Raw genomic sequence first — 144,179 nt, forward strand, 5'->3', positions numbered from 1 at the left:
CCCTCTTACTCCTACGGATTTATGGACAGCCCTGCAGGATTCATGGTGTCAATTACCTCCAGCACTACTGCAGACATTAATCGAGTCCATGCCACGTCGTGTTGCGGCACTTCTGCGGGCTCGTGGGGGCCCTACACGATATTAGGCAGGTGCACTATTCTTATTGGCTCTTCGGTGTGTAAAATACAAGAGAAATGAAGATAAAAAAGAGGTAGCGCTAAGATATCTTTTGAATGACAAAAGCGCTAGTGCTGCTCACTTGTTCTTTCAAAAATATATAAGTAGGGGAGAATTAGCGGTTCTGGAACAGTAGGCAATCCCTGGAGGGACAGAGCCTGGGCCGTGACTGGTTTGTCGGAACAATAGGCATCTCCACTTAATCCCCACCTGCTGCCCTTTGCTGCTACGCGATAAGGGAGGTTGCGATGAGGGACACTAGATGGCGCTGTGATCTTTACATTTTTTATTGGGGGTCGTTCTTAAATTAAATTTTTTATGTCACGTCAGGGATCTTTGCCAAATTAAATTTTTTATTGGAGGTCATTATTAAATTAAAAATTTTTATGTCACGCCAGGGATCTTTACTGTTTTCTTTCCTAAATTAAATTTTTTATGTCTAAGAGTTCTTAAATTAAATTTTTTTTATGTCACACAACACTCCATAGAGGGATCTTTCTTAAATTAAACTTTTTTTTATGTCAATTTTCCCAAGTCTGACTAAAAAGTTTTCAGAGTCCCTATAGTCTGTTTCAGGTTAACTTTGCAGTGAAGAGAAAGGTAGAGAGTGTATTCCTTCGCCGCAAAATATAGTTCTCATATATCGGACGTTTAAGATGAACCTTTATACAGAATATTTCAATTTTTTCTATGATTTTGAAAAAAATACTGAAAAAAAATCGTTTTGAACCGATGTTTACTTGTTTAAAATCTTTAAATTGTAAAAAATATTGGTTACCATTATTAAAAATCCATAGCAACGGCAACGACACTCTGGCGCGATATCCTAGAAATTTTCCCCGCCAATATCACTGTCGTGTTTTTTTTCGTTACACAATTATATACTGTATATATACATTTTTTTTTTTCGTTATTTGGTTGAATTTTCCATAACGATTCAATTTTTCATTCAGTTTTACATGCAGTTATAGGCTTACATAAAAACGAATATTCAATCAGTTTATTTTCTCCCAAAAATAGGCTTCAGTGAGTTCAGATATTCACTCATAGATTACAAGAAGTGTTTCTCTTCCACGAGAGTGTCGATACTATTGTGACTTGTGAGAGGCCCTCTATGGGTGCAGAAGTTTTGGTTATAGGTCCTCCTTTTTTTAATTATTTATTTTTTGCCATGTTTATGGGATAGTTTTAGTTTCCGATCACGGAGAGTGTTGACAGAGTCGCGACTTCCACTCACACGAACGGGCGCCATCTTCCACACACCCGTTTCTCCTCATGCCCCTTGCCTTTAGCGTCTCTTGAGATACAATAAATGAGTGGGGGGGTCCACAGTGGTTTGGGCTTTCATCTGTTATGTGACAGTTGTGTCTTAATTTTCACCAGAGATAGCCACGCTAAAGTTCTCTGCTCTTCCATTCCTGAATACTATATTTTTGGTTTTTGAATATTCGTTGTAAACAAAACTCCATAAGAATAATCCGTAACAAAAGACTAAAGCTGTCGGGAAAACAAGAGGCATCGACGTATACCGTTCGGGGAAAGGGGGAGGTCGAGTGACGGAAATTTCGGCAAGAAAAGTGAGTAAAAAAATTCTAAACTTTTCCGTATCATTATTATTATTTGGTGCTATTCCTGCATTTACACGTGAAAACAGAGTTAGCCTGCTTCTTCTTAATTTTATTTAACATTAATTTTTTCCATATAAATTGAAGAAAAAATTAAAAATCCCCAAGTTTTTGAGAGCCATCGTCAATATACAGTATTTTAAAATTACACGTTGCTTTCATAATATTGTTTGGATTTTTTTTTTGTAAATAAATTTCAGCTGAGGGAAGGGAAATATTGCAGAAAAATATATGACTTTTTTGAAATTTTTAATGTTACTTACGGCCCATCAATGAAGAGTAAGTGGCACGCTGATAGAAGATAATTATTTTTTTCTAAATTTTAAAACATTTTCTAATCAAAAAACAAAACAAATGATTTCAAAAACCTCACTTTAATTTCTGAAAGTATCGGCAGTGGTTTTCTTTTAATTCTATAATTATTACTAATCTAACTGTGGAATTACGTTACACGTAAAAAATATTTTTCTCAGTGAGATTGGCGAGAATCGGCCATACCTTACCGAGGCCGCGCATCGATACATTGGTTAAGAGGCTTTCGTTCCCATAGCAACGAGTGATGCGGTTCCCTCGTAGCTTCCCCTTCACTGCAAAGTTAACCTGAAACGGACTATAGAAGTTTCCAACGCTAAGAGGGAATTATGGTTTTTTAACTTTCCCGTCGGGCTTTTTGAAATAAAATATTTTTAGCCACAAGCCGTTCTTACTTTTTTTTATGTCTAACCTTCCCTAAATTAAACTTTTTTTTTTGTCAGTTTTCCAGTCTCAACAATGACGTCACCCTCTGTATACCGAGGCTAACGCGAAAGAGAGGGCTATGGGGCACTCAAAGTCCCGTGATCAACCACGACCACCTAGATAACAGGCCTCTGCACACGTGATCAGGAATGCTGTGACGTCAGCAAGAGTAGTGCTATCGTTCCTCCATGACCCTACTCGAAGCACGATTGAACGTGTTTGTTTGTTCTAGGTTATATAGGAGGTCGTGGATCAACTGGATCCTACTTTTTTTTTCCCCAATCATCCTAGAAAATTAAAGCTAATGACGAAAATCAAAGTTTCCATCATTAAATTATCGCATGATGTCACATTTTCTAAGAGGGATCGTTCTTAAATTATCGTTTTCTCGAACTTACTTTTTTCCAAACGGGTTTGATGAGGGCTTAAATTATTTTTTTTAAATAAAAAAAATTAATTATCGTGTTTAGCAAATACGATACCAAGGAGCCTTTCCCAAATTAAATTTATTTTATGTCACATTTTCTGAGGTAGTTATTCTAAAGGGATCGTCATTAGATTATCGTTTGGAATTTTCTTTTCTATCCCAAGTGATGAGATTCTTTTCAAAGAGGGGTCATTCCTAAATCATAGTTTGGACTTTTTTTTTATCCCCATATTCAAATCTGACGTGATGCGATTTTCCACAAGCTCGTTTATAAATCAGCTAGTAAACATGCATGTAACAAGTTCTTAAGGAACAATTTATTTGAATATAGCACCACTTTATTTTCGTATACGTCCTTCCAAAATTATCGTTTACATTAATACACTCCGTGATGGGATTTTTTTCAAAGCGGGGTTGTATCGCTCGGAAAACTTTTTTTTTTGTGAAATTTGTCACAACTCTGACGTCACATCGAATCAATTTCATACCCATGACGTCAGGTTTTCACATAGGTCGTTCTTGAATTATCGTTTACACGTCATTAAATTATCGTTTCGGTTAAACTTTTCATGCTCTGACATGTTTTTACCATCGTGTTACTTCTCTTGAAATATGAGTTCTTTTACCTAACAGAGAATTTTCCGAGCTTTAAAATAAAAGAGCTACCGCAAATGAATTACAGTCTTTTCTACAAATCAAGTTTTCATTTATTCAATATTTTAAATAAATTTCTTCAATCATGCATTTAAATTTTTTGTAATTAATCAAGCAATTTTCCGCGACGTTATGATTTTCCACTGGAATTTTAGCGATGTCATGAAAGTCAAGACATGATCGTAATAGATGCAATATGTTATGTTATCATGCAACTGTAGGCATTCGTGCCCAGCTGATAACCCATGGCGCATCCATGACGACTAAATATTTTTCCCTGCGAAATCATAACTTTTTTTTTTAACTTCCGACTATAGCATCGATAATGTAGAACTCGTGTTCATCACTTCAGATTGTTTTTTTTCCCGCTAACTTCTATTATTTTTTCCAGTGACATCCTTTCTAATGTTCTGATTACAGTAACAAAGTTTTTGTTGGAAAAGCTCAAATGCAGTTCTTCCATCTACTCTAAATCGAGATATCACACTTAGTACGAGAAGAGGTTAAATAGATGTCGAACTAGCATAAAAACTCTTGATCAGTATAGTTCATTCTTTCTTAATAGTCAACCAGCAGGCAGACTTTCTAGCTTTCATTACAAAATAGTAATTTTTTCAGCATGCATTTGTTATTCTTAAAGAAACCCCCACGAGAGACGTTTTAGTGATCTCACAGTCAAATAGTGTGATAAGACAAAATATTTTATCCGAATATATATGATTTCATGAAGTAACAAAAGAATTAAAGGTAATCTTTCAATGAAGAGTCGAGAATCACTTACCAAGGTGGATGCTCATTCATCGTTTATTGAGACTGCAAAAAAAGTTAGCTTACATCGTTTAATACTAACTTCAACCTTTTACCTGCAAACTTGCGCATTTGTGAACATCGGGGAAAAAATAACAACGATGAAGAAGATGCTATAGAAACAATAAAATCAAAAATATAGTAATACCACAAGAGGCTATGAAATACTTTTAACATATATTTATTTTTATTGATTATTCTAGATAATTTCTTTGAATCGTATCATCTTCCACACAACTCAATATCATCATCACCGTGATTCATTAATGGATCTTCATTTGGATTTGCCCGCAAGTTTCCATCCGCAAGAAGTTCTGGGTACAGCTGTGAATCTGATAATATCGGGGATGTCGCCTCTGATGGTGAACTTGAGATGTCGATTAAAAGGACTTCATTGGCTGATTCACGATTATTCGCCCAATTTCGAACACGTCTAAAAAATGAAACATTTGGGGAAAAAACCATTTAATTTTAAAAAAATAAATAAATTTAAAGAATAATTTTGCTATTTTTGAGTTATCATACAAAAGATTTCAATTTTAGTGATGAGGATTATATAGACAACCGAAGAAAAGAACTTTTATTTATTTTTTGTTCCCCTATGAGATCACAAAACAGCTTATGAAACTGACGGTGAAAAAATCATGCAGATCAAAAGACGTGTTGCACTTCGATAGTATGTTTAAAATGTTGATACTAATAGGGAAAACAAAAAATATTTTTTAGTATCAATTTTTATGTTTCTATTCAGCATAAAAATAGTTTAAACCAAATCAAGTGTCAGGAATATTATGTTTATTACAACTGACTACGTTCGTGGCACTTTTAAAAACAGAGCAGTCTATACAAAACGTATGGTTTTAATCATAATTCAGAGATATTTTTGAGCTGTTTCGCATTATTTCCTCGAAATTAGCTTATTTTTATACTTACGCTGAACATTGTACACTGAAAAACTAATGTATATAGTCATTTTATACACTACGTGGCTATAGTAGTTGTTAATGCATTGTAGATGCAATGCAATGTATCTTAGAACTAGAAGTTCTAAGATATGCTAAATATTTTCTGAAATATGTTAGTTTTTATGAAACAATACATGAACTTTGAAAGAAAAGAAGTTCAATATTTTATATTTAAACAGTTGTAAAATGCGACTGAACATACAACCAGTTCATTGCACAGAGTTAGTATCATCTGTAACCACGACTAAAAATTTCATTAAAATATCGAACATACTTTCGAGGAAATGAGTTTTGCACGCAGTGAAGTTACGAAAAACACGAATCTTCATGAAACACGCTTCAAAATTAGTTGAGATCTATACTCGGATTGAATTGACTCAACTAGAATTTTTTTCAACACTTCACATATATAAGAATAAATTAGTTACATATTTCTGTGAAAAAGAAAAGAATCGACAACTTCCATGAAATTCGTCATTTGAAGATAGTCTGCAACCTTAAGTTCAGATCGAGAAACGCTCATAACGTTATATATCGATCGCTAACAAATGAGAGATGCACATCGCACACTTATTTTTACCTTTAAAACCAAAAACGATCCAAACTCTGTTGGAAAATTTTAACCGCTTGATGGGTGTACATCATTCTTAAAATGCAGGCTGAACACTCCAATAAAACCAAAACCACTGATAGTTTTTTTTTATACTCTTCTAAATTTTCAAGGCAAGAAAGGACTGAATTTTTTATAATCAGAGACTAATTCAACCTCAAGAGTCACAACAGGCAAAATGACCAAGACAGTCAAAATTAACAGGAAAACAATATAAAATAATTGTTTGATTTCACAATAAGAATCGATAAAACGGAATAAATTGAAAACTACTTACATCAATTTTCCTTTTTTTCGTTGATGAATTTCCCTTCTCAGGAGACCTTTTCATAGATGACTGGGCATTCCCTTCCAAGGCATCACACATTTCATGTAAGGATTCTATGCTCATTTCAAACTGAGCGAAGTCATTGAGTAAATCACACTCTTGCTGCATATTGTAAGAAAGCCTAGAAAAATTCAGCTGAAATGTGAAGAAAATCGCTGTCACAGTGAGGTGAGTATCCCGACGTGCTCTTGGTATTTAAACTCTCTTATCAGTCAATGACGCATCATGACAAGCAACGCGGATAAAAGAATGAATACGGAAAGCCGTGACGTGGATTACAACATAATTTCAATTAGCAGCAACTTATCAAAAATATACTTCGAATCAATTTCGCTGTCTTTTGAAAATGTCACTATCTTCATAAATCCGTAAGTGAAATAATTCAACCTCTCATAAGGAAGTCGCAACCTGACATGAAAAAAAGTTCTTTCGACTCCATTCTTGAATTGCCATATGAAGTAGTTGCAAATCACCTGCGAGAACACTATGTATCGATCACATATTCAGAGACCCTCGCAAAGAATGGTAATGAAAATTTTCTCAATTTTGAAGCTCAACGTGAAGAAAATCCCTCTTACTTGCATCACTCAGTCACTGTATAGACTTTTTTTCTTCACATCTTTGTCTCTACACTCCACAAGCCAATATAGCAAAAAAATTTTAATTAATTTTTTTTTTCTGTTTAAACATTTTTCTTAATTTTTTAATATTTTAAATTAATTCTTTAATAATAAATTCTCTCGAACTTAACCTATAACCCTCGTCATCTAACACGCATGCCACAGCAAACAGGAAGAAATTTACTTACTCATAGAGTGTAGCGACAGAGATGGAAAATCTAAATACACTAGCTGGAATCAAACGAAAGAAATGAGGTGATTACAGTTTATCAGACACCAGTTCTAATATGCGTAGATTAGACCAGGTTGAGGATTTCCGCTCGTATAGAATTATGCTAAAATATCAAAGTTCGACTAATTTGGGGGGGGGGGGGAGGGTGTGATGTTTTACGCCGCGATTGCAGCCGTAGTTAACATTCCAACCACCTAAATGGCTCAGAATAGAGGCACTAGTTAGTCAGCCACATGAGTGTTTGCCCATCTTTACGCTTCTTCTTTGATTCATATACCAATGTGTGTGATAATCAAGTGAAACCAACAGTTCCATAATATGCAACCCCTGATACGGGTTCATGAAGTGAGGAGTGCTAAACCGAGATAGTTGTAAATAGTCAAAAGTGGGTGATAAGAGGATCGAATAATAAGAGTGAGTTGTTGTCTCGAACGTACTCATGCAATCCCTTCAAACTGAGCATTTAACAAAAACATTTAACAAAAATTTGTTAAATGTCCAGTTTGTCAAATTTTTGTTCATCTATACATCGCCGTAGTGTCATTAGTGCTTTTCAACGCGGAGAGCATGTGATGAGAACAGTGATTTCAACAAAATTCAGTTCACTAAAACTGAGTTATGGATGTATAATTGATTGTTTTTTCCCACAGCAGTGTTCCATAGGAGAAACTATGTTTTTTTTACTTTCCTTTGTTAGAAACAACGTCGAGAGGTGTGCGTAGACCAATCATTTGATTGATTGATGGACACGTAATGCATTGTGGACGATAACTCACTCGAAAGAAGTGGACTGTAAACACTTTTATTAATTTTACGATAATTTTAATTCACAAATATAACAAATGAACTCGCACGAAATCCCGATCGAGGGAATCGTTGTACAATTGACCAGCTCGAGGTCCCAACTCACACACAAACTGACACACACTCAGTGATGGTAACCCCGTCAAGCAAAATTTCCCACAAAAATTTCCCTTTTGACTAAATTTTTCCCACACATTCCGAAATTTTTGCTGCCATCTATCGGTAGCAATATGTAGTCAATTATTTTACACTAGAAAAGCATTGTTTGGCATTTATATATTTTTTTTCAACAGAAATTCTTTTGTTTGACCAAATTTCAAAATTTCCCACAAACGCCAAGAAATTTCCCATATGGACCAATTTTGGCCAATTTTTCCCACGAATATGGGAAATTTCCCACGAGTTACCATCACTGCACACACTCATAAAAAACGCTTTTTCTCTCTCTCTCTCTTTCCCTGGGAACGGGAGGGGAGCTCTCATCAACTTTTTTTCTTCTTCTTTTTTACTAATAATAATAATATTATTATTACGCAGCAACATACCGCCGGGCGTTGCAATGTTCTTTAAACATTCAACCAATTGCAATTATAATGTAATAATATATAAAACTGATCATATCAAAACCTGAACAAATACAAATTTTAACTAAATACACAGAATAAAGAAAATTGACACGCTCAATTACATTATAAATTAACACTTTCCGATACATAATAAAGCATAATATACGATATTTACATTAATTTTCCATAGGTAAAATACACAATTTTGAAATAGGTCGCTTATATGTGCCTGAAGCCGTTTTCACAGCAACCACTCTAATCTTGTTATCCTGTTTGCCAGGATATGTTCCCGTAATTCGACCTATAGACCATTTACAAGGAGGCAAATTATCCTCTTTAACAATGACCATGTCACCTATTTTTACGTTTTCCTTTTCGGAGAACCACTTATTCCGTTGCTGTAATGTACTCAAATATTCTCGATGCCACCTTTTCCAAATGACTTGTACGAATTTCGTTGTTTGTTGCCATCGGTTAAGCCAATTTTCTGGCACCGAAGTCAACTCTGGTTCTGGAAGTGAAGTGATCGGTCTTCCAATAAGAAAATGACCAGGTGTTAGGGCCTCCAAGTCATTTGGGTCTTCTGACATGGCAGATATTGGTCTAGAATTTAGGACTCCTTCTATTTGAGTCAAAACAGTAAGAAATTCTTCGTAAGTGAGCCTTGTCTGGCCGATGGTTCGTTTTAAGTGGTATTTGCAAGATTTCACTCCTGCTTCCCAGAGACCACCGAAGTTTGGTGTTCGGGGAGGAATGAATTTCCAATCTACGCTATCCGAGGATAAATAGCCAGCAAGCAGGGGCGTAGCCAGAAATTTCGTTCGGGGGGGGGGACCAAAGTGACAGAACAATAGATTTGGCCATCTTTTTCCCTTTTTTCGGTCATTTTCTCACATTTCGGGGGGGGGACCAGACCCCCAAGTCCCCCCCCCCCCCGGCTACGCCCTTGCCAGCAAGGTCCTCATCTGGTTGAGCTACAAGGTTGTATAAGTTTTTGAGCTCAACATTTGCTCCCACAAAATTTTTTGCATTATCTGAATACAACTTAACACACTTTCCTCTTCGAAAAGTGAACCTTTTAAGAGTTGCAATAAATGCAGCAGTGGTAAGATCAGTAACAATATCCAGATGGATTGCTTTCGTCACTAAACATACAAAAATACACACATATATTTTATTCAAGGTACCCTTTCTTTGATTTTTGTACTTTATAGAAAAGGGTCCACAAAAATCGACACCAGAAATGTTGAATGCAAAATCTCTCGTTACACGATCCTTAGGTAAAACACCCATAATTTGTTGAGCCGTTATAGGTTTAGCTTTAAAGCACACAATGCAATCATGAACAATTTTTCTACATACACTTTTACCATTTATAACCCAAAACTTTTGTCTGAGTTGATTCAATAATGCTTGTGGCCCTAAATGCAGATACGTATTATGATAATGTACAACAATCAACTTGGTTAATCGGTGTTTTGTGGGCAATAGAATAGGAAACTTCTGATTATAGCCTTATATTATTTAATCGGCCACCAACTCTCAAGATTCCTTTTTCGTCCACAAAAGGATTCAAACTTTTTAGCGGACTGTCGAAAGGGACAGTAAGGTTCCGGGACGAATCGTCAGGGAAGCTGCTAAACGAAGAAGCAAAAGAGGGAAAAACTACCCTGAAAAATATAGCGCGGGAGCCACAGAGAGAAGAAAAGAGAAACGCTCCCCACCTGGGGTTTTTTTATTATTATATTATTATGATGAGTGTGGTGTTGTAAGGTGTGATGTGCTCGTTGTGTAGCACTTTTCTCTATCCTCCTTAATCGAAATAAATATGATTATTGTTTTGAAAGACGACTCATCAATGAGTACGTGTTCAGTTACTCGACCACGAAGAGGGAGGATCGTTACTGGCGCAGTCGACAGGATTTAGAACTAAAAAAAAATCGGGGGAACATTTTGAAGAATAACACTTATGAAGAAGGACAAAATGGTCACAGCGTTCCTCCATTGTCAAGCTGAAAGAGAAAGCATGGACTGCTGATGACGGGTGGTTCCTGAGAGCACCATTGCTCTGCAGTTGAAAGGTAAAGAGCATCATTTGCTCCAGAGGCGTATGTGGCGAGCATCAGCTCTAATGGCATATTCAGCGAGCATCAGTTCCAGTGGTGTATTCAGCGACCATAGGCGTAGGTGGCGAGCATCAGCTCCAGTGGCGTATTGAGCGAGCATCAGCTCCAGTGGCGTATTGAGCGAGCATCAGCTCCAGCGGCATAGTTGACGAGCATCATTGCTCCAGTGGCGTATTCAGCGAGCATCATTGCTCCAGTGGCGTATTCAGCGAGCATCAGCTCGAGCGGCATAGTTGACGAGCATCATTGCTCCAGAGGCGTAGGTGGCGAGCATCAGCTACAGTGGCGTATTCAGCGAGTATCAGCTCCAGTGGCGTATTCAGCGAGCATCAGCTCCAGTGGCGTATTCAGCGAGCATCAGCTCCAGTGGCGTATTCAGCGAGCATCATTGCTCCGGCGGTTCGTGTGGCGAGCATCAGCTCTAGTGATATACGTGAGAGCATTATTGCCCTGTTGTGTGTCAAGTGAGAGCATCATTGCTCTGTTGTTTATCAAGTGAGAGCATTATTGCCCTGTTGTGTGTCAAGTGAGAGCATCATTGCTCTGTTGTTTATCAAGTGAGAGCATCATTGCCCTGATGTGTGTCAAGTGAGAGCATCATTGCTCTGTTGTTTATCAAGTGAGAGCATCATTGCTCTGTTGTTTATCAAGTGTGATAGCATCATTGCCCTTTTGTTTATCAAGTGAGAGCATCATTGCTCTGTTGTTTATCAAGTGAGAGCATCATTGCTCTGTTGTTTATCAAGTGAGAGCATCATTGCTCTGTTGTTTATCAAGTGAGAGCATCATTGCTCTGTTGTGTGTTGAAACGGCGGTAATTATGCGAGTACTGATTTTTTTTTTTGGAAAGATACGTCAGTATTATTCGCTCAGAAAATGATATTTTTTTTTTGAAACGTCAGTTTATTATTGAGAATGTGATTTTTTTTTTTTTTTTGAACAGCAGTATTATCGCACATACTAATTTTTTTTTTACAATTATCTTCGAATGTACGATTTTATATATATATATTTTTTTTTTTTTTTTGGGGTTTGTTTGAAATACGTCAGTATTATTGTGCATATATCTATCTATATATATTTTTTTTTCTCGAATGATTAGTCATTAGTATATGACGTAGACTAGGTGCGAACATTTATATAAGTGAAAAAAAAAAACGCTATACCAAGCAACATGGCATACCTCGGGCGTGCAAGGAGGGATGATTTGGTGGTTTTGGCAGAGGAGTTGGGTCTGGTGGTCAAGGACGGATCGAACATATTGGACTTGAGGAATAGCATCCTCAAATGTGACGGCTATGACGAGGAGTTCATCCGAGAGCAGTTAGCTGTCATCAAGGGAGACAGGGAAGCACGAGAGGAGCGTGACCTAGCTGAAGGGAGGATGCGTGAAGAACGAGAACACCTCTTTCGAATGGAAAAACTCCGCCTGGAGATGGAAAGGACGAACGCGTCCACAAATGGACGACAGAATTTAACCTCATTCAGTACGGAACTGACGAGGCTTGTTCCAAAATTTGACGCCAAGGAGGATGACATCGCCTTATTTCTCATAATATTTGAACGCCAGGCGAACAGAATCGGGGTGGACAAAAGAAACTGGGTTTCAGCTTTGCTGACCTTATTGCCGTCAGATATAACCCAGTTAATCGCCCGAGAATCGGAAGAGAAGTTTGATGATTATGAGTACATTAAGGAGATCCTCCTTAGGAAATTCAAATTAAGTGCGGAACATTTCCGGCAAAAATTCACCAAACATCAACGCAACCCGGCGAAATCATGGCGAGAATTTGTCTTCGAAATATCGAATTTCTTCGAAGAGTGGATCCGGGGTCTGGACGTTGGTGACTTCGAGACACTGAAGAGCCTTGTCATTACTGACCAACTAAAACGACGAGTTCCCGGCGATATACGTGACCATTTCGTGGACGAATGGGCCTCTTTCATATCCCCGTCTATCCTAGCTGACAAGCTGGATGAATACGAAAGTGTGCGGTCAAACTTCAAGAAGGTGGTCTCGGGCAATGATAACGTGAAAGATGAAGCAGGCAAATATGGTAACAGTAGAAGTTTTCCTCCTAAAGCACCGAATTCCAGGCCAGGACTCAAAACCGAAATACGTAGAACCTTTGTGAAGCCAACTTGCTATTCTTGTGGCTCGGTTGGGCACATATCGAGGGCTTGCAACAATAACGCGAAAGGGCATGCCGTTGTGAATGCACAGAGTCAATTAACGACGGTGGAACCAAGTGAAGCCTCGAATATTTTGACGGTGAAGGTTTCGGTTCCTGTGTCTTCTGCGAAGGTCACGGGGAAAATCGATGAACTTAAAATTGCACCCATCAAATGCGGAACGAAAAAATTTAAAGCGATTATTGATAATGGAGCTCAGATATCAGTTCTGAGAGAGGATTTGGTGCCTTCGAACTGCGACGGAGAAGGTACTATACGAATAATATCTGCGTTCGGGGAAACTGAGGTAGCGGCACTGAAAGTTATCCCGATGAGAATCGATGATGGTATGCACAGCGACATTCCTGTAACTTGTGCCGTGTCGAAGAAACTTGTTAACGACATGTTAATATGCTCAACTGCGTACGAGGCGCTGTCGGAAAGTGTGCAGCTCACTGGGTCCATTCGGCATACCGGAGACTCAACGATGTCGGTCGTACAACTCCTGGATTCGAACGTGGAAGGAGGGAACTGCATCCCTGATGCATCACAAGTCCCCGATAAAGGAGACAAAGACTTTATCGGTTTGCTAATTGGAGATGGCGATCTCGAGAAGGGCTGGGACTTCGTACGTCTGGGCCAAAGACCTTATGGCGTAAGGAATGGTGTTCTCACTCACTCCGAGAACGTAAACGGCGAAAATATCGTACAGGTTGTCGTTCCCACCTGCAAACGAATGGAAACGCTTCGGATGGCCCATGAAATACCTTTGGCATCACATCTAGGGGAGCGCAAAACGAAACAACGCATGAAGTATTCGTCGTACTGGCCTACCATCAAAAAGGATGTTCAGAAGTTTCGTAGGAGTCGTCGAGAATGCCAAGTCAGACGCACCGTCACGTATAGAGATCGCCTACCCATCCAACCAATCGTGAGACCCGAAAACCCATTCGAGGTCTGCAGCGTTGACTACATTGGACCCTTAGAACCCAAGTCAAGCAGAGGCCATACATTGCCAGAGTACAACACGTGGGACTGATATTTGATCAGGACGTAGAATTTGGAGATGTGGACTACGCTCCTGTTCACATAAAAATGAAATCAGTCCAGGACATTCAGAACCACGTAATGGGGTTATCTAATAAGCTGGAAGTTCACAGCAACGGCAATTATTCGAAACCGAAAGAATTTTTAGACGTGTTCAGCAGTCGGGGAATGTATATATTAGGAAAATACACGGAAAATGTTTGTAAATGTGAATGCATTTCAGTGCATATGTATTACTAATGTGTATTCAGTATGGTATTTTCATTGATCCCACGATGGTAATTGTTGATTTTGTGATTTTTTTTTTGTATGTGTGCTTGAACATGTTTTTCTTTGTTCATTTCTTTTCCTAAATGTGGTAAGCTCAGTTGTCTTGAAAAAAAAGATAGACAATGAGCTCCCAAGGGGGGACGAGTAAGGTTCCGGGACGAATCGTCAGGGAAGCTGCTAAACGAAGAAGCAAAAGAGGGAAAAACTACCCTGAAAAATATAGCGCGGGAGCCACAGAGAGAAGAAAAGAGAAACGCTCCCCACCTGGGGTTTTTTTATTATTATATTATTATGATGAGTGTGGTGTTGTAAGGTGTGATGTGCTCGTTGTGTAGCACTTTTCTCTATCCTCCTTAATCAAAATAAATATGATTATTGTTTTGAAAGACGACTCATCAATGAGTACGTGTTCAGTTACTCGACCACGAAGAGGGAGGATCGTTACTGGGACCTTACCTTTTTCTTTCAGACCTTTGAGTTCTGGTTTGAACTCCTCACCTTGAATCGATTTCACGAGATGCAGCTCAGCATTATTGATTTCTTCAGCATCTAAAGGACTATATTTTTTCTTGTTTTTACAATTATTAAGAAACCTAAAAATGAAACTCAAAATACGAACAATCTTAATATACACATTACTAAGATTCAAAAAATCACTGATAAATGATCGAACTGAAACACTAAAAGTTTGTATATCACACATATTGTCACTCATACTGCAAATTTTGAATTCACGCTGAAAGTCATCTTGTATGACCGCTGACGGGATCGTTCTGTTTGGGTATTCACTGTCCATAAGAAACTTTGGACCGTTCCACCATAAAAAACTTTGTTCCAGTCTCTCTGGGGCTAGACCTCTGGAAATGAGATCTGCAGGATTTTCTTCGGATGAAACATGTCTCCATTGTTGCACAGTTGTTAGTTCCTGTATTGTAGCTACACGATTTGCCAAGAACGTTTTCAGAAGATATGGTTCTTTCTGGATCCAAGACAGCACAATCATAAAAGCTTCACTGAAGCTTTTATACTCTTCATCAACTTAGCTAGTAACACTGCCGCGCACAGTTCCAACCGCGGAATAGTTGTACGTTTGATTGGAGCTACTCTTGATTTGCTCGAAACCATTTTTACTCTCACGCGTCCGGTAGATGAAGTAGACTTGCAATAGATAACAGCCCCGTATGCAGATTCAGAGGCATCTGCAAACCCATGAATCTCGATCGTAGTTGGCTCAGATATCAAAATACATCTATCTATTTTTAGGTTATTTATAGACAGAAGAGATTCGATGAACTCGTGCCACTCTTGTGCCTCTTTTGCTGGAAGTGGATCATTCCAGTCAATTTTCAGAAGCCACAGTTTCTGCATGAAAATTTTTGCTTTTGATACCACAGGTCCTATCAATCCCAGTGGATCAAAAAGTCTTGCGATGGTAGATAGAACATTCCGTTTGGTGAATACTGCATTGCTGTCAGCTTTCACACTGAAAGAAAAGCAATCTTCACTTGGCTTCCAGGAAATTCCCAGAGCCTTTATTTCACTTGGGTCGGAAAAGCTATAATCACAATCTGAAAATAATTTTGGAATGAGCGCTGGATTATTTCCGCACAACTTATGCAGCTTCATGCCTGCAGTATTGAGGATGCCTATCAGTGGCTGTTGAAGCTCTTTCGCTTCCAGCAAGGTTGGTGCCCCGGATAGGACGTCATCCATATAAAAATCACTGGTTAGGACAGGAGCCGCTAGAGGAAAATTGTTTCCTTCATCCTGTGCGAGTTGTTTCAAGGTTCTCATGGCGAGAAAGGGTGCGCTCACTGTCCCGTAAGTTACAGTTGACAACTCATAAATTTTTATGGGCTCGTTCTTGCCTTCCTTCCACAAAATTCTTTGAAGGCTTTTTTGACTCGGATGAATTTTTATCATTCGGTACATCTTTTCGATGTCCGCTATGAAAGCAAACTCGTGTTTCCTAAATCGAATCATTATTGAAAAAAGATCCTCTTGGATCACTCCTCCGTTATACTGAAGAGAATTCAAAGAATTGTCCCTTGTGGTAATCGTGGAAGCATTAAAAACAGTTCGTAGTTTTGTAGTCGTTTTATCAGGACGGTATACACCGTGATGGGGCATGTAATATGTGACCATTGGCTATGTGGTGTGATTCACCTCACTCATATGCCCAAGTTCTAGATATTCTTTGAGAAAATCTTTGTATAATGCCTGATAAGTTTTGTCTCTCTCTAATCGATTCCACAGTGAGTTTAGTTGTTTTAACGCCATACTCTTGGACTCTCCAAGGCACCCGGGATCTTCCTTGAGAGGCATGGTGACTATATACTGCCCTTTATTGTCTCTCATATGAGTCTCCTCGTAATGGGTTTCACAAATTTCGTTTTCTTTTGATATTACTGGCTTTTCTCCAACACTTTCAATTTCCCAAAATTTTTGCATTGTTTTATTCAAGTTCTCTTGCTGAACTAGTCCACAATGTATTGTTTGTTTTTCTTTAGTGGATAATGCGCCACTTACAACGTACCCGAACACCGTATTTTGCAGAATTAAATCGGTGCCACTGGGAGTAATTTGTCCTGTCAATAATAGTTCATAAAATATTTCAGCTCCCAACAATATATCTATCTGTCCTGGTTTGTTAAATTCTGGATCAGCTAAATTTACGTCCCTCACCCCCTCAATAGACACTTCTAACTTTTGGGAGGGAGTGCTATTTGTTATTTTCTCCACTATCAAGAAGTCCAATTCCCTCTCATAGTCCTTTCTTTTATTAGCGAGAGAGGCTCTCACGCATCCCTTGATTGGCATTGACGCCCCGTTTAAGCAAGATACAAGATTTATTTTTTCTTTCTTCAACTCAAGTTTCTCTGCAAACTTTCTGGTTACAAAGTTCGACATAGAGCCCCCATCTAGCAGCGCTCTACCATTGTGGTATTGGCCATCCTTATCTTTCACAAGGCATCTCGCTGTACTAAGTAAAACTGTCTTTTTTTGTTTGTTTCCCATGCAGCTGGTGGCTGTTATGGGGTTGGCATTGTGCTGTTTCAGCGTCGTTATATTGCTCGGGGGAGAATCTGTCATCCCCGTTCTTCCTGCAGTAGCAGCAACAACAGTTTCTTCTTCGCGGGGGAAGTGCAGGGTCACATGGTGTCTTTTATTGCACTTGGGGCAAGAGAACCTTGACCTGCATTTTTTCACCCCATGGGAAGATGACAGACAATTGAAGCACAAATTATTACTTTTTACAATTTTAATTCTCTCGTCTACTGATTTGCTTCTGTAATCAGAACACTTGTACAATGCGTGAGTTTCAATTCCGCATTGTACGCATAATGAGTCTTTTGAATCCGAGAGAAACACCTTTGACACATTTTTATTATTTTTTAAGTGGAAATTTCCTCGCTGTTTTTGAAACCCACTATTGCTCTCAGTGAGAGATCTACCTCGTGAAGCAAAATATATGTCGCTCTCTTTAGCTAATTCAAGCGGTCGAAACCATTTTTCTCCTTGTCTCACACTAATATGAGAAGCAGTTTCTCTATCTAATGTCTCAAACAACTTATCTGCAACAATGAGGTCTTTTAATGTGTCAAAATCTGACACTCCTCTGAGCTTCAGATAGTAATCGAAACTCGTTTTTAACCTCGACGCAAATTGCACATGTGTTTCATTATTACGATGAGCCCTTCGAAAATTCTCTACACAAACCTGCGGTGTAGGCTCGTACTCTCGTAAAATAATTTCTTTTACCTTATCATAATTTGACAGTTCATCATCGCTTATGTGAGACAAAACGTTGGTTGCCTTTTCACCCAACAAATTCAATAAAATTTCTGACTTAAATTTCTCTGGCACTTTTTTTGTGTTAAATGCTCTTTCAAGTGATGTGAAGAAATACCCCCAACCTTCCGGCTGATTGGGTACTCTAACAGTTAGAGTTCTCACACTTTTTATGAGAGATTCAATTGTGTCTTCCTTTACTTCTGTTTTATTATGTTCAGTGCCGTCACAATTTAATTCTACACGTACTCTAACTAGCTCTAATTCTGTTTTGACGCGCTCTAATTTCATGCGTTCTAATTCAACCTCTCTTAGGTCCTCTGACTTTCTATCTGCTATTATTGTGGCTAGATAGTCTTTTACAAAGTCCGGATCTTTTACACATGTTTGATTTTGCAAAATAAGTTCTTTTAACTCACTCACCTTCGCATTCTCGATAACTTTTTCTCCAAGATCCTGAGCAACTTGGATCAAGTCCTGTTTTTTGGCTCCAGCGAACGTTTTGACGATGAAAGTTACGTATTCCGAATTATATTAGCACTACTCACAGTTCTTTCGTGGTCACACAAGAACTCAACGAATACAAACTCGCTCCACAGACGTCTTCTCCAATTTGAACGACATTTTTCACAGTTCTTTATCTAAGTATGAGACGGACCAGATGGACGATAACTCACTCGAAAGAAGTGGACTGTAAACACTTTTATTAATTTTACGATAATTTTAATTCACAAATATAACAAAAGAACTCGCACGAAATCCCGATCGAGGGAATCGTTGTACAATTGACCAGCTCGAGGTCCCAACTCATACTCACTCACACACACACTGACACACACTCATAAAAAACGCTTTTTCTCTCTCTCTCTATCTCTTTCCCTGGCAACGGGAGGGGAGCTCTCATCACCTTTTTTTCTTCTTCTTTTTTACTATTACTATTATTACGCAGCAACACATTGCATGAATTTTAATGAATTCCTTTTTGCTAGCTTGTATATGAGACGAAGACAATAAAGTGTATAAAGAATTGGTGTGAAGGGAGACACTTTTTTTTTTTTTGCTTCCTTTGGTTTCACTTACATAACTTTTTTTTTTATAGCATAGTCTATTGTGTCGCAATTGTAATAATTTGGAAACTGCTTCCCATTTACTTTTTTTTTTTTTTGCATTCATTATGATTCTATTCGTAATGCTACTTTCCGCAGTCTTCATTTTCCGGTCGCTTGTTGGCGATACATATTGGGTAATATTATTATTACCCTCTTTGAACGCTTCGTCACTCATAGTTCTCGTTTTGTTTAGCTGTCGGTCTTCAGGTTCATCCTGTCGATACTCATCTTGGGACTACACCTCATATTTCATCAAGGTGGTCTAGATTGTCCCCTAGACATGAAGAGTCTTGTTGTTTGTGGAAACCCTTCATACGTAGAGTGACCATACGTCCCGTATTTACCGGGATAGTCCCGCTATTTATATAGATATAATTATATAAATATATTTAGATAGTCATTCTGGTTTTTTTTTTTTTTTGGCCGTCCCGATTTTTCCCGTATTTTACACGAAGCCTACTTAAATATTTATTCTTTATTGAAATCAAAGATTGAAATTATTTTTCAATTCATAAGTTATATTATAATAATTGCAACTATGAGAATATAAATCTCCCATATTTGTCTTGGTTAGAGTGACTATACGTCCCGTATTTCCCAGGACAGTCCCGGTTTTTTCTGTATTTTTGGCCATCCCGACTTTTTGGTAAAAGTGTCCCGGTTTTCCCCGTATTTCACACGAACTCTACTTGAATTTTTATTGTTTAATAAAGTCAAAGATTGAAATTATTTTTCAACTCAAAAATTATATTGTGATAATTACAACTATAAATGAAAATATTAATCTCCCACATTTGTCTTGGAGAACAAATTATTTTTCGTGGAATTCATTTTAATCATTTATTCTTCGCAGTAATGCTTCATTTCCCGCCATTGTGACTTTTCCGTAACTTCAGCGATATTTGACAAGTTTGTTCGCTTTCAGCATCATTTTTGGTGGTAATAGGCGATGTCCCGTATTTGGAATCCCAATTTACCGTATTTCTCTCGAGGAAATATGGTCAGTCAACTCTTATGTCATTTGCGTTTTCTTTCTTATTATAGATTTTTTCTGGGCAGTATTTTGCTTACAGAAGTTTTGTGTTTGTGCTTTGTTGTTTTTTGCTTCAATTATTGTAATTGCCTTTGACTGTATTTAACTTTTTTTTTTCTGTATTACAGTGTTTGGTTTTGATTCATTCAATATTTTTGTTATTGTCATTATCTGTGTCTATGATTCTTTTTATGCTTTTGTTGTTGTCATCACCTGTGACAATGTGTTTGATTTTTGTTGTCATTCATCTTTGACAGTAATTTTTTTTGCTATGTTTATTGTTATTGACTGTTAATGCATAATTGATAGGCTTCTATTTTTATTCCAATTTCCTAGATGTTTTTGCTTTTGTCATAACCTTGGCATTCCTAAGCTGACCATATTTTCTCGAGAGAAATACGGGACATTGGGATTTCAAATACGGGGAAATACGGGACATCGCCAATTATTGCCAAAAATGACGCCAAAACCAAACAAAGTTGCCAAATATTGTTGAAATAACGGAGAAATCGCAATGGCGGGAAATGCAGCATTACTGCTCATTGCAGTGGATTAAAATGAATTCCACGAAAAAAAATTTTCACTAAGACAAATGTGGGAGATTCATATACTCATTTATAGTTGCAGTTATCATAATATAATTTATAAGTTGAAAATAATTTCAATCTTTGACTTCAATAAAGAATAAAAATTTAAGTAGGCTTCGTGCAAAATACGGGAAAAACCGGGACACTTTTGCTAAAAAGTCGGGACAACCAAAAAAACAGAAAATATCAGGACTGTCCCGGGAAATACGGGACGTATGGTCACCCTAGGCATTCCCCTTTTTTTTTTATGATCATTGATCAGGAGATGGTCATAGTAGCCAAAAGCCCTGTGTAATTATTATTGTATTGTATTTAGCCCGGAAAAATCATTGCATTGGGCCATAAATGCATAACGCCCTGAGTAGAATAATAAAGTCGAGTTGTATGGCTTATAAAATTTTGGTCTTGAAGTGAATGATGACACTGCCTAGCTCTGCATCTAGTGCTCGCAGTTTATTTACAGAATCAAGTGTGCGTTTAGCGGAAAGAATTCAAGTGAATGTTAACAGTGCTGGGTCCCTTGCACGTCAGATTGGTCAGGGTTCAAAGAGTAATGAGGTAGGTAAATTTTCAGGTATTTGATACATTTCATCCCCAATCGACAATTCCTTGTTACGAGAAAAAAAGTCGGCAAGTCCCTTATACCAGGGACAGGTTTGCGATTTTCGGCGCCAAACATGTCCGACGACCCCATCAAAAGTCGCCAAGGCCGTTAGACACATTACGGGCGCCGAAAAATAAAACCGCAAGCATAGAAAACAATATGAAAAATATCATGAAACACAGGAGAAATAGAAACGTAAATACTATAAAGAGCTGGATTGAGCGAGCATAAAAATAATTATAAATTAAAAACGTGGACTCCTGGAATCCAGGTTATAAACAACGGTCCTGCATGTTGTATAAATAGGGGGGAAAAAAGTCGCCGAAAATCGCAAACCTGTCCCTTATACCAAAGCTGTTCTTGCTAGGAACAGGAAAAAAACAACCAGCGTCACCTGGCTGTAGATTTTTATTAGAAATAACATTCTCTGGAACAAAGACAACCCAGCAGAACAACAAGAGAAAGAACAGCAGAATAACTCTGTTGATGGGCGTTTAACCGTTTTTTTCTCTTGCCTCACGAAAGTTCCGAAATTGCAATTTATGTCCGTGATAGGATGAAAATACTTGTAGTGAACCCATTTTGGTTCCCCCATTTTTTCTTTGCTAACATATACAGTGATACTTCAGTTTTCGTTGATAATCCGTTCGAAAATAATCAGTGAAATCTGAAACCGATGTAATTATTTCCATATGAATCAATGTAAATCCAATTCGTTCATTCTAGAAACTCCAAAATGATACCAAAAAACACAACTTATGGAAAATGAATATAGTGTTTAATACTAAAGACAATAAGAATTTAATATAAAATAAATATATAAGCATAATGTGAAGGAAAAAAGAACACTTAGTATGGCATTTACATTTTTACACTGTTCTGCAGACTCTTCTTGGCGTATGGAAGACGGTGAGGAGGAGTGAGAGAGAAGTGCAGATGGTATTGTTTGCGAGGGAAATCTGCCCTATGGACTTTAGGTATCAAGACACTCTTTGGGGTCACTTCCCTTGGTCTTTTGGCACTAGGACCAGCTTCAGAATCTGTGAACCCATGTCACACAAGAAAGCTGTTAGCTCTAAAGGGGTCTATTTCTGCCGCATCTTTAAGATTTGTATAAAAGAAGACATTATCATTAAACATGTTGCAGTCTTGTTCTTCAAATGGCTGCTGGCTCTGGAAACTTTCTTTAGTCCCATTTAATTGTTTAGCTAGACACGCCGGATTATGCTCAGACAACGAGAAACAATGCCACACTGAACAGGAGAACAGAAATTAGCAACGAGGTCACGTGAGCATGCTGACAAAAACTGAGATACAGTAAAACCTTGATAAGTCGTCACCTCAAGTTATCGAAAAATTATGACGACTTAAGCGGAGTTCCGTCAGTTTTAATGTGCGATGTTATGAAAATCGTATAAATTTAAAGTAATATGACATTTATTAAAGTATGAATAAAAATAACAATATTAATAAAATTTATAGATTTCGTAAGAAAAAATAATAGCAATTTTTTACTTCTTATTAAGTTATTGTGGTGAAATGGACTGTACACTTTGATTTATACTAGTAATTTTTAATTTAGACTAACAGAGCAACTGTTAGAAAAAGTAGCTTTTCTTCATAACTATTGCACGTTAATTTTACAAATACATCAAATTTAATTTCAGTGTTTGAATTCTTCATCAGTAGTTCATGATACAACTACAAAGTAATCTCAAACACTTTTGACTTGGTGGAGGAACTCTGGGCAGGGGAAAGTAAACAGAAGACCTCAACTTGGGAAAGAAAGTCTAATTTTTTTTCAACAAAGATATTTTGTTTAAATTTTAAGTCCTAAATTGGTAGAGTCCATGCTTTCTATGATTATTTATTATCTGTGCCCATTGCACTTTGACTTTAACTTGATTAATTTGATTCTTCGATTTACATAATTTTTGATTTCCTTGCACTGTATGTAATCTTTGACATATCAATAAATTTTAGTTTTGCCGGAATTTCAGTTTTGCCTGGGAGGGGGGGGGGGCGCGAAGTGCTTACGTTACTTCTTGCGACAGAGCTTGGGTGTCTCGCGGTTTGTCCAGTTTCTCCAGTGGAGCCCAGGGAAATGTGATCTAGCCTGAACAGTCTCCAACGTTCCAAAAACCTTAGTCGGCAAATGAACTTCCCCAGCGTAACTTTCATTTACTTAAGCTGTTCCGTTTGGGTATATAGGATTTTATGGTGACTTTTATGCATATAAAAATGCTGTTAACAAGCTCTTTTTTAATGGGAGCCATAAAAATAGTTGTTCCTATTTCTCATACTTTTTCATAGTGACGACTTAACCGAAATTAGTGACAAGTAAATGAGGGTTTAATAACATTGGGATGTATGAGAGCTGGAAAGGTCTGAAGAAAAATGACGACTTAACCGGAGTGACAACTTATCGGGGTGAGGACTTACGAGGTTTTACTGTATTAATTTTTTTTGTGTATGTACTGTCCTTGTATTGTATGTGTTACTGCCGAAGCCTGGCGAAAGCCTGACCATAAGGTGGTGTGACTTCTATTCCAGTTACTGCAGGGCTTTGGGTGAATATTAAAATTCTCCTTCATTTGTAGAAAACTCATTTATCACTTCTCTTTGAAGTTCCTAATGTGAGATGTGCACACGCCCGACTTGCTTCTCGTAATTCTATCACCAAACATGGCATAACTAGCATGAAGTATTGATGAACCACCTCTAGCATTTATTGACAGGGTATGAAAAAATCATGAATTTTTTAAAAAAAAGATTTTTTTCATTTAACTGTTTTTTATTTAAATTGGATTTTTTTTATATTTAAACTGACAGCTTACTAATTAAAACAAATCTTGTTAATCATTAACAATGCATATTTTCATATCACCTATTTTTTCACCTAATCTCTCAAATTTAATTTGGTATTAATTAATAAACTACAAACAAAAAATATGAACGTTAAAAATCTGTTTTTGTGACATGAAAAGTTGTTGATCCCAAATTAACTTCATGGATTAACCTTTTTCTCTGTTCAGAAAAGTGTTTTTATTCGTGAGAACTCTCCCCTCTTGAAAAGTGAATGCCTGGATGCAACTTGGCATAAAGAAACAAACAAAAACGTATACCAATTACCTCAGTGAAAACCGTGAACGGTTTACCTTCCAGTAAATATCGGAAGTGAATGATCGATGTAAGACTTGCTAAGAGTTCGCGATCATAAGCACTATCGCTTTTCTGTAAAATATCTGAGCGGCTGGCAACTATCATTGATTCGTTGTTGTACCACTGAGCCGATAGCTATGTTGCTGGCATCTGTCACGTGTGCGATTTGGGAATGGCCTTGGATGTGTCAATAAAACTGCCTCTCTAACAGCAAGTTTTGTGTCACCGAAAGCTGTAATGAGTTCTGGTGTCTATGTTATAGGTGTTTTGTCATGACGTAAACAATTTTGCAGTACTAGATGCAGTGGCAATTGTGTCGCCGCCACTTTTGGTAAAAATTGACAATGCTGGCAAATCAGTGAAGTTCTGCCTTGTTTTTGGGTCTCTGGTAAGAGTCAATGACATTGACCTTGGCTGGTAATGGTTTAATGCCTTGTGCATTGACTGAATGTCCGAGAAACTTGGTTGATCTGCAGGTGAACACACATTTGTCGATATTGATTTTTAGTCCATGTGGGCACAGACGTTTCAAAACCTCATGCACATGAGAAATGTACTCTTCAAAATTATAAGATGCAATTAAGTCCTCGCAATATTTTGTCTATATAGTGCTGGAATGTTTGCGCTGCGTTCCGCAAGCCGAAACTGAGGAAGTGAAATTTAGAGAGTCCAAAAGGAGTGCCTATAGCAGTGTTTGGTATATCAGAAGTGGACAATTGTATTTGATGATAAGCGTGTTTCAAGTCTGTAGTAGAGAAGATGCACTTACCGTGTAGATCCATAGAGAAATCCATAATTTTCCGAATGCTTTATTCTGTTAGGAACCATCTTCGTATTGAGAGCTCTATAGTTGTCACAGCATCTCCACGAACCATCAGATTTTTTTTTTTACCATGTGGAGGAATACTCACTATTTGTAGGGTGACATATACCCGTGCTAATCATTTTATCGAACTCTGCTTTGGCAGCTTACATCATCTCTGGCCCTAATCGACATGCTCTTGCATAAACCATTACTCCTGTACAGGGTTCAAGCTAGCAGGGTTCGTACGGTGCTTAAAAACTAGAGATGTAAGGTGAGAATATTCTCGGAGAATGAGAATATTCTCCTGGATGTAAAAATTAGAGAATAATCGAGAATATTCCTTTTTCTTTTAAATATTTTAAATTTTTTTACTAATTTTGTTTATATTGTGAAATATAAATCAGTTTTCATTGCCTAAAACATTTACAACAAAACAATTTTTGGTATAATCACCCCCCAACGACAACTTTTAGTTCGAGAATATTCTCCAGGTCAGGAGAGATTTTAAAAGTTTGGTTATAAAGATTTTAGAAACCATTAGATTAAAACCTTACAAAATTATTTTAAAATTAGATAAATTTTCAGAAATATGTTTAACACAAAAGAAATCAAACTAAAGGTGATTGATAAAGGAAGCTATTCTTATACAATCACCTTCATTCTAAGATACACAGAACTGTTGTTTTCTTCAGTGTGTATATACAGTTAAATTCTGTATCACTCACATTTCTTTAAAAGTTGTGTAATTCAGCCATGTTGGTTTAATTTTCTTGCTTTCAAACTTTAATACTGGGGTCTACAAACTTCAATATTCCCATTTTCTTGACAGGAATAGAGACAGGGACAGCGAAAATATTCTCTGTCCTCGTCTCTCTTAGAATATTCTCTCAAAGGACTATCATAAATAACTAGAGAATATTCTTATCAAAAATAATAATTCTCAAGTTATTTATCAAGATTATTTATTATAATACATGTTATTACATATATTCTTGATAATACTCTTTGGAAAGATTTCGGTAACTCAAGAATATTCTCATCAAGTAGAATATTCAAGAATAGCCTATTCTCTGGAAGGACTATTATTATATATAATAACTTCAAAATAATTCTTGTTATTTACTATGAGAATATTCTCCAGTAATTTATGAAAGTAGTCCCAGAGAATGTTCTCAAGGATATTGTATGCAACTATATATTATAAGTAATGGGTGAATATTCTCATCAAGAACTTATAAGAATATTCTCAAGTAATTTATAATATTAGTCCTACCAGAGAATATTCTCGAATATTCTCCTCAATGAGAATATTCTCCAAAAGATTATTCTCGAAAATTTTACATCTCTATTAAAAACTCCTTAAAAAATCATTAATTTTTTAATTTCCTTTTTAAGGGCCCTTAAAAACTTCTCAAAATCCTTCCAGCTGTTTCTAAAAAAATTTGACTTTTCCCCCCACCCTGGGGCTGAACTTTCCCCTTGTCCTTAGCGAGGTTTTTCTCCTTAAGCCTGTCGTTTGTCCTTAGTTACGGAAAGAGGGAAAAATTCTGTACTTTCCGCTCACCTTTCCTTAACTAAGGAACACGTTGCTTCCTTAGTTAAGGACAAAGGTGGCGCTAGTTAAAGAGTTGGAAGACCCTCTTGTCAAGCTTGAGGACAACCACATTTTTCGTAATGGCGGCAACGATGGAAGATATCGTCGATTCAAAAAATTCTTTTCGTGTTTTTCGATTCTATTAATGCTTGATATATGCATTTAAGATGCTGAAAGGAATTTAGGTTAACGAAAAAGTACAGTAAGGCGGCCATGCGAGGAGTTGAAGCCGAGATGAAGACAAGACTTGCTGTTGAGCGGAAGGTAAGTTAACGTGATGAAACCAAATCTTTTTTTCCTTAACATGAAATTTCACGCACTTTGCATGTTAATGTGCATAAAATTAGTCTAGGTTTTCGGGAGGGAAAAAAATCCTGCTGATCGCAAGATGATCTATGTATATAAGCTATATATATTTGTAAATAATAAATTCCCTCATAATAGGAATAACATGTATTATAGTAAAAATATATTATGTTTAGCATATCGATAATGTCATATCTTATATTTGTCTTATTAATGCTTATCTTTGAGCCGTCTTAATGACGTAAATAAGCTCAAGGCTCTCTAAGACTCATGAAAATGCCAAGGGTATATTTTGGGGGTAAAAGTTGACATGCAAACGGGATACACACGTGCAATGTGCAGAAACGCTTAAAAATAAAATGCATCCTAAAAAAACTACATGCCACCCATTCAGACCCCACTTCATATTTTTATTTAAAATATATTTTTTAATTGAATGTAAAAGGGGTGCTAAATTCTGTATATAATTTGCATACTTTCGTTAATTGCTGCTGCAGCTTCTACGTGTATCATGATTTAGAATTTTTTTAATGATTGCATGTATTACATAGCTTATAAGCAATTTATTAATGTATTGCATGAGTGATTAATTTTATGAGTACAAATTCAGTGGTATTAATGTTAATATTTTTGTACTACAGAGTATTGAGAGTTTGATGTATTCTCGAAGAGATGGCAACCAGAAATCTTGTAGGATTTTTGAAATTTTCTTTAAAGGTAAGTCTGGTTTTTAAACATTTTAATTGAAATTTTCCTATATCTCCGACCATTTATAATTTTGTAACATTGAAATCACATAGGAAATAACATTGTTATGTTAAGTGTAATTTAGTTGGTGGAATAATGTTTTGTCATTTTGGGTGAAATGCATGTGTTTTCAGTTTGAATGTGGAATAAAATTGAGAAAATAAATGTTTCTTCATGAATATTTTGACATGAAAAATTTATATTGTCAATTATATGTCTAAACATAATTTCAGTGTTTTCGCAAAACAATGTACATGAAATACTACTGCTTATATCAACTTGTTTTTCACACAGACTGTTGCTATAATATTGTTCTGTGCAATGAACTAGAAGTTTTGAAATACTATGTAAATTTTTGTGAGATATGACAGTTTACGTGAAAAAACTACATTTTTCGTTTAAAAAACCTTAATATTTTGAATTCAAAATCATGTAAATCATCAAAAAGTTTCAAAGCTATTGCTCAGATCCTAGTTAATTGAATATGCATATAGAACCCACTGAAAAAAAATTGATATCTTGTAAAGCTTTGTAAAGATCAGGTTTGGCGTAGACAAAAATAACGTAAATTGTAGTTTCTTAGAAAATGCATCTAAAGATTTCATTAAAAAATTGTTTCACATACACACTTTTAACATTGAGAATTCTTCACATTTATACATCAGGCCTTCCTTCATTTCAAATTTCTCTGACTTTCTTGCTGTTTTTTTTGGTTTTTTTTCTGGCTATTTTTGCCATCAGTGTTGCATGGTATCACAAACATCTCACACGCTCATCCTCCAACCCAGAGTAATACACTCCAATTCTTCATCAACTGGGATTCCTAGGTTTTTAAATACAGGCAATATATGCCTACATAGCCAGAATTAAAAATCAGAACTATAATACTTGTCCCCAACAGAATTGTTTGCATTCGATAAAAGTGCCCTTAGGCTATAAATTATCGAAATCACACTGTTGAAGATTTTGTTGGAGCTCTGCATCATACCTTGCAAGCACTTTGAAACACGAATTGTGCACAAAGACTCATGTATGTTGGTTTTATTATATTTATGTTGTCGCTAGAGAGGCCAGAAGTAATTTTGTGTCATTCATGTGCAGCTTTCTGATGCTTGCACCAACTGTCGGGTCCTCTTTGACATTGTACATGCATGTTCTTATCACTGCAGCAACAAAGAAAAAATGCAGCTGTAACTGCAGACTGCATATTATTTGAATTTCCCACATTGCTACGAATAGCAATACCATAGTAATTTTGTAGTTTATCAATAAATTAATCGGTTAATTTTCCTTTAACACTCAGTGGTTTCCATGGTTTTCTTGAGTCAACTCCAACCTTTTTCTGAACATGGCCAATGCATTCCAGTTTAGGAATTTTAGCTTTAGTTGCTAGGGCATAAACATATTATTCGTACGTGCTTGTACATAACACTTTCCAAGACATACCTATCGTGATAAATTCCCTAGAGAAATATGTATAACGTATATATGTGGTTCAGTAGTATAGTGAAACCTCAGTAATTTCACACTCTTATAGGGTCGAGAAAAATGTCCACTTAAGCAGGTGTCGAATTAGCAAGGTTTGATTTTACCTTACCTTCAATGATTTTTAAAAACTGTGTATGCATATGTACCTGAGTATAATTAAATATCCCACACATTCCATTATCTACAAATTCATAAAATCATTTGATCTGCAATTTTGTATGAAAATTTTCTTTATTGTAAATTTCTTGAATTAGGCAGAAAAAGCATATTTTGACTGCCGGGAGATCTTTTATTTCTGAATGAGCAGTGCAATTGTCCAAAATAAGCAAAACTTTCCTCTTCTCACTTGGAACATTTTCGTCTAGCTTTCCCAAAAATCTCCTGCTCAAAAGCTTCAGAAATCATTCACCCTACCCAAAGATATGAGAGAGAATCTTTGACACATAATCAATTGTTGAATAAACGTTGAAAAAAAAACAATTATTGAAACACAAGTGAGCAATTTTGTAAAATTTTTCGAACTAATCAACAAATGAACAATTTCTGGAAATTATGTATTAGGAAAATGTGTGAAGAATGTATATACGGATAAGTGGTAGTACTGGTAGTGTTCCATCACTGGATACATTGAAATATTATTGGTAACTATTTATAAAATGTTTTTTATGTTCTTTGCTGAAATGTGGGAGTTATAAACAAGAAGGCATTACATTCTTGTTGACGACATAGAACTTAGTGCTCATGAAGTGTGCAGATGAATTTAATCCATTAATTTCTCAAGCAAGTTGAACCTTTTTCATTTTTAACTATGGTATTTTTATGACACACACACACACAAAGCTCACAATATTCATTAATTTTTTCAATTTACACCCTCTCCCCTCCATTTCAGGTTAAATTGCTGAATAAAATGATAAGTGATGACCTATCAGTGCTGACTTGAAGTTGTTCATTTTCAACGAGTTTATTGATCAGCACATAGGCCTATATTCATACACAGCACGATCATGTATATGCTATTGTGTATGTGAAATTCTTTTGATAATACTGTACACACGTGTATCTAATAAATTTATTCATGAGCAGTGAATGGGTATTCTTTGTTTGTGATTGCAATTTGTAATTAGAAACAATGTGTGTGGATGTTACATTGTTGCAGTTTTTTTGTTGTAGTGAATTTGGAGTGAGAATCAGTTGGATAGAAAACGCATTCTAATAACTTGTGCACAAATATTACATTTTAATATATGTAATTAAATAGTTAACTTGTTTACTATGTTGCAGTACAGTGGGAGCCTTCCTAAGAAATCGCTGCGAAATACATTCCCCTAGTGAAAGATCTCACCGAAGAATATGTAGTTTTTTCCTAACTGAATATTGCAACGGCTATAATTGATAAACCTATCAAGTGGGATCCAATGTACTTGACATTTGTTTAGGAATATGAGAAGTAAATCTGAATATCTCTAACATTGGCATTGAATTCATAGACTTGAAAAATGTTCAACATATCTCTCCTTCCCCCCCCCCCCATATATATTTTACAAAACTTCAAAAATACAACCAATGGGACTATTGGTTGCATTTTTCAAGTTTTATAAAACTCATTTTATGTAAAACAAAAAACTCAACCAATAAGCATATTGGTTGAATCAGCTCGAATGTAACCTATACGCTTTATTTCTTGGACTTTTTAGTTTTTTATGAGAGGAATTTTATCAAACATTTATAGTGTAATACCGGCCTTAGAGGAGATATATTATACCTCATACCTCCCTTATTACGCCCTTTTATTAATTACCTCATGCCTCTAAGGTTTTTGCATCATAAAAGAAACTCAGCATTCTAATATTAAAAAAAATCAAAGTAATTGAGCTATTTCCCCTTTCACAATCTCTATAGTAAAAATTTTTTTATAAAAATATCGAATAATCTAAAAATTTAAATATTTTTGTGGTTATTTAGTTTTTCTTACAAAAACTAGTTAAAATGTAAAGAAAATAAAAAAATATATAATTTTCAGAAAAAAAGCAAGATATAATTCAAGATATTTAATGAAAAACCGTCTCTGAAAAAAAACCCATATATTCATATAAAACGTAAAAATTAATACATATGAAAGTAAGAGCAAATGTGCATGCTAATGCAAAAAAAAAAAAAAATGGAGGGAAAAAATACATGGAGGAAAGAATAACAGTAGGTGACGCGACAAGCGAGTCCGTTGGGAAAGCATGGGAAATCTGAGTTGCCAGATGAAGCCAGTGATCTCTCTATTAAAGGGACCAAGTAAGCCCAAACAAACCATGCTTTCCTATGAGAAACATCCCCATTTTTAAAAATCATTTAAAAATTTTCTTTTCACTTTAGGAACTATTTTTTTTCTGAAATTCTGTGGATATATTTATACAATTGAACGAGAGCTTTTACAATTTTAGTAGTTATTTGTTTTCAAATATTAATCTCAACAACATGGAACCTTTTGCAAAAATAACCAAATTTACCCATATCTTGTGCCACAAAATTTCTTCTCAGCATTTTAATTTTTAAAAAACTTTGTAAAAGCATGTAACACCTCATTGCTGAGAGAGAGAGACAATGTTAAAAGACACTTGAACAAGTGGTGTTTGAAAAAATGACTTTTTTTTTTTTTTGTGAAAAACATTATATTTGCAAAACATTAGCATATTATATATTACCTATCTAATGCTTTGGCATGCAATTTTGTTTCACTAACATCACTGACCCATATCAAAACTAATGAAATGAGAAGGAATTGTCTACACTTCTGTGGTACAACTCGTATTAATTCATGTTGCTGGGTTTCATTAGGAAAAAGAGATGTGCTTTATATATTTATACAAGGAACTTGTTTGGCAAAAATGGTTTTATTCATATTTATCTCTAACCCTTTTGTCTAATTGAAAGGAAAACAGCTTCAGAGGAAAAAAAGTTTTAAATATTTCACCTTTGTGAAGTAAGTATTCTCAGAACTTGGTTCATCGAAGTTAGATTTCAAATTTTGAATTATTTTAATTTTTTGCCTCTGGCACCAAGTATGGTAAAAACTATTTTTGCCCAGGGTGTAAAATCTTGCCAACCATGTTTCTTGTTTATTTCGATCAGTTGTTGATCGCAGTTAAAAATTTTAGTTGAGTTAATCAACACAATCCATTTGATTAAAATTTTTAATAAAAGTTTATAATTTAACTTGATTTATTTGACTAAACCAATTAAATATTTTAAATTTTGTTCCTTTACATAACATTTTGGATAAGTGATCGTATTTAAAAATATTTGAATCAATATTTTTCGACATGAGGAACCAAGTCGATTCAACGAAACTAGTAATGATTTCTAAAATTACTGATTAAAAAAAACCAAGTTAAGAAATTCCAGCATATGACAAGCATATTGTCCCCTCTAAATGCCAGAGACATGAATGTGCGAATTTTCACTTTCGGGTTTATAAGCTGGTTGGATCACATTGTTTTGCTAATTTCTGCCATAAACGTAAATTGTATCCCATATTGAAACACCTTTTTGTAAAACGTTTTAGTAGAACAACTTTCATAGAGTAACATTCAAAGGTCATTTTCGAAGTTCTAGAAATTTGCACATTCATGTTTCCAGTGAGGAAGGACAACATTAAAATAGCTTCGAGTGGGCAGCCTTTATTTCATAGTCTATTTCTATATTTGTTTAGATCCATTCAGTGGATAGCTACATGAAATGAATGAAATATATTTTTATAACATAAATTAATATTATATAATTACAAATACTACATTTGCTATGAATGAATAACATTTGAAAATATTCAATTAAAATTTGATTAAAGTTTTTTGATTAACTAGTTAAAAAATTTTAATTGATTCCCAGCTCTATTTATTTGCTTTATTATTTGGAATAATTATTTCTTTAGTCGAAACATAGCTTGCTTTATTTTAAACCAAGCACTACTCCTTTCTACCGCCATGGACAATTTAATACCCAGTGAGTTGTGCAAGAACTGTTAGTGTGTGTACCTAAGTCTCAGTGCATATATAGTGTAGGGTCTAGTTTTTCAGTGCTGTCATCTCTATATTTCAGAAATGAAGTGAGTGAAGTGTAATGATTAAATATTTGTACTGTGTAGGATGATGCAGATAACTTTCATTTACACCATGTCTGTGGTGAGACTGTTCAATGGGGAGATCGGCTCGCATTTGCTCCTCAAAGGTGGGAACCACAGAAAATCAACTTCAGCCAAAGACCTGGGGGACCTTTTAATCCCCTGTGGTGACAGGGGATTGAAACATAGCTACCTTGTTCTATTGTTGTAACTTTTTAATACTACCCAGGACTCCCACTTGTCCTACTTTTTCATCAAATCCTATCAACAAAATTTGTGTAATTGACTTTAATTGAGAAGGGAATCACTGATACACTGTCAAGTAATACAAATGTAGTAGATTGCAATTAAGGATTCTGCCAAAGCAGGAATTGTATAGTTTTTAAGTTAATTTGAGGAGGGGAGTGTATGTGGACCATTTGGTTCATTAATTTCTTCATTTGCTTGGTTTGAGGGTTCAACAAGTAGTCATCAAAAACTTCTGTCTGGATGGAAAAGATAATTTTGTATTTGCTACTTCATGGTCTTGGACAGTAACTAGCATTCATCATTCAACCTCTCATCACAATTCATCCTAGATCCTCAAAAAACAGTAGAAAAAAATTGCTTCTTTGGCCAAGGGTAGAGGATGCTATTTTTTACAATTAATTTTAGACATTTTTTTATTTTTGATATTTAATTTATTCCAGAATACATTTTTTACAATTAATTTTTTTATAGTTAATTATTAATCCTTTGATAACTTTTACCATATTTGTGGCTTGGTGATTAAATTGTTCTCCACATAATCTCTAATAATATAAGCTTGAATCATTTACTATTCTTTCAAGCTAGACTGGCTGTGTTTTCAAGATGCTAGTAACTTTTAGAAATGAATTAATGTGTATTTGTCACTCTGTTCAACTTATCACTTGCCTTTCTGTCATATAGTTTATATTTTGAGAAATATTGATTGTCTTTACTATCTCATTATTTTTTGGCACAGGTACTGATGCATTCAGCGAGAAATTTTGCTTTGCAAGAGTACACCATTGAAAATTCTGAAGCAGTGAGTATTAGAATCTTTAAGAGCTGACAATACTTTCTGATGATGGAAATGCCTTAATAGCTATATATATATGTGAGTAAAGAAGAGTGGTAAAACCTAGGTTTTACCAAATGCAGTTAGTAAAAGCTGACATTTCGTAACTTTAATGAAAATTACTAAAAAATTGCAAATTTCCTAATTTTCTTAAATTTGGAAGCTTTTGATTTATCAATCACAACGATCCTGATGCTAAGTAAGATCATAATTAATTAACTAATTAGTCATTCATATTAGTGAAAATTACTAAAATTGCGAATTTACTAATTTTCATAAATTTGAAAGCTTGTCATTTATTAATCTTTGCGATCCCGATGCTGATTTTTTTTTTCATTTCAATTTTTATTTCCGTACATGAATATTACAGTGCATTGATACGAGCATTGAACAATATAACAAAAAAACTGCACATGTACAGTAAATGATTACTGTACATGTGCATCATTCAAATTCGTAAAAATTAGTAAAATTGCAAAGTTTAATAAATTTGAAAAGATTTTATAGCCAGGCTCAGTGGGGGAGGGGAGGGGGTTGACAGTAGCAATCTGTAAAACAGTGGTGGCCATGGTTCGACATGCTCGCGTGATATAAATTAGAACTTGTCTTTGAATCACGTCCATCTCTGACATTTGCCAGGAACCGAGCAGAGGGGAGAAGAAAACCAGATGGGAGCCACAAGAGAAATCTTTCTATACAGTACAGTTCTGTAGAGTATTCTTCAGATTACGTTGGTATCCTCACTGCGCGTGCTAAAAACATTAGCTTGTTGGCGAAGCATATTCCTAAAATTTTGAGACCTTTTTTGGCAAACTTAATTCGTTCCTGGTTAATTTTTATAGTGGGACTCTTTTGCCTCTTGTTTTGCCAGAGAAATGATGATTTGGATTGTTCCACTTGCAAATCATTTTGTTGTAACCATTCGGAGATCTGTGTCAACACAGCGTTGGTAGAGGCTGTAATTTCAGTGGGTTCCTTAGCAGACACAAAGAGAAGGTAATCATCGGCAAAGGCTTAGGCTGTGACCCCCGGGGTGCACTGGAGTCAAAGTAATTACTCGAATGCAGTATTCCAAAAAACTGGTCCACTACATGAGCCCTGGGGGTAACCTTAAACCTACGTCTTGGATGCTGGTGCTGTACTTGTGTTAAGAGTTAAGGTGTGCACCAAGAAAATGTCCTACAAAATTTTTCTTAGCTGAAGGGGAATAGACATTCTTTGGAGGTTATCAGCTATTACCTCATGACGCACACAATTGAAAGTTCTCTTAATGCCGAGGGAGATAACGGTTGTGAGTAAATATTCCTTCCTCCTATTCTCAATCTGTTCCATTAGATGATGATGAAGAGCATAACCGGTGAGCGACCCATACGAAACCTAAATTGAAGAGGATGAAGGAGGCTGTCCTGCTCCACATAGTTAGGAGAATCTTTATATAAGAAGTTTTTCGAGCACCTTTCCCAAATTGGAGGTCAACGTAATGGGACGAATTATTTAAATTATCGGCTGTCGAATTGTGACTGAAATCTTTTAAGTGCGTTCCATAAGAACTGGAAGTAAAATACTTTTTAATTTTTTTTGCCTATAACTCTTAGTGAATCTCTTAAAGCTTTTCCCATCTTTTCTGAATCACCCTGTATTATTCAAAAGATCTCATGTTCCTCAAATAGTGGCTATGCAAGAGGGCTGTCCAGATGGTCGTTTTGGATCGGTATTGATGTACACACTTCTGGAAAAGGGCTTGCTAGATGTTGCTCTGCTATATCTTTTGGTGTGAGCTGAACTGCACTGGAAGTTGCATCTGCGTTCACCTGGGCCGAAATACTGCCTTATAGGGCATGCATACGCCGTAGTAGTTTGCGTGCAGAGCCTATTCCAGGAGCTGGATTTGGTTTGTGTTACTTCTCGTTTGAAAAGTGCTCAAGCCCTTCGAAAGGGGGCCGTAGTGTCACGGATATCCTGTCCAGTCTTCTTCATACTGTTTAGTTTTCTCTCGATGGCCCGTACTTGCCTTTTTTTGACGTTTGAGATCCTCCGTCCACCATTTGATACCCTTTGGCTATGAGTGGGTTGTTTTTACAATCTAAGATAGTCTTGCAGTTGATGTTTATTAATTCCAACAGTCTTGTAGCATGCTGCTGTAGCTGATTTTGATAGGTAATCTGTATCAGCTGCTCCTGAAATCTTTAAGTCGTTTTCAAGGGAGTATGCATGCGGTACTTTAATCTCCTTCGTGTGATGTGAAAACTTCTATGGTGTGGTTGGTAGAGAGTAAAGCGAATCCTTTCTAATATTGAGACAGATATATTTTTGAACTGAGCGCAACTCAGGTCTATCGCCATGAGTACTTTTTATTTACTACCTAGTAAGTTGTGCCGGAAGCCGATCGTCGCCAAATTTTGCACATATACCAAACAGGACCGGGATTGAACCGTAGGCTACTTTAAAAGTTTGTTAAGGTGCGAGTTAAGGTGCTCGGTGCACACCTTAACTCTTAACGTCGAGCGACAATGGTTCCTAGGCCCCAACAGTCACTTTTGGAATGTTTACGCTCACTTATGCTGTCCACTTGTTAATTTTTTCTTTCATGTGTTCTTCGGAGGCTTTAGCTAAGGTGTTTTCAACACATGGCCCACTGGCCACATGTGGCCTTCAAAGCTTTTTGCTGTGGTCCGCCAAAAAAATATTAGTTTCAAAATTTATGGAAATGCTTGGAAAACAACTTTTGAAAGAGAAAGGGTATTCGAGTGTATTCATCAAGGGAACTCCACCTGTGATAAGTTTTTATTTTTTATATTGTTCGTTATGGAAAAATTAGATTCGCATGTGAATGTGAAGTTGCAAACGAAAGAGGTATTGTGCTTGTTTTTGATATTATTTCAAATCCGTAGACAAGCTATCATTATGGAAGCAGTTATCGATGAAATCAAAAAGATTTGTTTCTATCTTTTTGAGTTGTTTGCTGAATAAAAACTGTGACATCTTTGCAAACTCTTTTACTGAATGCTAAAAAGTTATGATAAAATGCTGACAAATATGTGAGATGAATTTTCTTATTTCTAGTCGTTATCATCATCAAACCGGAACATTTTTACGAAAAAGTCGGCATAGCAAAAGTTACGTGAAAATACGGGAATGTTCCGGGAAATACAGGACGGTCCCAAGTAGGTCGCACTACTCATACCTCCCAGTTCCACTGCAAAAATGTCCCAAACAGAATTCAAGTCCATCCATTTAAGACTGGCACATTCTAAGAGGGAAAGAGAAGATTAATAAAACAGCATCTAGCTGAGCGTGTGTAGGGCCTTAATAGGGCCGGATTAAGATGTTTGGAGGCCCTGAAGCACTTGAATGGTTTTAGTTTTCCCCCCTCTCGCTAACGCTTTCATTTTCCTACTTGCAAAGGCTTTGATTATATAGCCGATGATGTTTACCGATGATTTGATGATGTTTCTCGCCACTATTACTACAAGGGTTTTGACAGCTGGAAGATAAATCCAGGAAAGAAAATTCAAGTTCCCTTGCGGGGACCCACGTCCTCTCACTTGCCGGGTTAGCGTACTAGGCCACAAAGCCAACGAATCCTTCTTTGCTTAGAGCTTGTGTGTGCGCTGAATGGGGCCGTACATGAACAGCCAGACCTAAGTCAGGCCAAAGCTCACAATTTCTAACACTGCCACCAGATGGAAATTTATCCGAAAATGATGTCACTCTCTGCTACGAAAGTTTTGACAGCAGTCCATGTTATGTCACGACCACCTAGATAACCTGCCTCTGCACACGTGATCAGGAATGCTGTGACGTCAGTAAGAGTAGTGCTATCGTTCCTCCATGACCCTATTCAGCGAAGCACGATTGAACGTGTTTGTTTAATTGTTCTTCATCTCTGCTTCGCACGTGTTTTTATAATTTTATTTTAACTCTCAGTTTTTTCGAATTTGTATTTTTATATATTTCTGATGCCATTCACGATAGTCGTGCCGAATTATAAATTAAATTGAAGGAATGATCCGAAAAGTCGCTGTGCTCAGATGCCGAGAAATAGCATGCCATCGAAAGGTTTTCAAAATTACCAGCAATAGTAAGGTAAGAACGTTCTTGTATTATTTAATAAAATTTTCTTGATTTTTTTCTGGTTATAAGAGCATTAGTCCACTAGTTTTATGATAATGTTGAAGGCTATTCCATGTCGAAAGTGCAAAATCACTGATTTTTTTATGATATAATATATATCAATGTGGTATATATTTTTTTTCCGTAACAACAAACTTTGATACAAATGAAAGTTTATTTAAATTTTTTTCTGTTGTTGTTTTATTAATCTAACTCCAATAATTAAAAACTGATCATTGTTCAAAATTGAACAGATGAGGTACAGCATTTGTGTTTAGATTACATGTTTCACATATTACTCAATTTTTTGTCCATTTGAAAATATTTTCTTATTTTATCTTTACATAATTTTAAAGAGTTATCATTAGTTCAATTTCTTACTGGCAATGAACTCAATGAAAATTAGGCATGCATTAAAGGAGAATTGTTCACCTTGGGAATTTTTTTTCCTTTCTTAATTTTCAATTTTTTTAAAAGAACTTAATCATTATGAAAATTTGTCGTATACTTTCAACATTGTGAATATTATGAAACAGTTTTAATTTTTTATGCTTAGATATTTTCAAAAATATTTTTTAGAAAACTTATTGTTTCAAGATGTACCTACAAGTGGGAAATCTTGTGATAGTAGAGGGAGAAAAAAATTTGTAATCATAATAAAATTATATTATTTTCAAAATAAACTGATTTAACGCCATAAATTTTTATAAGGGCTCTTTTCTCTCATCTTACATGTATGTAAACCACATTTCAAGCCAGATTCTCAACAAGCTATTTATGAACCCTGAGGAAGCGTTCCTGATTTCATATCTGCTCAGCACTAATCACGGTCGTGATCCAACGACATCTATTCTCCATCAACGAATTCAACAAGCTTCCTGATCAGTAAATCTACATATACAGTAAGGTCTCAAGAAACTATCTCAATGATGTACCACTGTTGAATCACTTTGACCATCGGTGATGCCTTTCAAAGATCAAGTGTTATACTCTGACAGTTTGCTCGACTTCTGCCAATCTGCCAGAGATAGTTGTGTAGTCACACTATGAAGACTTCCAAAAGCCTTTAGAAGCAGACTTAAGAATTAGGTTCCTTTGTAACTTTGCACGTATAATTACAACAATTATTACAGGGCAGGAGTATGTTCGTGATTGCTAGGTTGCCAGGGAGTGTTGCTCTTTCATATCCATCGAGACAGGTCACAAATTTTTTTACTTATGGTAAATTCAGATGGTTCTTCCATGTGTTTTTGTACACTGGGACTCTTGTGTTTCACCGTTCCACACTTCAAAACAAGCCAAAGAGAAAAAGAAAATGAAACCGGTAGGAGTATTTGAAATGTGTAAACAACAAGCTTATATAGTATTTAATATAATGAACTTCCTTGATATTTGAGATTATTGGACACTAGTAAATAACAAAGATTGTAGTATGTTTCTTCAGGGTTCCGTTCACAATCCCGACAGACGAAATCCCGACAAGTCACAATCCCGACAGACGAAATCCCGACAGGTCAAAATCCCGACAGGGTCGAAATCCCGACAGGGTCAAAATCCCGACACGGTCGAAATCCCGACACTGTCCAATTTAAAAATTCAATTTCGCCGTATAAGCCGCACTTCGTGATTTCTGTCGGGATTTGAATTTCTCGCGGTGAGGGGCGTGCGGGCGCCGATGAGAATGATAAATTGCGATCAAATAAATTTTTCAAATTTTAATTTCGCCGTATAAGCCGCACTTCGCGATTTCTGTCGGGATTTGAATTTCTTACGGCAAGGGGCGTTGGGGTGACGATGAGAATGATAAATTGCGATGAAATAAATTTTTCAAATTTTAATTTCGCCGTATAAGCCGCACTTCGCGATTTCTGTCGGGATTTGAATTTCTCGCGATGAAGGCCGTTGGGGTGACGATGAGAATGATAAATTGCGATGAAATAAATTTTTCAAATTTTAATTTCGCCGTATAAGCCGCACTTCGCGATTTCTGTCGGGATTTGAATTTCTCGCGACGAGGGACGTTGGGGCGCCGATGAGAATGATAAATTGCGATGAAATAAATTTTTCAAATTTTAATTTTGCCGTATAAGCCGTGGTTCGGGATTTGAATTTCTTGCGGTGAGGGGCGTGGGGGCGCCGATGAGAATGATAAATTGTGATCAAATAAATTTTCAAATTTTAATTTCGCCGTATAAGCCGCACTTCGTGATTCCAGAGGCCTGAGTTAGGTCCGACCGTTCATCGCATACAAGTTCCAAGGAAAAATTGATATTCTTTGCCTTTGTAGTCTAGTGGGCTCACCCAGAAAGCTCGAGAACGTGGGTTTGATTCCTAGCAAGAGCACAGGTGAATTTTTCCTTCCTAACTTCATCTCGCATCAGCCAACCGTTGAAACCTTCGTATAGATAGCGGAAAGTGATATCATCCTCGGAAAATACAGTGTGTGTGGCTCAAAACAAAAAAATCTAAATTTTTCTTTGATTTCCCGTCCTTTAACTTCCAATTTGAAAGTTGTTGCATTGTCTCTCCTGATGCCAACAGAAAAATTGCATGTTTCTCAGTGCAATATTCGCTAAGATATTTGAATTCGAAAACTGGAGAAAAGTTATGAAAAGACAGCAAAAACTAATCGACAACGCTCCTTCCCCAAATTTATGCTGTCCTTTCCACCTTTCCTTCGAATTTTGAATTCAAATATCTCGGCGAACATTGTACTTATCAACTTAGATTTTTTTTGTTGGTCTCAGGAGATACGGTGCAGTCACTTTATAATTAGAAGTTTTAAAAATTTATATTTTTTTATTTTGTTACACACTGTGTTTTCACTCTCAAAACTGGTACAGGGTAATTTTTGAACGCCTTTTGAGCATTTTTTCAAACTGAAATCATCTCTACCACGGATGGTTGAGAAGACAATGGCCGTACTAACTCTTAAAGGACACCCTGTATGCAACTACACTACCACACAATTTGCATACTCTCTTCAAAGCCTTAAGACCAACTTAGAGATAGAATTTTAAGAAATTTTTTTGGGAGTCTCAACAGTATAAAATAAAACTATTGACAGAATTTTATGTTTATAGCTTCGTAGTGAGAAGGGGGGAATTGGGGATCCGGTCCCTTCGAAATGAGAGAAAATGATTGAAATAAGGTAAAACATGGCCAAATATATTATTTGACCACCTTGTCCCCCCCCCCCCCCCCCCGCATGGAATTTCTAGATACGGGCCTGACCTTCAGTGGTTGCGGCTCGGCGATGAATCAGTGAATTAAGCTGTCAAGACATGTAATTTTATACATATGAATAAAAATATTTCTCTACTATTACATTGCTTTCGAAAACCTTGAAAATTTTAAATTAAGATCTTCATGAAACGGTCTAACTTTGTGCAATATCATTTGACATTTTAAGTCTATTTGAAACTTGAGCGAGAAAGAATTTCGAAAAATTCTCAAAGAAAATAATAAGGAACAGCAGTGTTTGTGGAGGATAGAAAAATCGATAAATGCCAGAAAAAGGCAACCCTGAATCCTTTGCTTTTCGCCAAGTTGGAAAAGTAAATGAATTTCCAAATTATTGATCTCCATTGATCATGGTATGCGCCACAAACCACTTGCAGCGACAAACGGAAATCCCGACAGAAATCGCGAAGTGCGGCTTATACGGCGAAATTAAAGTTAGAAAATTTATTTGATAGCAATTCATCATTCTCATCGTCGCCCCAACGCCCTTAATCGCGAGAAAGTCAAATCCCGACAGAAATCACGAAGTGCGGCTTATACGGCGAAATTAAAATTTGAAAATTTATTTGATCGCAATTCACTATTCTCATCGTCGCCCCAACGCCCCTCGCCGAGAGAAATTCAAATCCCGACAGAAATCACGACGTGCGGCTTATGCGACAAAATTAAAATTTGAAAATTTTATTTGATCGCAATTCATCATTCTCATCGTCGCCCCAACGCCCTTAATCGCGAGAAAGTCAAATCCCGACAGAAATCGCGAAGTGCGGCTTATACGGCGAAATTAAAATTTGAAAATTTATTTGATAGCAATTTATCATTCTCATCGTCACCCCAACGCCCTTCATCGCGAGAAATTCAAATCCCGACAAAAATCGCGAAGTGCGGCTTATACGGCGAAATTGAAATTTTAAAATTTATTTGATAGCAATTTATCATTCTCATCGTCACCCCAACGCCCCTTGCCGCAAGAAATTCAAATCCCGACAGAAATCGCGAAGTGCGGCTTATACGGCGAAATTAAAATTTGAAAAATTTATTTCATCGCAATTTATCATTCTCATCGTCACCCCAACGCCCCTTGCCGTAAGAAATTCAAATCCCGACAGAAATCGCGAAGTGCGGCTTATACGGCGAAATTAAAATTTGAAAAATTTATTTCATCGCAATTTATCATTCTCATCGTCACCCCAAGGCCCCTTGCCGCAAGAAATTCAAATCCCGACAGAAATCGCGAAGTGCGGCTTATACGGCGAAATTAAAATTTGAAAAATTTATTTCATCGCAATTTATCATTCTCATCGTCACCCCAACGCCCCTTGCCGCAAGAAATTCAAATCCCGACAGAAATCGCGAAGTGCGGCTTATACGGCGAAATTAAAATTTGAAAAATTTATTTCATCGCAATTTATCATTCTCATCGTCACCCCAACGCCCCTTGCCGTAAGAAATTCAAATCCCGACAGAAATCGCGAAGTGCGGCTTATACGGCGAAATTAAAATTTGAAAAATTTATTTCATCGCAATTTATCATTCTCATCGTCACCCCAACGCCCCTTGCCGTAAGAAATTCAAATCCCGACAGAAATCGCGAAGTGCGGCTTATACGGCGAAATTAAAATTTGAAAAATTTATTTCATCGCAATTTATCATTCTCATCGTCACCCCAACGCCCCTTGCCGTAAGAAATTCAAATCCCGACAGAAATCGCGAAGTGCGGCTTATACGGCGAAATTAAAATTTAAAAAATTTATTTGATCGCAATTTATCATTCTCATCGGCGCCCCAACGCCCCTTGCCGTAAGAAATTCAAATCCCGACAGAAATCGCGAAGTGCGGCGATTATACGGCGAAATTGAATTTTTAAATTCGACCGTGTCGGGATTTTGACCGTGTCGGGAATTTGACCCTGTCGGGATTTCGACTTTTCGGGATTTTGACCTGTCGGGATTTCGACCCTGTCGGGATTCTGACCGTGTCGGGATTTTGACTTGTCGGGATTTCGACCCTGTCGGGATTTTGACCTGTCGGGATTTCGTCTGTCGGGATTGTGACTTGTCGGGATTTCGTCTGTCGGGATTATGACCCACACCCGTTTCTTCATATGGTAGATTCTCAATCCAAAGATGATGAAATCATCTGTTGCTAGTGACAACGATTTAAATGTTTCTGCTAGTAGAGGTAATTTGGAAGGTATGTAGCATATCCTTAATCACCACTAACATCAATTAACTCCATGTCGTGTAAGAATAGCACATGAAATAACATGCAATTTATTGATTGAAAGGGAAATTTTTCTATCAGAAAGATGTGAAAAACATTTATGGATAACACTATAAGGTCACGTATATGAGTGTATGTTTTATTACTGATGCATTCTCAAATACTTTCTATAAAAAAAATGACTTGTGATGAATTTGAAACAAAAATTAAAAAAAGCCAAGTGAAAGGTAATAGAAAAATGCAAAACTTTCTAAATATTCGAAGAGGTCACCAACGATAAAGAATAAGGAAAAGCCATGAATTTCTAATGGGTTTTGAAAATTTTCAAATTTTGAGTGAGGAACTCTGTTTCAGAGTAAGAAAAATCGTGACACTCTCCTACTGCTGCTTTTGCTTGAATCATAACTTTGCCTTTATCATCGTTGGTTTCTTTTTCAATTATGCCTATTGGGCAAATAATTATTACTTGTTCATACTTTCCACGAAGGGTTTTTTTTAAATATGGTGCAGGTATAATTCGAAACAGCCTGCTATAACATAAAAATGATAAAAGCATAATCGTTAAATGCGAACATGTCTTCATGTAACATTACTGTGATTTGGAAAGGAGACGTCAACCTCCAAATTTATTCATTACCTTTTTTTATGTATCTCAAAATAAGTATTTTGAAGTTTTAAATTATAATACAGTGCAACCTCGATAACTCTCCTTTTATTATTTACATGGTTGCCACGATATTCGATTCATTGGGGAAAATATTTCAACTTGACACATGAGTACCATATCCCACTTAAGTTGACTATGATTTAAACTGCATTACCATAACTCGTACTGAGAAATTGCCCATGCATTGATCAGTTCACAAAATTTTGCGACATTACTCTCGTGTGAGGAAAATTGTATTTTTCATTGTTTCTGCTATTTGTTGATTAATATACATCAAATTCTCTCTACTCCTTTCAGTAAGGTTACTTCCCGTTATTTCTCTGTTTGGAACCTGAAAACTCAACCCGTTGAATATGAAAGCCACAGGTGTGAATGATTTTTGAAATTTTTGAGTGTGAGAGAAGACACGAGAAAACTAAATTGATGTGTTTTAAATGAGCGGAGGAAATTCATCTGTTTTTGGTCCATTGCAATATGCTCATTCACAAATAACATCTTCCAACAATCAAAATATATGCCCCTTTTCCACCTAAAATTTGAGATTATTCCCAATATGAAAACTTTTCGTGGGAAATTATAGATAAGAACATTTGTTTTTATGAATCTGTGAATGATATCTAGAATTGTTCAACAATATACATATATAAAAAAAAATTTAAAAATTGTTTAAAGGAAAATTAAATAAAATTTGCTAACTTGACATCTGCTTACATCAACATAATTATTTTTCGATAGTCTTTGGGTTTCAAGTTATTGGGGTTCCATAGTATGTTACTTGTGGTACACGCCACAGATGATCACAAAAAATATATTTTTAACTGTACTGTTCACTCATAACCACCAACTTACATTAAAATCAAATTTCCGTATTTTTGAAATCAAAATATATTTGAAATTACTGAAAATCATTGAAAAATCAAATTATTGAAATCATTTATCAAATGTGTATTTTTCAATTTATTACATGTGTGGACAGATTTGTTTTTCCTACATCAATGAAAGGATGTTATATTCATGTAAAATAAAGTTGTGTCAATATTTTTCGAAACATGTGAATAAACTTTTCCAATTTGACATTATTATGGTGTCTTTTATTGCTATCAAATAATATTTAGAAGTAAAAAATATACAAGGCTTTTTTTTTTTCTCATTTATCTGTTCAAAAATCAAAGTTTTCAAGATATTTCTGCAAAGGTTGAATTTTAGGAACACTCAATTTTTTTTTTAAAAAGTCTCATACTTATAGAAATATCTGTACAGAATGATAATTTTTTTTTTCTGTTTGAAAAAAACAAAGAAATTAATATGACTCTCTACAATGTGTGTGTGAAGAAATCATTGTCTATGAAATCATTGTTTAATTGGAAAAAAAAAAGTGAATAGTGCAGTGCATAACTGATGGGAAAGGGCAAACAAATTTTTTTAAAATGAGTCTAATGTGTTTATTGTTGAAAAATATTGATGTCTTTTAAGAAAATTTTCTGACTGGTTACGTGATTCTAATTCTTCAGGGAGAAAAAAACTTCAAAAAATATCGTCGCCGTATCTGATCAGATCGTTAGGCTTAAGGAGGTGAAGGTTTAGCACTACTTCCAATGACGTCACAACGCTACGCAAAGGCCGGTTATATAGGAGGTCGTGGTTAGGTCTGGCCGTCCATGTACGGTTGTGTTCAGCACACAAGAGCTGCAAGGAAAGAGGAATCTGTGACTTTGTAGTCTAGTATGCTCACCCGGCAAGTGAGAGGAAGTTGGTTGGTTCCCAGCAAGACCAGTTGAATTTTCTTTCCTGGATTTATCTTAGCATCAGGCAGCTGTTAAAAAACCTTCGTATAGATAGTGGCAACACCTTCTAGAGCACCACCTGCTTTAGAAGGTATGGATAGTGGAGAGCGACATCATCCTCGGATAAGTCGCCATCTGGTGGCAGGGTCATCAGTTGCAAGCTTTGGCCTGAGTTAGGTCCGACCGTCCATGTACGGTCCCGTTCAGTGCACATGAGCTCCAAGGAAAGATATAGATAGTCGTTGCCTTTGTAGTCTAGTGGTCCAGGGCGTTCACCTGGAAAGTGAAAGGACGTGGGTTCGATTCCCCGCAAGGGCAGATGAATTTACATATATCTTTGTACCAGCCAGCTGTTAAAAAAACTTTGTATGAATAGCAGAAAGTAACATCACCCTCGAATAAAACTAAACTGTCTCACGACGTCCCGGCGGTGGATAAGTTTGAGCCACTGCACGAAGGGGGGCAGTGCTAATAAGATAAGGACTCATATGAGGCCTTTCAAAATATTTAGAAGAAAGCACACTTTAAAAGAGCTTCAAAAAACTTCCCGTAGAGTAGATAACACTGTCTGCTTCCTTTTTTGTAAAAAAAAAAAAGAGTAAAAAAATGTATTGATACACACAGGATAGTTCAGACAAGTAGTTTTGATATTGAATCTGACCGACTCTTTTTTTTATCACACAGGATTTCTATCAGTTCCAAAAATTGCATAAAATAAAATGGAACAACTCCTACCCACTGCGCTTGGAACCCACGCTGTTTAAGGAATGATAATGATTTAGAGAATAATTCTTTGAACCAATTTTTGGATTGGAAATTCGTTTAAAGATAATTAATGGGAATAAGATTTTTGGCTATTTCGAAAAACATTAGCTGCCAAAATTACTATGAATTAAATTCAATGAATTTGCCAAGAGAATCATAATCATTTTCAGAATTTGTAAATTATAGTTATTACGATTGATATCACAACTGTATAGTAACATATTCTCCAAAATTTTCCAATTGGTTTTGGTTATTGTCGAGGTGAAAAAAGCCCGAAATGTGGCACTCGATGGCGTGCGGGAAATTAGAAAAATCCATGAACTTGAATAATTAGTTCATTAATTATGATTTAATAAGCACCAGGATCGTTGTGATTGATAAATAAAAAGCTTTCAAATTTATGAAAATTAGTGAATTCGTAATTTTTTAGTAATTTTCACTCATTTGAATCACTAATTAGTTAATTAATTACAATATCAGAATCGGGATCATTGTGATTGATAAATGACAAGCTTTCAAATTTATGAAAATGAGTAAATTTGCAATCTTAGTAATTTTCACTAATTTGAATCACTAATTAGTTAATTATGATCTTAATTAGCATCAAGATTGTTGTGATTAATAAATAGCTTTCAAATTTGTGAAAATTAGTGAATTCACAATTTTTTTAGTAATTTGAATCACTAATTAGTTAATTAATTACAATCTTTATTAGCATCAGTATTGTTTTGATTGCAAATTTATAAAAATTTGTAAATTCACAATTTTTTAGTAATTTTCACTAATTTGAATGACTAATTAGTTAATTACGATCTTGATTAGCATCAGGATCGTTATGATTGATAAATGACAAGCTTTCAAATTTATGAAAATTAGAAAATTCACAATTTTACTAATTTTCATGACAGTTACTAAATGTCAGCTTCCGAAATGTATACGTTTTTAAGTGTATTTCGGGCTTTTACCAACTCGACTTGGTAAAACCTAGGTTTTACCACTTTTCGGACTTTTACCGTAACATATACACAATAGGCTGCCCCGACGCCTTCATCGGTTATGGAGCTATCTGTGTATATGTGGGTGTTTGCTAGTTTTTTATCATGGCTGTCAATCAAAATTTGATTGGGGATAGTTGAGCAGGAGGGTTGGTGGTGCCAACCATGCTCCCGTGCTTCAAAGTTATTGGGGTCAAAGTCTAGAAGTTCTGGTTGAAACTGCATATTACAGCGCCATAGGCAGCTGTATTATTATACAAAACTTTGTGAGAAAAATATTTTTAAATTTATCAAAAAATGACGAAGATGACTTTTCCGAGGCTTGATTTTTAAGTGGCATTATTTTAGAAAATATATAACTTTTTCAACTTTCAATATATTCAAGTGAAATTTTCACTAAAATGTTCACAAAAACATACAGAATATGAATAAAAATAATTCATACACTTACATTTGAAATTTATATGCAAAAAAATATGTTGACTTTGTTTTTGTGGAATTTTTCTTGCGAAAAAGTAAAATTTTTTTGACGTATTTTTGAACCAGAGGCACAGCAGTTACCCAAATAAATTTTATTTTTAATTTCTTCTAAATATATGAATTAAAAGACGGCAAAAAAAATAATGGTTTTTTGACCATTAATATATTTATTCTGGCTCCCAACTCAAAATTCATCGAAATAATACTGGGTCGCTCCTATTTCAAATTATTCAACTAGATACTGAAATGAAAACCATCATCCCAGATTTCAATTATTATATTTTGTTTATTGTTTCTGCTATCCTTGTTGACCATGAAAAATTTAATGTACCTGTGTCAAAAACTTTTTGAGGGAAAAAATGTTTTCTAATGCCATGAATGACATCTCTAATGTTAAAGATTCAAGCAATATTGTTTATATATGAAAATATATCATAATTTTGCAAATTTTCAATTCATTCAAACGATACTCACAAAAAATTCAGATTATAACCTAAAACAAATTTAAGCCTTATTACAAAAAAACATCATTTGAATTTAATTTGATTTTTTTTTTGTAACAAACAATTTTTCAAACTTTCTTTTGGATGTGCAGCATGAATTTTCTAATTTTTTTTTTAATTTAATCCCATTAACATATTAAGTAAAAGCCTATAGAAGAATAAACATTATTTTGACAGATAATTCATTTGAGTCACAAAACACAATTGTACTTCTATGACTACATTAATTATATTTGTATATTTTGACGATTTAAAGATTCGTGTTTAACAAAAAGAAATTTAAAGTTATATTTTATCTTTCTTTTATGTTTATTACAGTATTTGCTAAATAAAGTTTCGCGAATTGATGCAATAATTCAGAAGCATTTAATAAATTTTAAAATTCAAGGATTAAATAAATTTATGAAATAGTTAGAAATGTTAAATACAAATACAACGCCACAACAGGCAAATTGCCCAACGAGGTTGCTGACTTAAGAACATCATGGATCCCCGAGCCATTTTTTAGAGGCCCTACCTACTACTGCTACACCACACATGCCCCCGCCCACACAACCCCCCCCCCCCCCGCGGAACCCCCAACGAATCGGTACATGCGGGAATGTGCGTGTAGTGAAACCTGACGTGAAGTTTTTTGTTTCTCTGTAATGCTTGTTATGTGTTGTGCTGCCATCTGCCACCAGTTTTTTTTCTAACTATGAGTGAAGTGTTATGATTGAATGATTTATCGTTGTAGGACTGTTGCTCTCTGTGGCAAGACTTTTTAACAGGGAGATTGGCTCGCATTTGCGCCTTGAAGTTGGGAACCACAGAAAACCAACTTCAGCCGACCACCACTGTGGGGTTCGAACCTGGATCTTCGCATCGCGAGTCCGTCACTATAACCACTCGACCACCACAGCGGCAAATGATTGTGTTGCACCATAACTTTTAGACCAAATTTAAAGGAGTACCACAGTGCTTCCAAAAGTGTGTGTTGGGGCTCCTAGGAGTGTCGTGGCAAGCTGAAATATAGATTTGTGCGCACAAAACCTATGCTTTAAAGTAGTTCTTTTATATGGGGAAAACAACTGTCAAACTTCTTGGGAAGCCGCTGATGAACCGTGAATTACGCAAGGGAGGCAGCTGACAAAAGAGTACCATTGGAATATGGTAACAAGCTTGCCATCTAGACTAAAGGTCTTTAACCTTTTCCCAGTCACAAGCACTGCCTGTACCCATCAACAAAAGAAGAGCACTCTTACGTCATGTTTGACGTACGAATGCATGAAATATGGCCGATTTTAATAATTGAATGAAATTTGCACAAGGTGTTTAAATGAAACGTTGATCAAGTGCTTGCAAGCACCAAATCGGGCACGAACATCGAACACTCTGGGTGCTTTGGGTGGAACCATGGTGCTTGCGAACAACGAATTGAGGATGTCTGATCCATCCTTCGAAAGGGCCCTTGGGTGGTCTAGTGCAGTGTTCCTCAACCGCCGGGCTCTGGCATCTGCCAAACTGGGCCGTGTGGTTTATTGCTTCATTTTTACCCAGTTAGGCCATCCAATCAAGAAAAAGATCAACCATGCTAATCAATAATAAAAAATTATTGCTTAGGCGGAAGAGCAGAAGGTGGACATTAGTCTCTCCCCCCCCCCCCCCCCGTTAGGGAAACAACCTATATCCACTTATGCTTTTACTTTTGCGGGAGGGGGGCATATGTGGCTTGAGCCCTTAAGGTCCAGTTTCTATGGGGCATTGTATTTAAATCAACTTTAAATTTAAAAGTTTTTCAAATTTAAAATTTTTTTTTTTTTTTTTTGTAAATTCACTTGTTTTCCCTCTTTCATTAAGACCCTCTATTTTATTAACCCAAACCCCCTAGGTGGTCGCTACTCACATTTTGGAACCACTGATATAAGAGAACAACCCAGCATGGCTCATTTTGTCGAATGCAGGGCTCCCACTTGTCCTACTTTATGGTAAAAGGTCCTATTTTTTTAATGAAATCCTATCAACAAAATTTGTATAATTGATTTTAATTGAGGAGGGAATCATGGACATAATGCCAAATAATACAAATGCAGTAGATTGCAATTAATGATTCTACCAAAGCCCAAATTGTATTGTTTTTAAGTTTATTTGGGGGCAGGATGTATGTGGAACATTTGGTGGTTTAGTCGTTTTTTATTTGCTTAGTTTTGAGGGTTCTACAAGTAGAGAACAACTTATGCCTGGTTGAAAAAAAAATAATTTTGTATTCATGGTCTTGTGTGGACAGTAACTAACATTCATCGTTCAAAATTATGTTGCACATTTTATGTATAGGTGAAACAACAGTTTGCATAACAAAGCAGTTGGGTAGAGCTATTCTAGGTTTTAAGACTTTGATGATACCCAATAGCATAATAATAATGTGATCTTCACGCATTCCCAAGGGATCAGCATGATCCGTCCAGGGAATTTGTTAGTGTTAGTAAACATCCATGCCCGAACCAGGGTTCGAACTCAGAACTGCACAGTGAGAAGCTGGTTCCGAACCACTTGACTGCCAGGCAGCAATTGTCTTCAGCATTCAATCATCTTCTGTATTTTTAGAGCATATATAGAGGCATAAACAATATTTGCAATGTAATGGGCTAGAAATGAAAGCGCTCCATTTGTCAAAATGATTGCACTACTTTACCGCAAACCAACTACAGTCATATATTGCCATACAGCAATTTCCAACCAGAGTAGTTTGGTGGGAAATGAAGGCACCTTCTATTAGTGGTCTCAGTAGGTAAAGAACTTATTTCTGATGTTCTTCCCTAGATTCGAACCCCTTGGACCTTGACCATAACTTTCATCATTGAAGACGAGTATCTTACCACTGCACCACTCAGGCAAATTAATTACACTGGCATTGAACACTAAAATTTAAACATACTTTTTTTAAAGGGATGGACAACGCAATAAAACCATCTGGTCCACCTTGACTTATTTATATCAGACCTTTTATAATTTATACATTTTGAACTATGATTTTGGAAGTGGTATCGAAAGAGCATCATATTCTTATAAAACATAAATATCTTCATAATTTGCTGTGTGTATTGTTGAAGAGTTGACAGACTGGACTGTGGAAGACTCCCAAAAAAGAATGTAATATATATATTGTGAGGAGAACAGAAGTAGTTGCTAAGACCCTATTTTGGCTAAAAAAATTTTTTTGCAACCAAGTCATTTCTGTCATTTTGCTTTGGCTTGAGTCAATCTTGCAGGATACTGAAATAGTGTGCTATGAAAAAAAAAATTAATTTTAAAATTTTTTATTATGCTATGATTATGTTGTCTAAATGGGGATACCCTCCTCCATCCTACTTTTTCTAATTTTTTGAGTGGGATCTTGCGAATGAGAAAAGGTCACAGAAAAGTCACCAAATTTTGCTTTTGGTATTTGGTAGACATCCTGTGGTAAGTTTATCAAAATTTGTAAATAAAATAATTTGACCAATTGTTCAAATCATTGTTTGTGTACTCGGTTCCATTTAGCATAGAATTTTCCTTGAAAAATATATGAACAGAGGAATGGAAAAAGGGAGTCTTTCTCTCTCTGCAAAAAACCAAGTTCTATATTATGAATCCTGATAAGGAAGGTACGTTTTTCTCCTCTCCTACAAAGAGGCATTCAAAAGTAGGCGGAACAAAAATTTTAACAATGTTTGTTTTAATGTTTCAAGGTTGCTTCCAGGGAGGCGATGAGGAATATTTCATTTGCAAAGGGGGCGGTTTGGAAAAATAAGTTTGGGAAACACTGCTATATATAGCGCATCAACCACAATCCAGAATTTCAGAAAAGGACGCATAAACATTTGGTTCACACATCCCACGGGACATGTTCTTTCTTAGTTAAAGGGGGGAAAAAAACAGGGAAAAACCTCCCCCAGCTTTCTACCATCTATTATGATTAAAGGGTGACCTTGAAAATTAGTTTTACTACTTTGAAGTACAAATGAAGAATTTTATTATACAGGTACAGTATTGATATAATCGCAGGTTGTTGAAGTAACGAAGATCTAGTTGCGTCCCTGAGAATGAGGGCTGTGTATCAAATTTTCCAATTTTGGGGAGTTTTTTCTTTTTTTTCTGTGGATCACATACCATAAATAATGGTACTTTCTCTGCTATCTACCAGCATCCAAAGATAACTTTTATATACTGTGTAAATTTGCTTCATTTCTACAAGATTGCGAATGTGTATTTTTTGAAAAAGAATTTTTTGGAACGGGCGTCAAAATTTTAAAATATTTTGAGATCGTTGGGGGGAAAATCAAATCTGTAAAACTCCATCTTGAATGTCCACAATTATCTCATCTAGCCGCTATATGCAGTGGTCACCATTTTGCATAGTTCAAAAAGAATTTTTAATTAACAATTAGAAAAAAAAATTTCAATATTTTAATGTTCTACAAAAATATTTGAAAATACACGGGCAGAGAGAGAGAGGCGAGTGGTTAGGGAACTAGCTTCTCACTGTGCAGGTCTGGGTTCGAATCCCGGTCCAGGCATGGATGTGTACTAACACTAACAAAGTTCCCTGGTAACAAATACGTGAGGATTACGTTATTATTATTATTTATACAGTATTTAAAATTTTTGATTTTATTGGGGGGGGGGGCATGAGGCCGCATATGATGCCCTCAGATTTTGTCTTTGCTAAAGATCCAGGTTTGGAACCCGCTATTGCGCTTCCAGTGGTAATCGGCTGAATAGAATTTTCTAAGATTTTTCATTTTTGAGTCAGGTGAACTATCCCTTTGAAACAAAAACTCTGTTGCCACGTTGATCGCACAAATCTACAACACAATTGTGGACCATCAGGGTTCCTTTTTCTTTCCTGATGAAAAATCATTCCACCAGGAAATCGCTTAACAAGGTAATAATCACCAAAGCAACCCCCAATCTTGCACATGTAAACTGAACTTTAGTAGACAATGAGAGCAAAAGAACCTAGTTATAAGCTGTTAAATTATTTTTTTTTTTCAATGCACTTTTGGATTGAACATGTTTTTATAAATGAATTATTTATTTGATTCACAGAGATAGCAGTGAATGATAGGGGAGGGGAGACCATACAGTGTTTTGTTTCTTATTCTTGTTTTCAGTTAACAACTCCATTGCAATGGAGTTGTTAACTGAAAACAAGAATAAGAAACAAAACCTGCAAAAGTATGGGTGTCTGCAGCCACCCACACCTCAACACAATTACAACTACATAGCACATTTCCTTACAGTTTACTGGCTATATTGAATTGTTCGTTAACAGTAATTTTTCATGATATAATTATATTGTATTTATTAATTTCATATAACATTTGTATTTCTACTTTTGATTAGTTCCTAATTTTTTTTCTCTCATCACATCCTTCATGATTTGGAACTGATGATGGACTATGTATATCAGTTTCATTCCCTCATATTCTTTATTTTAACGAATACAGTGGATTTTGCTCGAGAAGTCTTATTTTTAGAGACTCGATTTTATTTGCCTCGTAAAAAGATTGTAATACAATTTTATTGTAAGGCCCTGATGACGACATCTTAAGCAGGATCCGCTACAGTAAGACCATAAATATAATCCTGTAAGACATGTTATTACCTTTATCAATAATATTGTGGTGATTTTCAAGTGTTATCTGTTTGGTCACAGCATTTTCAAATTGTTATTTATTTTTTATTATACCTCCTTCAGAACCTTAAGCGCATACAGCTTCTGACCAGTCACTTGCAGTTACAGTAAGTGAATCCATTTTATAACCATTTCATTCAACTGAATTTTAGAGAAAAATTATTTATAATTACAAGATTATTCTAATTTTTTCAAACATTATTTATTCATTTAACTCTACTGGAATTTTCATCCCTCTGAGAATTGCAGGAGCGGTCAAAATGATTGCTATTCAAAAATACATGATACATATTAATATGGATTTATTTTTGCTATTGTAATAAGTCTTAAAAATTTGCTGTGGATTCTCAGGGCCACTGGGAGGTCTTCAGGGTGAACATGAACAGATGTCATGTTTTTTGGACACAGGGTTGTAAAAGCCACGGTTGTTTATTTAAAGAAACCCAGCTAGAGCAGATTTTTTAATAAAACCTGAGTTTCTCAGATAGAAAACCCAGGTTTTTATGGCAAAATGGAGAAAATTTTGAATTTTTTTTCCACAAGTTTAAAATATCAAATTTAAATATTGTATGTACACCCTTTATATTAGGTTGGGGGAAAAGAAATCCATTATTTTTACATGAACTTCAAGACTTTATTTAACATATTTCGGATTACCAATTTTGGTCAAATATGCACCGTTTTGTTCTATAATTTGTTGCCATTTTAATGGTAGCTTCATAATGCCTCTCTCATAGAAGTCTTGGCCCTTATTAGTGAGAAACTCTAGTAATTGTTGATGATACCAATTTCTTTTCACTAAGGAAGTTTTGCAATGCAAGAAAAACATAGTAATCGGTTGGTACCAGGTCCATACTATATGGTGGATGCATCAAAACATTCCAACCAAGCTCCCGGAGTTTCTGGCAAGTCGCTATAGATGTGCTGGCTGGATGAGATGCCTGGCGTTGTCCTGATGGAACACAACACCTCTCCTGTTGGCCAATTCTGGCCGTTTCTGGTCAGTCGCTAGCCTCAAACGGCTGAGTATGTTGTAACTACTGTCAACAACTGGACCGTTTGAAGCTAGCGATTTAAATCACTTTAGAGCTGCATAAATAATTTTATTCAATTACAACAGATAATTTTTCATAACTGAAAAAAATAGATTTAAATCAGTGATTTAAAAAAATCAGTTGATTTAAATCACTACAACCCTGGGTGCAGGTAGTTTAACACAGTACCGTATTCAGACTTGCCAACTCTCCGGATTTAGGCAGGAGACTCTGGATTTTTCATCCTTCCTCCTGCTCTCCGGATTTGTTAAAATTTCTCCAGATTTTGGCAGAAAATTAGATTTTACGCGAACTTTCACATTGTTGTGACATCAATAATTGCCGTCATCGTTAGGAAAAACACCCACAGAGGACAGCCGGGATCATTTCCATCAAGCAACTGGAAGAAAAAGTCTTGGTGACCACATTTAAGCAACTGGCAAAGATGAGACTTTGTTTACGTAGCGTTTATCGGCAATCATTTATCAAGGGTAAGCCCTTGGTTGCCGAAATTCCTGTATAATCGTTATTGCATTCCATTAACAGCCATGCAGTAAACACAAGCTTTTTCATCAGCAGCTTTGTATTTTGAATTTTTTTAATTGTTTCCTCTGATTAAATATGTCGTCAGAAAGAAAATATAAAACTTTATATTTAGCTTTATACAGCTTAAAGCCTTTAAGAGTTCATATACCGAAGATTATCAATCACTGATAGCATCCACGAAAGGAAATACTTATGTTTTATGAACAATATGTAGATATAGATATGATTTCTCTCTATTCTGTATGGAAAGACTAATATGGAATTATATTCTGCTCGGGGGCAATGCTGATCCTGCCTTGGGAGGGAAGGAATGGAACTTTTTTTCTGAGTTGATTTTTAAAAAAATTTGTGAATTTTTTTTTTAATCAAGTCTATGAATGCCAGGGAGGGGGTACCCCTCCCCCCAGGAGAATCTCCGGATTTCTGGATTCCAAAAGTGGGCACGTCTGCGTATTTCTTGGAATAATCGCCACATGAACGTATGCGTCGCTGTATTGGAAAAAAACCAATATATGACATTTTGTTTATGAACTTAACATAAGGTCCCACATCCGCCGCACATTTCTGATATAAAATTTATTAAATGCTTATTTTTAATTTTGGAAATACTTGCTAAATGCTCAGTAATGCTTGTCAAATGCTTGCAAATTTTAAAAATGCTACTCGGTTAATTGACAGTTGAATATCATGTGATTCAATAGGCCAATCTCTTAGAAATTGTTTTTTGAAACGAAAATGAACATCGAGTTTCCAGAAACTGAAATAGTCCTTAGAGAACCAGTAAACAGAATGGCGTGACCTCGCCTACCATTCTGTACCACGATTTCTTTATATTGCAATTAGTGACCAAGCAGATGTTGTTCTGGATTGACCAGCTTCATCTTATTTTGATTCTCAAAAAAGTTTAAAAAAATCATATTGTAATCGAATTCATCCATTCGATTTATAGCACTTTGCACTATTTCTATCCCCTCCAGATGGTCAACCATAGCCCACTCTTGAAGACTCTCACCAAAGCCCCGGCCAGAGCCAATAAAAACATCTTTGTTGCAGAAGATTCTTTCTCATGTGGCAGGCATTGTTAAAATGGGGAATGTTCTGTCTTTTTACCTTCAAAGAGATCCAAAATTGAGCTATTGAAATGTTTTGTGGTCAGCTGGGAAGGGTGCAGCAGCTTCCAGTCACGAAAAGAACCCTTTTTTTCGTCCTGACCACTGTACCAACACCCTCCATAGATAACTCTCCGAAGAAGATAACCCCCTTCTTTAGTGAATGTTGGCTGAACTCTTGTCTTTTTTCCAACACCTTCAGTAATCTGAAATGAGTACTGCTTTGCTTTGCTGTATGCCTACTCACCCTCCCACCTCTACTTGTGATAATACTATATGGAAAGGCTGCACACTGTAAATAGGAAGGTTAGACAATCATATTTTTAATTCAACTGCTGTTTGTGTGGAAAAAAACACAAAAAATAAACAATATGGTTTAATAATTATATAAAAATAATGCATACGACACTTCCATACGTGTATGAAATGGGAATTTAAAAGAAATGTTTTTTTCTCCCCCTTCTCTCTATACTCCAAAATTTTCCACCCTGGGTTATAGCCCGCTTAGTCCCCCTGTAAATACACTACTGTCGATGCCTCTCTCAGTGAAGGAGATGTTTACTTTACATATAACATTTCATATGCAAGAAGTATTCAGGAGCTGTCTTGTTTTTCAATTTCTTTTTGGACAACATCATGTGTTTGAGCACTGCTCAATTTTGAACTCCCAGGAGCGTATCTTTCAAGATATCCCACGAGCTGATACCTCACTCACTTTGGATGAACAACTTTTCAAGACCTCTGAGACACAAATGCAACTTCCTCGATGAATTTCTCGACTGGATAGGTGCTTGTGCCATCAAACAGCTGTAGCAAGTCCTCAACATCTTTCAGATTCATCGAAAAGTTCATTGTGAAGTACTGGGAATCAGCAAAACAAGTTCTTGGAACTATTGGTTCATGGTCGTCGTTCTCTGGAAAGTATCCGATATATAGTGCAATGCTGCAGTCGATTTCTGAGTCTGAGTCGTTTCATATTGCGGTTCATTGAACTTGCTGTCATCATTCTGGAAAACGAAAACGCTGCTATGGTCATCCTTTTCATCATTGGAACTTTCATCATCGGGTTCTTGAAGTTTTCCATTTAAGGCACTCAAGTCCATTAGACCAGACATAATGTCGTTTGGTAGTTGTTCCTATCTTACATAACGGTCAAAGCATAATAAATTTGCTACAAGGAACTGATCAGTCACGCTCCATTCTTCAGCCATTAAGTTTAACTTTTTTATGTGATCATCTGAAAAACGCTGGAAGCAGAAATCACTAAAATTTCTGATACACTTGCGGTTGCCTCTATCACCTTCCGCCTTAAAGATAAGTTCATGTAATCTTTTTATGATCTTTGTGGACGCATTCTTAATGTTTATACTTATTTGGGTGATTTTCCCCAAAAGAATCATCATTTTGTTCATGTGAAACAGTTTTGAAAACACTCACCATGGAAACTCAAAAATCGTCGTCGTAGAAAAGCAATTCAACGTCAAGTCCTTTACTGCTCACTCCCGGTCAAATCTTTTTGCGAAAGTACGGGAAACCATCATTGCAAATTGAACGTCATTGGGCATATGAGAAGCCATATGCTTATAAAACAGTCACTATCTTCGTCTTCAGAATATTATCGTAGTATCAAAGTCTCTGGAATCATCAAAGGAGAAACCGCGTTTCACGAAATAGTCACTTTCATCGTCCTTAAAGTGCATAATCCTCATTCAATTCCGGACCGTGTCCCCAGTTTTGTAAGGTTGAAACAACGTTATATTTGACTCTTGAATACACATGATATATATTATGTACATAGAATTAGAGTCATTAAAATAATGTCTTTCACCTGCCATGTCATTATCCTCACTTCCCTTCTCTACCCCATGCGCACGCCCCCGCACACACACACCAAGAACGTAAGCCAGCTATACTCTGTTCGTTTTAACTTGGGTCCTGATGTAAATAAAAGCACGTGTACGATTCCCAAAATGATTGGTTGAAGAACATTTCACCTTTTCTTACTGTGCAACACCGCCATATAGTCCTTTGTCGTTTGCCCCTTATATCATAAAATACCTTGTAATTTTTATTTTTTTTTCAAATATTTATTCCATATTATTTCAAAGTTATGTGGAAGACGGAAAAAATATTTTTTAAGGATCGGTCAAAGCATTTTTGCTGCTGTGTCTTTAGGGTGGGTGTTGACAGGATACGCCTTTCTCACACAAACATTACCGTCCCCTTTTTAAACGGAAGTTTCATTTTATTATTATTACTCCTATTCGCAAACAGATGTGATATACACTTGTATACGCTTCTTCAAGAGTTCTTGCAAAAAAAAAAAGAAGAGTTTTCTTCTTTATCGTTTGATGACATAAATGAAATATGTGTGTCTATATTTTTTGCAGAGCCATTTGAAAATGCATTTCTTTGCAGCTGCTCTGGACTCCTATAAACAAAGTTTCTGTCAACAAGATTTTTTTTTTCACTCACATGCTTTGACGTACACTGAACGGGGTGGGGGGGTCACTTATCGTCCATGGTGAATATACGCATTTCAAAAGAATTCTCACTTCTGCTTGAGCAGCTTGTAGGAAGGAAGTAATATTAGTTTCGTCGAAGGCGAAAAGCCGAAGAAGTCTGAGGATTATCACGTCGACGTGAAGGTAACGTTTTGAAACTCTGGTTTGAAAGAGTAATGCTCATTTTTGATTCAGTTAGCCTCATTATGACAGACACTATAGATCTGGTGAGAAAGCCTGGCCTGGGGGCCCATTAAAGATCCCAGTCCAGGGGCTCCTGCTGCTGGATGTTGGGGTCATGGCTCGCAACCTACGCACGGATAAAAAATTGAAATTGTCTTGACAAAAAACAAGATATCAACAACAGGTTGAAGTAAAGAAACGAAATAATGTGGATGACTCTCTCGTCAAATTGAAACTTCTACAGCCCGTGGATTATTGTGAAATATTTAATTATACAGACCCGCAAGAAAAATAAAAAGCGCCAACACAAAGGTAAGTTGCTCATAATTTGTTTCACGTTATAATTGGTAGCATATCCGGCCCAGGAAAATCATACGGCGTAAATTAGCTCAGAAATAAAATTGTAAAATTCTGAAGAAAAAAAAGTTATAAGAAAAAAATGAGGATTTTTTTCTCACTATCTGCCGTAAAATAATAACTTGCACAAGCTTTTGTAACAACCATGGCCCCACATCCCCCCCCCCCCCCCCAGGATGTGACCTTTTGCGGGTCCTCGGAACCAACCTTTCAACAGCCCTTCTATATATATCATAAAGTTTTAGCGTAAAAAAATAAAAAAAATGACAAGAATTGTCGCAGGCAATGTCCGGGCTGGAGCCCTGTCATCCCAACTCTTGAGGAGTGTGCCATGATAACGACAGAATACCTTATCGAATTTTTTTTTTTGGGAGATATATATACCTCTTTCTATTTTAATTAGTATTATCAACAGTTTTTATTTCAACAAAATTTGGAGAACAGTGAAAAAAAAAATCCAGGAAAATTCTTCATAACGAATTTACAATCTCGCGTTTGAGGAAAAAACGCACGTGTTCGGAACACGCAATGAAGGGGGCGGGTAAAATTAGAACCAATAGAGATAAAGGATGCGGAGTGATATCAAAAATTGGTACAGCGGTTTATTTACATCAGGACCCAAGTTAGTGCGAACAGAGTATAGCTTCAGTAATGTGCCGTCATTTTTCTCACATGCGATTATATATACGATCATAATATTTTGCATTTAGATGCAATATTATGATCGTAAAGTGGTTAAAATGTTCGTTTAAATACGTACAACTTATATTTTGTTCGATACAAGAATTATCAGTGCATTGGTATTTTCCAGAAAACTAGTGAAAAGGCCGCAAATGCCCAGGGCCAACTGCAATGTTGAGAATGAAAATCTTTTTAATCTGTTATGCATCAGGTAATTTTTGAGAAGGTGTCACAAAAATAAAATTATAAAATTTTATATTTTATTTGATTAAAAAAGCCCTATTATTCATATTTTATGACTTACCTACACTCATGCTCATTTACACAGAATAAAATTTCCAAAACTTGGGAGTATGTATAATTAATAACCTCTCATCTGTTCTTTTACGTAGAATAAAACATCATTTTTTAGTTTTAATTCAATCATCTTTGATTGGTAATTTAGTAATTAATTGGAATTGAATGATTCAACTATCGAATCAATCCATAATAAAAAGTGTGCTTGATAATGATGATTTTCAACATTTCAGTAAAATTTAGAGAAACATGAGTCACAGAGTTAGTAACACTCCCACTTGTCCTACAAAAATGTTTTAATTTTGTCCTACTTTTCTTAATTTTTTTTAATCAAATTGTTAACAAAATGCATGTAAATGTTTTTAAATGAAGAATGAATCACCTATAAAAAGAAATTATTTTTTATTGCATTATGATTATATTGTCTTTGTGGTGGGGGGGGGGGTACTGGTACTTCCCACCCCAATCTTACTTTTTCTAATTGTCTGAGTGGGAGCCATGGAGTCATTAAGAGTTGAAAATAATATTGATTTCTTTCATTTTTATAGCTAAATGATACAAATATTGTAGGGTGCGATTAATGATTTTACCAAATCAAAAATTGTGTCGTCCTTTCCTATAATTTGGGGATGGTGTATATGGGCCATTTGGATTATTAATTTTTCTATTGCTTGTTTTAGGATTCAAAACTTGATTTTGTGTCAATGTTTTGAATAGTCATTAAAAACTTCTGTCTGGGTAGAAAAACATAATTTCCTTATTTACTACATTATGGTCTTTTATTATTCATTGTATGGCAATGAACATTCAGAATTAAGGTGCACATTTTGTGGTGAAACAATAGTTTGCATATAACAAAGCAGTTGGATACATAAGCGCCTATTCTAGGTTTTATGATTCTTATGCATAGTACAGTCGGCCCCCCCGTATTCGCGGTTTTTTCCTTTATTGGAATTTTTCTCTAAAATACTCAGCAATCGTCGTTCACGTGTTTTATTTACAGAATTTGAGTTGTGCTTGTTTAGGATGGCTCATTTTTCTAGTGCTACTGATAATGCTTTGAAAAGGTAAATCAAAATGAAAACTTGGCAAGAAAAATTTGATATATTGACTGCTTGACGAAGTCAATACCTTCTGTGGTCTGCCATTACGGAATGAACGAATGTTCGGTGAGTTATATCAAGAAAATGGAATCTGAAATTCGTTCAGTCGTAGCTGTAGCCGCACCTGTGGCAGTCAAAACTTTGCAGCACCTATGGGATCCATGTGTTTCACGTACAGAAAATGCTGTTTTTTGTGGGTACAAGACTGACACAAAAAAGTATTTCAATTGATTGTAATATTATAACAGAAAATGCGAAAAATTTTACTATTCCTTTAGGAAAGGGCTGGTGAAACGTCTATTTCATCAGAATCTTATGCAAGTAATGTCTTATGTTTCATAGGTTTAAGAAACGATTCGGATTGCGCAATGTAAAAAGCAGTGGCGATTAAGCCTCTTCCGACCAGGAGGCAGCTAGAAAATTTAGAAAAATTTGTAGAAAACTATTAAAGAGAAGGGTTATGCACCTCACCAGGTGTTTAATGCTGACAAAACTACACTATTTTGGAAGAAAAGGCCGCAAAGAAGTTAAGCAACAGGAAGAAAGTGAGCTCCTGGTTTTAAGGCAAGTAGAGATAGACTTACTATGTTGTTTTGCACAAATGCGAATGGGTACATGATAAAGCCCACCATCATTTTCAAATCTGCGAATTCGCGAGCGTTGAAGGGAAGGATAAGCCAAAGCTCCCAGTATTTTGGACGAACAACAAAAAGGCTTGGACTATGAAAACACTTTTCCTGGATTAGTTTAAACGGTTTTTTGTTTCGGAAGTCAGGAGGTACCTTGGTAGTGAATGCATGCTATTCAAAGTTCTTTTGATATTGGGTTAATCGAGGATGAGTTAATGCAGCTAACTGGTACTGAAACTGAAGCAGTACCAGATAAAGAAGATCGAGATAAAGAAGTAGAAGACAAGTTCACCACAAGTAACATAGTGAAAGGGATTCGCAAGCTGAAATCAGCAATAGATTATTTTCATAACATAAATCCCTCTATTTTACGTTCTTCACATGTAGAAAAATTAGTAGAGGAAGCCTTGCCAACATACTCCGACATACTTAATGATATGAAGAAGACATGGCAAACAGAAAAATGACAACAACAACAACATTCTTTCAGAAAACATCGCCAACAATCGCTGCATCCTCTTTTACATTCCATTCTACCTCTGCGTCACCCTGGTCTTTCTCATGATATTCAATAAACGAGATATACAATAAAAAACCTATGGTTTCTGTTATTCGCGGATTTCCGTATTCGCGGTCACTCTTGGGACGTAACCCCCGCGAATACGGGGGGGGGGGAGACTGTATAACATGATCCTATGGGTTCGCTAGAGTTGCGGGCAATGGGAGAAAAAACAATTCTGAAGAAAAGGGGGCAATGAAAAAGAAAATTTGGTCACTATAGTCTAGACCAGCAGTGTGCAGACCGTGGGTCATAGCTTCCCCCCCCCCCAGAGGGTCGTGTCAATGTACTAGGGGGGGGGGTCGCGAGAGATTCTCCAAAATAAAAAATCCAAATAAGAAATTCATTTTTATTTAAAAATATGTCACAACTAAAGAATGCCTTTATTCAGCTAAGCTAATTACCATGTATCAGACAAAGCAATTTTATCAAATTCTACTTGTATAATAATCAATATATCTGCTCCGTCATGCCAGGATCATGAATGTGCAATGTCCTTGCTAAAAAAGAACATGGGAATTGAGGTTTGAATCAGGGTTGGGTTTTTGATGTCTAAAACTGGTTTTTGATATGACAAGTGTCAAGAACTGGTTTAAACTGCCAAAAATTTAAATGAATGCTTTTTGATAATGTTTTTAACACAATAGGTATATAACATGATGAAAAACTTACTTTTTTGTATATTACAATGTTTTATTTTTAAACATTAATTTATTACAATAATTAAAACAAAATATTAATTATAATTTGCAATTTTGAATTTTTCAACAAAAAGTCTAGCAAATATAAAATATAGTTTTGTAGTTCATTTTATCTAAGCTACAGATTACCTGTGTTCAATTTGCTAAGTGGAATAGAGCTGCTTATTCAAAATATGTATGATAGGGGCATCACAGAGTTAGGGTTTAGACTTCAGAACATAGGTGGAGATAGACTTGGAAGTCTGGAGGGCACGGCCATTATTGCTGGTGGGGGGGGGGGGGCACGATGATGATGTCAATTCTTATATACATATATACATTAGAACATTCGACTCCACCTTTGCCGCTGGGGGCAATGCCCCCCTCACGCTCACCCCCGTATCTCTGCCCATGCTTCAGAAACTATAAAACAGTAGAAACTTATTGTCAATGTTGTCAAATAGTTTTTTAACCTGATAGATATGCTAAATAAAAAATCACTTAATTTTATGTAGGTTAAAGGGTTTTATATTCAGAATTATAATTACTGAGAATATATTTTGATACTTCCAATTTTCTGATCTGCCCAAAATTTTATTCCATGTAAAAATTCTCTCACAGAATCTGTTAATACACTAATTAAACACATTTATTTTCCTCTAAAAATTTCTTAGAGCTCAGTGTGTATTAATTCACAGTTTGATTAAGGATAAGTTACAGGAGTTTCTTAAGCTTCATGTACAAGCTAGCATTACCAAATTAAATGACATTTTAGTTGTACAATTTAGTATTTTGATCGCTAGATATATTTCAATGTTATGCACAATAAGAGTATCGTTTTAATTATCAGTGATTATCTAGATAATTTAATAATAACAGAAATCATCATTACATATATGATGTAATAAACTTTTTTAAGCACTTATCTATTGTAAAAAGAATACAGCAGATGGTTTATATCAAAGCACATATATATAAGCAGTTGAAGATATTTTGAAATATCAAATCATTCCATAGTTTTTCCTTCAGTGTTTATGCTATGCTTTATTCGAATTGTATATTATATAAGAAAAAAACCAAATATATTTTTTGTTCAAAATAATTCTGTAGAGAGTAGAAAATTATTTTAGAATCATATTAAATATTTATTCTTTGTATAAGATAGTCACTTTAAACATTACATGCAATTAATGTGTGCATTTCCAATGAGAATTTTTATATTGAAAAGCAATATTTAAGGTTTTTGACGTGACAGTTTGAACCATCAAAAACTGCCATGTGGGTCATTCCATGTCAAATCACCCAGCCATGACCTCCATAGTCTCAGATTTCAATGATTTTTTTTTTATTTGTTGCAATTACCATCCTTATTAACCGTGTGAAATATTATTTGCATATCTCTACAAATTTTTGACAAAAAAAATGTTAAAATTTATTAAAAACTGATGCAGATGACTTTTCCGAGGCTCAATTTTTAAGCGGCATTATTTGAGAAAATAAATAATAACTTTTTCAATTTTCAATATATTCAAGTGAAATTTTCACTGAAGTGTTCACAAAAACATACAGAATATGAATAAAAATAATTGATACACTTACATTTGAAATTTACATGCAAAAAAATTATGTAAACTTTGTTTTTGTGGAATTTTTTGTTAGAAAAAATACAATTTTTCAAACGTATTTTTAGACCAGAGGCACAGCAGTTACCAAAACAACTTTTATTTTAAATTTCTCCTAAATATATGAAGTAAAATACTGGAGAAAAAAAATAAAGTTTTTTTGACTGTTAATATGTTTATTCTGGCTCGCAACACAAAATTCATAGAAATAAGACTGGATCGTTCAGATTTCAAATCATTCAACTAGATACTGAAATGCAACCCATCATCCCAGATTCCAATTATTATTTTTTATTTATTGCTTCTACCATGCTTGTTGACCATGCAAAGTTTCATGTACATATCTCTAAAACTTTCTGAGAAAAAAAATGTTTTCTAACCTCACGAATGACGTCTCTTAGGCTAACCCCATTCAAGCAATATTATTTGTGAAAATATATCATAACTTTGCAGATTTTCAATATATACAAATGAAATTTCCACTAAAATGCTCACAAAAAAATGCAGATTATGAATAGAAAAAATGTAAACCTTAGAGGGAAAAAGTCATTTAAATTTAATTTTTTTATTTTTTTTTATTTTTAACACAATTTTTTAAACACTTTTTTTTGGATGCACAACATGAATTTTCAATTTTATTTAAATTTAATCCTATTAATATATTAAGAAGATTAGAAAAGTAAACATTATTTTGACAGTTAATACATTTGAGTAACAAAACACAATTGTACTTATATGACTACATTAATTATATTTGTACATTTTGAATTAATATAATGATTCGTGCTTAGTAAAAAGAAATTTATATTATATTTTTCATGTATGCTTATACATTTATTACAGTATTCATTAAATTAAGTTTCATGAGTAGTTAATGCAATAATTCTTAACAATTAATAAATTTTAAAATTCTAGGATTAAATGAATTCATGAAATAATTAGAAATGCTAATGTAATGTGTCAAATGGGAGTTGGTGAAAAAAAAAGGTTTTGGGGGAATAAAATAATTTTTCAAATTAAACCTTCATGTTCAGATTCTTAGAAGTGTTCAAATTCCAAATAATTAATTTCACTTTTAATTGATCTATAAATATTTCTTATGATGCAACAAAGACAAACTTTTGCAATCTGATATATTTTTGCATAAAGAATTATTTTGTATTTGATAAATCCAGATAATATTAATCATATATATAGATTAATTTTTGAAGTTTTTTAACGTGATTAATTATAAAGTTATTTTACCACAACAGTGTTAAATTTTTTTTTAATTACTTTGATTTTTACAGCATATATTTTAATAAACATATATTTAATGTATATGATAAATATGAAATGGTTATACTTGTGTGAAAAAAATCTACATTATAATATTTAACACAAGCCTCTATATATTTTTCCCAAGAAATAATTTAAAATTGCTGATAAAAAGCCAGAATATGAGGCATTAAATCACAAAGAATGAAATTATCAGCTACAACCTAATTGTTGTAGCTTAGGCAGATGGAAGAGAGTAGAATTGAAAACCTAATGTATATAATGCCTGGTGGTGATATATAAGATGTGATGTTTCTTGTTGTGATGATGATTGTAAAAAATAATAATAGCTTCTGTGAAGATATGAACTATGGCACACTGCTCTCTTCCTTCAGAGGGCAGCTGGTGTCTTATTTAATTATAAGACTTTATCATCCCAGCAGGTGATGATAAAGTCACTGCTGCTGCTTCATTGTGAAAACTAAAACAAAAGTGTTAGAACTAAACTGCCCCCCCCCCAGATCAAATGATGCAAGTCTCAATTATGATCTTGCTGAAGACGGAGAATGTGCTCCATAAAGTAGCCTACTCCAACTCCAGCGTTAGCAAATTTTTCTTATAACTACACAATTTCCATTGGAGCTAAATATTTTATATCATCATTTTGGAATTCAAAGTAAAATGTCAGAAAAGACACTTGAAATTTATAGTGTTGGAAAAAAAACTGGATCTGTCTGTCATAAAAGTGTTATGCAAAAGTGTAAAATCTGTTACCCATTACATCATTGGACCCATCGGACATCGATATTGAGGAGCGGAGCAAGTTCTGAACATTTATCTACTGTGTGTTTAACTCTATAATGCCCAGATCGCCCGAAGTCGGCCGAGTAGATTAATGCCCATAACCGCCTCAAGTCGACCCAGCTAGGGGCTATGGGTATGTTTTGGTGTGCTTTTGTCACCAACGGGGAAGAAGATGAAAGCTCTTGTCAGAGGCGGGAACGGGAAAGACAACTGCAACGCCCTATCAATGGGATTTTAAAAGCTGATGTACTAGAATGTTCCTTGAGAATGAACTAAGGGTACTCAATGCATTTTACAAAGAGATAATACTGTGAGGAAAGGGGTGTTTTCAGTATAGACATTATCTCCCGAAAATCCATTGAAATGAAGGGGTGAACGTCAATGCAAAGGGTGGCATGAATAGAAACTCATGGAGAAAGGGTGGGGAGAGGGAAAGTGGCCGAAATTTGGACGAGTCCACTTCGAACAGAAAAAAGTTGGTATTTTCACGACCCTCCCAGGTTTTCTATCTGGGCATTAAAGAGTTAAGCATCATAGAGCTTTTTTCTCAAAGTATGAAATATATCCGAAACCATGCTTTAATCCTTTAAAATGTCATAAGAAAAAAATAACAAAAGGTTTAAGGATAGTAAACATGTATTTTTCATGTATAAATGAAATAAATGGTTGTACAAAATCAATTCCAGGGCAAAAAATATGCCATTCCTGTAGGGACAGTGAATATAAACAATAAATTAGGTGAAGAAACTGAATACTGTAAAGAGATAAACAGTGACAGTAATGTAGAGAAGTAACTTGGAAAAATGTCAATTATTAAACAAGAAGCACTTGAAGAAATAAATTCATCTCTACAGAACATAGAAGAGTCACCAATTAAACTTCATAGGGTAGCTCCACAGTGCAAGTCAAACAATGCCAAAAGAAAAGTTGAATCTGCTTACAACACTTTAAAATCAAATGTTTGTAAAGTTTTTGAAGAATTACCAGAGAATGAATCTCAAAGCACACTTACCGTAATGAAGATATTAAACAGAAAGCAAATATGAATATTTTGATAAAGTTAATTAGAAATAAGACTCAATTTACCTATCACAACAAGTGCAAATTTTAACTCTGGCCCCTGCTTTAAGAAATGGGAACAAGGAAAAAAAAAAAAAAGAGTTCAATGTCACTGAATATGCCGTGAGAAAAGCAGGAGAGCTTTTGTAAATGAAAAAGCAAAGGTGAGCCATTGTGTTTTTATTATAAAAAGAATCAAAAATTAAATTTCAACGAGTTTTTAGCAATCTAATATTTTAATGCAAAGGTTTAAATTTTCTTTCCTAGTCATAGTCTACATTTTTTTTGTGAGCATTTTAGTGAAAATTTCATTTGAATATATTGAAAATCTGCAAAGTTATGATATATTTTCACAAATAATATTGCTTGAATGGGGTTAGCCTAAGAGACGTCATTCATGAGGTTAGAAAACATTTTTTTTCTCAAAAAGTTTTAGAGATATGTACATGAAACTTTGCATGGTCAACAAGCATGGTAGAAGCAATAAATAAAAAATAATAATTGGAATCTGGGATGATGGGTTGCATTTCAGTATCTAGCTGAATGATTTGAAACCGGAACGATCCAGTCTTATTTCTATGAATTTTGTGTTGCGAGCCAGAATAAACATATTAACAGTCAAAAAAACATTATTTTTTTTCTCCAGTATTTTACTTCATATATTTAGGAGAAATTTAAAATAAAAGTTGTTTTGGTAACTGCTGTGCCTCTGGTCTAAAAATACGTTTGAAAAATTGTATTTTTTCTAACAAAAAATTCCACAAAAACAAAGTTTACATAATTTTTTTGCATGTAAATTTCAAATGTAAGTGTATCAATTATTTTTATTCATATTCTGTATGTTTTTGTGAACACTTCAGTGAAAATTTCACTTGAATATATTGAAAATTGAAAAAGTTATTATTTATTTTCTCAAATAATGCCGCTTAAAAATTGAGCCTCGGAAAAGTCATCTGCATCAGTTTTTAATAAATTTTAACATTTTTTTTGTCAAAAATTTGTAGAGATATGCAAATAATATTTCACACGGTTAATAAGGATGGTAATTGCAACAAATAAAAAAAAAATCATTGAAATCTGAGACTATGGGTGTCATTTTGGCATTGTCGGGTGATTTGAAATGGAATGACCCATGTGTGAAAAACCTGCCAACCCTGGTTTGAATGTTTACTTTACCCATGTTACTCTGTTCTAAAATTTTTTGTAACCAGTGTTTCAATATACTGATTCATGTTTCAGGTGCAACTTAGCAAAACAAAGTATGCAAACAGCTGATAAAAAATAAAAATTTGTGCATTCATACTTCTGGGGCATGCGGCAGACAATATCAAGTTAGTACTTTTGCAGGGTGATTTAGAGAGAATACCCCGATTTCAAAATTGTATATTTCTTAAAAATTAAAAATACGTGATGAGAGTAATATGCGAATATATGGGGGAAAATGTGTCTACGTTTTATGAAGAATTTTTGTTAATGATCAGTTTCAAGTGTAGAATCATTTTGAAATCGGAGGATTCTTTCTTAATTACCCTGTATATGAAAATAGAAGACGATACATTTCACTTCACTTCCATTTTGCATAAAGGACACTAAGTGCATCAAAAACCAAAGTAAATCTATATATATAAAATTGATTTTCTGTGTGTGTGTGTGTGTGTGTATGTTCTCTATACAAATCTACAATTTAAGATCGATCGTCGCCAAATTTTGCATATATACCAAATGGGACCCGACTTGAACGATAGGCTACTTTAAAATTTCGTCAGGGTAGGGCAAGTGCCCCAAATGGGCAAAAAACTGTCGGACAACAATGGTTTTTGGGCCTCAACAATCACTTTCCGAACGTTTACTTTGGTTACCGTGGTTCCCTAGCGATGAGTTTCAGACGTGTATATGCCTTTACAATGGTTTGTCACTCCTTCAACGCTGTCAATATATGTATAGTATTTATGCCTTTATAATGGTTTGCCACTTTATTCAATCCTCCCAGTAATGAGAGCTTTTTGAATAGACGCCATCATCAGTATCACTTTGATGGTAAGGCAAAGGGTGATCCCCTATAGAAATCAATGTTGAAATTGCCGATTTTAATGTAGAAATGAGGAAATTTGGTTGGGTTTTCTGTCACATCAATGATTTTAAAAATTGTATTAAATACTCGATTTTTGAAACATTGAGTTCGCTTAGAGATATACGAAGCCCAGGAGTTTAAATATGAAGCAATTAGCCGGAACTACTTTCGAGTTGGATATCCATTCATTGATTTCAACTTTTTATTTATATCTTCTCAAGCATGAAAATTAATGTCTCCGTATTATCTTTTGATATTGAATTGCATAAGTTCATGTGGGTTAGGATATTTTAAAATTAATTATGGGTCCGTAAAGTACATCAAAAAAATTCCACAGCTTTAATTAAGCATTTTTTGAAGCAGAAACAGGCAGAGAACTTGAAGTTCAGGGGGGGGGGATCGAAATACCTAACACCCTTTAAAGAAAGAAAAAAAAAAATATTTTTTACGTTACTTTAAATCTAGATTTGTTTATTTCATGAGTCGCGTAGGAAGTCACCATATTGGTGAACTTGGACACGGTTTGCATGTCCGTCAAAGAAAGAGGGAGATATCAGGTGATCCAAAAAAGCCTCATTGAAAAAAAACCCGGGCAACGCCGGGTATTATAGCTAGTCTATATATAAAATTGATTTTCTGTATGTGTATGTTCTCTATACAAATCTATAATTTTTGATTGATCGTCGCCAAATTTTGCATATATACCAAATGGGACCCAACTTGAACAATATGCTACTTTATAAGTTTGTCAGAGCTGGGGAAATGGGTGAAAAACTATCGGGCAACAATGGTTTCTCGGCTTCAACAATCACTTCCGGAATATTTACTTTGGTTACCATGGTTCCCTATGAATGCATTTCTGACATGTATATGCCTTTATAATGGTTTGTCACTTTGTCGACCCGCCCAGTAATGAAGCTTTTCGAATAGACGTCAGAATCATCAGCATCACTTTGTGGGTCAGACAAAGGATGATCCCCATAGAAATCAGTGTTAAAATTGCTGATTTTAATGTAGAAATGCTGAAATTTAGTGGGGTTTTCCACCACATCAATAATTTTAAAAATTGAATTGAATTCAATTTTTGAAATATTGAGTTGGCTTAGAGATACGAAGCCCACAAAATTAAACATAAAATAATTCACCAAACCTACTTTTCAGTTGGATATTAATGCAATAACATTGATTTCAACTTCTTATTTATATCTTCTCAAGCACGAAAATTAATATCTCCATATTGTCTTGTAATGGCCAACTGCATCAATCCATACAGTTTACGGGCCCACAATTAATTTTAAAACATCCTAAAGTACATTAAAGAATTCTACAGCTTTAATTAAGCACTTTTTGAAGCAAAAATAGACAAATGGATAATTTGAAGTTCAAAAAAAAAAAAAAAAATCGAAATACCTAGCACTCATCAAAATGGAAAAAAAAACTATTCATTTCTACATTTCTTTATTCTAGCTTTCTTTCTTTCATGAGTCGTGCAGGAAGTTGCCATATTGGTTAACTTGGACACAGTTTGTATGTCCCTCAAAGAAAGAGGGAGATATCACGTGATTTAAATTAAGCTTCAAGTTAATTAAATAAAACTCGGCAGCGCAGAGTATTGTAGCTAGTATTTATATAATACTAGCTGATACCCGGCGACGTAGCCCGCATGGTAGAAAATTTACATATATATAGCTTATATTAATTATTTCTTAATCAAAATATTTCTGCATTAAGTAAGAAAAAATTACTTTCATTTTTAAATATTTTAATTAAAAACTTCAGGCAATCGCTTGTGGATACACAATATTTTTGTTTGTCCATCTGGTGTGTAGAACTGTCTGCGATGTTTGTCTGTGACAGTGTCAACCGATTTATAAGATGTTGAGTCTCCCGGAATAAGTTTCAAGATTTTTTTTGTTGATCTTGTTCGCACTGTCATTTTTCGGTGCCAGAATCGCTCTCAAGCCACTCATGGTTTTGGTCATTTTGTTGAATGTTTGGGAAGACTTTGTCTGCAAGTTCCTGAACTGAGTTTAACAACTGGCAAAATCCATTTGGGAACGTAATCGATCCAGTGCTTGGGTCTACTGGTTGGTCAACTGATGTGAAAATGATAGCAGTGCTGAGTCATTTTGCAGTTGAACTCGCATGTTGGGGGATAATGATAATTTTTTAACTTCGTGCCAGAGTGTTGATGATTTGAGGCAAGCATTGAGTTCATCAGTTAGCGTTGAACATTTTTATTCCCAGTTTTGTCAGCGTAGTTGTTGTTCTCTGTTGTTAGCGACATCATACGTCCAGCTTGTGCAGCGAATATTATTCAAACGCTTTTTACGCATTTTTTAAATTGAAACTATACCTATACGATGGGCGGTTGATGAGATAAAGGCTGCATTATCACTTACAGGGCACCCTGTATATAGGCTAACAGAAATACCCGGCGCTTCCCGGGTTTTCTGCAATTAATGGGAGGATTGGAAAAGTGACAAACCGTTATAAAGGAATAAACTGTTATACACTGAGCTAGTGCTGTTATAATAACAGAATTAAAGGTGTGACAAACCATTGTAAAGGCATATATTCACATCTGAAACGCATTGTTGGAAACCACGGTAACCAAAGTAAACGTTCCGAAAGTAATTGTTGAGGCCCCAAAACTATTGTTGCCCGACAGTTTTTTGCCCATTTCGGGCATTTACCCAGCTCTGACAAACTTTTAAAGTAGCCTACGGTTCAATCCTGGACCTGTTTGGTATATATGCAAAATCTGGAGACAATCGGTCTAAAACTGTAGATTTGTATAAAGAACATACATACATACTTTCACATTTATATATAAGATTTTAAAAAATGAATATCTCTCTATTTTGAAGTCAATATCGCATGATTAAAATCGAAACAAGCGTTACGAAAAGTGCTTTCAAGACAGCACATTTAATGACAAAAAAATCGAAATGTCTTTGAAAATCTGGACATATGGTCAGCCTATGTAGGGGCCTCCGATATATTTTTTTGGTCAAAAGGGGGGGGGGTCATTCTTCAAAACGTTTGGTCACCACTGGTCTAGTCTGTGGGAGACTCCTAAAAAATGTAATATTTTGTGAGAGGAGACACAGAAAAGAGAATTATCTGTGGTTACACTGTTTTAGCCCAAAATTGTTTTCGTTGCCAAGTCATTTTGCTTCGGCTCGAGTCAGTCGTATATGATATTGAAATACTGCTATAAAAAAAAGTTCTTTTTATTGTGCTATGATTATGTTGTCTTGGGGGGGGGGTTATGTAGCACCCCCTTTTTTTTTCCTAATTTGAGTTGAAAATTATATTTATATTGAGTTAAAAATGATATTTATATTGATTTATTTAATTTTTATGTCACTTGATAATTGAATATGGACAAGTATCATATAAATGTCGTTTTGTATTATCTATTGTAGGTTTGAAAGCATCCAGAAGCAGTAAGTGCTTATTTTATACCTTAAATAATTTATGATAAAGCTTTTTTTGTCTCCCCAAAAAGCCTTACATATTCCCAAACTTTTTAGGTCAAGGAGCTCTAATATTCATCTAACACAGTGTTTCCCATAGTAAACAATACCCCCTGGTGGGCGATAGGCATGGTCCAAGAGAGCGATGGAAGCTACGGGTATAACATTAAATTCTATGAGTTCGCTTGAATGCGATGATTAAAAAATTTCTAAAGAAGGGAGCGATGGAACACAAAAAGTTTTGGAAATTATTACCGGGGCTCAGTGTGCACTTCCCAGGGGCTCCGCGGCCACTCGAGAATAATAAAATAAATCAATAAATTTGATAAACAAACAAAAAAAGAGACCTAAAGTGTACCGCCAAATAAATAATATACTAAAAAGGGCTCCTCGAGTTAAACAGGGCTCTGGCAGAGCCCTGTTATTGAGATCCCTGCCAGAGCCTCAATTATTCACTGAAAAGGGCTCCGCGAGTCAGAAAAGGTTGAGAACCGTTGGTTTACATGATTGATGAACAGGGACCTTTATATGGTGTTTTTCAGGGTATTTACAGCAAATAATTAAAAAAATTCCATGCAAAATCACCTTTTAGAAGTAGCCAAAGATGCTGATGAATTTGACCGGATTCACTCCGTATAACCTAATATACAAAACTTGTATGCGTGGATGTGTAGCCTGCACTTAGGTTTTGACATATGTGGATGACATCTGGGCCCGCGCAAACAGTTCGAAGTTGTGGTTGCATTCCACGTCGTCTGAAAGGCTCCATTATGTACCAATTGTTAAAACTTCTTCCGGACCTGCATCCGCTTCATGTAAAAGGGGCCTTATATGGGGCTATTTGCATGGCGCAGGTCAGGGTGGAATTCACCCGCATCTTTAGCTACTTTCAAAGATGATTTTACATCGAACTTTTTTAATTATTTGTCGAAAATACCCTTAAAAACACCTTATGAAGGTCCCTGTTCATCAATAGGATGTACCCACATATATCTATCCCTCCGTTTCCTTCTGAGATAAAGGAGATATGGCAGTGGCCTGTTGTTCATACTTTACAATTTTATACCATAAAACCTGCCAACAACAGCCATTGACCATAAAAATGTAGCCGCTATTGGGAAGTGGCCTTGATTGGGAATGAAAAAAAGAAAAACAATATAAAATTTGTGATCTATATAACATGTAAAATTATAAGCCGTTCTGTAATTCATTATGAATATAATTGACTAAATACTTTACAAATTTTCAAATTAAATTTAAAAGGTATTTTTTTTCTTTTTAAATTTCTAAAATTATTTTAAATATTTACTTTTTATTTCTTAAATTTTTAAACTTTTAAAATTAAATACTTTTATTAAACAAAGTTATCCACTAGTAGCATTCACTCAGGGTCCAATTAAGACGTTTGAAGGCCCTAAGCACTTGAATAGTTTGTCACTGGTCCCACAGACCAGTGAATGCAAGAACTTACTGGTCTGCAGATATCATGAGTGGTCCGCTAAATAGAATCTGCTCTGAATTGTTCGCCAGTTTAAAAAAACGAACAATTTCAAATTTTCCTGGATCAAGAACTGTAAAATATTGCGTTGTAAAGAGGGGGGGGGGGGTAAAAGTGCACATCATATTCACTAAAACATATATCATATAAGCAGAAACATATCTTACACCATCTACCGTGAACGAATATTTTGGATGCACAATTTTGTTTCCAGCAATCAAGTACGTTGTTTGCAATAAATATGAAATCAACAGGATTTTCGAAATACACAGGATGCATTTTTGTGTATGAGCATGCATGCCATGAATATTTCCCCATGTTGACGTAGCGTGGTGAAGAAAACTGGTTGTGTGCAATGGATTGTACTTTAAAAATATTGTCCCGATGAAACAAATCAATTTATTTGTTCAATCATAACTAAATCTGAAAATTTTTGAACGAAATTTTTTCACACCTGAAAACCTTACCTATCAAGCGGTTGTATTAGATGAGTGGTTTTAGGTGGCATCACAAACACATGAACAATTTTATCCGGTGGCGTAACACTATCAATCAAATTATTCTTTTTGAAGGGTGACCAAAGAATCCACTAAAAGTACTGTTTCATTGGGTGTGTTTTTGAAATACACTTCCAATAAATATTCAAGCAGTTCTTTCTATCTCATTTTCCTCGATTTTGAAGCAACGGTATAAATATTGTCAGCTTGAAACATTTTCTGCTGAACTTGGGTTCCGAATACAAACTAAATAAAGGCGATAGCAGTATTCCATCTTTGCTGATTGTTGGCATTACAGTATATAAATGGGTCGTAGCATGGATAGATTGTGCAGCACTTTCAATCTGTTGGAACCCAAAAAATCAAGCGTTCTCTCCGAATGAATTTCTTTGATTGATCAGTATTAAACATCTGGTATCCTTCAACTGTGAATTCTTAAAAAAAAATACATATATCATTTGCATATGCTTTTGAAGCATTTACAATATAATCCTCTTCATAAATCTGCTTTTGAGTGATCATTTTAGTAATTTTTCTCTGCTAACAATCCTACATTTCTGTTAAAAATTACAGAGCCATTTTCCAGAAGCTTTGAATAGCATTTTTAGGGACAGAGCTTTATTACTAGCCCAGCTTTTCAAATCTGAGTCATGCACCATTACATACCTGCGCCTTGCATCCTAAAACTTTTAAAAAAAAACATTTTTGAATTTCGTATAGTTTGTGCCTCTTATCACCAAATTTGTTGACTTGATTTTCCCACAAATACATTCGAGACAAACTTTTTACAAATTTATACTTGCTTTGAACAGATTTTAATGTGCAGTTTCATTTTTTTACTGCTACGTCAGTATTCAGTGGCTGCTCTTTTAGCTTCAAATAGGATACTCAGACTTCCTCATTTAACTCTTCACCTACCTACATACATTTCATCATTTTCATCTATAATGTCAAAATCGGAATTCTTAAATTCACTTTCATCAACTGATGACTTGAAATCCAGAGTGTCTTCTTCATCAGTAAATATTTTGCAAATAGATTCAGGTTCTTTCAAAATGTCTATTTTATTTTTGAAATATATTTCGGCTTGTGTAAAATCAGTCAGCTTCATTTCTGGAACAGAGAATTCGTGGTACAGCATCCCCACCACGTTGACCCCATTACAAAAAAATAGATTCAAAAACATTGAGGTATATACACCAATGCAATTTCATGTGAAAGACACAAAACAACAACAAAAACTTATTGTAACTCACTAATTTTTTTCACTTTTGTAAAATAAAGTGTAGGAAATGCACGATTAGAATATACGCAGTAACCTCCGTATTCGCGGGTGTGACCGCGAATGTGGGAAATCTGCAAATAACAGAAACCCCCATGGGGTTTTTGTATACCTCATTTATTGAACAGCACGAGAAGATGGTGCAGCAATTGTTGGTGATGTTTTCTGAAAGAACATTGTGATTTCTGTTTGCCGTTCCTTCTCTTCTTCATATCACAAAGTATGTTGGAGTATGTTGACAAGGCTTCTTCTACCAATTTTTCTACATGTGAAGAACGTGCTATAGAGGGATCTAAGTAATGAAAACAGTATTGCTGATTTGAACTTGCAAAGTTTTTCCGCTATATTACTCATGGTGAACTTTTCGTCCACTTCTTTATCTTGATCTATTTTTCTGGTACCGCTTAGGAGCAGTCAACTGCATTAATTCCTCTTCCTTGGTCAACGCTGAAATGCTCGGTTCTCTGAATTGCTATTAATTGGCTGTTCAACTTCTATATCCACATCATTGAACTCTTCTCCACCCACCGGTTCCGCTAATGTGACAATGTCTTTTATAATCTCCTCAGTTGACTCTGTAGAAATTGTTGTGTCCTGGAGTTCACATTATGGCCGAATGTTAATTTTAGCCAAGGTGACTGTTTCTATCTCAGGAGCTGCCATGGCTCTAATGATGACAGTAATGTCATTAGCCAGCCATCCTTAACATGCATAACTCAGATTTTGTAAACAATATACATGAATGACGATTTGCAAAAAACCTTTTCCAATAAAGGAAAAAAAACCGTGAATATAGAACGATTACGGAGGCTGACTGTATATCAAGCTCAGTTTCAAACACTTTTTGATGCAAAATACCCAAAAATAACTTTACAACAGATTTATACACATTCAGAAGAAACATGGACAGTTCATTTAAGAATCTGCCGCTTTTCTCTGAATCCTCACCAAGTAGGGTTGCATTTGGCGTTAAAAATGTTGATTTGTATTCATTTTTTACAGCTTTTCTGTTGCAATTCTGCAGTTACTTTTTTAGTATATCTAAATAGATTGAACCTTTTATTTGACCTGATATTATTATCAGAAATTTGGGTAAAAGATGACGAAAATAGACCTTGATAATATTCCTGGTTACTATAGTTTTTACCAATGTCGTACCCGAAATAGATCGGGATGATTTATAGCATTCATAAAAGACTATTTGATTTGACCAAAAGATAGCAACAGACCTAAAACGGTACAAATATTCAATCATTACACTTCACTCACAATATGAAATATACATGACAGCATTGAAAGGTCAGACACAACGCTAGATACTCCCGCACATTCCCGGCAGAACTCATTTGACTGTAAATTGGCCATAGCGATAGGTCGAAGTTGTGTTAGGTTTGAGAGAAAGAAACTTTTTTCTTATATACCAAACTGACTTTAAAAAATTTTGAGTGATGAGATTATTCTTCAAAGTTGTTTTTTTGAATAATACTGGCTCTAATAACTACCATAAAACTAAACGTTTGGGAATTAAACGTTGTGATTAAAATAACAAAATTTTAGGCCTGAATATAAAACATTTTCATGTTTTCAAGGGAATTTTAATGGTTTTTAGGTATATTAGGGCGGCTTATTTCAAAACTCCTGATGGTTTCGGTACAGTATCAATATTTCAAAGTAGTCTGCAGAGACTAATTTTTACATAGAAATTTTTCTTTCCAATTTTTTTTATTCACTTTCCTATTTTATTCAACACATTATCACATTTATATCATTACCACACATCAGTGATCTTTATGTATTGATATTAAGTTTAGTGGGCGCGTTAGCCCAGAGGTCGATAAGATACTCGCCTAAACGTACCAAAGGATGTTTAGAGGTGTCGCGAGTTCGATACCCGGTTCGTTCTCGTCAGAAACTTTCCCGACGCAGGGATACAACAGAAATGGTGACATATGACGACAGAAAAAGATTGCTACTGCAGGGAGTTCCACATCGAGGGGTTAGCGCACCAACCTCTCGGCGAGTATAAAAAAAGCTGCCGTTCGGAATCGGTAATAAATTGCCCGGTCTAATTAGCCCTCGTATGCAGAAAATGACCATGGTGCGACAAAAAGGATCAAATGATGATTAAGTTTATAAATGATTCACACAAACACATATATAGTACAGTTCCAATGTGATTTACATGCTGGCTTATGGCCTGAGCGGATCGAGAGCTCGCTGTGTGTGTTGGGAGAGAGGGGGATTTAAAAATAAGATTTTTTTGTATAAAAAATAAAAATAAATAAAACGAGCTAGTCACTGTGAATAGGGTGACCATACCTCCTTCATTTTTGTCTAGTATTTTCCGGAATAGTCTCGTTATTTCTGCTTCTTCTCCGTGCCAAATTTTTTTTTAAAAATGTAGTGATTTTTCCTATCGTGCCAATCGTTAAGGAAGAAGGCCGAACTTGGCTTCTAATAGGATTGAATATTTCAGTTCATTTTTAAGGATTGACAACCCGCTGCTGGCAGAGAAATGCCCTTTGGTTCAGTGTTTGGCATATAATTACGTTTACAAAAGTGACACATCACGAAATTTTAAAAGCTTATAACTCACTTAATATTCGTCCGATCAAAAAGCAGAAAACACTTTTCTATATTAGTTTTTCACAAGGAATCACGTGTATAATTATTGCACGGTCAATAGTTACCACCCTGTATATACACTGCTCAAAACAATTAGGGGAGCACATGGTTTTAACAAAATTACGCAAAGATGTATACCGATAAGTAACATAAAATGAATCATCCATAATTTAAAGCCTAGCAGGAAACGGAAGAAGAAAACTTCATATGCAAATCAAAGTTCATGACGTCAAAAACCAGAAAAAGGAGATAAGGGCAGAAATTGGGATGTTGCAGAAACGTCTGTTTTACTGCCGTAACTGTGAAATTCGATTGCGCAGTTTTTTTTTTTTGAGACAGGGTGACTTGAGGATGTCTCAACAACGTGATTTACCGGAATCCATGGCATGGCGTGTTATAGGCAGACTGGAATCCGGGCAAACACAATGTAGTGTCGCGGACGCTGTTGGAGTCGCCAGAAGTGTTGTTGCAAGGCTGTGGAATCGATTCGAAGAAACAGGAAATGTTAGGCGTCGACTAGGGCAAAGTCGGCCACGTGCCACTACAGCAACTGATGACCGGTATGTACGGTTAACAGCCCGTCGAAACAGATCACAGAATGCTACGCAGCTGCAAAGACGGTTGCTCTTGGCAACAGGACGAAGGGTGTCCAGCCAAACAGTACGTAATCGGCTTCATGAGGGAGGGCTCTATGCACGTAGGCCAATGGTCTGCATTCCGTTGACCCCACGCCACCGTGCGGCCCGAAGAAGATGGGCTGTATGCAATAAAGTATGCAAATAAAGAGATATTGAGCCAATCAGAGTACGGCGCTGCAGTCAGCAACGCCTATAAAACACAACAAGTGTCTGGCATAGTTGTTAGATCGGTTACTGCTGCTACAATGGCAGGTCATTGAGATTCAAGTGAGTTTGAACGTGGTGTTATAGTCGGCGCACGAGAGATGGGACATAGCATCTCAGAGGTAACGATGGAATTTGGATTTTCACGTACGCCCATTTCACGAGTGTACCTTGAATATCAGGAATCAGGTAAAAAATTAAATCTACGACATCGCTGCGGCCAGAAAAAGATCATGCAAGAACGGGACCAACGGCGACTGACGAGAATCATTAAACGTGACAGACGTGCAACCCTTCCGCAAATTGCTGCAGATTTCAATGCTGGGCCATCAACAAGTGTCAGCTTGCGAACCATTCAATGAAACATCATCAATATGGGCTTTCGGAGCTGAAGGCCCACTCGTGTATCCTTGATGACTGCACGACATAAAGCTTTATGCCTCGCCTGGGCCCGACAACACAGACATTGGACTGTTGAGGACTAGAAACACGTTGCCTGGTCTGACGAGTCTCGGTTCCAATTGCTTCGAGCTGATGGACGTGTACGGGTATGGAGACAACCTCATGAATCCATGGACCCTACATGTCAACAGGGGACTGTTCAAGCTGGTGGAGGCTCTGTGATGGTATGGGGCGTGTGCAGTTGGCGTGATATATGGGACCCCTGATACGTCTAGATACGACTCTGACAGGTGACAGGTACGTAAGCATCCTGTCTGATCACCTGCACCCATTCATGTCCATTGTGCATTCCAACGGACTTGGACAATTTCAGCAGGACAATGCTACACCCCCACACGTCCAGAATTGCTACGAAGTGGCTCCAGGAACACTCTTCTGACTTTAGACACTTCCGCTGGCCACCTAAATCCCCAGACATGAACATTATTGAACATATCTGGGATGCCTTGCAACGTGCTGTTCAGAAGAGATCTCCACCCCCTCTTACCCCTACGGATTTATGGACAGCCCTGCAGGATTCATGGTGTTAATTACCTCCAGCACTACTTCAGACATTAGTCGAGTCCATGCCACGTCGTGTTGCGGCACTTCTGCGGGCTCGCAGGGCCCTACACGATATTAGGCAGGTGTACCAATTTTTTTTGGCTCTTCAGTGTGCATAATAATTGCCACAAATTACCCAGTCTCTTATATTTATTTACATCATATATAACTTTCTTTCCTTATGCTTCAATATCAAAACACCGAAAAAACCTGGATTTTTGCCAACCCTGCTGTGATGCAAGCCAATAGCATTGTCTTCTGTATTTTTAGGGCATGCAAAGGCACAAACAATATTTACAAAGCTCAGCAAAGAGCTATAAATGAAAAAAGTGCTTCATTTTTCAAAAATTATAACGCTATCATTGAACTGGAAAATGTAAGCAAATCCCTTTAAGAAAAAAAGACGGACGGCTCAGTAAAACTATCTGGTTCACCTTGACTTATTTACTTTGGGCTTTCTAATTTACACTATTTGCAGTGTGCTTTTTAAAAGGACCTAGAAAGAGTCATTGTTAATAAACTTACATATCTTCTTAATTTGCTGTGAATTTATCCAAAAGAGTTGACTGGACTGTGAAAGACTCATTTGTGGTTGCTAGTTTTTATCAAACATTATTGTCACCATGTCATTTTGCTTTGACTCTATTCAATCTTATACGATACTGAAATAGTGCTATAATTTTTTTTTATTTTTTACAAATAAATAAGTGTGTGTGTGTGTGTGTGTGTGCGTGCGTGCGCGTGCATGCATGCGTGTGTTTTTTTAATTATTATTATTATTTTGGACTTTATTATGTTGTTTAAGGGGAGGTACCCATCCTAGTTTTTAGTCCTCCTCTTTCTTCCTTTTTTAAATTTTTTGGATCCTGCATCTGCCATTGATTTTTTCTAATTTTGAGTGAAGTGTAATGATTGAATAATTGTATCGTTGTAGGCCTGTTGCTCTCTGTGGCAAGGCTTTTTAACGAGGAGATGGGTCCGCATTTGCTTCTCAAAATTGGGTTTGGAGTTCACCATGTTAAACTGCCCCACAAACATTTTCAGTAATCTCAGGTGGTACAAAGTACTAATGTTATTAGATGTTCTTGGAAGAACAAAAACAGGTGATGAGTTTTAAAATATATTTAAGAGAATTTTGGGTGAAGTATTAAAAAATATTGTTATGAAAGCAAGTATAGGATATCATTGTAATTAAGAGAAGTTTAACATTAGATTGAAAGCAATTCTAAACAAGATCTGAAAAGTATCATAGTGGAGGGATTTATCGTTGTATAGAGGTTTCGCTGTGTATATTAAATTATTTCATAGAATGTAATCACTTTTGCATTAAAAATTCATCTCTTTTTTTTCTAGCGCTACATTAATTGAGCAAGTGAAAGATGATCTGCATAACATTCCATGCTGATACTTTGATTAGATGGAATGACACTCTTCTTTATGGAATTCCCAAAATGAGCATTGCCTAGCACTCATTTATTTAAAATTTCTTAAATATTGTGTGACTGATTATAACTTGTTGCCAGTGTAATGTTTCAAGCTCATTTGATCACATGTACACATGCTTACAACTACCCTCATGTATGTATGGATATTCTGTAGCATCATATTTCGCTGTTTTATATTTAATTCTTTGCTTTTCTCTGCTTATACTTTGAACCTCTGATACAATGGAATCCTGAATTCACTACTGTAATTTTCTTTGTATAATGTATGGATCAATCATTAAAAAATAATCTGAATTTCCATCTGATATTATCTAAACTTTCCTTTAGTTACATGTCTCTACCGAGGACTTTCTTTAGGTGGGGGAGGGGCGGAGATATTGTCCAAAGCAGGGATATTCTGCATTGTTCTGCAACGAGCCCTCAGCTGGCCGAAAATGTCCTGCGGTAAAAATTCCAGTTTTCAACACTTTCCTAAGATTGTTCTGCATCAGCACTGATTGTTCTACAACGTATGCCACAGATTTCAGCATATTCCACTTTAGGAAGATATAGTACAGTAGTCCTTTGATCACAGTGTTAAAATCAAGGTGTGAATCCACACACACCTGTGTGATGTTACGACCCCTTCATTCCGATGATCTTTCTTGTCCAATTGTTCTCCTCAAAACTCTGAATTACAGAGATAGGTTTTAGCTTTGCAAAACTATAATATAATGATTGAACACAGTGCAGGAAGTCTCATACTACATGTTGATGGACACTAACACTCAAAAAAAAATTTTAATCAACACGTAGTATAAGAATGTACTTTTTTCTGCAATATTTTAATTTTCTATAAAAATATTTTTAATTTTTGATCTTATTGGGGGCGGGGGCACAGTACTTCATTACCCCTCCCCAGATTTTCCCTTAGGTTAAAAGTTCGGAGTCTGCGATTGCACAGTCGTAATCGGCTAAAAATACGATTTTCTGATGTTTCCAATTTTGAGTTGGCTATTCCTTTGGAAAAAGCTCTTGTTGCCACGACGATTACACAGACCTACAACAAATATGTAAACATTAAATTTCAAATCCGCGCATTGCCAATTTGGAGGGTAGATGCAGGGCCACAACTGGAGGGAGGGAGCAGGCGGGTCTGGTGTCGTGGGCTCTGAATTAGAGGGTGCACCGAATTCATCCTTTATAACTTCTCTACATTACACTGGGCACTAAAATTTGTGCTTGCCGCGTTTGGGAAAGTATCTAGTTGCGACCATGGATAGATGGCACGCCAAATGCTGGGCGCACACTGTTAAGTTTCACCACCACAAATCTGACACAGCTCCCATATTCAGGTTCAGGTGATCATGTGGCAGTTAAATGGCGACAGATCAGAGTGGTGGGCCATCAGGGAGGGAAAATAAAATCACTCTAGCAGGAAATTGCTCCGGAAGGATTTATATCAATAGGGGAAATCAGAAGATAAGTGTCAGAATCTCATTTGCTTTAAATTTAATCACAAGATATTATTGAAAGAGCTAAGGTTTTTACAACGAAATAGAAAATCAATCAGAAGGGAATGTATAGATTGATTTATAAGTAAATACAGTCAAATCCCGTTATAACGAATTCCAAGAGACCGGAGAATTCACTTCGTTATAAAGGAATTCCAAGTCTTTGCTTGTTCCCATGTAAACTTATCTGGGGAATTAGAAAAAGTATTCGTTAAAACAGGATTTTCGCTATAACGGTATTCGTTAAAATGGAATTCGACTGTATATATATATATATATGTGTTCCTCTAACTTTTAATTACAATGGATCCTGCTTATAACTTTTTCAAAAAACTGTCATAAAAAACGTAAGCAGGAAAACACTTTAAACGGGAAATTTTAATGAGAATTATTTAGAGTTGGGACCACGAAAATAAGTCGAACCAAGTGGAAAAACGTTCTAAATGGGAACATTATAAGCGGGATCGACTGTATATTTGTTTTAGATTTATTATATGTGCTAAATTCCATATGTGTTAAATTCTCAGTGTTAATGGGCTTCTTTGCAAGCTTTCTCTACTAAGTAGACAATGAAAGTAAATGAACCTTTGGATAGAACATGTTTTTAGAAATGAATTATTTATTTGATTCACAGGGATACCCCCTTCTCCTGCCCAGAACATGGCCCGCCACTGTCTCCACAAAGAGATAGAAGCAGGTGATGTGAAAGACCTGGGGTAGACCATGCTGGAAAGAATTCATAGAGATATCAATGACTTATTAGGGGAGGATCATACTTTTTTTCCAAGAGTTCAATTTCACTCAAAAAGAACCCAGATTTTTCCGGAACCCAGGTAAATTGGGGTACAATGGCAAAAAATAATATCTAAAGTATTCCTGAATAATTACATAAAAACGAAAAATTATAACTTTAACACCAAATTTTCAATTAAGGGGTCACGTACCTTTTAACATTGTGGAAAACTATGCTCTAATTGAAATATTAAAAATACTATTTAACCATCGATTTATTCCAAATTTTTTACACATGTTCTTGATTGTATGTGCTATCCTATGCTGGTATAAAATTTTACATATCTTATCTTAATTTTTTGTGAATTTTCAAAAAAAAAGCATTAACCCTTTACCGATTCTTGAAGGATACTAGGAGGTTCGTGAAAATAACCTATTTTTGCTTTCTGAAATGGACTCGTCCAAACTTTTACCTCTCACCTAATCCCCCGTCCATTCAGTTCCTATTCATGCCGGCCACAGCGTTGCTGTTCATTTTTTCGTTTCAAGATACCCTGTGGAGACAAATTGTAAACTGAAATCACCCTTCTTTATACAGCATTTTTCTTTTATGTAAAGGAGTATTCACCCAACTCTTTTTTCTTCGTGAAAGACATGTATATATGCATACGAGTTAATTTTATCCCTGTGCGCGTATACGGGTCCAGCTGAAGGTCTGGTTAGTTATTTATTCGTGAGCGGCGATATATCGCCCTTTCTCTGCAAGATATTCTCGCCAACTTTGCCAATTATTTTTTCCTTTTCTCGATTTTTTTTTTATTTTGTAAAAGTGAACTATTAATACGTATATGAATTTTTAATTCAAAAGACAACTTCAAAAATTAGAAAAAGACAAGTGCTTCCAGATATAAACTTTCGTGTGTCTCGATATGAAATAAATAAGCTTTACCAAAAAAAATTCAGGCCCCATTCCAATTTTACGTTACCATCAGGAGGAGGAGGGGGTGTATTCGTTGATTTTTGGATTACGAGAAGGGCGACAGTACGAAGCTTGTAAAAACATGAAATTAGGTCCAGTCTGGTGTCATTTTTTGAGTGGAGTGTCTGTGCTATGCTGACTTTTGACAAAGACAGAGTAGTAAAAATATTGGCAAAATTCTGCCGACAAAAGAGGAATCTAATTTATTTTTGGTTCTGTCAGAGAAATTACGAATAACTGACGTTCTCCCCAGGGCCGCAACTAGATTCTTGGTCACCTGGGGCAAGTGCACATTTTAGTACCCCTTTGTAATGTTGAAGGTAAGGTTTGAGAATACAATTTGCGCCCCCTCTGGTCCAGCGCGCGGGGCACGAGATCCGCCTGCTCCCCCCTAGTTACGGCTCTGGTTCGCCCTCTCCATTAGAAAACAAAAAGTGAAGATGTAACGAAATATTTTTGCACACTTGTTGCTGGTGATACGTTGAAACTTACAGGCGTACGAACATGATCGCAACGTATTGGAGATGACGGGATAAACTTAATTTTACTGCTTTCAAAGTTGCAAAAAGTGCTTATGTGCAGTATATCTCCTTGAAAAACTTCACCCTGCTACTGTGCCTCTAGTTCCAGCCATATTGAACTTCCTCCAACTCTTCTTGTGATTGGGGGGGGGGGCTGATATGGAAGGGCATTATGTTTACCCATGCATACAAAAGCGACATGATATTCACAAATATATGGTTAACCCTTCAATCGTAATTCAATCTCCCTCCTCCCAACTGTGGCCCTCTTGCATTTTCAGTGTATCTCTGTCACAGGCGTCTGCAGAATTTTCTCGAGGGGGTAGGGGTTCAAAATTTTTTCCTTCTGGGCGGGGGGGTTACGTTTTTTCCTGCAAAATAACACTATAATCTCGGTTTGAGGGGAGGGATTAGAACCTCAATGTCCCCCCCCCCCCACGTACGCCAATGATCTTTGTCCACGCTTATGCTTGTGATAAAAAGTAATCAGAGAGGGAATCCCCTTCTTATTGGTTAACATAGCATATAAAAGGTATTTAGTTTCGATATAGCATTTTTTACCGAAATAATTTTTTTCTAATTTTTGGTTGACTTGGAGGAGGGGATACGGACCCTCTACTCTACGCACCTCCCTGCTTACGCCTCTGCTTATGACGATATATTATCCACTATCCTATCTCCTTATAGCTATGATATGTGTACTTGTGGTCTCTTGTTCGTGACTATATACTCGCTGTCGGAACTTTCAATTGGAGAATCGGAATCACCTAAATCCTCATCAAACAAAATACGACTAATTTCTTCATACACGAGACTTTCTTTAGGCATTTTCCAAATCGAAAGTGATGCTTCAAATCGATAATTGACAACTTAAACATAGAAATGGTAAATATTTAAAATTCGCAAGAGTAAGGAAAAAGGCCAACCTATTCACGTTGGGATAGAAATGGAATGTGAGTTTTGAAGAAAAATATCTATTAGTAAAACCAACGTTGACCTTTGGATAAGATCGTATCTGTGGGGAAGAAAGGGGGCTGGCCATTTTCTGAATGCACTACCTAGAAGCAAAAGAAAACTCGATTTGGGAACCATACGAAAACTTTACAATCAATTTTCTTGTATGTATTCACGTACTAATCCGGTGCCAGTGTACTTTATTTGGAACACTCCCATAAAAACATCCCACTTATAAGGTATTGCTTCGTAAGAAAAAGAGACGTAAAATCACTGTGTGGAAGTGTCACTTTTGCGAAAATAAGTTTTTCAAACTTGACAATGAAAGGACATAAATCCCCTCAACTAATTACAGCCGTGCCTTTTTTGCTCACGTTGACTGTCTTCTTATCAATAATCCTAACCCCAGTTGGTAGTAAACGCAGATGTTTATCAAAACGCTAGATCCGTAGAAAATGAAGTCTCATGCTCAGATACTACTACAATCGGGCAACAATCAGAGGCGTATTTACTGTTTTGCCTCCTTTCTCCCATTCTATTCTAATATTCTTAGCCACTTATTCCTAGAATTCACCACCCTGGGAAATATCCGTCTTGGACTCCCGCTCCTGTGAAAACGCCTGTGTCTGTAAATCAGTAAATCACGCTTTGGGCCACTCGCATGCTGGCATACTGTTTTGGTCATTCACGTGCTCACACAATCTCTACGTTCCCCCCTTTTGGTTTCTCACATGATAGCATACGCTCTATGCCACGATTTTGATCGCTCACTGACCTGGTTAGTCGCTCTTTAGGTTACGTTTTGGTCATCCACATGCTTGCACCCGATCAAGGTCACGATTTTGATCGCTCATTAACCAGGTCCCTCGCTCTGTAGTTCTTTGCTTGGTCATTATCATGCTTGCACCAATTCTACGTCACGCTTTTGATCGCTCACCGACCTGGGGTCACTCGCTTTCTCTTTTGGTCATCCACGTACTTGCACACGCTCTAAGTCAGGGTTTCAGAATTCCCAGGCACCAAGCCACTATGACGAATATAGAAATTTGGCATTGGTGCCTAAAATGTTATATGTTTGATTGCTAAATTGAAGTGTTAGGATAACAAAGTTTTTGGTAATTGTGTCAGTGTGTCTACCAACATGGAGAAGGGTTGCTGAGTCCTAGATAAGCTGGAAAAAAAACATTATTTTCAAAATAAAGCCATTATTTAAAAAAAAATGCTTGGCTCCTATGAAATTTGGTTGGCGCTTAAATTATTTTTTGATTTGTCAAGCCCTGCTCTAGGTCACTCACTCACTAGGCAGAAACTGATTTATGATTTTGCCACTCTTTTCACATTCTACTAATTTTCTCGGCCACTCATTCCTCAAACCTGCCGCCCTTTGCTATAGCTCGCTAGGCCCCCCCCCCCTCACATTCTTTATTTAGGTTTTTTTAATCATTAAACGGCCATTTTGTGCTCAAAAATGGGCATAATTGAGCCTGTGCAGTCTGGTGCCAAATCCTAAAGGCAGCCGTCCCAGAAGTCAAATCGTATTGCTAGAGGTTTGTGTACTAACCTCTCAACTAACAATCTAAAACTTTAGTAATACGCTAAAGAAATAAAACAACACTTGCAAAATTGGGCACAAAATGAAATATACTACTTAGTATTATACTACTATCACGGGCTCAGTTAATGTCCCTTTGCAACATGCCCTTATGTTTTTTTACACAAAAAGACATACCGTAATTTTTTTGCTTTTTACAAATTTTTCTTCATTGCTTTTACAGTCCTAGTAAATAATATCGGTCGGCGATTAATCATGTTTATCCAAACATAGAAGGTTTTCTTTGTGTGAACTGAAAATATGCGTATTCATGACCGGGGACGCAACTGGGGGGGGGGGGAGGAGCAGGCGGAACTGGTGCCCCAGACAGGAGTGGGCGCTAATTTTTGCGGCTTGATTTTCCAACTCCCAGAATCACAACAAAGTGCTTTTATACATTTTTGTCACTGAAATTGCCACCCCCCCCCCACCGCAAATTTTCCGTACGGGGCAGGTGTCCCTCCCTAACGCATGATCCAAATATATGACCATTAGAGAAAAAAAACAGAACTTGCGAAGCATATGGCCGTTAGGAAAGGAGTCTCAAGGTTGTGAAAGTTTTAAAGCAGGACAGTTCCCAGTTTCCTAGTAAAAATTCATTTCAGCTTATGTAGAGAATCTTTTCATGTTTTTCATTCGATACGAGGGGCATCATCCCCATAACAATAATTGTTACAATAGTACATTAAAATTCATTTTCACTTCTAAAAATCTTATTAGGAGTAAAATACTTCTCCGAATTTTAGGTAAAAGAAAGTTCTTTTCATGGGAGTATCGACATAATTGTAATAAAAAAGAATAAAAAATTTTCTGATAATTTCAGGAGATGGAGGCTTACAGAAGTTCAGTACGGATAACATTACACAAATGACACCGAACTTTCGGAAATCTAGAAATGTCCCAATAAATAAATTGCCAGGATTTTGTTCAGATAGAGCACCTGTTATGACAGGCTCAATAAATTGTGTTGGTATGCAACTAATAAAACAAAATTATTTGATGCTGCGTGTCCTTTTTTTTGCACATAAGCTGGCTCTAATTGTAAGTCAAGTTCCAGGAAAACGCAACAATCGCAAAAGTACAAGATACCATAAATTCTAAATATCTAAATAATAATATAATCTATTATAAGCAATAAAATTTAACACATCTTGATAATTTTAAAATTCTTTTCCCAAAATTATTTCGCCAACGTCGTGGGTAACAACATGATAGTGTAACCTCTCGTTTTGTTGTATTGTTGCAAACAACAGTCAGCTTTATCGAAGTGGAGCTTCCGAAATCCAACTGATGGGGCGTATACGCTTGTCTTTCTCGTTCCTGCCTCTGACGACAGCTGTCAATCATCCCTCCCTGCCCTTTCACAAAAATGTCTTATATACCCATACCCCCCCCCCCCATCTCGGCCGGCTACGAGCGGTTTGGCTGTTTGCATGTAGAGCCGTCTACGGCCGGATTGGTTTTTTATAGAGTTAAAACAGCTTGCATGCATGATAAAATACCATGACATCAATGTAATTGATTAAAAATAAAATAAACTGTTCAATTCATGAAATAAAGCAAAATGTTGAGATTTCGTTGACTCAATTTTATTTAAAATTAAATTTTTAACTATAAAAATTTTTGGAATTTGAAATTTAAGTTTTAAAATTTAATTTTAAATAAAATTGAGTCAATGAAATCTCAACCTTTTGCTTCATTTCATGAATTAAAAAGTTTCCTTTATTTTGAATCAATTTTTATTCAATTACATTGATGTATATTATCATGCGCGCAAGCTGTTTTTAATGAATTTTTTTTTCTTCGAAAATTTACAAAAAATTAAGTATCTAAGATACGTAAAATTTTTATACCAGCATAGGATAGCACATATAATGAAGAACATGTGTAAAAAATTTAGAATAAATCGATGGTTAAATAGTATTTTTAATATTTCTACTAGAGTATAGTTTTTGCCATGCTAAAAGGTATGATACCTCTTAAAAGAACTCAGAAACTTGCTTCTATAAAACAATTTTAATTGCATTGAATAGTTTATTTTTTGTTTCAAGTATTTTCAAAAAACGTGCGTGCATTTTCAATAGACATATGAAAAAATGTTTTGCATTTTTCAGGAGATGTCTTCTTAATTTTGAAACTTAATATTTAAAAAACACATTGATCCCATGTTAATATTTTATTTTCGGAGTTTTAGTTGAAAATATTTATTTCTAAGTGTTCACAATTCACCATTTAAAATTAGAAACTAAAATTTATTTTATGGAAATTTTATAAATGAGTGACACACACAAGAAAGTGAGACGTTTCATAATGTGAAATCCCATCAGAATTTTGAAATGTTTTCGAAGTTCCCCTCATAGATTAATAAATTTGAACATTTACAAAAATTTTGTTTAGAGCAGCAACTAATTCAACTAATTTCCCTTTGAATTAGAATTGATAATGTGAATGTAGCTCAGTGAATAAAAAATATTTTAATGACATTGTGTTCTTTTTATTTTTGTACATTGCCTGTGTATCCTTTTATTTTAAATACAAATTCGAATGTCATATAAATAAAAAAATGAAAAGTCAAATATATATTGCCTGATTTTTCAAAAATATTTGCTTGGGAGCAAAAAAAACACCTAGAAATACGTGTTGGCAGAGAATTTGTGAAACCTCTATCTTTTTTATAATTGTTAAATTACCTCTTTTTTCATAATTTTATTATTCATTTAACATTGTGTTTTCTGTATACCATACTAGGTAATAATTGCAATTAAAAAAAGTCGTCAATTTTTCTTTCCAATTGTCAAAAAATACATGTTGGTTGCGTGTTTTAAATGCGAAGCGTGTACGCGGTAGGACCCGGGTTGTAACGTCACGAAAATATGTTTCAGGCTTGTAGTAAGACGACTTAGAACTCCTTAATACAGGCGTCTTAAGACGACTTGATTTTAATAAGTTTATTAAACGTGCGTCTACAGCCTGCGGTAGACCCAAAACCAGCAACCAATCAAAAAGCAGCATTTTATGACGTCAGTAAATAGGGAGTGGAGAAGGTTTTTTCCTCTCATCTTCACTAGAGCTTGCTCGCAGGATATGATCTTGGTTATTTGGCACGATTGTTGATTGACGCCAACATACTTGGCGAAATTTTACAGGTGTTTTATAACCGCAATTAGTACAGTGGTTAGAGCGTAAGGCCAGCGTTACACAATAAAAGTTTGATAAATTTTCTTTTATAAAACTTGGCAAAGATCTTTTGTATTGAATTTTTTTTATAAAATTTATTTTATAAAGGAAATGGACCACATTACACTATATAAAATGGCTCGGGAATCCAAGTCAGCCACCTCGTTGGGCAATTTGCCTGTTGTGGCGTTGTATTTGTATAAAAGATTTATATGAAATTGTTTTGTCAGTTTTCGTTAGTCTTGTGCTGTTGATGATAGTAGTTATGGATGAAGAAATTTTTTTACCATTTGCTGTAGGAAATTTATCATTTGCAACCTCTGTAATGGCTTCTGCTTTAAAAAACATGAAACTTATGTGGATGTTGGGGCGTCGGAAGTGTTTCTAAACTGTGGGTGCTCGTCTTTAGTTTTATATCTGAAATTTTAATTTCTGAATCAATTCTGGGGGTGCTGGGATGCATGCCACAAATCACTATGGGTGCTTGAGCACCCCCGGCTCCGACGCCACTGTGTGGATGATTGTATTGGATGGAGTAATTTGCGGAAGAAGCTAATTATTTTGATGCGTTACATCTTTAGCTAGGAACGCAACTTAATGAATATGTCAATTTATTAAGAAGTTGAGGAATACAACGCTCAGCGACTAAATTGCCCGTGTTTCATCATATTAATATTGCGTCTTATATGTAACGGTAAAATCCCAAAGACTCGGGTTTACCAAAGCGAGTTGGTGAAAGTCCAAAAAACGCTTGTAAACATTTTCAATTCGGATTTTTACCAAGTCAAAAGTCCGTTTTAAATGAATCAGTTAATCATCATGAACTTATCTGTTCCTGATGATGTTTATGAATAATAATTTATTAATCATAAACAAATAATGAATTAACAAACGAAATAACCACCATGATGAGTTTTGGACGCTATTTAAGTAATTGATGCTCATAATTAATTTACTCCTACCAGTTAAAGCCCGTTTTAATTAATTTAGCATCATTAACTCAATCGTTCCCCAACCATCTTGATTAATTAATAATTGTTTAATAATTATAATTACTAGTGGGAATGACGCTTATTGATGAATTAATAGTAATAAGTATTTAAGTAAAACTTACTTCGTCATGAGATGGCGCGCGGGAGGGGGCCGAGCATGGGCGGGAATAGGGGGGGGGCATTGCCCCCCCCAGCATCAAAGAGGAAGGGGGTGCCGAATTCACCCTTTAACTGCTTCTACATTACAAGGGGCGCCAAAATGCCGACTTGCCCCGGGTGACAAAATATCTAGTTGCAGCCCTGCGTAGAAAGAACAGGTTTTTGAAGAGTTAATACGTCACAGTGCAGGATAGGAAGTGGATCAGCATAACTTTTTTATCAAACATTGATGAGGATGCAATATTTGATAAAAGATTTCCCACCTGATATTGGTTCACTGTCAACTATCTCAGATGATAATTAAATAAATGTATCATCAATATGAACCAACAAATCCAGTGATGTGTCAGTCGAGCCCGGATATAGCGAAGTGGCACGTGAAAAAAATTCGACAGATCCGATATTCGTGAAAACCGATACAACGTAAATATTTGAGTTTAATGAAGAAAACTGACTTCTCAACCTATTCGTGATGATGGAAGAGGTGGTCCTCGAACAGACTTAAATTAAAATTATTTACGAATGTATCACAAACATTACAGATGTTCACGTAGCTTTTGAATAAAATATTAATACCCGTGTACTGCAAGTCAGTTGTTCTCGAAGTGTGAGTCACAGCTTCTATGAGTGAGTCACCAGCCTTTATCAGAGGCAAGCTGTCTAAATTGATGTGTAACTGAAGTAGTACTTTAAGTATTAAGGGAGCCGTGGGTAAACCATTGACTGAGACAAGGGAGCCATGGAATCATGGCTGTAAGTGGTCCGTTGAATTGTTATCAATATTTCAATGGTTCTAACGTTTACAAAGACTTTCTTCCAAACCTAGCAAAACTCCGGTCTATCGTCATGGGCAAGTTACTACCGGATGAGTTGTGCCGGAAATGTGGGAGTGTACAGTCTGAGTGCTTATCTAGTGTTGTCTGATTTTCCAGTGCTGCCATCGATATTTTAAATTGTGAGTGAAGCGTAATGATTGAATATTTGTACTGTTGTAGGATTGTTGCTCTCAGATGCGCGACTTTTTAACGGGAGATCGACTCGCCTTCACGGCTCAAAGTTGAAAATCGACCAAAACTGTGGCGCATTGGTTTACGAAGACTGAGGAACTCTGACACAAATCTGTAGTTAAGTCGATCCTTCTTTGAGTGGCTATATGGGAATGAACAGAATCAAAGTGTTATCTAAAGCTAGAGACAGGGCCGGGCTTAGGAATTTCGCGGCCCGGTGCAAAAAAAATTTTGCGGCCCCTCCAAAAAAATTTATGCAGTCGCTCCCCAACTTGTAATTTTTTAGACTTCTGAAAATAAAATAAAATTTCTCCTTTTAAATCTTGAAGGGGAAAAAATTGTTCAGGAAGAACTCATTTTATTACGCTTATTTTTCCATTATTTCAGGAACGCGTTGATAGTTGAGATCGTAATCAAACATGGTATATTGAGAGGAAATTGCGTTTTAATTAATTTGACAAAATTTATAAATGACTAATAATAATTAGCGTGGTCCACCAGCTTACACTTCATCGTGGCTCGAATCATATTGAACAGACATACATTTCTGACATATTTTTAAAGTATTTCATCATCTTTATCAAAGATATGTTACAATGCGATAACTTTGATAATTTTTCGAATCTTTAATTTTTGTTTTTGCGCAACTAATGTAAATACTTAATAGTAGTAAAGAGGAATCGAGTACTGGGATTTTTTCACAAAAATAAAGCGTATTCCGTTTAGCGTTCCTACTTGGAAAGTTCTCGCTCTGAGTAGGACTTATTTTCGTAATTCTTACTTTTTACTAACACTTGAAATTTCCCGTTTAAAGTGTTTTCCCGCCTATAACGTTTTTTACGACGAGTTTTTGAAAAACGCTTTAAGTGGGATTCATTATATATGAGCACTCCGATGTTATTTAAAACCAAGAGTTTTTTGCCACAAGTAGTATCCAAGATTGTAATCTCAATATTTGAATATTCAAACTTGAAATTCAAAAAGATGCCCTTGTATAAGTTGTAGAATATTAGCAACGCTACTGCAATCAGTCTAAACCTCAGATATAATTTATTTAATAGTTGGCAAACACATTTTCTTATCAGAGAATGAACTATTGGAGCTACAAGCAACGTAGCCTACATCCTAAATTTTTAGAACTTTGTGTTCTTAAATGTTTTTATGCTGTTCATGAAACAAAATATCTCTAATGTCGGTGCTGTACTGAATGAGTAATTAGATTGAAAAAAAAAATCAGAGGAAGATACATCTTATACCTTTTTTTTCGAAAGCTCAGTTCTAAAAATTGTCACAATTTAGAATTCATGCATTGTATATACGTCTTTCGGGATATATGAGAGAATTATTCCCAGATGGTGGAGTAAGGAAATTTCAAAGAAGCTTTCAAGCCTCCCTAGCAGGGCTGTAACTAGGCTGGGGCAACCGGGGCACTAAGCTAGGGGCCCCGAGCAGAATGGGGGGGGTTCCTTTTTATTTTTTTTACTGAAAAAATACATCATAATCTTTTCTCAAGGGAGGTGCACAAAATTTTTCGGGGGGGGGGGGGGGTAGGGGGCCCGCGAAAAATCATGGCCTGGGGGCCCGGCAGTAGCATGTGGGGGCCATGACGACAGCACACATGTTGCTATGCTCCGGAAATTTATTCAATTTCCCATTTATTTATTAATTATTTTTTAAACATATTTAAGTTGTTTGAGTGTGTTAGAAAAGTATTTATTTTTCTAAGTATGTCGATGAAGTAAAATTAATTCATAGACATATGTGATCTCTGCGAATGACGTCCACCGAGTTCTTGATATTTATGTTAATGTATCTGTTTTGATCAATGTTGGATACATGTTCAATTTGTGAAGGCGAAGTACTGGAAGGGAAGGAGGTATTTTCATGTTCTGGTTGCGAATCACTTATTCATCCGAAATGTTGAAACCACAGACTCCGTGAATGTGGCCCTGTCATTGTGCAAGTAGCATCAATTTAAAAAAGAATGTCTGCTGAAATGAAAAATGGCGGTGTACTGACTGCTTAATATCAGCAAAGATCGAAAAACGGGAAAAATTGGAGCTTGAAAAATACATGATATTATTCGTGAAGAATGTCGAATAATGGCTAAACAGATAGAAAAAAAATTCTCGGAAGAATGTAGTGTGTTGAAATCCGAAATGACGGAGTTGAGAAAATCAATCGAGTTCAAAATGATGAAACACTCAAGGACATGAAAGGTGAGCCATAGGAGGTAAAGAAAGAATTACAGGCAATGAAGAGATCGAATGGAAAGTTGCGAAGTGAAAATGTTTTGAAGGAAAAAACCAAGAACATTTACGATGAACTGGATAAAATAGGAGTTACGATTTCTAAATAAAGCAATATAGAGATACAAGGAATGCGGAGGAAAAGAGGGAGGATGTGATAAAAACAGTGACTGAAATTGGTAAAACTTTAAACGAGTATAAACCGAATGATATAATGAAGCTACATAGGGTAAATTCGGTAAACAAAAATAAGATTAGGCCAATATCAATGGTTTATAAAACTTATCTGTCAAATAGAACTCAAGCAGTTAAAATAAATGATACAATAGGTACATACAGGATTATTAAAAATGGTGTCCCACAGGGTTCTGTTCTTGGTCCAATTTTATTTCTAATCTTCGTTAATGATATCAATAATCTGGATCTACATGGTGATTTGATTAGCTATGCCGATGACACAGCTATTGTTTTGTCAGAACAAACATATACCATGCTAAACTCTGATACTGAAAATTTAGCAAAAATTAACACTTGGTTGAGGCATAATAAGTTAACTTTTAATCTCAACAAAACTAAATATATAAATTTTCAATTATATAATAGAAATATTGAAACACTTATAATTCGATGCCATGAGTTGGGATGATCTGATGACCAATGTTTTTGCCCGATTGTCTCGGAAACTGAAGAGTTTAAATATACAAATACAACGCCACAACAAGCAAAATGCCCAACGAGGTGGCTGAGAAAAAGATGCCCATAATAAATATTGATGTCATTTATTTCGAAAATACAGCAACCCAATTAAAAATGCAATTACTAAAAATACATATACATGATGATGAAATATTATACAATGTCCATAAGAATACTTATGATTGTCTTATTCTAAGTATGGATAACTTCTCGATTTACCCCAACATGTTTATCGTATTTCTTTTTAAATGTGTGAATTGTGTTAGAATTTACTACCTCCGGGGGTTAGCTATTCCATTTATTAACAACCCTATTATAGAAAAATTCCGTGCGACACCATAACCTCGCATTGTCCTTTACCAATCGATACTGGTTTCCCCTTGTAAAAGCAGTCGATTGACGGTGTACCAATAATTCATGGTCCATCCTATCCATCCCGCTTTTGAACACTTCGATCTCCCCGAAACCTGCGTTCATCCAGTGTAAAAATATTCAAAAAATGAAGTCTTTCTTCATAACTCAAGCCCCGTTGATAACCCCATAACCAAAACCTTACAGCATACTCCAGTCCAGGACGAACTAAGCCTCGAAAAAGCGGACGAATGACTTTAGGAGAAGGCGAAGAGACTTTTTTGAATATGAAACCGAACATTCTATTCGCTTTCTTGATCACCGCTGAACAATGTTCAGAAAACCTAAGCCCCTCGTCAATGAGAATTCCCAAATCGCTGACCCTAATTGCATCCGGAATAGTGACACCATTCAACTCGTAAGAGAACCGTGGGTTGTTCGAACCAAAATGAGCGACCATGCAGTTATCAACGCTAACGGCAATGCTCCATTCATTTGCCCATGCTGAAATCCTGTTTAAGTTGGTCTGGAGCAACTCCCTATCGCTTTCATTCCCGATTACCCCCATTAGCTTCACATCATCTGCGAATTTGCTAGTAATTCCATCGATACCCTGATCGAGTTTATCGATAAAAAGTGAAAAAGTATGGGGGCCAAGGACACCACCTTGAGGAACTCCACTGGTGACGCCTGTCCAACCAGAGAATTCCCCGTTCACCATAACTCGTTTTGCTCATTTTCATGATTTTTGTTATCATTTATCTTTGACAGTAATTTTTTTTGCTATGTTTATTGTGATTGACTGTTAATGTATGATTGATAGGCTTCTATTTTTTATTCTAATTTTCTAGATGTTTTTGCTTTTGTCATGACCTTGGCATAGGGTGACCATACGTCCCGTATTTCCCGGGACAGTCCCGGTATTTCCTGTTTTTTTGGCCGTCCCGACATTTTGGCAAAAGTGTCCCGGTTTTTCCCGTATTTTACACGAAGCCTACTTGAATTTTTATTCTTTATTGAAGTCAAAGATTGACATTATTTTTCAACTCATAAATTATTTTATGATAATTACGACTATATATGAGAATATCAATCTCCCACATTTGCCTTGGTGGACGTTTTTTTTTCGTGGAATACATTTTGATCCACTGCAATTTGCAGTAATGCATCATTTCCCGCCATTGTGATTTTCGCGTAATTTCAGCAATATTTGGCAACGTTGTTTGATTTTGGCGTCGTGTTTGGCGATAATTGGCGATGTCCCGTATTTTCCCGTATTTGGAATCCCAATGTCCCGTATTTTTCTCGAAGAAATATGGTCAGACTGCCTAGGCATCTCCCTTTTTTCTGTCAATTTTTTTTTATATTAATGATCAGGGGATGGTTATAGTAGCCGAAAGCCCTGTATAATTATCATTGTATTGTACTGTAAGTGATACATCATATCCCAGGCAGTATTTTCAATTAACCAACTTTGTTAGAAATTAATCGTCGCAGTTTTTTTCTGCCTCATCATATAAATTCCAAGTAGCTGGCACATTCGATTGGTATAAATAATGGTGAAGCTCACTCCTGAACTTGTGCAGCAATGTGCTCAGTACATCAATCCTGTGAGAGACAGAGAGCTTGATCTGCGTGGTTAGTTTTTTTTTTTTAATTATTTTGCAGACTTACTAAAGGCGGGCTTTCTTAGGTTTTCTGCGTCGCGTGCAACGTGAATCGCCCAGCGCCACTCACCAATAAGGAAAGCGCTATGACTACATCGTATCGTATTCGCGGGGCGGTTTTTTTTTTTTTGCAGCACTCAGAAATCGTCATTCGTGTGTTTTGTTTACAAAATTTGAATTGTGCACGTTTAGGATGGCTTGCTAATGACATTACTGCCATCATTAGAGCTGTGGCAGCTCCCGAGAGAGACACCTCGGGTTGTTAACTTTTGGCCGCAATGTGCGCTCCAGGACACAATCATTTCTACAGAGCCAACTGAAGAGATTATAAAAGACATTGTCACATTAGCGAAACGGGTGGGTGGAGAAAAGGGTTCAATGATATGGATATAGAAGTCGGACAACTAATTAATAGCAATTCGAAGGTATAGACCGAGGAGGAATTCACGCAGTTGACTGCTCCTGAAACAAGTGGTACCAGATGAAGATCAAGATAAAGAAGTAAAAGGCAAGTTCACCATGAGTAACATAGGGGAAGTGCTTCACACGTTCAAATCAGCAATAGATTGTTTTCATGATATAGATCCCTCTATAGTACACTCTTCACATGTAGAAAAATTGGTGAGGAAGCATTTTCATCATATTCCAACATGATGATATGAAGAAGAAATGACAAACAGAAATCACATTGTTCTTTTAGGAAACATCGCCAACAATCGCTGCACCCTCTTTTACATTAGATCTACCTCTGCGTCACCCTGCTCTTATACTGTTCAATAAACGAGATGTACAAGAAAAAACGTTGGTTTCAGTTATTTCCAGATTTCCTGTATTCACAGTCACCCTTGGAACGTAACCCTCATGAATACGTAGGCAGACTGTATTTTCCTGCAGAGCGTAACAAGCCTCACTCCAGCGCTTTATGTGAGGTGTGATTGGTTGACTGCTTCTGGAGGAGTGAATTGCGTTATGCGCCGCGTGTTTCGCCAATGTACTCTTATCTTTGGTGTTTTCTCTTTCCCTTCCTTTCAAACTGGAACGCGCAGACGGCAGAGTAGCTGATGCGTGGACCATATAGCCCCCCCCCCATCTGATGCTGCACGCTCGGAAAACACAAACGCATGTGATTATGTAACACCTTTCTGCCGATGCAAAATAATCCAGTTTTTATTCACACAGCACCATAATCCTACTCCTAAACCGAGCAGGTTTTCTGTGGTGCGTGCAATGTTAATTACATGATATGTCAGGTACAACTTCTTACAGCGCGCTAACACTAACATTTTATGTCGGGTGTGATTAGCCGATCTCCTTTGGAGGAGTCAAATGCATCTTCAATTTTGTTTTCTTTCCCTTCCTTTCTGTCTTTTTCTTTTATTGTGCAAAATGGAAAAAAACGTGGATAACCAGACAACAGAACAGCTGATGCGCCAAGCTAGGAAAACACAAATGTGTAGCGTGATAAAGTTACACGTTTCTACTGACATATGAAACGGGCCTATTGACTTTTGGCGCACAAAAACCTACTCCCAGGAAAACGTGGCGTTATTTTAAAATTATTTTCCTGTGGCAGATTTTGATGTCTTCACTTGTTTTATAAATTTCTCAACATCAACATACAAATTCTATTTTCCTGCAGCTGTGCTTTTCTAGGAGCAGGTTTTTTCTTCTCAGCGGGGATTGAATAGGACCATTTCATGTCAACAGAAATGTCAATGTTGATTGATGATGTGTAGGTGGTGCATCATCTGTTATATCGATTGCACGTCCACATACTTTTGTAATTTTGCACAGTAAAAAAATGATACAGAAAGGAAGAAAACAATAAAAGTGAAGAGAAGATCGGCAAAACGCATGCAGTGCCTGATGCATTTGACTTTTCCAGAAGCAGTCGTCCAATTGCACCCAGCGTAAAGCACTGGTGTGCGACGCTTTGCGCTCTGTAGAAAAACAAGGTTTTCCAGTATTACTTTTCTTATTGGTCAATGGACGGTGTCGTGCTTTCTTACAGGGCCGGACTTAAGTATTTTGTGGACCTCTAAAATGGGATTTCCAATCCCCTACCTCCATTGTCATTGAGCAGAGGGCTGCAACTAGATGCCTGGTTAAATGGAGCAGGCATGTATTTTGGCACCTCCTGAATATACATGAAGCAATGGGATTTTTTCTGGCAAAAGAAAAAAAATAGTTTGAAAATTTAGATAGATGGCGCTATACTCATCATAAGATGCAAATTAAAAGATGCAACCGTAAGAAAAATCGTAGAAAAGCAAACCATCAGGAAAAGGATGTGGTAAATTAGCTGCTACTCAAGAAATGTTCAATATGCTGTCTACCGTTTTCTCCTATGAGCCAAAAGTGCACAACAGCATGTTCCACAACAGATCAAAATGTATCAGGGGCGATGTTGTGAATGTGTTGCATAATGTGGTTTTTAAACTCGGCTAAGTTCGCAATTGGACCACTGTACACAACATTTTTTAGATGACCCCAAAGCCAGAAGTAACAAGGGTTCAAGTCAGGTGATCATGGTGGCCAAACTGTTGGAAAATGACGACTGATAATTCTGTCATTGCCAAAATGGAGATTCAACGGTTGCTTCACTGGTGTTGCAATATGCAAAGGAGCGGCATCATGCATGAAAATTGTGCTATCCACACATCCGTGCTGTTGCAGTGCTGGAATGAACTGGTTACAACAGGTTACAAGACCTATAGGACCAATTTCCTCGAAAAAGAAAAGACCAACGAAAACACTGCCATAAACTCGCACCGCACAATGACCTTTGGAGTATGAAGAGGCAATGGTTGCATTTGGGACAGATTCTTTTGCCCATATCCAGCAGTTTTGTGTATTGACAGAACCTTGGAGATGGAAATGGGCTTAGCCTGTCCACAAAATGTTCCATTGCCATGCATGGTCCACTTCCATCCAAGTAAGAAATTGCAGGGCGAAATATTCTCATATTGGCAGATTCGCAGGAAACAGCTCTTGAACATGCATAATTTTGTATGGATAGCATTGTAGGATAACTGTGTTGACAGGCATGTCTAAAGTTCGGCTGATTCCCAGAGTACTGCACGTTCCCAAAGTACTGCTTGACGCTTCCTGCACTGCTGTAGCCACTTGCACCACTGACGTCAAAGCAATTGCTTTTCTCCCTCTGCCACATTGCACGTCAAATGAATCTGTCTCTTTGAATTTAACAATCATCTTCTTTAGACCATTTGCAGACATTGGACCAGAACCGCCTCCAATACCCTTTAATGTCCAGAATTTCTTTAATGCAGATTCTACACAGTCACTGTTGTAAAAAAATTTCAAAGCAGAGCCCAATCCTTTAACAACAATGTCATGACCTTCTCGGACACAGAGAATAACAGAAGCTGCATGTTCCCCGCCTTTTATCACAATTTCAATGTCTGGTGTGCATGTCATGTCTTTTAATTTGCATCTTATGAGTACAATGCTATCAGTCAATTTTGAACTATTTTTTTTTCTTTTGCGAGACAAAATCCCATTGCTTTGTGCATATTCGGGTGAAATGCCAGGTAATTCTGACCAGTGGTTTTTTACAGCCTTTTCGAAAACGAACTTTAATTATAATCACCCTGCAAATTGGCTGGCCAGAGCCGAAACATTTCTGCAAATCAGACTTTGTCTAAAACTCTCACCATTTTGCAAAGTGGCCGAACTTTGAACTTTGCCAGTAACATATATATTTTGCAATTACCCAGTATAAGTAATTATAAAACCCTTTGTCATTTGTTTTGCTAAATATGAAATTTTTTGTGAATTAGTGAAAACTAATTCTCTCTCTAAACAACAAACCTATATTTGTATTTAAAAATATCTCATTAACAACTGTAAAGAAAGGTTCCATGTTAATTGTGTTTTCATACTTAAATGAAATTTATTAAGTGGCGGCTGTTCTAAATTATTTTAATTTTACAGGTTACAAGATTCCAGCTATTGAAAATCTTGGAGCTACATTAGTAAGTCCAAAATCTGGTTTTTATGTTTTTCCAGCATTCTGTCTCAATCCAGTTTCAAAGCCAGATTTGCTTGGTAAGAATCTTGTTCCAAGCAATGTCACAACTAAGGCTATATTGCATTTGAGAGAGAAACACGTTATTATTATGTATTTTTTGACAATCAGAAGGGGAAATTCATGCATTGCGAAAAATATGTATGTATATATTTTTTACAACTTGTATTACATATTGTGGTTCTGCATGCATAATGTTATTTGTAAAAAAAACCTTTTTCAGGAGACAAAAAAAAAAACAAAAAAAAAAAACATAGCAGTAGCTAACTAGTTTCAATGTACAGGACAGTTTGTAATAACGCCACAGCTGGCGTTTTATTGGTCAGAAACATTTGACAGTTTTACAGAACATGGAAACATTTGTGTGAAGAAACTTTTCATTGCATAAACAAAAATTGAGAATTTATACCTATGACATTTTTGCAGGCACACTGCCGATATAACATGATGCATAGAGAAATGGGCTTTTTAGATTCTTACTAAAGCATAATTGCAGCAAAATGTGAGTGTATAACATGATGCTGGGGAAGAATAGAATGGGCATGATAGAAATTGACGCAGTTGCATAAATTCAGCAGAATGGGATAGTGTGTAATGTGTAATATGATGATGCGGGGGGGGGGGGGAGACAACAATCGAATAGGCATGATAGAAAAACTAAAGCGTAAATGCAGCTAAATATCTGGATGTAGGCCTATAACATAATGCAGCGTTGGGTTTCTTCCGGGGCTGTGGAAGAATTTGGAAGAAAATAAGAATGTGCACTGATTATTGTTTAGTTAAAGTACATATAATTAATGCTTGTTATTTCACCTCATTAGTTGTGAAATAATAACAAATACGTTTTAAAAATATTTTTTTTTTACATTTAATTATATCTTACCAGGAAGTTCAATATATAATTTTCTAATAAAATGATCACATATTAAAACAAATTATTTTAATTACCACACAAAATGTTAATCTGAATGTAAAAACATGCAGCATCTTAAAGTGTAATTGATTAAAGTGATTAAATTGATTGAAGTGTTTGAGCAAAATAATTGTGTTGCATAATCATTTTACGATAAAAATGGGTTGAGAACTTGAAAAAGGTGATCATCGGCTTTATACACAATAATGCAACAACACCAAAGCTGCTACTACTAAACCACATATGCACCTTGTCCATATTCCTCTGCAGAACCTCTAACGAATTGGTACCTGTGGGAATGTGCATGTAGGTGCGTGTAGGGAAACCTGACGTGAAGTTTGTTTCTGTGTAATGCTAGTTATGTGTAGTGCTGCCATCTGCCACCAGTTTTTCTAACTATGAGTGAAGTGTAATGATTGAATAATTTATCGTTGTAGGCCTGTTGCTCTCTGTGTCGAGACTTTTTAATGGGGAGATTGGCTCGCATTTGTGCCTCAAAGTTGGGAACCGCATAAAGTACCAAAGGATGTTTAGAGGTGTTGTGAGTTTGATACCCTGTTCGTCCTTATCAGAAAACTTTCCTGGCACAGGGATACAAGAAAAACGGTGACATGACCGCAGAAAAAAAATTGCTACTGTAGGGAGTCCCCCATGGAGGGGTTAGCACACCAAGCTCTCGATGAGTATAAAAAAAACAAGCCTGCAGTTCGAATCCGGCAATAAATTGTAGGTCCCGGTCTAATTAGCCCTAGTGTGCAGAAGATGACCGTGGTGGGGATCATTTCCAACCCATCTCATTAATGGCAGTAAATTGCAATATAGCGATATGGGCAGAGTTGGTGTTTGATGAAGTAGATGAAACATGGAAAACCCTATGTGCATTTTTAAGTGCATTCATCAACACAGTATTTTGTAATTTCTAAAGAATCTAAAGTTGTTTATCATTAACTACAGCACAGATTATATGCAAATGCATATGTGCATATGCATTTGTATATTTTGGCCTTTTTTAACATTAGTGCATATAAATGCATAAAATCAAAGAATTTTCAGTATAAGTGCATATTTTGAAGATTTATTTGAGCGCTCAGTCAATTTTTTTTTATTTTTTTCCCGCAGGCAAAATTTAGTGAATTAATACATATTTATAAAGTATTTTATGAATATTAACCGTTTTATTGTAAGGCTATTTCTAGAGATATGGCAAAGTGTTAAATTTTTTTTAGAAATAGTGTCACAATTCTTTTGTTACTGCTATTTTCGTTATTGAGCAGCTACAACGAACTGAAAATTAAAAAATGTCTAAATAAAAAATATGCAGAAGTTATTTGCATGTGTGCCGGATATATATATGTGTGAGGGGGGGGGATATTTTTGGTAAATGAAATACGTATGCCCTAAGAAATAGAAAAGATGCATTTAAAAAACACATTTGCTTTTTTTTTGCATGGTGATTTTTTAATGCATATTTTCTCATTTTTTTTATACAAATTTCGCTATTTTTGACTTTTTTAAGGTTTCTAATATATATTCTGGGGTGTTTAATGCATATTTGTATTTTTAAGTGCATATTTTTGTATTTTTAAGTGCATATTTGCATATTTTTAGAGCATATTTGCATATTTTTAGAGCATATTTTGCCACTCTTTTAGTGCGTATAATCTGGGCTCTAATCATAACACATGGTCAGTCTTTCGAAAATGCACCTTCTGTACATATAATTCACAAATGTAGATTAATTTTGAAAATTATATTATGATGCAACGTGTGATCTATGTTCAAAACGAGCAACATATGAACCTGATGAAATTTACACGCAGGGCAAAATTTTATTTGGGTTTTTTGATACAGCCAGATTTTCTGATATGTTTGATCAGATACACTATCAGGAGAAAAAACGGCCTGGCCCTATTGAAGGGCAAGGATGGACATGCAAATTTATATGGGGGCTAGTGGACAAACCAACTGTTTTGCTATTAATGCAATTATCAGTTGCGATGGCTACAACAATAAAGCCAATAACATCAAAACCTGAATCAATTTTGAGAATTATATTATGAAGCAACTAGCCATCTATGTTCGAGACAGGCAAAATAAGTATCTGACCAAATTTATAGACATGGGGCAAAATTCTATTTAATACTCTATGATTATACACTACTCCCACGTTGATCAATAATATAATAATCACTTGAATATTTTAAGTTGTTTTATGTGAAGAATTTATGTATAGTTAAAATCTTTCTTTTTGAAGTGTTTCCAATACGTTAAAGTCAGAAATTTGTTAATATATATGGAAAAATAAATTGACATAACAACGCTGCATAAACTGACTAAACGCCCACGGTGTCAGTATAATACGATGGCATAGAAGCGCCATCTATCAGACTTGAACACAACCACATACATGAAAAAATTTTCCCCATTATATTTTAAACATTGCAAGCGAAGAACTGAGATTTCAGTCCAACCTCGTCTAACTGGAATTTAAAACTCGTTCTGCCGCTGCAGAAAGTTGCAGAGTGTGGAATCCTTTGTCACATTTTTAAAATGGGGGTGAAAAAAATGGTGTTTGAATTGAGATAATTTTTCTTCTTCCCTTTGTTTACTGATGAGATTGTAATATATCGTGTCATTGATAGGTTACATTTTACTATCTCTTTTTCTAATCCTTGGAGAAATAGGAGTGGAAAATCTGCTTCAATTGCTACAAACTGCTACAATTTTGACAATTTTCCCCTCATTTGCTACACACTGCTATAAAAATGCCGAAATTCTTCAATTCTGCGCCATCTTGCACCACAAACAAAATTTTCCCTGAGGAAACTGAAGTTACATCACAATAGAAGCCGACTTTTCGATAATGCCATTTGTCCTTCTCGCAATTTAATTTCTTGGGGCTGTAAATGGAATTAGCTTGAGGTCCCCCCTCCTTCCCAGGATTTGGCACCTAAGCTTCCGACAACATATAAAATGCGGTCAAACTAAGTGAATTACTGCTTATCCACAGAACAAAAAAATGAAAATAAATAAAATTTCAATCGCTGTTTCCAGCTATTCTTTCAAAAAAGCGAAACGTCGACTCCTGTGATTTATTTTCAGAAAAAATTTAATCTGAGTACATCTGTGTCTACTCCCTATTTTTTAACTGATTTGTGATTACTCCATGTGTTTTATTTTCCAGCATCTTTAACAGATTTTCAGTCTCTTGTTTTACTTCCAAGTTTTCTATTATTTATTTTCTACTATTCTTTCTATTGATATATCACTTCCTTTTACACCATTCGCCAGCATGTCTGGTGTTCAATGGAAAATGGTTTCCAGCTGCACATTAATTAAAACTACTGTGTGTAGACCATGGCCTGTAGTTGGTTTGAAAGGTATTTGATGTAAGATTCCATAAGACTTATTTAGGCAGAGAGGTCAACAAAAATTCACAAAACCTTTCATTGGGTATGTGTTAGGCGCTCTGATAATGAAAATGATATGGTAACAAGCTAGCATCCCTCACAGCTACAGCGACCATTTTTGTCTCATCATTATCATACTCTATATACCAAGTATTGGGGGTCTACAGTTTATAGCGATTCCAAAACAGACACAGTTCCAGAGAACGGTGATCGCCCCTTACAAGATCTGAATACTATGAGAAACATTGGCCTGTATCTTAAAATATGAGATAATCTAACAAACCTATGAAATAAATTGCCCTAGACCTATCCTTTTTTTAAGTCTTCCCACTCAGGTTACAGTGCATTTCAGGGTTTAATGTAACGTATCGCCAGGGTTTTTTCGTTTAAACCTTGGTTTTCACCAAGTGGTTTTTTTTCAAAAAATAAAATAAAAGTTTCCTAAATATCATTTTTTTCCTTGAAAAATATCATATTGGTTCATTATTAGCCAAAATGTTTCATTTTTACCACATTTTATATCCTCTGGGTACATTCTGATGGTATATCTTTAAATGACATAAGATTTTATAAGTGGTTTTTTTCAAAAAGTCTCATAAAAGTGGCCAGAATATATATATTTTTTTCATATGAAATATCTTAGTCATTTAAAGTTATATATAAAAGACATAATTTCTCATTCTGACAACATTTTCTAACCTTTGGCTACATTCTGATGCTCTATCTTTAGCAAATTCATGAATAAGGATTGCATCACACATCTAAATGTAATGGTGTATTATCTCACAGGGGTTTTTTTCCCCTTCACAAAGAAGCAGCTACAGTAGTGACACCATCATGCTAGGGGCAGGTGGTCCTAAAATTAATCCAATAAAGACATCAGCTGTCCTTAAAGGACAAAGACTAGTGTACTAGTTGTTACATTACCTCACATACATTTTCATTTTCTTACCCAGTCTTAATATTCAATAGTTGTTTTTTTACTTTCACACACACACTGTTAAGCCCAGTTAATCAAGGTTCTACTGTATAGTAGTAACAGATTTTTGAAAAATAATCAGCTATATACAGGGTGTATATAATTTAAGTTTTGATTCCAAAACTATACAATAAGTACTGATCAGAATGACTTGAAAATTTGCATGGATACTCCTGAAGCAATGGAAGTTTCTTTCGCAAAAGAAAAAAGTGCAAAATGTGCAAGTAGACGATGCTGTACTTGGCCCGCAGTATAATCTATTTTGTGCAACCACATCATTTCGGCACTTCCACAGCATCAGTGTGTGGATAGAACTTCTATCAAGATGTACATTGCAATACCAACAAAGCAGCTGCTGAAGACCCATTTTGACAGGATGCACCTTAACCCTTGCAACTTCTGGCTGTGGGGGTACCTCAAAATGTTATAAACAGTGGTCAGATTAAGTGGTTTAATAAAGCTGAATTGCAAGAACATCCACATTATGACCATGGCATACTCCGATTTCGTTCTTGAACAAGAATTTTTGTGCTTTCAACCTCATAGCCAGACCACGCGGAGGACAACATATTTAACATTTCTTAAGTAAGTTGTAGTTATTTGTTCAATTACTTCGTTTTTTGTGATGTTTCCATGAATTATGAAATCGTGAAATGCTATAATTAAGGTTTCATTCTGCCATGACTGTCTATTGTTTCCATTCTGCGGGCAAATTTCCCGCATGTTGGATGATGTCATTAATTTTACATTTTTAAGTATTTTTTCCCCTTTATCAAATAAAATTGAATTTTTTCAGGAATATTCATGTCAATTTTCAAGTCATTCTGATAATCGTTCTTTTTTTACAGTGTTTTGAAATCAGAACCTTAGTTATAATCACCCCGTATATCGTAAACCATTGCTAATTAATCTGCATTATTTATGCTTCATTAAATACATTATATTCACCTAATTTTTATTACTTTTTGCGAAATAGCTTCCTAATTAAGTATACTGAAAGTAGCTGGAGAAAAACCTTTATATATTATATGATTAATAATAACATTAAAAGAATTTTCAAACACACAGTAATCCACTGAGTTACGCAAAAAATAATTAAATTGCAAAAGTTGGTTTTTGGTAAAATGTAATAAATATTTATTGATTAATTAGCATGGGAATAGTGTTAATTACATTAATAAACATTTTATTTTAGTTAATGCCCGAACAAAAAAATTTTTGAAAAAATGACCGGTTTTTTCTGTTTTTAGTTCACATTTTCTTGAATTTGAGCCTTCTTTGCAAGCCTCTCCTTTAGTGATTTTTTTTTTAAACTATTGATTACCAAGTATGTTTAAGATTTTTGAAATCTTAAACATACCAAGTGTTAAAATGTCTATATGTTAAATGTCTATATCTAATAAACATTAATTTATTACAATAATTAAAACAAAATAATAATTTGAAATTTTGAATTTTTCAACATAAGAGTCTAGAACATATAAAATATAGTTTTGTGGTTCATTTTATCTAAGCTACTGATTACCTGTGTTCAATTTGCTAAGTGGAATAGAGCTGCTTATTCAAAATATATTCGATAGGGGCATCACAGAATTAGGTTTTAGACTTCAGAAACTATAAATCAGTATTAAAACAGTAAAATCTTATTGTTAATGTTATCAAATAATTTTTTTAACCTGATAGATATGCTAAATAAAAAAACACTTTTATGTAGATTGAAGGGTTTTATATTCGGAATTATAATTACTGAGAATCTATTTTGATATTGTAAATTTTCTGACCTGCCCAAAATTTTATTCCATGTGAGAATTTTCACACAGAATCTGTTAATACATTAATTAAACTCATTTATTTTCATCTAAAAATTTCTTAGAGCTCAGGGGGTCAATTCAAAGAGTTTTAAAGAGTATTTTCAACCAAAGCAGAGGCGACAAGACTTGATACCTAAAGCATTTGTTTTGCACATTTAAAATTAAATACAGCTTCAGTTGGAAAACCATTGTATTATAAATGCTAGTAAATATGCCATATCATAGTGCAGAAGTAAGAATAACTAAGTTCTACTAAGGATAAGTTACAGGAGTTTCTTAAGCTTCATGTACAAGCTAGCATTGCCAAATTAAATGACATTTTAGTTCTACAATTTAGTATTTTGATTGCCATCTTATATTTCAATGTTATGCACAATAAGAGTATCTCAGTGATTTATCTAGATAATTTAATAATAACAGAAATCAACATTACATATTTGATGTAATAAACTTTTTTAAACACTTATCTGTTGTAAAAAGAGTACAGCAGATGGTTTATATCAAAGCACATATATAAGCAGCTGAAGAAATTTTGGAAGGTCAAGAATCATCTTTGATTCAAGATGATTTGTTCAAGAGAACCTGGTTATTTTATAAACAGATCCAGTCTTTTTACAGCACCATTTAGTCTGAAAACAGCTTTTTGGTCGCTATTGATTTTTTTAAAAAAATTTCTTGTGTCTAGTAGTCCAGTTTTGTTTTTCCTTTAGAGTCTGGATAATCCTAGGTAGACGGGACCAAGGCCACCTCAGATTATCGAAAAACAATAAAAAATGTTTCAAATGTTTAATTGAGGACTGGGGGTGTTTGGATAACCAGTCACAGGAAAAAATTGTACCAGTCTCTTAGGAGCAATATAAAACAAAGAAACAGTGATATTAAACACAAAACTGTATACATTTTGTATCACACATCTTCAAATAACAGAGAACTAACTGACTAGCCTAGTTTGATAAGTTCAAAATGACCATTAAAGTAGTCTTACTATTGAGCTTATATTACTGGAGAAAGTATGACATCAGCGGTCTCCACTTTGACAGTGCTGAGAATGGTGTCGCTAACATCATTTGTCAGAAGATCATGTGACTCGTTGAATATCTCTGCTCCATTATTTTCTAATGCCATAAATAGGATTTTAAAACAATAAACGAGAAAAAAATAGTTTTGGCATCAGTGAGATAATTCCCAAATCAATGAAAGATAATTTCAGAATTGAGGGGAAAATAATTCTAGAATTAAGGAAAGAGATAATCCCAAAATTAATGAAAGAAAAATTCTAGAATTAATGAAAGTGATAATTCCAGCATGAATGACAATTCCAGAATTAATGAAAGATAATTCCAGATTGATGAAAGTGATAATTTCAAAATTAACAATCAAGAGACAATTCCAGTATTAATGATATAACTTCAGAATCAATGAAAGAAATAATTTCAGCATTAATGAAAGGAACAAATCCAGAATTGATGAAATAATTTCAGGATTAATGAAAGGAAGAAATCCAGAATTGATGAAAGAAATAATTTCAGCATTAATGAAAGTAACAAATCCAGAATTGATGAAAGAAATAATAATAAAGGAAATAATTCCAGAACTAATGAAGGAAATTTTTCACCACTAATGAAGGAAATTTTTCAGCATTAATGAAGGAAATTTTCCAGTATTAATCAAATAAATAATCTATTTTTTTATAATCTTTGGAAGAATTCTCCATCCTTTTTGTTTTAACTTTAAAACACAATATTTAGAGACTGAACTATACATTTCAATGGGGAAATTGCTAGGCGGGAACTGTGTTATTCAAAGTGTCACATCATTTCCTTGCATTCGATGTTGACACCGCCGCAGCGCCTCGATGCTCCCTCCAGTAATATAAGCTCGATGAGTCTTACAGTTTAGGAAAAAAAGTCCCAAATCTTCTTTTGCTTCAGAGCTGAGACTATCTACCACTATCTGAACTTCTACATGGCATGTAAATTAGAATTTGCCAACTAAAACGCTTTCGGTTAACCAATGTTTCGGTTGATCCATATTCGGATAATTGATGCTCTACTGTACTGGAAACAGTGTGAGATAAAATCATCAAATTTTACAGTGGTTGGTATCGAAAAATCATGTTTGCCCCTCCCCCACTCACAAAAAACCTAGTTAAAACAGATTATATGATAACTATCCGAAAAAATTCTCAGTTTCCCCTTTCATTTGTATGGCATGTGCGAAATCACATGCTCCCCTTCAGTGCAAAATATTTCGTGATGAAACAAATTTTTTAAGTATTGTGTAAGGTTTCCCCCATCGGGAAGAGGCATGATGGGATTAGAAAGTGTGGGTGGGTGGAGAAAGGCCCTCGGCACAGAGAAGAGGAAAGAAGATGGGTGTTTTCTTTTAGTTAGATGTAACGGATCAGGATGGCATCCTCTGTTACTTTTATTTATTACTAGCTATAATACCCGGCGCTGCCCGGGTTTTCTTCAATGAGGCTTTTTTGGATCACGTGATATCTCCCTCTCTTTTTCTTGAGGGACATACAAACCGTGTCCAAGTTAACCAATATGGCGACCTGCGCGATTCATGAAATAAATCTAGATTTACACAGAAACGTAGAAATGAATATATATATTTCTTTTTTTAAGGGGCGCTAGGTATTTTGATTCCCCCTCCCCCCCGAACTTCAAGTTATCCATCTGTCTGTTCCAGCTTCCAAAAATCCTTAGTTAAAGCTGTGGAATTTTTTCGATGCACTTTTCACGGGCTCATAACTAATTTTAAAATATCCTAACCCACATGAATTTATGCAAATAAATATCAAAAGAGACAATATGGAGACATTAATTTTCATACTTGAGAAGATATAAATGAAATCAATGATATTGCTCGAATATCCAACTCAAAAGTATAGTTTTGGCTAATTACTTCATATTTAATCTCCTGGGCTTCGTATATCTCTAAGCGAACTGAATATTTCAAAAATCGAGAATTCAATACAATTTTTAAAATTACTGATAGGGCGGGAAATCCCACTAATTTCCGCATTTCTACAGTAAAATCGACAATTTTAGCACTGATTTCTATGAGGATCCCCCCCTTTTCCTGACTCTCAAAGCGATGCTGATGATGATTATGACGTCTATTCAAAAAGCCTCATTACTGAGAGTATATTGAAAATGTGGCAAACCATTATAAAGGCATAAACTATTATACATATACTAACAGGATTAAAGAAGTGATAAACCGTTGTAAAGGCATATACACGTCTGAAACGCATTGCTAGGGAACCATGGTAACCAAAGTAACGTTTGGAAAGTGATTGTTGAGGCCCAAAAACCATTGTTGCCGGACAGTTTTTTGCCCATTTGGGGCATTTGCCCTGGGCTGACGAAATTTTAAAGTAGCCTATCGTTCAAGTCGGGTCCCATTTGGTATATATGCAAAATTTGGCGACAATCGATCTAAAATTGTAGATTTGTATAGAGAACAGACATACAGACAGACAGAAAATCAATTTTATATATATATAGATTTTGCAAAAGGGTTTTCCTGGGGGAGATATTGCATGGTCTCTCGTTAAATCGTTATTATGTAATAATATTATTCACCTGCTTTCGGCGGTTGGCTGCAGACTTCTGCTGGAATGGTTATCTTTTTGGTCTTGGTTATATTTTTCTTTGTCTAATATGTTGAATGTGAAGGCCGTGGTCAGGGAGCCTGGCCAGCTCTCCAATTACGTTTTCTTGTGTTGCCATTTGAATTGTTTTAATTCTTAAATTTGTTTCTGTATGCAAATTTTTTCTTTGTGATATTAGTTTTATCTAGAGACGGGGTATTACCGGTGGACAATTGGTCCTAGATTAGAACTAGTTTTCAGTTGTATAAATACTCGTCTCTTGTTTGTACTAATCACATTCACTCATTTGATCACTTTTTGCTTTTACTACTTGAATAGTAGTTGGTCTTGGCTTCGGTCATGAAATCTTAAACAATGTTATAATGACAAATAACTTCTTCCTCTTGTTCTCGGTGGGTCTAGTGAAGATGTTTTAATGAAAATCTAATAAGTTTTATAACAAGTTTTCAGTTTGGTGACTGGCTGCCCTCACTGGGTGATGAAATCCTGAGTGGTGTATTCTTAATGAAGCTTCTAACTTGGTGCTAATGAAGACATCCAGTATTTCCTCCAACTTCTGACATTGATTTGGCCAAACTCTAATGGACTTTCATCTGTAATCGTGGAGAGATCTTTTACCTGACTTGTGGGTCTTGAAGCATGAAACTCTACTCTTTGGTTGGTTCTAACGGAGTGAATGAACCTACACCGTGATCGTGACTAAATTGCACTAATCTAGTCGGTGAGCCAGGGTTTAAGCTACGGTTGCATTTTTCGCAAAGTGCGAAAGAAAATCTTAGAATGCAAAAGAAGTAGTAGCCACTTTCCCAAAAATACATACAGGAGGTACAAAAAGAGAAGACGATAAATCATTAGCATTATAGCATTTTGTTAAAGCTTTCCCCCCCCCCCCATTTTCGTCTTTTTTGCTAAAGGAATTTTTTATCTAGCTTAAACTCTGCGGTGAGCGGGAAGGTGATAGTAAACTTTCCCCCGACTCCTATCGGTCGTAGGACCTCGGCTGTACATCCACTACGATTCCAAGACGAAATAACTGGATTCTAGACTCCCAAAAGAAGAAAACAACACTTTATTTAATTTATTATCCAACACCTCCGTCCTGTCTCTGCGATACAAACTTTCACACTCCTCCCTTTTTCGAATGTCTCAAATTGTTCTCGTTTCTCTCTCTCGCGACTCCTGTTTCTCCTCTGCCTTTTTCCAACCTCTTTTCTCCTGAACCTTACACATCCCATCATCGAAAAGCACATCCATCATTTTTAAATGATGATGATGCTTCAAGAGCGTAACTCGGTTTCTCAAGGCTACCGTGACAGGGCATCTGCATTACCTTGCATATCACCCTTTTGGGTCCCCCAGGCCAACGCATGACGCTATCCGGTAGGCGAGCGTTGTACCGTGCAGCAGCAGCTACTTTGGCGGCGGCTGCCATACCACCCTTGAGTGCCAAATAACGGTTGTTCATCCAAGAGTTCATGAGGTGGTGGTCACCACCGGCATAAGAGAAGGATGACCTTTCCCTGCCCTGATTCCTGGGTACGCCGTTTTTGGGGATTGAAGATTTAGCCGGTTGGCTTCTGGTTTTCTCGGTCTTTGACTGCCAGTTCACAGCTCTGTTGATTCCTTTGGCAAATGGACACGAAAACAATCGCCAGTCCGATTGCTTGGACGATTCTTGCCTGTACTGGAACCGGTTTGGTGCCGATCTCCTCCTGTTGACAGCATGACCATCGTCGTATCGTTTCGAGTTCATCTCCCTGAGCTGCGAGGCCTTGCTCTCGGACGTGTCCCAATTGGTCTTGCACTTGACGAGGGCGAACGTCTTCTTCACCATGTTCCCGTTCACGTAGAGACAGCGTCTCGTACAGACATCCGGTATCTTAGATCCTCGATTGACGACTGCCACATGTTGCAGACCAGGATCATTTTAGCGCATCTGGTCTCGAAAGCCAGTACGGGCACAATCTGACGCACTTTAGTGCCTCCTCCGTTGACTTGGAGTTTGTTCGAGTTCCTGAGACAGTACTGGATGACCCTCCAGTCCTTGGTCAGGGTCTTGACCTTCCTGAAGGATGAGACCAACCTCAGGCTGATGTAGCCCTCTTTGTTTCTCTGGATTTGTTTCAGCAGGAAGTTGTTCTTCATGATGTTGAAGTCGGTGAAGTAGCTCTCGACTTGGGATATAATCCTCTCTTCCAAGTTCTTCGTTAGGTATGCAAAAATCGTTGTTATTGCCGTTGCTGGCCTTCTGTTTGCCATCAGCAGATGAAGTACACACGGCGTCCTTATGGCTTGGCTCGTTGATTGGACTTAGAACTAGATTTCCCAAGAGTGCGTCGCATGCCGTCGGACATATTAACATTTCATTTATCAAGCGACGCGACGCTGCACAAGTAATCGGCACGTACCCATGTTTGCCGTCGCTGATCTTCATCATACATATTTTCAGAGGGGCTATCTCACTTTCGCCAAATGCGGACTTGATCCGTATTCTTCTCTCGCCTTCACTGTCATCGACCTCAACCAAATCCGATCTAACCACTGAGATCTGGGTCCCGGAATCGACTAAGCCTCTTATTGTCTTCTGACCACATTTCAAACTCATGATCTGCGGTCTGTCAATGTCCGCACCAACACCAGCTGCCGGCACCGTGATATGTGCTGTTAGGACTGTGGTTTCTTCAATCGTGTCCCCCTCTTCTGTCTGGACAGAGTTCACCTGGGCCCGACTCTATGACTCTTGCTGGCCTCTTGCAGGACAAAACCTTGCTATATGGCCTTCTGCGCCACACGCATAGCAAAGTGATTAGGGAAGGGTGCCCCCAGAGTCCTCTTCACATCATCGAACCTATCTAGTTTCTCCGATAGCTCACTTGGAGATACCATATCACTCCATTCGTCCAGATAGTGTTCTTTAAAATCTGCTGGGACGCATTTTTTCATTTGATCGGTGATGATTAAATCTCTTAGTCTCTCAAACGTTGTGACCCCCCAAAGCCGCCGTCCATCCATCAAAATAGGTACACAGTTCGTGGTAGAAATCTCTCCAGGTGTCCTCTTGATTCTTGTGGCGTGAAGAAAACATCTGTCGGAACTTCTCAGGGGTGAGTTTGAATCTCCGCAATAACAATTCCTTCACTTGATTATAGTCCTGTACTTGCTCTTCCGGCTCGCGAGCAATTAACTGGTTCATCCCCTAGGGAAGAAGTCCCAAGAGCTCAGCTAACCAATCTTCCCGTGCCAGGGCCACGCGATGAGCATGCCGCTCGAACAGCACCAGGTACAGACTTATGTCTTCCTCCATCCTGAACTTCTGCATCATGTTCTAGAAATCCTGGCTGGGGGTTCTGCCGCGCCCAGCTTGATTATCCTTTTCTCTTCTGGCTCCTGTCTTTCGAGTTCATGTTCCATCTCTTGTTCTCTACGCTTCTCCTCCATCTCTTCTCTCTCTTTCCTATTGCCTATGATAGTTTTCAGCATCTCTCTGCATGTCGCTTCGTTGTACAGTTCACTTTCCTGTATGGCACTCACTAGTTGCATTAAGTTGAACTCCGGTCGGACTTCTACCCCCAAGTTGGCGGCCATGGTCTCCAGATCCTCCTTGTTCCCTTTTGCCAAATACGCCATCTTTAGTTATCGTCTCGATACCGCCGCACACCACTTGCTTCTCTTCCCTAGGCAGAATTGCTCCTCTCAGCACCGGTTGTCGGGTTCACTTCACGAAAAAAAAACAGCATGGGAGCTCGATGCTGCTATCCTTCTATACGAACTGGGGTGGTTCCACCGTCGCTAGGACACTATTCTTCGAATTCAGCTCACAATCTTGAGTTGTTGAAGCCACGACCCGATCCTACCGACTGCGCCAGTAAACTTTCCCCCGACTTCCTAAGCCGACTTCCGTAGCTCCTCGGCTGTACCTTCACTATGATTCCAAGACGAAATAACTGGATTCTAGACTCCCAAAAGAAGAAAACAACACTTTATTTAATTTATTATCCAACACCAATGAAACCGTCCTGTCTCTTCGATACAAACTTTCACACTCCTCTCTTTTTCGAATGTCTCAAATCGTTCTTCATTGATATGAGTGTTTGCGCATGCTATTTTTTCACACACGTTTATACGCTTTGACCAATCGCCGTCTAAATTCCCAGAATACCAAAGTTGCTTCCTAGCACAAAGCAGATGCTACTCTAATCATGGTCCAGCTTGCTCCAGGATAATACAAAGAAGAAAACTGCAGCATCTCCAATTGAGAATAGCATTGTTTGCTCCCCAATATCTATCACTGTAAACTGAAGGTGGTGAGATGTTACCTCTTCGATTCAGAAAAAAAAAAGAAAAAAAATTGGATGCAATAAAAACCACTCAATAGTGATTCCTATGACGATTTACAAATCGCCTCTGGGAAAAAAAACAATGCTCTCGAAAGAAAGAAAAAAAAAAACCTCTCTGGGGAAGAGAACAAAAAGTGAAGGGATACAAATTATTTGCTATTTTTGCTCTTTTTAGCATAGGGTTACCAGATTCGAGAACTGAGAAAGTAGGCTGCCTGCATGCGTACCCTTTTTAATGTCACTTTTCCCAATTTCCACTACAAGATCGGAATTGAGTGGTGTTTGCATCCTGCTTTCTTTGTTTCTGAATGAAAGAGATAACACCCCTCCCTCCCTTCAGTACACAGGATGTTTGTAAGAAAGCAATGGTATTCTTAAAATTGATATTAAGAGTCTTCTCCTTCCAGAGCTGTTTTTCTGACTTTCTTTTTCATAAGATATCCTAGAGGAAGCTGTGCTGTGGTTAGATTAGTATCTGATGCCTTGCTTATAACGTGGGTTCTTATATTCTGGGAATTACAACATTACTTGGTCAAAGCATGCAAACGTGTAGGGGGAAAAAACACAACACACACACACTTATGCCAATGAGTATGTCAAGTATATATTCACCAACACTGAAAAAATTAGGCCCAAATGAAAAACAAAAACTACTGCGAATACCCGACAAAAGTATACACTATTCGCTAACACTAGGGGGCCGTTCAAGTATTACGTAAGCAAATTTTTAGCCATTTTTGACCCCCCCCCCTTGTCAGCAAAACGCTGACCCCCTCTTCCCCCGTCAGCAAAACGCTGACCCCCTCTTCCCCCGTCAGCAAAATTTCGTCATCAGCTCTGCCCCTCTGAATCCTAACTCATATTTTCATAAAGGGTGGTCGATGAGGTAAGCATTATCCAAACCCCCCCTCCCCCTTGTCATCAAAAGTCAGCAAATCGGAACCCCCCCCCCTTCCCATCGATGATGACGTAATACTTGAATGACCTCTAGTGCCCAAAAAAACCCACACATGTGTGCAGGTGTCCTTCTTTCTCAGTTTTTGAATCTGGTAACCTGATGCCTTGGTGTACACGTAACACAAATTTATTAAACATTTTAGCACAAATTACCAAGACACAAATATAAGATAACTAAGAATCAGACAAACTGAACAAACTTCTGTGTGTGAGTAAGCGAGTGATACAGTATAAGAAAGATTTTCGTTAAGAGTTGGGGGGGGGGGGAAGAGAGAGAGTTTTGTTTTAGTTCCAGTCTCAAAGCCAAATCGAAGATGTTCTTCGTTTTGCAGTAAACAGTGTCTGCCTCAGTACCTCCCTTCCAGTGACTAACGACAGTGTCTGACAACATTGTTTAATCTGACAGGATAGCGAACCTGTCTTCCGGAACGCATTAAGCGGTAGAGTGGTTTCGGAAGCACATTAATTTTGGGACACACTGTATTCGAAATTGTAGTTTTAGCATCCTCATTCACTGTGAATGCAGGTTTGATTCGATCCATACATACATTTGTTGGTTTTCCATCTATCAGAACTTTAAAGTTCTTTTCTTTTCTGCTGATCACCAGAAATGGTCCAGAGTAGGGTGCTTGAAGCGATGTGTTCTCAACCTGTCATGTCGGATAAATACATGAGAACAGGTGTTTAATGCTTTATGTATGAACACGTTATTTTTATTATGAGAGCTTGTTGGGGGGGGGGAAAGGGGGGCTTCGGTCTTAATGCTGTCATGTGTTCCCTGAGGTTTTCGATGAACATGGACGGATCTTGAATTTTGTCACTCGAATTATAAAAAACACCAGGAAGACACAATGAAGCACCGTAAACAAGCTCAGCCAGTGTTGCACCTATATCTTCTTTCAGTGCTGAACGAAAACCAAGAAGAATGGTTGGAAGGACTTCTGTCCACTTGGTGGTGTGGTGAGCCATAATTGCAGCTTTTAATGGACGGTAAAAATTTTTGATCAGCCCATTTGCTTTTGGGTTGTACGGTGATGTTCACCACTTTTCCACACCTAGAAGAGCAGTGAGCTGAGACATTAGTCTTGACTCAAACTGTCTGCCTTGATCAGTTATGAGGTCTGGTATGTCGAATTGGGAAATCCACTCAGAGTAGATTGTCTTTTGACTGTTTCAGTGGTAATATCTGAAATCGCATATGCTTCCGGCCAACGTGTTATGCAGTCAATTAAAGTTAAACAACAAGTTTTCCCGTTTGATTCCAGCAAGGGTCCCACAAGATCGCTATGAATATGTTGGAATCGTGCAGTTGGTAGTGAAAATTTTCCTAATTTTGATTTTGTGTGTTTGTGAATTTTAGAATGTTGGCAATCAAGGCATTGGCATGCCCACTCACGAACATCTTTATTCATAGACTGCCAAATGAAACAGTTACGTATAAGGTCAACAGTACTCCTAATACCTGGATGAGAAAGGCAATGTAAGTTTAGGAAAACTTGTTTGCGAAATTTGGCAGTGACATAAGGTCTTGTTTTTCCAGTTGAAAGATCGCAATATATTTGAGAATTTGAATTGGACAATTGAATTAATTTCAATTGCAACCCAGTATTAGTGTCTGAAATGAATTGTTTTAGTTATTCGTTTGATTTTTGATCATTACTGAGTTAATCATAATTGAGAGACTGGGGGACAATAACCTCACTTATGCGCGATAGTGCATTGGCAGCTTCGTTTCTCTCACCTTTTAGGTACTTGATATCACTAGTGAATTCTGATATGTAAGAAATCCACTGTGTTTGCTTATTTGAGTAAGTTTCTGTTGCCTTACGAAAAATGTATGTTAATGGACAATGATCTGTAACAATTCTACAGTTTTAGCCTCTAGCATGTGTTTAAAACATTTAACAGATTCCTATATCGCTAATAGTTCACGGTCAAAACGTGAATGTTTCATTTGTGTAGGTGTAAGACATCTTGAAAAGAATCCCAAGGGTTTATATTCTAAATTCTCTCTCTGCATTACACTTAAGGTAGCTCCACATGGGCGGAGATGGGGGGGGGGCATCAAAGATGAAGTCGATATGTCTAATGCATATATGTATAGATGAATCATCATCATCATCATCATCTTGCCCTCCCCCAGCAGTAATGACCATGCCCCCCCAGACTTCCAAGTCTATCTTCACCTATGAAGCTCCAATTGAGATTTCGTAAGCATCACAATGAAGTATTAACTTATCATCATTTTCTGGAAACACTAGCGAAGTAACGTTTAACAAAGCTTCTTTTGATTTTCCGAATGAATCTAACAAATTTTTAGACCATGTAATGCGAGATTGATCATTTTTCTTTTTAGACCCTTTTAATAGGTCAGTTAATGGTGCTAATGCTTCAGCAGCATGTGAAATGAATTTAATATAGAAATTTAGTAACCCCAAGTATTTTCTGAGTTGCACCAGATTTTCTGGACGTAGATAGTTTATTATGGCTTGTACCTTGTCGACCAAAGGTCGGACACCCCCTGCTGATATTTCGTGACCCAGAAAAGAAATTTGTTGTTGGCCAAAAATACATTTGGAAGCATTGATGTTTAGTACATACCTACCAAACCTTTCCAAAACTAGTTCCACGTGCTTAATGTGCTTATTTTTAGTATCTCATTCATAAATCTTTGAAATGTCATTGGTGCATATTTCAGACCAAATGAGAGATACAAAAATTCAAAACTACCAATGGGAGTAGTAACGGCAGTTTTTGGTGCATCGGATTCATTTATCGGAATATGATAGTATGCCCTTACTGTATCAATTTTGGAAAATATTTTCTTTCCATGCAGTACATTAGTTCTGTCATGTATATGAGGTAAGGGGTACCTATCTGGGAAGTTATAGCGTCCCAGTGACGATAATCACCACAAATTTGATACGTTCCATTTGATTTCGGAACTACATGAATTGGGGAAGCCCAAGGTGATTTTGATGGGCGACAAATTCCATTATCAATCAAATATTCAAATTCTTGTTTAACTGCTGGGGGGACAGCTGGTGTCTTTATTGGATTATAGGACTATCTGTGCCCCTAACATGATGGTGTCACTACTGTTGCTGCTTCTTTAGTAGCCAAAGGTTAGAAAATGTTGTAAGAATGAGAAATTTTGGCTTTTGTTTATAACTTTAAATAACTAAGATATTTCATATGAAATATATATATATATTCTGGCCACTTTTATGAGACTTTTTGAAAAAAAAAACACTTATAAAATCTTATATCATTTAAAGATATAGCATCAGAATGTACCCCAAGGATATAAAATGTGGTAAAAATGAAACATTTTGATCAATAATGAACCAATATGATATTTTTCAAGGAAAAAAATATTTAGGCCACTTTTATTGGATTTTTTGGAGAAAAAAAAACACTTGGTTAAAACTAAGGTTTAAACCAACATGGTTTAGACCAAACAACCCTGCAGCAGTGTGCTTTAGTTTTTTGATTTGTATGTGCACGGCTGGTAACACTTTGTTGCTTTCTCACCAAATTTATTATGATAGAAACATAGTTTTGTGTAGTATTGAAGTTACGATTTATGAAATTACTGCTGTTGCTTCGGTAGCGAGAATGTGTATGCCCTCTTGAATAATTTTAATTTTTAATTTTTGTTGACAAATCTGCAATTTGAATTTTTAATTGCGATATTTCACTACGCAATTGTGCAGTATCAGATTTCACAGAATCTGATGAAGGGTCTGACTGTGAAGAAATCGCAGAAATACTCGGTATTGGTCGTGTCTGGGAAATTTTATCGACTAGTGTGGCCAACTCAGTTAAATCCGCAGTTGACACTGATAAAATGTTCTGTACCCTGTAATGTTCTGTATTTTGAGACCACAATTTTTCATTCTGCTCTGCTGCTTTTTCATTTTATTGTACACCTATTAAATTTGTTGAAAAATTTTCATTCATTTGATTTCTTGTTTCTGAATTTTTTTTTACAGGACCAATTTGATTGCATAGATCTCTCAGACAATGATGTACGTAAATTGGATGGTTTTCCATTAATGAAAAGATTGCAATGCATCCTGCTAAATAATAACAGAGTTTGGTGAGTAAAATTGTATAGAGTGGCTTCATTTCAAAATACAGTAGCTTTTCATTTATGCAGCACTGCTAGGGAATGAGGAGAAGTGAAATTCAAGAAAGAAGCATTTAAAAAGTATGTATCGTTAAAACTGATGGGCAGAAGTAAATTAAAATATTTGTATACTTTTTCTACGTTTGAGAAGCATAAGAAACTCTTTGATTTACCCATAACAAAAAAGGAAGATTTCTCAATCAGTGTCACATATTGTGACTGACCTGTTATTCTTGGGACATTTTTGTATTTTCATGTAATTTTGGTCTTCCCGTCTTTTTCATTAAAATAGTCTGTATTTTCATCGAAGCCCACTTGAATTATTTTTTATTGAAATAATCTTATTTTCGTTATTTAAAAAAATATGAATTTGAATAAATCTGATTAGGTCGTTTGCAAAGAGCAGCTGGCAAATTACTCATGTAGCATGTAATTTTTTTTAGGTGACTGCCATTACTTCAGTCTCCTCTAAGTCAAAGTAAGGTATCAAGTCTGCATTTTGCAAAAAACGGAAAGTTTTAATTACTTAACATGTTTTAGTTAAGGTTTTCTAAAGATATCTGATTCATTCTTGTCTATTTACTGTGGTTGTTAGATCGATTCAATTCTTGCTATGTATGCTGATGTTCATTACTGAGTGGACAACCTGGTGTCAGAGGACTTGCTTTCCTGTGGGGATTCCTAGACTTGGTCAAGATCTATGATCGGCAGACTCTTCCCCTCCCTTGAGAAGGAAAAAAAGTAGAACCCCCTTGAGAAAATTCTGTGTATGCTTATGAGTGACGTAATGGCTCATCACTCATTTTGGCCAATCGCGATGCACTAAATTTCTATAATGTAGCTAGGAAAGTAGGGTTTGTTTATTAGTAGCCTGGTCAAACCCAGAGATTCTTAGCACCCTCTGTCTTCATGTCTTGCTAATCACTGCCGTAACCAGGGACACTTGAACTGCCAGGGACTGAGGGCTTTCAAAGACAGAGTTCATGTTTATTTTAGAGGGTTTTTGGCTGTAATCCTCCACACTGGCCAATGCAGGTTGGAGGAAGTCCATCCGCATCCATTCACCACATGATAAGCAGGGCTACTTACAGGCTGCACCACGAGAAGATGCGGATTGGACCTTAAGCCTCTAATCCTAGTCGTTTCCTTCAAGTCCTAATAATGAAGCAATTGAAAGGTGTTCTCCTAGTTAGCAACTAAAGACTATTCAATAGTCCTGATATAAAATTATATATATAGATATCTGTTTTAGACTCTTTGTACATCGAAAAACTCAAAATTATAATAAATATTTTGTTGTAATTATTGTAATTATGTATATGTATGTTGTAATTATATATATATAAATTAGTGTTTAAAAATAAAACATTGTGACATGCAAAAAAGTAAGTGTCTCCATTTCGTTCAAAGCATTCTGTTCATGACCTTGTGCCGTGATTTTCAGAATGAGTCCGAAGTAACTGAAACTGTATATTCTGCTGAGTGAACCATCGATAAATAAAGGAACTAGTCAAGATACAATTAAAAACTATGAATTTTATTGTAACTACAGACCTGCCAACTCTGGATTTAGGCGGGAGACTTCGGATTTTTCATCCTTCCTCCTGCTCTCCGGATTTGTTAAAATTTCTCCAGATTTTGGCAGAAAATGAGATTTTATGCGAGCTTTCACGTTGTTGTGATGTCAACGACTACCGTCGTCATTAGGGAAAACACTCATAGAGGTCAGCTGTGGTCATTTCTTTCGAGCAGCCATAAAAAAGTCTTGGTGACCGCATTTAAGCAACTGGCAAAGATGTGACTTTGTTTACATAGCATTTATCGGCAGGATAACCTTGGTTGTCAAAATTCCTGTATAACCATTAGTGTATTCCATTAACAGCCATACGGTAAACACAATTTTTTTCGTCAGCAGCTTTGTATCTTGAGGTTTTTAATTGCTTCCTCTGATTAAATATGTCGTCAGAAAGAAAATATAAAACTTTAAGCTATATAAAGCTTTTAAGAGTTCATATACCCAAGATTATTAATTACTGATAGCATCCATGAAAGGAAACACTCATGTTTTATAAACAGTATGTAGATGTGATTTCTCTACTCTGCATGGAAATACTGACATGGAATTATATTCTGCTCAGGGGCAATGTGAAACCTGCCTTGGTGGGGGGGGAGGGGTAATGGAACCTTTTTCTTAATTGATTAAAAAAAAAATTTCGGGAATTTTTTTTTTGTGAATTTTTTTGACAGAGTCTATGAGTGCCTAGGGGGAGGGGGGGTACCCTCTTTGGGAGAATCTCTGGATTCCAAAAGTTGGCACGTCTGTAACTATGAGCGGGGAAATGACTCACAAGCTGCATGTTGTCAGTTTGGTCGTTGTGATGACACTGAGTTGCATGTGTAGCCACCCAAGGTGACAGCCGCTCGCCAACAGTATGCTGTTACCATCTACTGGTTTGGGGCACATTCATTTAGGTTTTTGACCATTTAAACAATTTTTTTGACAGTTTGAACCAGTTTTTGATACATGTCACTTTAAAAATGGTTTTGATATCAAAAGCCCAAGCCTGCATAAGTTGGATTTTCTTTTCATGTGCTTGACATTACAAATAAATTAGTTGAGTTTTCTCTTGATTCTCCAGATTTTATTAAAAATTTGTAACAATTTTAGCAGTTCAACTGCTGAGGAGGGTCAGATTATTAAACTCGTAGAAAAATTACTAATGTTTTTAGGAAGCATATTAAATGAGCCCAATACCATAGTTATTACGTTAATTATCAAACATGTTTTTCTTAGAACATTAAAAATATAGCTGTCAATTTGTAATATTGTGGTTGGCACAGAATGTAAGTTTACAACATCAAACATATCTTACATTGACAAAATTATTTGTTTATTTTCAAATGAACTGCATATAGGATCATATTTCTTATGGTCATGGTCCCACATCCTGGAGCAAGGCCCCTGGGCTGGGATCTTTTGCGGGCCCCTTTTCAGACTTTTCATGGGTCCTTCTATAGTTTATTTATAGCGTGTGAAAATGAAAAAAATTATGGGAACTGTCCCGGGCCCCAAGGCTAGAGCCCTGTCAGCCCCGCTATTGTGGGGGCCATGATTACGGTCACCCCCCTCTTCCACAGAGAAATTTTCTTGTCCTTCAAGTGTCTGTAAAAGAGAGTTTTTAATCTCTATCTTCAATTTAGGTCTATAAAACACTTTGAAAAATGAAAAACTACTCTTGTATATCTTATAAATTTGGCACAGTTGAGAAGAAAATTATGTCAGTTGCTAAGAGCAAATGTTTCGATTATACCATGTAAGAATTTTATTTTCATTTTTAAATTTATTTCAAAATATTATATATTTCAATTTATTGATGATGGCATTTTTTTTTCCAGTCGTATCGGAGAGAATCTGGAAACGAGTCTTCCAAATTTAGAAACATTAATTTTGACAAACAACCACATTGCAGAGCTTGGAGACATTGATAATTTGAGCACGGTAAAAACATTGCGTTATCTGAGGTAAGCAGTTTGTTGTTATTTTTCTTTCCTCATGTCAACCATTTTCAAACCATTTACATGTTTGGTGGTGTTGATGGGTGAGTCCAACTTTTATATTTTGAGGTTCTTGCGATTGGCATTGTTTTAAGTTCAAATGAAAATTTTTTTGAAAACTCAAGAGAAGGAACTTTGATCTATATTAAATTGTATATTGATATTTATTAAATATTATATGAAAAAATTAAGATGACTTTTATAATTTTTTTTTATTGAAAATTAAAATTTATAGAAGTTTAAATTATCAAAGTTCGACTTGGAAGGGAATAACGATAGGTCAGTCACTCACTTCTGACAAATGAATTGTTCTGGTCCGTTCTGTTAAAAAATTAAAAAAAGATATATGGTTAAAAAACAAAGAGTGAATAATTTGCTTTTCACTTAAAAATATGAACAGTCAAATCTTGATTATCCGGGCTGGTGTGTGTGTGTGTGTGTGTGGGGGGGGGGGGGGGGTAAAATGTTCACTCTGATAATTCGAAAAACTCAGTTAAACTGACAGGAGTAAAAAAAAAGTATCTGCAATAGCAGAATTGGAAAAAAAGCAGCATTTATGTATTTTACCCGTTTAAAATGACTACACTGGATGTATTCATATTATCCGTGCCAAAAAATCTAATGAATTACACTTACTGAATGATAGCCACACTACTAATACACTGGGTTTCATTGATGACAGAAATACAGCAGAGCCTCGATTATCCAAGCTCATGTTGGAGATGATCATCATAGAACACACCAAAAAACACTGTTATTCTTTTCCTGTCAGCCATTCTGCACTACTAATGTACTAAGAGAATGACACAAACAAGAAATAATACTGGTTTAGCCGATGAACCATCCGGTCACGTAACAGCATCCAAAGTTATATCAGGCTTTTGCCTTATCTTTCAGTTGCAAAGAATTACTAACTTCCTGGAATTTCCTGTACTTGGCTGTAAATCATGAAGTGCAGATTGCCCCATGACAATCTCCGGTTTTTATGTGTGCATATGGGGGCTGCAGTTTCAACACATTGTCATGGGAATGCAGCTCTGACAAGGGGGAAAGAGCAGTTATGTAAAATAATGAAGAAATCCAGTTCTATGAAATGTTTGTTTTTATCATAAAATCTTATGTAACCAATAAAAAAAATCAACAGAACAACACAAATAGAGAAGAGCTGAACAGGAAATTCAAGTTTTCATAACATGGTTAATTGAGGCTCTACTGTATATTTCATCGCAAAATAATAATAAAAATATTGAAAATGGAAAATTTGATAAAATAAAATATTGAACACTTCCTCCCAAAATAATAAAAATAAATAGACCATTTACCCTCTAACTCTGTTTTTCAACCTTCTTTTGTCTTTGGTTAGGGTGTTTGGTTCAAACCATATGGTTTAACAAATACAAATACAACGCCACAACAGGCAAATTGCCCAACGAGGTGGCTGACTTAAGAACATCATGGATCCCCGAGCCCCTACCTACTACTGCTACACCACACATGCAACCCCCCCCCCCGCGGAACCCCCCAACGAATCGGTACATGCGGGAATGTGCGTGTACGTGTAGTGCAATCTGACGTAAAGTTTGTTCCTGTGTAATGCTTGTTATGTGTAGTGCTGCCCCCAGTTTTACTAACTATGAGTGAAGTGTTATGGTTGAATGATCTACCGTTGTAGGACTGTTGCTCTCTGTGGCGAGACTTTTTAACGGGGAGATCGGCTCGCATTTGCGCCTTGAAGTTGGGAACCACAGAAAACCAACTTCAGCCGACCACCACTGTGGGGTTCGAACCCGGATTTTCGCATCACGAGTCCGGCACTATAACCAAGTGGTAAAAAACCACAAAAAACCTGTCTATGTGATTTTTTTAAACTTTTTTTTGAAAAAAACCAAAGTGACCTAAATATAATTTTTCCTCATAAAAAATATCATATTGGTTCATTATTAGCTAAAATGTTTCATTCTTACCACATTTTCTATTCTTGGGGTACTTTCTGATGGTATATCTTTAAATGTTGTAAGATAATGTAAGTGGTTTTTTCCAAAAAAAAACCCCCAAAAAAAACTGAATATAAATTTTTTTTTTTATCAAATATTTTGGTTGCTTAAAGTTACATACAGCACCAAAATTACTCATTCTTACTTCATTTTCTAACTTTGAGCTACATTTTGATGCTCTATCTCAAGCAAATTCATGAATAAAGATTGCATCAAACATCTAAATATGTGGTGGTGTATTATCTCATAGGCTTTTTTTCCTTCACAAAGAAGCAGCAACAGTAGTGACATCACTGGCATGCTAAGGGCAGGTAGTCTTTTAATCCGCCGCTCCTTAAAGACAAAGACCAGTGCACTAGCTGCTCCTTAAAGACAAAGACCAGTGCACTAGCTGCTCCTTAAAGACAAAGACCAGTGCACTAGCTGCTCCTTAAAGACAAAGACCAGTGCACTAGCTGCTCCTTAAAGACAAAGACCAGTGCACTAGCTGCTCCTTAAAGACAAAGACTAGTGTAGTGTACTAGTAGTTACATTACCTCACAGCCTTTTTCTTTCCATAGGAAGCAGCACATCTCATAGTGTATATCGCCACCAGGCTTAATATTGAATTATTAGCACTGGTCTTTTTAAGTATTTTCAACATTACCACCAGTTAACAAGGTTCTACTGTACAGCAGTAAAAGCACAAAATTCGCCGGTTCGTGAAGTGGCTGGTGATCCGTCAAAATAATTTTCAGATAGAAATTCCTTCGAATATGGACTGGGTCACAGTTTGTTTAGGATATACAGTAGTGATTTATGAAAAATAATCAGCTATATGCAGGGTGGTTATAATTAAAGTTCTGATTCCAAAACACGAATAAGAACCATAGACTTGGAAGTCTGGGGGGGGGGGCACGATGATGATGTGTGTGTGTGTCAATTCATGTATACTTTGAGCTATATATTATATATACTATTATACATTAGATCAGTCAACTCCACCTTTGATGCTGTCCCCCCCCCCCTTGTATCTCCGCCCATGATAATAATGACTGGTCAGGATGTCTTGAAAATTTGCATGGATCTATTGCATGAAGCAATGGAATTTTCTTTGGCGAAAGAAAAAAATACAACTTTGAAATGTACAAGTAGATAATGCTGTACTTGGCCAGTGCAACCATATCATTTCGTCACTTCAACAGCATCAATGTGTGAATAGCAAGGCTGGACAAATCCCAGATGCTTGAGGTGACTAGAAAATCGGTTTTGGCACCTAAAATTTTATATGCATCATTTCTAAAATGAAGTGTAAGTACAAGACAATTTTTTTTTGATTTTGTAATAATGTATCTTGCAACATGAGAATGGGTCATAAAGTCCCGGTAAAGTAGAAAAACACCCACTACACTGAACTGTTTTTCTTGGGAAAAAAAACATACTTCGCTCGTAATGAATTTGTCTGGCACCTAAATTTTTTTCGATTTGTCCAGCCCTGGTGGATAGCACAACTTTTATCAAGATGCACATTGCGACACCAGTAAAGCAGCTGCTGAAGAACCATTTTGACAATAACAATATGACATGATACCTGCACAACTTTTGGCTTTGGGGATACCCCAAAATGTTATGAGCAGTGGTAGGATTGCAAACTTTGGTGAATTGAAAGCACATCCACATCATTACCATGGCATAGGACTACTCTAATCTGTTGTTGAACAAGCACTTTTGTTCTTTCACCTCAGTTAGAACATGGTGAGTGGACAACATATTTAATATTTCTTGTGTAAGAGGCCTTTCACACGGAGCAGATGTGGGTCCGGAAGAAGTTTTAACAATTGGAATATACTGAGCCTTTCAGACGAGCCAAAATTTCTTCGCACTTAGGAAATGTTCATGCGGGTCCGGACATTGTCTGCATTTGTCAAAACCTAAGTGCGGGCTCCGCATCCACACATTGAGGTTTTGACAATTGGGTTATTCGGGGCTATTCACACAATGCAGATACAGAGTGAATTCGTCCGCATCTTTGGCTAATTTTTAATGATGATTGTGCACTGAATTTTTTTAATTATTTGTCATAAATACACTTAAAAACACCATATGAAGGTCCCTGTTCATCAAATATGATGTACCCAAACACTTCTATCCCTCCGTTTCCTTCTGAAATGGAGATATAGCAACTTTAACTGCCTTTTGTCCATACTTTACAATTTTATACAATAAAACTTGTCAACAACGGCCACTGACGGGACCAAAATTATAAGCCGATCTGTTCATTACAAATATTTAATTGACTACATACTTTTAAACTACTATATAACTTTTAACTTTAATTAAAAAATTTTGATTTTTTTCTTTTTAAATATTTGAAATTATTTTAAATATTTATTATATTTTTAAATTTTTAATCTTTTAATTTTTTTAAACTTTGTTTTTTTTAAATTTTATTAAACAATGTTATCCACGTACGGTGTTCACTCAGGGCCGGATTAAGACGTTTGAAGGCCCCCAAGCACTTGAATATTTTTGGTGGTTCCCCAATACCTACAAGTATATTTTACTTGATATTCAGTCTGCAAACTGAAAAAAATGAAATTTTGTATTTCAGAAGTGACTAATCTAAGGATGGGATTTCACTCTAAAAGGTTTATGAAAATTATTTTATAAAACTTCTTAAAAAAAAAGCAACCAATAAATTTTTTGATTGTATTCGTGCAAATGCAACCAATCAGCTTATTGGTTGCATTTTTAAAAGAATTATTATAAAATTTTTATGGTGTAATCTGGGCTTAAGGCCGGGATCACAAAGTTTTATAAAAGATCTTTTATAAAAGTTGAAAATTCAACCAATAGGTGCATCGGTTGCATTCAAGCAAATGCTCCGTCACTTTTTCCCCTTAAAGTCACTTTTTTAGAAGCTGGTCACTTTTATTACGTATTTTAGGGCCTAGGTCACTTTTTCCACTTTTTTAGCGAAAAGAAAACGTGACCTCCGTCACTCGCGCTTTTCCTTTAGCTATGTTTCTGTAGCCCTGCCCATGTGGGGGCCATGGTTTCTGGTTGTGGTGAAAACAGAGTTGATATTTTCAGTCCGGGGGCAGCATAGCGAGGCGGCCTAGCCCGAAAGAAGTTCGGCCTACAGGCGTATTTACTAATAAAGTAATTGGAAACGTTTTTTTGTGTTGTGATATTATATGTCATTATTATTATCATTGTTACATTACTATTAAATTATATATTATGGTAATATTGCTGCATGAGCAGACTAAGTAAAAGCGAAATCGTTAATTGGTCATATCATTTTACCAATCTAATTTTATTTTAAGGGATGACAGCATAATGCCATCTTGGCGACAAACCTTCAAGCGATAAGCTAGTTATTGAGGTAACCTTTGCTGAACGTAACACAAAGGATTCTGGGACTTTTTTCATTGAGAACAATAAAATTGTTCCAATGCAGAAAGTGTGCTGTGCTCCCCACAGCACATAAGCATTGTGCTGTGGGGAGATTTTAGTCTGAGCTAAACCAGGGGATGTTGCTTTAGATTGAGTTGCCAGATTGGCAGTTTTTCCAAAATTGTGTTCATGGCAAAAATTTCTCTCCATTTTTCTTTGCTTGTTAACAAAGAAGTTTTTATTTTTCATTTCAGTCCCTCATCATATTTTTTTTCCTGACAAGGGGGAAGGGGACATCTCGCTCAGCAATGGAAAGTCGGAACATTCAACCACAATGCCTTTGCCTCACCTCCCCCAAAACAGTGTGTACCTCCACTATTTCCAAACAGGTGTAGGTTAGTGTTTCCCACCCTACCATATGGCCAATATCACCCCTCCTCTGTAGATGATTTAATGGTCCTTGGGAGAGGGGCAACAGAAGCTATAAACTGGGGTGGAATTGCTGTGCCATTAGATTCCTGCTACATAGTGTGCCATAATGTTGATTTTCCGAGAAAATTTGGTGCTTCTGCACCAATCGTGGTTCTCTGAAATTTCGCTCTTCCACTTTTGCTTTCGATCACGTCATTTGAGTCATGCTGTCGCGTCAACCTCGGCGTTGCTACTGTAACTTATAGAGCAGTGGTTCTCAACCTTTGTAAGCCTGCGGCCCGGTGAATCTCTTTTGTGTAAGTGAAAGGCCCGGCCATACACACAATCATAGGCGGAGATAGACTTGGAAGTCTGGGGTGGGGGGGGGCACGATGATGATGATGTGTCAATTCATATATACATTAGATCAGTTGACTCCACCTTTGACTCCTCCTTTCTTTTGACGTCCCCCCCCCCGTATCTCCGCCCATGTACACAACTAACAAGAAATTAATGGGGAAAATTAAACTGCGACTCGTTGCCCGGTGTGACTAGTGTCAGGACTCTGCGGTTGAGAAGCACTGTTATAGAGAACCTTTGTGTATGTTCCAGTATTTTTTTGTAGAATTCACCAAGATGCCATGTCTGCCAAGGTTTCCTGCATTTGGGTGTGAACATGGTGCGTCCGTATATCCAGATTCCGAAAACCCACGTCGTCTCCGATTGATTAAAAAACCGTATTTCGAGCTAAAAAAAGTTCGGGGTTTTTTAACCAATCGAAGAAGACACTGGTTTTCGGAATCTTGAAATACGGACGCGCTGTTTGCACCATCGAGCTGGAGGGAGTATGACGTCAGCGGCCTTCGCCTTGGCAGTGCTGATAATGTCATCCGCAACATCATTCGTCAGAGGATCATGAGACTCGGTGAAAACACACACAATCCCCCGTTATTTTCTTATGGCATAAATAGGAGTTTAAAACAATAAATGAAAGAAATAATTTCAGCATCGATGAGATAATTCCAAAATTAATGAAACAGATAATTCCAGCATTAATAAAATTCCAAAATTAATGAAAGCACTAATTTTAGTATTAATGAAAGACAATTCTAGAATTAATGAGAGAAAAATTCTAGAATTAATGAGAGAAAAATTCTAGAATTAATGAGAGAAAAATTCTAAAATTAATGAGAGAAAAATTCTAGAATTAATGAAATATAGATAATTTCAGTTCCAAAATAAATGAAAGATAATTCAGCATTGATAAGAGATAATTCAACACTGATGAAAGAAAGAATTCCAGAATTAATGAAAGAAAAATTCTAATTTAATGAAAGATAATTTCAGTTCCAAAATATAAATGAAAGAGATAATTTCAGTTCCAAAATATAAATGAAAGCAATAATTCCAGCATTAATGAAAGAAATAATAATAAAGAAAATAACTATTGAAAGAAAATTCCAGAATTAATAAAAGAAACGATAATGACTAAAGGAAATAATTCCAGAATTAATGAAAGATAATTCAGCATTGATTCAAAAGTAAGGAGTGGAGTCATTCTCAAAATGCTAAAGATATTGATGTCGATGCCAATGTTCTGAAAGCTGTTCGCAGCTCATATCAGAAGTACCAAGACAGACTTCAGCACCAAAAACTTTTGATAAGAAAGTTTCACGACCAGATGAGAATCAAAGACTAAAAGTAGAAGAAAGGGAGTTGGAAATTCAGTTGTCATCATTGAAAACTGCTGAACACTGCAGAGAAAATGATAGAAGTGGGGAAAAAGACAAAAAACTTTGTATAGACATAGGAATTGGGCAAGTTCGTCTGAAAACACTGAAAGAAAAAATGTGTAGGGTTCTTGAAAAATTAGAGGAAAACAGCATCATGAGTCAACAGAAACAGAGTCAACAAAATGTCATGAGGTTTTTGTTTTTTTTAATGTATGCTAGTTTGTTTGATTTGTAAACTTTTGATTTTTGTTTGATTTGTTTGTTTGATAACGTTTGATTTGTTTTTTTTACGCCCAGCTTAGATTATGTGACTAATTTTTACTTCCCTACAAGTGGATGTAAGTTTTATCAAACATCAAGAGAGTTAAATGAATCAACAAGAGTTAAATGAAAACTTCACCCGAAATTGTAATCGATTTCCGTACCAAAAACGTAACAGCTTTGTGTAACACAAAATCGTCACTAATTTCGGTTGCTTAGAAACAGGCCCTTTTCGGGTTTTTGATTTTATATTATAGAGTAGATTTGCATATAGGTCATTAAGAAAAAAAAATGGGGTTGTTGTCATTCATGTAGTTCTTAAGAAAATATTCTTGGTGTTAAACAGGAGATGGCTAATAAGTATTGCAAGATTTGTTCCAAGTTCACCACAGCTACAGTGATCATTGGGATGGACTTGAACTTTCTGAGGTTAGCAGAGAATGGGCTATGTCCAGTAACAAACATAATCAGTTCTCTGCACCACTTGCTGTTCCATGTTTTAACGTGACACAGGATCTTATGCATGGACTTTCCCGAAGCCTCCGGGTCATCCCTGGCTATTTGGCAATTCATCATATTACCCCATAGCCTAGCTTTGGCAGCGGATGCTGGCAAGCGAATTTCGTTTGTGATGCTGCCATTCTTTGTGACATCTTTGCGTGGTGGTCTTCCTACTTATTGTTCCACAATCCCACATGCACCTTTATCCATGAGATTTTGATGTTCGGGTGTCTGTGAAGCAATGTTCTAATTTTCCTGGTTGTCTGATGTTTTGTTTCCTGGATGGCCATGATTCCTAGTAGGCTGTCCGTTCTTATGTTAGCATGTTCTTTCCTTCTTGCTGCTTCCTTGATTGTTGCTAGGATGACATGTAGTTCTGCCTCACCTGTCGATGAAGGGGAGGATTGGATACATTTTTTTCATTCATTCGTTCTCCATGGTCATGCTCACTCTTAACTTCCCTAAGCATGCTCCAGTAAGCGGGGGCTTTTGCTTGATTGATTAAAGTGCCCACTCCGAAGCGGAGGCTTCCGACGTAAGTTGTGATTTGCGATATTTTGCTTCTAGTCCTTGCGTTTATCCACGGAAGTGAAACCTTGCTTGAAGGGACTTAGTTGTTCGTGCTCCCAAACGTAAAATAATGAAAGATAGCTCTGACTGTCCAACTCAACAATCGGTGGCCGAACGTGAGATCATGAGTCGACTCTCCCGGGGAGTTCGGAACTAGTGGCACGTTCGAACTGGTAACAACACAAGTATCACTCACTTCACTTCTGAGATATAGATGGCAGCACTGAAAAATCATACACAGCACTAGATGCGCACTCAGACTGTTAGGTACACGCACTTACACTTCCGGTACAACTCACTAGGTAGTAAATTGCCTATGGCGATAGACCTGAGTTGTGCTCGGTTTGAAAAAAAAAGAAAAAAGTTCTGCCTCACCGCCGCTGTGGTGGTCGAGTGGTCATAGTGACGGACTCACATCGCAGGGACCCGGGTTCGAGCCCCACCATCACCACAGTGGTGGTCGGCTGAAGTTGGTTTTCTGTGGTTCCCAACTTCGAGACGCAAATGCGAGCTGATCTCCCAGTTAAAAAACTCGCCACAGAGAGCAACAGTCCTACAAACAGTACAAATATTCAGTCACTACACATCACTCACTTCACTTCTGACATATAGATGGCAGCACTGAAAAATCATACACAACACTAGATACGCACTCAGACTGTTAGGTACACACACACTTCCGGCACAACTCACTAGGTAGTAAATTGCCTATGGCAATAGACCTGAGTTGTGCTCGGTTTGAAAAAAGAAAAAAAAAAAGTTCTGCTTGGACTTTGTGGTGGTCGAGTGGTCAGAGTGATGGGCTTGCGTTGCGAGGCCCCGGCTTCGAACTCCACCGTCAAAGAGCTTCTACAAAACTTAGGCTGGTATTACCCTATAAAACTCTGATTAAAAATTATTTTATAGAACTTGAAAACTGTAACCAATAAACATATCTGTGACATTCGAGCGAACTTAACTGATCGGCCTATTGGTTGCATTTTTCAAGTTTTATAAACAAACTTTTATAGTGTAATCCCGGCCTAAGACAGAATTGTGATGTGAATATTTGTAAGCACAGACATTTTGAAAGTCTCCACCCCTCCTTTTTTTTTCTACTTGCAAATTCTTTCATATCTCCTGAATTTTTTTTTTAGGAACATATTAGTTTCGGATGTTTTTGGATTGGATTTTTCGAACATTGGATATTTTTCTGAAAAGACAGGTTTTTTTTTCAAAATCTTTTGAAAATATTTTAAGACATTTTTTCCCATCGACTACTTGTGAGGATCGGAATGGAGACATCTTTATACCCATATTCTATGTGGCTCTAGAATTAAACCACCAAAGAATGCCTCTAGGCACTGAATCGGGGGTGAAGGAGAAAAATAATTAAAATAATCGCAAAAAAAATAGTTTTTATGCACGAATTTCAAACTAATCCGCATCTTTAGTACTCATGTGAAAGGGCATGCGGACCCACATCCGCTTCGTGTGAAAGGGGCTTAAGTTGTAGTTGTTTGTTTAAATGACTTCATTTTTGTGATGTTCCCATGAATTACGAAATCGTGCCATGGCAATTGCATTGTCATTTTGCCTTGACTGGCTATCATATCCATTCTGTGAGTGAATTTTACACGTGCTTGACGAGTACAGCATTGGCTATTTTATATTTTTAAGTATTTTTCCCTATTGCCATACAAAATTCCATTGCCTTGGGAACATTCATGTAAATTCTGTTTTCTGACCAGTGGTTTTTATTTTACTGTGTTTTGAAATCAGAACTTTAGTTATCACCCTATATATTATTAATCAGTGCTAATTAGCTGCATTAATTATAATTCATTAAACACATTATATTTTTGCCTAGTTTTTATCATCGATTTGCAAAATAGGATCCTAATTAAGATTTAAAGTAACTGGAGAAAACATCTTTGTTATAGGATTAATAATAACATTAAAAAAATTCTGACACAAAATATTTCCTTGAGTTAAGTTATAAAATACTAAATTGCAAAAGTTGGTTTTTATTAAAATTTAATAAATATTTATAGATTAGTTAATATGGGAATTGTGTGAATTACATTAATAAACATTTTATTTAAATTTTTAAAGTAGAAGTTTGAATGATTTTTCCAGAAATTTTATTGTTTTTAATGTAAATGTTATTAAAACCAAAAAAAAAAAGTTTTTTGCCAACCTTGGTTTGAACCAGTGGCAGCCAATAGCTGGCCCTTAGGCCTCATACAGCCCAAAATTTTGTGCCCCCCAGACAAGATAAAAATACTGTGAAAAGGAAATTAAATTTGTGGTCATTATTTTAACTATTGGGTTCAAGCGCAGACTATTATTATTTCAGACATCATTATTCTAGTGATGGAAATAATTTACCATATTTTTCACCATACTGCTTTTTACGTAAATTGCTCATAAACAGTGATGCCGGAACATATCTGCTCGTGTTGCGCGAGCAATACCAATCATTTGAATGGTATTGCTGATCAACACCATTCAAATTCAGCCAATAGATAATTTCTAATTTAAAGTGTCCTTCCAAATATGACTAAAATTTTTTTAAAACTCTAAATATGGATCCTAATTTATTTGCCATTAGTTTTGCTCTGAAAAACATAACAAAAGTAAAAGACCCGCTACTTTTGGCTGGTATACTGGCCTGCAAAACGACAAGTTTCTCAATGCAGATCTTGCCTACCATTTCTATTCAAAAATGGCCAGTCTACTTATTTCCCTCTTTATCCCCAGCTGGTTTTTCTGAGCAGGTATGACACCCCACTTTGTATTGTAGTTATGTATCTTCTTTCAATTTCGGGGAAACGCCCCCTTTCCCAACGTGTTTCTGGTTGTTCTGGGTTCAAATTCTTTTTGAAACTAGAGCCTGGACGTTTTCCGGTCATGGTAATCGTAATTAAGCGGCAGCCCCACTTCTTTAGAATGGCCATTGTCCAACAGTCCAATCTACAGTAATTTGAAACACAGATTGGGCTGTACATAAAAAAGCCAGATTGTGGATATGAGGTGTCAACTCTCTTCGTAAAAATATAATGGGGGAAAAAACAAAATTGTTGTACTCTGAACACACACATATGGCCTTTCTTTTATTACTCATCAGTCATTGAGAATTGATGAATCAGAATCAGAATTATCGATACAAAAGACTGTTCTCCAAAACTAAACAATTAAAAAGAAAGACTAGATAGACTGAGACCTCGCCGCGCTCTTATTTTTCCTACTTTTCCTATTTTTTTAGAAATGTCCTCCTATTTTCCTACTTTCGCCGCAACCATGCTTTTTTACTTCTATTCTCTTCTACTATTCCTATTTTATCCCTCCCTCCCTTTTGTTTACAGCCAATATCTCACTACGAAAATTCTGAGAAACTGCAAAATGTCACTGCTTTCCCGCTCCCTCCCTTCTTGACGTGTTTTATTCCCATCTCACTCACTACTGAAAAAGAAGAAAAAGAAAAATTTTTCAGTTCCAGTGAAGTAGGGGGACGACGACAAGTGTATCTCTTTTCGCCGCTGCGCCTTAATAAAAAAATGAAGTCCAGTGGGGAAAACAAATTTATTTATTTTATTTGTAACTAAGAAAGCAAAAAAAAGGGGAAGAGGACAGGCTGTCCACACAAAAAATAGATTCCATGAGAGAGACTAGGTTTCGCTTCCGGGATACCATAGCTGGCATTCATCCCTAAAAACATGTTTTCCTAGAAGTAGGCTTTTTGCGCCGCATGAACCGAACTGGATCATTTCGCATTGGCAGAGATGTGTTACATAATCACGATACGCATTTGTATTTTCCTAGCATGCCGCATTAGCTTGGGACTGCTATATAGTATGACTCACAGCTACTATGTTGTCTGCATGCTCTTGTTTGAAGGGAAGGGTAAGGAAAGGGAATGCAACAAAAATGAAGAAAAGATTGAAAGATTAAAAAGGAGGAAAGAGAAAAAATTCAACTGGTCTTGTATGGTCTCGTTCAGTGCATACAAGCTCTAAGGAAAGATTGAGATATTGGTTGTCTTTGTAGTCTAGTGGTCTAGGAAACTCACCCGGAAAGTGAGAGGAGGGGAGTTAGATTTCCCGCAAGTGCAACTGAATTTTCTGTTCCCTCGCCACCCAAAAAATTCATCTTCACATCAGCCAGCTATTAAAAACCTTGTGGAACGTAATATGTAATCAAATTAACACTTCTTACTTTGGCGATTTTCAGCTATAATAGTGAAACTGTTTAATCCTTTCTTGTAATCACGATATCCTATCACCTTCATCCGTTTTTGTTTTTTCCCTGTTTTATATTTTTTACCAACTTGAATTGGACAGAGAAAAGAAGGGAAAAAATATCGAACAGAAGTCTCCCCACCCCCATCCAGAATTTAACAGAAGAGTCCACGGTAGGTAACTTTCTGCAGCTGAAGAACAAGTTTTAAATGCTAGTCAGATCATAGGTGTAGATAGACTTGAAAGTCTGGGGGAACATGATGATGATGTAAATTCATATATACACATATACATTAGATCACTTGGCTCCGCCTTTGATGCAGGGAAAGGAGGGGGCAATGCCCTACCATGGGTGGAGATGCCTTCTATATCAGCCCATGAGTCAGACGAGGGTGAATTGAGATTTCAGACCCCACTCTTGCGATGTGTTAATATAAATGAAATAATTTAAATGAGAATTATCATAAAGTTTACTCCTGTTTTACGGTCAAGTGTGACTGCTACCCTGACCTCAGCAATTAAAAAAGGGAATTTACCCTGTCGTTTGGGGACAGTGTGATTTTGGTGTCCCAGTCCCCATAATTTTCAACAAAAAAAAAAGTAAATTCAGCACCCTTTCTGGTCCAATTCCCAGGTCAGAAGACTCCCTAAACTGCCTTAGTTGTGACCATGGGCGTGACAACATCTTCTCAAGTCCACTATGTGTGTGTGCACATATTACCAATATCAATCAAAAATATAATCAATCTTCACCTAACATCGCATACACATAATCCAATCCGAACCCACAATACATGAGCAAAATATAATATGCAACAGATCCGTAATTAGATACCTGGTCAACTTGTTGCAGGCATTCAGTGGCCAAAGAGTGAATTCAGATCCTTACTGGTCCAGCACATCCGCCTGGAGAATTACGGGACATTCTATTTGAAAGCGGGATGTATGGTCTCCAGTGAATTATTATATTCTGTTATATTAATTATCTATTTGTTGATGAGATTGATTCAGGCTTGAATGCATTCCGTGCTAGTATCATTCATTTTCTAGTGCACATTTTCTGCAACATTCGACTTGACTTCAATAAATGCTTGGTGGTTTTCTATAGAAAAAAAAAATTAAAAATTTCAAAGGTTATTTCCTTGTTGAAATTATCTAAAATGCTTAGAGAACTTTATTTGTTCAGAAATCAGAGTTTTGCTGGCAACAACAAGCGCTTCTGTATCAGTGCAACATAATCTTTTCGTTGCATTTCTCGGATTCACATCAGATCCAGATTGCAAGACAGCAAAATGGAAACAAAGCCATTTCCACAGAAAGTTATTTTTTCCTCTATTAACAATTAAATACTATTAACATTAACAATTAACTTTGCCGGTTCATTGGTAAATATGAATCATTTTTCTGATCTAAACATTTTATGAGTCAAGGTTTTTGGCATAAGAAAATTTTCTGATCTCACCAGAAAGGTCCACAGTTCTCAATATATAACTGAGCATTTTTCAGTCCTCTTTGATTACGCGAAATCTTCAGCTTTCCTCAGCAATCAGCCCGATGGCCATAGACGCGAGACCACCTCACAGATGAATCAACCGAGTTCCCCGTGTGGTTATCCAATGATAGTTTCGGCAAATTGTGTCACCTCCGAGACTTAGTGAGTTGTTGAGGATCGCCCCCAATATCCAGGCATCTCTCAATCATCACGACTCGACATTATGTAAACTTTTGAATGTTTTTGAGATCAGCAACAACAGCCAGAGGCAAAGGACCCCATTGTCCTCAACCAGATTCGATCTATCATAGAGCTTAAAGAAAACATTATTTTTAAAGGAACCAGCCGTCAAAATTATACATCTGCACAATTAAATAATTTGCTTCATGTTAGTATCAGTTGGAATGAGCAGATCGCAACTGGCTTGAAACAAGTATTTATACATTAAGGAACCAGTATTTTTCACGGCATAATCATATTACCTGTACCTTACGTCTCAGGATACAAAAGAAATATGTCATAGTTGAAATATCAACAAAATTTACATATTTAAAATTGAAACAATTGGCACTCTAAAATGCCACCGAAAGTAATTAAGGTGAGCCAGTCTGTCGCAATTAGCGATCATATGATAATTGTGATCAACCTCCATGAAAACAAAAAGGTAAATATTGATATATATTCTGACAGGTAAACAAAATATTTCTCCCAAACCACTGATCAGATTGTGAATCAGAAGTGGACTTTTGCGCCAGGGGTCTAACGATACATTACATCAGGAAAAAGAGAGGGATTTCAGATATCTCTGCAATAACACAAACAATGCATTTTCATCACTTCTCGAGAACCCACATTTAAACCCCACTGATGGGATAGTGGTGGTCAGCTGAAGTTGGTTTCCTGTGGTTATCCACCTTTGAGGCTGTAATGAGAAGCGATCTCTTATTTAAAAGTCTTCACAGAGAGCAGTCAGACCTGCAACATTTAAAGAATTCACGCACGACACAAGCAAGAGGTAACCAGCCAATTTGTTTTTTTTGTTCAACCAGTTTCTGAATTTGGAAGGCAGCACTTGAGAAGCAACACATAAACATTCT

General features: G+C 36.2%; 5 protein-coding genes, 1 long non-coding RNA gene and 1 other non-coding gene across 12 annotated transcripts in view; 4 read left to right on the plus strand and 3 right to left on the minus strand.

Annotated features, from left to right (window-relative positions):
• Positions 1 to 4,742: 4,742 nt before the first annotated feature.
• LOC149076702 (uncharacterized) lies at positions 4,743 to 6,480 on the minus strand. The gene is made up of 2 exons (XR_016193970.1): positions 6,281 to 6,480; positions 4,743 to 4,861 (listed from the first exon to the last, which is right to left on the minus strand). It is a non-coding gene; the product is annotated as an uncharacterized LOC149076702 (long non-coding RNA).
• Positions 6,481 to 11,853: 5,373 nt separating this feature from the next.
• Positions 11,854 to 13,890, plus strand: LOC149076703 (uncharacterized). Its single transcript, XM_089242290.1, has one exon. It carries the CDS (start codon positions 11,854 to 11,856, stop codon positions 13,888 to 13,890), a length of 2,037 nt encoding a protein of 678 aa, XP_089098416.1.
• Positions 13,891 to 15,167: 1,277 nt separating this feature from the next.
• On the minus strand, positions 15,168 to 16,151 carry LOC149076704 (uncharacterized). Its single transcript, XM_089242291.1, has one exon. It carries the CDS (start codon positions 16,149 to 16,151, stop codon positions 15,168 to 15,170), a length of 984 nt encoding a protein of 327 aa, XP_089098417.1.
• A 165-nt stretch (positions 16,152 to 16,316) lies between these two features.
• On the minus strand, positions 16,317 to 18,251 carry LOC149076705 (uncharacterized). Its single transcript, XM_089242293.1, has one exon. It carries the CDS (start codon positions 18,249 to 18,251, stop codon positions 16,317 to 16,319), a length of 1,935 nt encoding a protein of 644 aa, XP_089098419.1.
• A 2,744-nt stretch (positions 18,252 to 20,995) lies between these two features.
• On the plus strand, positions 20,996 to 91,739 carry BORCS7 (BLOC-1 related complex subunit 7). 6 transcript variants are annotated; one of them, XM_089244329.1, is made up of 7 exons: positions 21,127 to 21,247; positions 27,802 to 27,877; positions 34,492 to 34,554; positions 55,080 to 55,123; positions 61,561 to 61,641; positions 74,943 to 74,963; positions 84,096 to 91,739. In XM_089244329.1, the coding sequence occupies exons 2-7, from the start codon at positions 27,833 to 27,835 to the stop codon at positions 84,145 to 84,147; spliced, it is 306 nt and encodes a 101-aa protein (XP_089100455.1). In that variant the 5' UTR covers positions 21,127 to 21,247; positions 27,802 to 27,832; the 3' UTR covers positions 84,148 to 91,739. The 6 variants fall into 6 exon arrangements, with proteins under 6 accessions (XP_089100452.1, XP_089100453.1, XP_089100455.1 ...); XM_089244328.1 differs by lacking the exon at positions 21,127 to 21,247 and adding an exon at positions 27,029 to 27,118; XM_089244326.1 differs by lacking the exon at positions 27,802 to 27,877 and having other exon boundaries at positions 20,996 to 21,247.
• On the plus strand, positions 46,862 to 46,935 carry TRNAS-GGA (transfer RNA serine (anticodon GGA)). Its single transcript has one exon. It is a non-coding gene; the product is annotated as a tRNA-Ser (tRNA).
• Positions 91,740 to 100,500: 8,761 nt separating the features above from the next.
• LOC149076708 (U2 small nuclear ribonucleoprotein A'-like) overlaps positions 100,501 to 144,179 on the plus strand; it is an 82,758-nt gene continuing 39,079 nt past the window's right edge. The window contains exons 1-4 of the mRNA XM_089244332.1: positions 100,501 to 100,726; positions 104,710 to 104,750; positions 124,831 to 124,937; positions 128,364 to 128,489. Of these exons, the coding sequence (XP_089100458.1) occupies positions 100,645 to 100,726; positions 104,710 to 104,750; positions 124,831 to 124,937; positions 128,364 to 128,489 (356 nt within the window). The 5' untranslated portion in view covers positions 100,501 to 100,644. The remainder of the gene's footprint in view (positions 100,727 to 104,709; positions 104,751 to 124,830; positions 124,938 to 128,363; positions 128,490 to 144,179) is intronic.

This window comes from Pholcus phalangioides, unplaced genomic scaffold (assembly GCF_987345545.1).
Source record: "Pholcus phalangioides strain wild (caught in Gottingen) unplaced genomic scaffold, Ppha-v1.0 ptg000015l_1, whole genome shotgun sequence".
NCBI classification, from domain to species: Eukaryota; Metazoa; Arthropoda; class Arachnida; order Araneae; family Pholcidae; genus Pholcus; species Pholcus phalangioides.

Excerpts from the sequence above, each read along its gene's own strand:
- LOC149076703 (XM_089242290.1), top strand. The coding sequence starts at position 11,854 with ATGGCATACCTCGGGCGTGCAAGGAGGGATGATTTGGTGGTTTTGGCA.
- LOC149076704 (XM_089242291.1), bottom strand. The coding sequence starts at position 16,151 with ATGATTCGATTTAGGAAACACGAGTTTGCTTTCATAGCGGACATCGAA.
- LOC149076705 (XM_089242293.1), bottom strand. The coding sequence starts at position 18,251 with ATGAAATTAGAGCGCGTCAAAACAGAATTAGAGCTAGTTAGAGTACGT.
- BORCS7 (XM_089244326.1), top strand. The coding sequence starts at position 21,104 with ATGATGACACTGCCTAGCTCTGCATCTAGTGCTCGCAGTTTATTTACA. Across the intron at positions 34,555-55,079 it reads CCATTGAAAATTCTGAAGCA|AACCTTAAGCGCATACAGCT; the intron begins GTGAGTATTAGA and ends TACCTCCTTCAG. Across the intron at positions 55,124-61,560 it reads ACCAGTCACTTGCAGTTACA|AAAACTAGTGAAAAGGCCGC; the intron begins GTAAGTGAATCC and ends GGTATTTTCCAG.